At 42.0% G+C, this 120622-nt stretch overlaps 3 protein-coding genes across 14 annotated transcripts; 1 reads left to right on the forward strand and 2 right to left on the reverse strand.

Annotated features, from left to right (window-relative positions):
* Positions 1-781: 781 nt before the first annotated feature.
* On the forward strand, positions 782-44140 carry Ampd3 (adenosine monophosphate deaminase 3). 10 transcript variants are annotated; one of them, XM_074041250.1, is made up of 16 exons: positions 807-960; positions 5977-6181; positions 9723-9948; positions 19548-19752; positions 22465-22627; positions 24315-24534; positions 25785-25914; positions 30670-30864; positions 32098-32229; positions 32769-32932; positions 33544-33670; positions 36176-36339; positions 37659-37779; positions 38607-38780; positions 40741-40851; positions 41675-44140. In XM_074041250.1, the coding sequence occupies exons 2-16, from the start codon at positions 6157-6159 to the stop codon at positions 41849-41851; spliced, it is 2334 nt and encodes a 777-aa protein (XP_073897351.1). In that variant the 5' UTR covers positions 807-960; positions 5977-6156; the 3' UTR covers positions 41852-44140. The 10 variants fall into 10 exon arrangements, 9 of the variants coding, with proteins under 9 accessions (XP_020024868.1, XP_073897351.1, XP_020024869.1 ...); XM_020169280.2 differs by lacking the exon at positions 807-960 and adding an exon at positions 998-1324; XM_074041241.1 differs by lacking the exon at positions 807-960 and adding an exon at positions 4779-5300.
* A 737-nt stretch (positions 44141-44877) lies between these two features.
* On the reverse strand, positions 44878-85690 carry Rnf141 (ring finger protein 141). Of its 3 annotated transcripts, none has more exons than XM_074041301.1 (6): positions 85536-85690; positions 80033-80224; positions 76006-76114; positions 63708-63889; positions 60760-60867; positions 44878-45127 (listed from the first exon to the last, which is right to left on the reverse strand). In XM_074041301.1, the coding sequence occupies exons 2-6, from the start codon at positions 80173-80175 to the stop codon at positions 44986-44988; spliced, it is 684 nt and encodes a 227-aa protein (XP_073897402.1). In that variant the 5' UTR covers positions 80176-80224; positions 85536-85690; the 3' UTR covers positions 44878-44985. The 3 variants fall into 3 exon arrangements, with proteins under 3 accessions (XP_073897402.1, XP_073897409.1, XP_073897396.1); XM_074041308.1 differs by lacking the exon at positions 44878-45127 and adding an exon at positions 45212-48713 and having other exon boundaries at positions 76069-76114; XM_074041295.1 differs by lacking the exon at positions 44878-45127 and adding an exon at positions 45212-48713 and having other exon boundaries at positions 85536-85689.
* A 16982-nt stretch (positions 85691-102672) lies between these two features.
* On the reverse strand, positions 102673-118463 carry Lyve1 (lymphatic vessel endothelial hyaluronan receptor 1). The gene is made up of 6 exons (XM_020184351.2): positions 118179-118463; positions 115136-115307; positions 114709-114848; positions 105544-105846; positions 104847-104925; positions 102673-104371 (listed from the first exon to the last, which is right to left on the reverse strand). The coding sequence occupies exons 1-6, from the start codon at positions 118261-118263 to the stop codon at positions 104185-104187; spliced, it is 966 nt and encodes a 321-aa protein (XP_020039940.1). The 5' UTR covers positions 118264-118463; the 3' UTR covers positions 102673-104184.
* Positions 118464-120622: the final 2159 nt, after the last annotated feature.

Consider the following 120622-nt stretch of genomic DNA (forward strand, 5'->3'; position numbering starts at 1 on the left):
TTAGAAGCGTACTTTCTAGTCTCATAAAATGTTACTTAGAATTTAGTAAAACCATTTTAATCATGTTACTGACTAAATAGGTTATTGCAAACAACTTTAAAGTGAAAAGAAAAAGGTAATTGAAAATTACTGCTTCATCTTTATTACACCCTTTAACGATTTTTAGTGTATCTATAATATATATTAATGCAATCGCATGTGCATATCATTTATAAATAGATAAATTGTACATGTCAGACTCAGAGGTAGAAGGAATAAAACTCGGTGCTCCAATGAGACAGCTAAGTGAAATCACAGTAAGGACGCACAGTGAAGCTCCCTAATAGTTTCCTCCACCCCTTGGTGCCTAATTTGGTGAAAAGGGACAGGGAGTCAAGGACAGCTCCCAACTGTGGCTTGGGGAGTGGGTGTGTGTTGTGGTGTCATCTGCCGGAGACTGGAGATACAGGGTTCTGTGTTCTGGAGGAAGGCGATTAGGTTCTAGACCTGCTTCCACGGGCCTGTACTTGAGACGCTGGCCCTGAAGTTACCATCTGCAGCTCTGGGGCAGTTTGGGCTGAAGGTGAAGTTCAAGAGTCGTTAGCAGACAGTGGGAATGGATGAGATCCCGCAGAGTGAGCGAGGGGACTGGCACAGTCAAACACCAGGGAATAGTATAAGGAAAAGCCGGGCTGTGGAGGCCGAGAAACCACGGGCAGCCAGGTGGGGGTGGGGGTAGGGGCGGGAGGGGTGGAAGGTGTGTGTGGGGGGCGGTTGATAACTTTGGAAACGTGCGCTCCGAGCATTGCAGGAAGGAAGGCGTGGCCAGCAGGCTGGGACGAGGTGAGCCAGCTGGGCTGTGAGGCACCTCCTGGCGTCGGCAACCAGGAGGTCATTCAGGACTTTGAGGGGCTGTGATCCAAGTGACCACACGGACACCTGGGAGAAAACAGATGCTTGCGGGGCAGTTCAGCTACAGAGGTAAGTCACCTGTGTGAGGGGTCGAGACCTCCCAGAATCCTGATTTGGAAAAAGTCCCGGTGGGGAGAGGAGGTCCGGCAAACCCCAATCCTGGGGGAGCGGAGTTGCAGCCCAGCTGGTGACAGCAGATGCGAGGCGCGGGGATTCTGGGTGGCATCTGAGTCCGTGCTGCGTCGCGGGCCGGGTGGAGCTCCGCTTCCGGCCGAGGGATCGGGCGGCCGCCGCGCCCTGGCGCTCTGAAGTTTCCTGTTGGCAGCGCGGCCGGGCGTTTCAGGTAGCGGCGGACAGGCCTTGGGTAGCCGGCGGCGGCCCGATCGGCGCCCCACTGTTGCCCGCTCCTCGCGCTCCTCCGCTCGGCGCCCAGGTAGGACTCGCCGGCCGCCCGCTCCTTCTCCGCCAAGGCGGCCCTCGCTCCTCCCGCCCTCCGCCCCCCACCCACCCCCGCCGGGGCCCTGGAGCGGGGGCTGTGTCGCCCTGCGCCCTGCATGGCTCGGCCCCCGTCCCTGCCGCGGCCCCTTTGGGGCGCGGGCTGGGAGCGCGGCCTGGCCGGGTTCCTGTCCCCGTCCGGGCCCCGACTCCGGCTGGCTTCAGTGATCGCATCCCAGCTCCGCTGCGCTCGCCGTGAGCCCTGCGCTGAGCGTCACCTGCGCTCCAGCCCTGCGGCCGCGCCCCTTGGGCCCACTGCATGGCGCTGTCCTCCCAACCTGGTGAGTGCTTGCGATGCTGCACCGCTGACCTTGGCCCGCGACCTGTGGCCCCTATGGCCCTTGCGGCCCAGTCCTGAGTGCTCTGGGTCAGAACCTAGGCTGGTGGCTTCCAGTTTACAGAGGAGGCATTGCTGACCTCCACCCCCTCCACCCGCCCTGGATCCCCAGGCTCGCTTCTTGCCCGGACCTGACTGGGCTCCTGCCCCTGTTCCCGAGATGGTCTGGGCTCTAGCGGCCTCAGGTGAGCCGGCAGCACCCAGGTTTCCTGGCAGCCTAGATTGGATTTGCAAGACTTAGGGGAAATTAAGGGATCTGGGACGTGCTGTCTCTAAAACACCAGGACAAGTTTCTAGGTGCTTGAGTCTGTCTGAAGTGGACAGCTGAGGTGGACTTTTACCTGGAGACAAGGGGATGGACAGGGGTGATAGAGCAATGAATCTTTTGATGTCTCATCCTACCTCTGGCTTTCTCTGGGCAAGGGACATGCATAAGCAGTAGTCTGCTTTCTGCCCTTGACTTCCTGGTAGCTGCTTTGCCAGCACAGCTGCTAATTGCCGGATTAGGCTGGCAGAGGCCTCTCATGTGAGTTGAGAACCCTGGAGTAGGAGAGTATGTGACTGGAAGCTTTTTGACTGGCAAATAAGCGAAGGAGTTGGCTGAAAGCTGGCAGCACAAGGAGGGATTTCAGCATGGGCCCGAGCCCTTATTGGCTATCCCTCTGGATGGAGTGATTAACATTTGGCCATCTTCAGTGAAAAGCTGACTGCAGCTGGAATCCTTCAAAGAGAAACTGCTCCCCTGGCTGTGAAGCATCAGTGCTGAGTGGTAGTGGAGCTACCAAGCCAGGTGGACAGAGCCTCTGTCAGCTCCCACAGTCTGGTCGCCTCCCATTTCTCAGAGTGTTGACAGCAGGTTTGATGTAGTTGGCCTGGACTGGCTGCAACTCTGAGGGGTCATCAGATGATGACTGGAGGGCACTGATCTCTCCAGGAATAATGGCTCTGTGTGGGTGGGTTGCTGGGAGACTCTGTGACCTGTCAGCCCCATCCTTAGCCCAGCCTTACTCCTGAGATAAGGGATGAGCAGGACTCACCTACATCAAAAAGTTCTCTGAGATACAAATTTGTTTTTCTTGCCTTTACACTTGCTGCATTGCTCTTCAAATGGCCTCAAAGTCAATCTCAGATCTTGATAATATCATTGGCCGAGAAAACAGGCTTAGGACTAAGCAGGGAGATACTTTTCTCTCCCCAAACTGTTTCTTGGCCTTCCTGGTTCTTTCACCATGTATATTAATCTCTCAGTTCTTCCACGTGCTGGCTTCATTTCTAGGACAAGAAACAATGGCTTTGTCTTTTGATACACGGTATGAGGAACTAACTATGGCATAGGAGGATGTGCTCATGGCTGGAGTCGTGGTTATGCATAGTCACCAAGAAGTAGCTTCATAGAGGAGATGGCTGTTCCTCCTTCTGAGCCAAATTCACATTTAAACAGGGCTTCCTTGTTCGTGCATCTTGGAACTTGGGAGAGTAACAGGCCTGTAAAGGTGCTTGATAAATGACGTTGAGTAAACGGATTCAGTGTCTATATGAAATTTTGTATCAGTTTTCCCAGTTAGGTTCTCTTTATATGATTATGAAGATAATGATGTTGACAGACAGTACTTATAAAGCAAGTACTCTCAGCCAGGTACTAGTGTGAGCATACGCTAACTAATTTGTCATGGCAACCCATGACATAGTATGGCTGGTATTTTTATTATCCTCCTTTTATAGGGAATAAAACTGAGCTACAGATAAATATAGTAACTTGCTTAAGGTCATGCAACTAAGAGGCAGAACAGGATTCAAACCCAGGTCATCTGGCTTGAGTCCATGTTCTTAACCATATACTGTACTCTTGAGATTGCTACAGGTAGATTCCTCTACTTAGCGCATCCACTCCTTCAGTTTTTATGCAATCATTTATTCAAATATATATCAAATGCCTACCATATTCCAGGCATGGGGATATAATTATGAATGAGACAGGCAGGATCTGTTGTGGGGTGGTATTTTTCAGGTGAAGCTTCTTTGCCCAACTTCTTGCATGAGTCATGCACATCTCAGAAATGAGAAGGAAAACGGCCCCCTATAGGCTAGCCCATGCCCTTGTGTTTGGGGAGTGGTACCTTTCTCCATAAGACAGTTTGATTCAGGCCTTGCCTGTCTTTTAGGGGCACTTAAGTGATAAAAGTGGATGTTATCTGGTCTCCTGGGTATGAGATGAAGGCTTTGGGTCCAGTTATCATGGATTATCCTGATGTCCAATCAACAGAGAAGTAAGCCTTTTAACCTGGGACCGGTTCTCTTCAGTCCAGGGAGACATCTAAGCCACAAGCAGCTCAAGGTGAATCATGAGGTCCTGAGCAGAGCTTGCTCTCCTGAGACAGAGCTGGGTTTTGCTCTAAACTGCCCCTGCTCTGGAGGGTGTTTCATTGTTGGCTCCAGCAGGACGATTGGCCATTGTTTTCCACACTTGTCATCTGAGCAGGACTGCTGCCCATCTCTGTCTGGTCCTGGTGGAGTGGGCCTCACACCCTTGGCTGGGGCCCAGGAAGGCAGTTTTCTCTAGGTTGGAAAATGAAGACAGAGTGGAAGGCATTTTCCAACTCCCATACCACGGGATATTAATAGGTACTTTTTCCTGTGGTGGCAGTGGTGGCACGGTCACGTAAATGTATTGGGTTAAACACAGTTAAGCAGCTTTCTTTGCTACAGGACTTCACAGTTAACGAGTGTACTAGTGCAAATTGTGATGAATCCCGTAAGGGACTGTGGGATGCTGTGTTATCCAGGCCTTCTGCCCTTTACGTTCTACTGACTACATTTTGTTTAGACTAAGGCTGTTTAGGATCTTATTCAAGGTAGAGAATAAAATGACCTGAGTGCATTGGACTCAGGCTGGGAGACTCCACTGCTCTGCCCTCCATACTGTCCTCTTCCCCAAAACACCAGCAGAAGAAATCATTTGCCCACCTCTCTTCTGGCAGAACAATCCTAAGCGCTAGAATTTTTCTCTTGTGCTGTAAGCCTGTTTAATTATTTAGTGAATAAATATTTCCCTCCTTCTAGGTTGCTTGTAGCCTGCTGATCTCACTGTTGATGAAACAACTGTGTGGACAGGTGGGCTGTAATCTCTGGGTGGCTAGAGCCCTGCAGCAGATCATGTGTCAACCTTGTATCCCTGCCCCTGTGCTCACAGGAGTTATGATGTGGGCTCAGCGAGGCACAGTCTCGCGACTGGACATGAGGAGGTGACTCAGGTCCAGGACAGGGCTACAGCTAGCCTCCTGGTAAACAGCTAACCCATCCTTTCTGGATTCTTCTCCCCAGGATTTCAACAGCACCACAGAAATAGCCATTTTGCTCACGGTTATTTCCCAGACCCACACAGTTTGTTGAGGTCACTGGAAGGCTGTGTGTCTCTTCTGAGCCTTCCCATCCACCTGAAGGGCAGATGAGGACACAGAGCTTTGTGCCTGTGATGCTGCTTAGTCCACCGTGCTTGCTTCTGAGGGTCATTTAAGTAGGAGTGTGGCGGAGTCTAGTCTGCGTTCAGCTCTCAGAGTGGAGGCCCCTAGGAGCAGCAGTAAGAAGGGGAGGAGGTGCATGGGTGGGTCAGGTGGGGTGTACTTCTGTCTTATGTGTTTGTGTGTATGTGTGTGGGGTGGGGTCTGGTAGACTTTGTCAGGCTGCTCAGTCACTGTGTGATGTGTGGAAAGAAAGGAAGGTGTGGAAGGGGGCTGTCCCTTTTGTCCTCTGCCCTTAGGCCACCTCTCTCCCTGAGGCTCTGTCCTTTCCTGGGTAAGGAGGAAGCAGTTTGTGGTTCTTCCCTCTTTTGGAGGGGGAGGGGAAGAAGGTAGTATTGGCAATTGGGCTCTGAGCTCCCTGTCCAGCTCTGGGGTGGCATCAGGAGGGTTGCTTTCCGGCGTGGGGTGTCTTCTGAGAGAAGGCAGAGCAGACCGTGCCATAGATTAGTCCCCTTGGTGTGGCCAGGGTAGGCATGAACTGTGGTTCAAACCGGAAGCAGCAAAGGTGATGGTATCTCTGGTTGTACTCGGCTTTCAGGAGGAGCCTGGGCGTTGTGTTGGAGGGAGGGGTGGCTTATCTCCTGTGGTTGCCCAGGACGGCTGAGTAGTGCCGAGGGCTGGGAGCAGGGCCAGGACCAGGCGTTTAGGATACCACAGCCATTTTGCCTTGGATAACCAGCATCACCTGGGGCCTTGAGGACTCTTGGAAATTTTCCACTTCCATTTTGTATTCAGGGGAGAATTTCCAGCCCAGACTTTTCCTGCTCCCAGATATGCAAAGCAGAGACCTCCCACCCCAGTCTCGGCAGGCGGGACCCAGCTAGCTGCTCTTCCACTGACTCAGCTCAGCCTCCAAGGGAAGCACACAGCATCTGACCCCAGCGTGTCGCCTCTGTGGCATCCTCAGAATCAGTCATGGAGACTCCAGCACCAGGCTCAGGTCTGTGTCATGGGTTCTGTCAATGAGTGGCTGGCAAGAGCAGGAAACGGCTTTGTTTGTCCAAGGAGGGATTTCAGTGGCCCTGGGTTTCTTTTCTGCAGGGACTGAGGTGCCCTGCACAGTTATCCTTTGTTGAAACTGGTAGTGTGTTAGAACTTTCTGACTTTGGGACACTTGTTCATCCTCATCAGAGGGTGTTGTCTGTAACAATGAGATAAGCTGTATCGCTCACAGACTGATGCCCAGTGACTTCACAGTTAAGCCTCGCAAGCCTGCTGGCTTTATCTGACAAATGGTTGAAAAGCAGACATGATCAGGCAGCTGGAACTGGGCTCTGTTTGGCATTTGCAGGGTGGGCTTTCCTTGGCAGGCCTGGCCTGGCAGGTGCTGGAGGTCTGAGAGGGGAGAGGAGCTCTGGAGGGCAGGACTAGCTATTTGTCTAGGATGGCCAGAAGACATCAGAGGTACGGTTGGCTGCAAGGCCCACAGAGGCAGCATAGCTCCCACCTGCATTACTGGGTCCATAACTGAAGTCTTCCCCCATTGCTTAAGACACTATAATAGCTCTGCAGGTGACTCATGTGAGTTCTGTAAAGAAGAGGGTCCTATTGAGAAAGGCTACTCTGTGATCTTGGAGACTTCCATGTATTGTGGATCTGGGTTGGAGAGGCTATGAAAGGCAGCATCTCCTCCATAGTTGACCACAGGCCCTGCTTTACTAGCAACAATTATGGGCTTTTCTTGGTCCCAGTTTGAGAAAGGTTGACTTAAGCTATATAAGATAAAGAAAAGGGGAAAGATTATTTGTAGAAACATGAATTCTGAGAAGTAGGTTTTGTTGACTTGAGCAAGCTAAGAGTGCTTCAGGGACAAAGATGGCAGACTCTGGTGTAAGACATAAAGACATAGGGACCATCCCAAATGCTCATTCCTGAGGGGGCCTAGTGAGGTGTGTCTCAGTCAGGCTGTGTGCATTTGTAGGGATAGAGGAGTAGGAAGGTGGTGGTGGGCAAATTCCTTGCAGGGTAGGAACTTAGGTGGAGAGGGTCTCAGTGATATCACTCTGTTTGGATTGGCCTGTTCCCATGTGGCAGGAGAGGGCCCTAACTGCCAAAACCTGCTAGAATCAGAAGGTTGACTTATTTCTCTAATTTTGTCTTTCTATATTAAATCCATTCATTTTCTTTATATTTTTGTATTTATTAAAAATGATATTATGACAGCATTTCTTGTCAAAATAAGTCATCCCCTCACATATAGGTAGCAGTGGTACTGATCATTTTGAGTGTTCGTCTTTCTTGCAGCCATAAGGGGATAAACATTCACATCATTGTAGTCAAAGCATGGGTACAGTTTTATGTATTAAATTTTGTGTTTACTATTATTTCACAAGATTTAAAAAATGTGGTGGCAGGGGACAAAAAAATGTGGTGGCATCATCATAATTATAATATTAGTTGCTTAGCAATATTTTCAAGTGTGTTGCTCTAATTTAGACATTTAAAAGCTCTTTAAGGTGAACACCTTTGTACCTTTTCTTTCATTCAGATTCTTATAGAGATTTCTGGAAGTGGGGCTAGTTGGTCAAATAGTACTTCATGGGGTATTTTATGGTGTTAGCTACCCTTTGCCTGGGCCTATTTAATGTCCACGTCTGAGATATGATGTGAGATTTTGGAACACTGCACTTGACCAGTAGACTTGGTGTTGGGATCCAGGTTCCAGCTTTGCTGCAGCCTGACAGAGCCTCCTGAGCGTGGTTTTTTGTGCTTGTGGTTCCAGCCTTTTTCTCCCTTGTCACCTTATTCTTGAGCCTCTATCCTGATGGGCCCTGGCTTCCCCCTCTCTCTGCCATCAGGACATGGAAATCTTCAGAGCCAGGTCTGTTCCTCTGCCTCTTTGCAGAGGCCAGCCCTCTGTTGTCTCAGGCTTGCTCCTGACCTACAGTTTGCCTGCTGAGGTTCTTCTTCCTCACTAGTTCCCTCCCACTCATCTCCCTTAGGGCAGCAGAGGCCCAGGAGAGCATGTCCCTGGGTGTGGAGGGAGGAGGAAATTGGTTTTAGAGTCAAGGCCCACAGACACAACTCTGACTGTCCATTATCAGCTTGCTTTCCTCCTTCCTGTCTGTGTCATGAATTAGCTCCACATGCCGCAGAGACCAGGGCAGTGAACAGAGCCTCCAGCACCGGAAACCTCTGGCACCTAGAATTATGCCACTCAGAACTGAAAGGGCCTAAGAGGCCACTTAGCACCATCCCTTAATCTCACAGATGAGAAAATTGTGAAGGCAGAGAATGACTATCTCAAGATGGCCCAGTGAGCCCCCACCCCTGTAATTGCTTCCTCTCCCTGCCAGATGGTAACTAGGTAGGGAGTTACCATCTTGTCTATCTGGTCAACAAAACCACTTGCCTCTTTAACCAGCCTTAAAGAAACTGTGGTAATAGGTGGGTAGGAAACTCCTCTTCCAGAGCTGTTCCTGGAGGAGGCAGCTTATGAAAAGGTGACAATATTCACCCATTGCATAAGCATTGTGTTAGACTGGGGACCCTGAGAAGACCCTGTCCTGCACCCAAAGGGACACACAGTAGTAGCACAATGTAGTAATTAAGGCATATTTGAGAATTGGATGCCTGGGTTCAGGTTCCTGAGTGGAAGCTCAGAGAGGAAAGGGACAGAGAAGAAAAAGGCCAAGAATAGCATAGATCTCTCCCTACTTATTGCAGATGTGATCCTGGGCAAATTTGTTCTCTATGCCTTCATTTTCTCATCTGTAAAATGGGAATGTTAAGATTAACAAAGTTAATTAGTATAAAGTGCTTGGCAGATCATACATATTAAGTTCTATTTCCCAAAAAAAGAAAAAGAAAAGAAGAAGAAAGAGAGAGAAGGAAGAAAGAAAAGAAAGGAAGAAGCCAGGTGATTAGGAAAGCTTCCAGGTTGCAGAGAAGTAGATAAGGAAAGCTTTGAGGAAGTGAGTTTTCAGCTGGGTAAAGGATATCTCTGTTCAAAACCTTATTATTTGCTATGTCTTGTTAGATGATTCTGGAAGGCTTGGGGGACCTTGGAACTGTGATCACAGATTCCTTCTTTCACAGAAGCCCTCGTTCTTGAAATGAAGATGCAGTGTTGTATTCCCCAGGGCTGTTCTGTAATCCCATGGGACCTGAAGCTCACTGTTAACCCTGGGAGCCTTTGCCTTCCATCCTAGAAGAGGCAATGTGAGGTTTGGTTGTGTTGCAGCCCTGACAGCCTCTTCACTTGGAGTTGCACGTTCCCCGAGGTCAGGAAAATGGACACACTTAGTTGAATAGCTCATTCTTTGACTTGTGAACATTTGCTGTCTCCTGAAATGTGAGCTGCCTTGTGTATTTCACACCCAGTTACTTATAGAGTTTTGAAATTTGGCCTGCTGGCGTTGGTCTGGGAATTTCTGAGTCCTCAGCTGAGCCAATCACCAGATGGGACCAGACTGCATCCAGAAGGGGACCTCAGGCATCCACTAAAGCATTAAGGCTCATGCTTGTTCTTTCTTTGCTAGCCGAAATGCCTCGCCAATTCCCCAAGCTGAGCATCTCTGAAATGGACGAGCAAGTCCGGATCCTGGCCGAGAAGGTATTTGCTAAAGTGCTCCGAGAAGAGGACAGCAAAGATGCCCTGTCCCTCTTCACTGTCCCTGAGGACTGCCCCATCGGGCAGAAGGAAGCCAAGGAGCGGGAGCTGCAGAAGGAACTGGCGGAGCAGAAGTCTGTGGAGACTGCGAAAAGGTTTGTTCCTGCATTCAGCTGTCCTGTGTACAGCATTGTGTGTCCCAAGGTGGGACATCTTAGGGGAACTGGCATCTCTGGAGCTGTTGATTTATTTCGTTTTTGTTGATTTCTTAACTAAGACCACTCAACTTATTTACTGAAAGATATGTTAGTGCCTCTGTTTGGTTGAAAGTTAAAAAAAATCACTCTCTCTCTGCTGCTGTTTTAATAACAGTTTGTGTGCATAAATACCTACTACTTCCAAATGGTATTTTGCTTTTCTTTTTGGGAATTGAGGACTTCTTGGAAAACACCAATTTTACTTGTTTGCATTACTTGCTTACATTCGTTTTGCCTTATTTGTTAATGTGGGTCACTATCTGCCAGGTGCTGTGCTGGAACTGTAGATGTAACAACGTTCAATATAGATCAAGTCCCTGCCCTCTAGAGCTGGCAGTGGGCAGAGACAATAATTAAGTAACAGGACAAGTTAATAAAAGAATGACAAATTATAATAAGTGCTGTATCAGGCAGGTTCTAACAAACAAACAAAAAACAAACCACAAAACAAAACGGAAGCCACTCAAATATTGGAAATAGAGGTTTAATGCAAAGAATTGGTTATGCCAGTCAGAGAGATCTAAGAAGTAAAATGGGGGAGAAACAGGCACCCCCAAGATGGGACACAGTAGATGTGGCTGGAGCATGGGGTGGGGTCACCCTGAGAAAGTTGAAACTGTGGGGGGCTTTCCAGTGGAAACTGGAGTCAAGGAGGAGGGCAGCAGCAGAGAGTCACCTCTCCAGGCAGAGATGGAGACAGGAAGTATCATACCTGTATTTACCCATTCTGTACCTCCCAGCTTCCCCCAGTGCCTGCCACTGGCCAAACCTAGTCCAGAAACCAACTGATACTGCTGGAAAACAGAGAAAACAGAGGAGAAGAGGAGAAATATACATGGGCAAACAGGCCCAGGACCAGCATGAGAGAGAGAGAGAGAGAGAGAGAGAGAGAGAGAGAGAGAGAGAGAGAGAGAGAGAGAGAGAGAGAGAGAGGTGTATCTTTTTAGACCAGGCAGTAGAAGGTAGTCTCTTTGAGGAGGTGATATTTTAGCTGACACTTAAAGGGTACAAAGGAGATATCTGTGGGTAGAGTTGGGTGGCAGCCTCATAGGCAGAGGTTCCCAAGTACAAGGAGGCCCGTGTAGTTAGAGGTCTGTTACAGGAGGAAGGGCCCTGCCCCATGGCTAGAGGGGAGGCAGGCCCTGATCCCAGTGGCCTTGTGCTACATGATAAGAAGTTCAGGTCTCAGTCTACCAGCAATGGGAAGTGCTCAGCCTTTCACAGCCTGTCTCACTGGGAGAGCAGAATTAAAGGGGGGAAAAGCTTTGAGGAAGTGTCTGGTGGGGAATTGCAGGGTCTCCACCTGTCCAGCCAGTGCCATGGAACTTTGAGCTTCTCTGAGAATCACTCAGGGATCAGACCCTCCCCAAGATCCTCCTTTTTAAGGAGAAGTCCTTTCCTTTCCTGGCAGCATGGAATTTCAGCATTTCTTTGCCTTTGAAGAGAAGTAAGAAGTTGGCTACTGGTACAAAAGCAGGAACAAACTCTCACCCATCAAACAAAAAGCAAAAAACAAAACCTTTACCATCTGTAACATCCATGCTTGCCTTCCTCAGAGGGACTGTGAGCCCCTGAAGAAAGGGCTGGCAGGGCCACAGGCCAACTTCTGCTGGGCGAGGTGGTCAGGCCCAGACCCAGACCCATGCTTAACTCTGGAAAGTAAAGAAGAGCTTGACTGTAGAGACTCTTGTTCACACTGCACCAGCAGTGTTCCTGACTTCAGGAACCTGAATGTTCTATGTGTTATGAATTAGGTATTTGAGATTGTCTATAACGAGAGGAGAAGGAGTCCTGGCATTTTTTATTGCCAGAAACAGAGAGTGTCTGAGGCGATTTTCCATCAGAGGGACATAGGGCATCACATCTGCAGGAAGAGACTGTGCTCTGCTTATCAGTGCTTGGGCTAAGGGCAAAGTGGAGGCTTTCTTACTCTCAGTCAGAATGGGCTCTGTGGTTTCCAGAACATACCGGGGAGCACACTACATTCTGCCACTCACCATCATGCTTTGTGACCTTAGGCAAATTAGGAAACCTCTCTGGGCCCCAGCTTCTTCCTCATCTATAAAGTGGGGATGGCAACAGTAGCAGCTTTCAGATTGTGAAAAGTGAGGAAATTAGCACGAGTAAAACGCTTAGGACATGCCTAGGTCATAGTATACCATGTAAATGTTACTACCCAGCTTCCTGCGGCTGGGATGGACAGCAGGACCAGCTACCACCATGGAGGGCGGAAGTGGTTGAGTGCCGGGCTGCACAGCTTACATTTGATCTCTCACGCCCGCATTAAGTTCAGAGTGGATCTTCACAGTGTCTTGATTTTACAGGTTAGGCTCAGGGAAGTTGAATTAGCTTGCACAAGGACACATAGTAAGTTAGTGACAGAAAGCGTCCTCTGAATCTAGACTTCCTGTCTTAATCAGGAGACTTCCTGTCTTCAGGAGGGATGGAGTCTTGGCCTCTACCTGGTGCAGTTCCCCAGAATGTACCTGCCAGTTTCTGAGTGATATGTGGAGGGAATCTGGCTACAGCTCATCCTGTGCCCACTGGCTTCTTTTCTGAAAGACAGCCTGGTCCCTGGACTACCTGTCAAGTATTCCATGACCCCTAGGGTAGGGCACACCCAAGTTTGTCTTTTAATTCCGTGGTAGGTCTGGAGCTACCTTCATATGACTATTCGGATGTTAATATCTTCATGGAGGGCAACTTTCCAGCTCCCTCTCCATCTGCAGCCCCACCCTGACATTCTGAAATAAAACGTGATACGGACTTTCTGAGAAATCCACAGGCCTAGAAGCAGCAGGAGCTCTCCAGATACTCAGATCTGTGGGTTTGTGTTTCAAACGGTGGCATGAGATGAGGTTCCTAGTTTGGAAAGAGCCACCCTTGCCCTGCTCCTCTGAATGTCCCTGGCACTGGGGGGAGACTTTTCTTTACAACAGTTTTCTTTTTCTCTCTTATTTAGAAAGAATCAAACCAAAATACCCACAGCTATTTAAAGTCTAACATAAAGTCCCAAGGGGCAATAAAGCCGCTTCTTACAAAAAGAAGTTGAGTTGTGAGCAAGAGAGATGAGCCACCTCTCACTTGGAAGCTTGTTGTCTGGGATTGCCAGCTGTGGGAGTTGAGACTTAGCCCTTGTGGGATTGGGGGCCCAAGGCTGCTCAGGTCAGGCCCAGATCCAGAACCTTAGGACCACTTGCGGCAGGGCTCTCTGCCTCCTTAAGATGACATTGGGCAGGTCTCTGCTGGGACTCAGGAATGAAGAGGGTCAGAGGGAAGGTGAACTGGCTGTGGAAGCAGTGTTAAGAGGGAGGCAAGTATTGCAAAACCTTGGTGGTGCCCAGAAGGTCCTTGTTCATTTTGAGTCTTTCTGCATTAGCTAGCAGAGTTCATTTACCCTACAAACACACAGGCTGGCACTTGGCCAACATTGAGGGCAACTTGAAAAATTTCAGAGTGACAAAAGTACACAGTAAAGCTCCTCCATGTCTCCTATTTCTTTTTCCTTCTCTTCTTTTTCTTCTCCTGCAGCTTTGGTCAAATAACTCATGTCATACAATCCAGCCCTTTAAAGCGTACAATTCCATGGGGTTTAATATATTTACAGTTATGCAATCATCACTACAATCAACTTTAGAACATTTCATTATTTTTCAATACTTATTTATCTTTGGTATTTTGAGATTGAGTCAGTTCAGGCTAGCCTTGAACTTGTGATCCTCCTGCCTCAGCCTCCCGAGTGGTAGGATTACAGGCCTGTATCCCTCCATTCCCTCAACTTCTTCCAATCCTCCCAGCTATTTTTTTTTTTTTTACTTAATGCAGAGTTTCAGCAAGCTCGTCTATCTTGATTTTTAATCTGTGGCAGATTTAAGGAAACAAAATTGAAGTACGGAGAAGGATTTCTGTAGGCAGGGTCCCAGAAGTGAAGTGTGTTGATTGTAAGTGTGGACTTTGGAGTTAGATGAACTAGGTTCAAGTGACAGCCCGTCTCTACTGCATGGCCTTGGTGAAGGCTCTTAATGGCCCAAGTCTGTTTCCTGATCTGTAAACTGAGTACTATCAAAGGACCTGCTTCATGAGGATTAAATGAGCAAATACACATAAAATGCTGAGAACAGCGCATGGAGCATCTGTCATATTCCTGTTTTTGTTGTTGTTACTATTTGACACCTCCCACAGTGAGGGAGCAAATAGAATGATGAAAAGCAGACACAAGAATTCAAAACATAGCAGTCTGGGGACAAAATGACTCTAAGATCCTGACTGGATCATATACAGAACTGCAAATACATTCAGTGGGCTCTGTCTAAGGATACAGAACTTAAGTATTTCATTTCAAAATGTCACACCAAAGTTAGGTTATAAAGGGAACAGACTTTGTTATCTGAAAAATTTGGCTATCCAGAAGAGCTACTTCCCTGAGAATGTTTTGAATAAAATAAACAGGCATTTATTGTGAATTGAGCATAGCACAACTGAAGAAGTGTTGTTAAATTTATTGGTTTTTGGGTTTTTTTTTTTTTTTTTTTTTTGAAGCAGGGTCTAGCTCAGATTGCCTTAAACTCACTATGTAGCCCAGGCTACTTAGAACTTGTGATCCTCCTGCCTCAGCATTCCAAGTGCTGGGGTTACAGGTGTGTGCCACTGTGCCTGGCTAAGTCATTTTATTTCACAAAACTTCTCAGATCAGGGGTGCGTATCTCCTTTTTAAATTCATAGCCATTGACAAAGGAGCTTGATTTGAAACATCCAACTAGTTGATCTGCTTTTAAAATTCGAGATTGTAACACTTAATATAAAAAGACAGTAAGAATCGTACTTCACTTTGGGCCTCTAGGGTTTTCAGGGAGGAAGGGCAGCTGTGAAGGGTTGGAGAAAAGGCAAGGGAGGCAAGGTGAATGGTGGGGAGACAAATGGAGGCTGTCCTTGGTCAAGAGTGGAAGGTGGGGCGGGAAGCAGAAGGGAGCTGGCAAATTACCTGGGGGAGTTAAGAGAGACAGAGGGTGGAGTTGTGAGACTTTACATCTCACTGGCTTCAAGGTGTGCAAATTTTCATCCTCCTCGTCTGGCTGCTGGTCACTTGATTGTGCCTTCAGAGTAAGTTTGTGGGGCCCTCCACTGCATGCCCCTCCTACAGCGTCCAGTGTGTAACACGCACCATTGCCAGCTGTTTCCACTTTCTCTCTTCCCATAGGCTGGAACCTCTGCTGTCAGTCACACAGCAAGTGCCAGCTCTTCATCTCCTTTCTTACTTGGACCAGAGGTCCCAGTTCCATTTGGATCAGTGCAGTGACAAATAGAAACAGATAACCCTGGGAGTGGAAAATGCTCCCCTACTCCCATGGCATTCAGTCACATTGTTAACAACGTCCTGCCCCCCTGCTGGCTGCTTCCAGCCTTTAGAGTAGCACTTCTCAGCTGGAGGTGGAGGGGCTGCCAGAATGATCTGTGTGTGCTGGGGACAGGGGTTCCATCAGCCTCTATTTTGCATTGTGCCCTCCCTATGCCCCAGTTGCTCTTCTGTTCCCACCCCCAGTCTGGATTAGGTGTCCCCTCTGGGATCCCAAAATATCCCGAACATGTCATTACACTGACCACACTGCATGTTAGCAATCTGTTGAACTGTCTGGGCTGCCTCTGCTATCACAGTCAGCCCTTGGAGTCAGGGGTTATATTTGAGCTACCTGTTTTCCACCAGGGTTTGGCCTACAGGGGTTTATGCAAGGAAGTGGTGTCCATGTGCGACTCCCTGACTCACTGTGTACTTCTGAGAGTCTGGTGGAAGGTTGGTGCTGGTGCCTCCCCCTGTTTGGCTGTCCTCTGGAAGGACACACAGACAGGGACGTGGGATTTGGGAGAGCCCTGGGAAGATGCAGGCTCTGTAGAAAGAAGGGCAAGGTGGTGGTGGTGGTGGGGGTGGGGGTGCCTCCACTGAGGGTTCTGAACTTCTGTTTAGCATAAGAATAAATTATGGGAATGGGCAGTGCAGGAGTGGGACATATGAGTGGTAGAGGCAGTGGGGCCACAGAGCAGGTGGGGGCACTGTGCCAGTGCTGGGAGATGAGATGCTGTAATAACTGCCCATGTGACCAGATCACCTTCATGTCTTAAGGGCCTGGTCAGCAAGAAGGTCCCTGTGTCCCAGAAGGACCAGCCATCCAGGGGATGAGGAAGCTGTTCCCAGGCCTGGGCCTCAGGCAGCCCCACCCCTGCTTGCTCCTTGGCAGCAGTGTGTTTCTGCCAGGTAGCAGGAGGAAGGAGAGGGTGGGCCAGCTATGGCAGGGCGAACTGGCTTACCATGTTGTCACAGGGGCTAGCACAAGGTATGACAAGTGGAAGTGTGGACAGACAGTTCTGGGCCCATCACGAGGAAGTGCTTTCTAAACAGTGGTAGAGGATCATGTTTTGTTCACCTCTGTGTTTGTGTGTGTCTAGCTCTGGCCTGGCCTAGAGTCAGTGCTTGGTTAATGCTTATTGAGTAAATGATTTCATGCTGATGCTTTATTCAGGAATATAGGGAATGCCATCGTTGGAGGTATCCAAGCAAGAGCTACCATAGTGAGAGGATTTAGGGTCTTTTCCACCCAGGAGACCTATGGTCCTATAATTCAGATAAAGCTTATGGTAAACTTCTTATGTGTCCTTCTTGTATTATTGTGACATGTGGGGCTTTGAAGAGCCTTATGAGGGAAAGAGGGTCACACACACACACACACACACACACATTCAGCTGCCACTCTACCTCTGTGGTATAGAATGGATACTAGGTATGGGCCTATTGTGTGCAGATTTTTAAAACACTTCTTCTCCCACTGAAGCTGTCCTTCTCTATCTCCAGACCTGTGAATCTGAGTGCTTACTCCTGTGATTATGTTATGGAGTATGGCCCAGGTGACCTTAACATACGGAGGTTATTGGTGGCCTGATCTAATCACACAAGCCCTTCAAAGCAGAGAGCCTCCCTAGTGACAGCAGAGGGAAAGTCAGAGATTGAAGACAGGGGCTATTTGCAAGGATCAGAGTGCCATGTGTAGGAGCTAAGGGGACCACTGGCCAACAGGAAACTTGGGACCTCAGTCTTTCAGCCACATGAAACTGAATTCTGCCAATACTCTGAATGAAGTTGGAAGTGAATTCTTTCCCGTAGCCTCCAGCAAGAGCACGTGGTAGCCAATATCTTCATTTTGGAATTTTGACACCCTGAGCATAGAGACCAGTCAGGCCTAGCCAGACTTCTCACCTACAGAACTGTGAGCTAAGAAGTGGGTGTGTTTAAAGCCACCAAGTGCATGGCAATTTGTTATGCATCAATAGAAAACAGCTTTTACAGCTTTTCGAGATGCAAGCTCAGAGGTTAGCGCCTGGTGGTTCCCAGCCTCCACCCCAGGAGAGTATCCCTGAGGAGGTGGTTCAGTTAAACCTACCCCAGGGCCTGTGAGTCTGAGTTCCCAGACTGTGGATGTTTGCCTGGGAATCTGGAGCTAGAATTGAAGACCAAGGCTCATAACGATGACTGCAAGAGGGGAATTCTCTGGCAGCAGCTGGTGGGTACTGCTTCTTCAATGGGGCGATGAATACAGACATTTCCAGGACATGCTCCATAGGTTCTTGGCTTTGGCAGCCTTCCAGTTTTTAGTGTGTGTGTGCGTGTGTGCGTGTGTGTGTGTGTGTGTGTGTGTGTGTTTAACCTTTCTTACTTGTTGCTTGCCTGAGACGTCACCTGTTGTTTCTGCCCAGGCAGCATGGGCTGAGGTATACAGGGTGAGGTGGACATAGAGATAAAAACAGCTGCAGACAGGTGTGAGAGTGACACAGAAGCCAAATCTCATAGGCTCCAGCTGAGCCTGTCACAGTGTGCTAGGAAGCCTAAAACAAAGGTTATTCCTCTAGGTGTGAATGTTCAAAAGATGCCAAAGGGTGGACCTCAGCACCTCTGAGGGATGATTGGCTGGCACGTGTTGGCATCTTCCTTGGGACAGAATGCTGGCTTAGCTTCAGGTGACAGACGGCAGGCTGGGGAAAGCCTGGGCTGGGGGCTTCTGGGGTTCTGGCTGAGTTTCCTGAAGCAGCCTTGTGCATCTATTATGCAAGGCCAGTGTGTGTGTGTGTGTGTGTGTGTGAAAGGTAAACTCCCAAGAAGGGGCTACCTCCATCTGTCAAGTGTAAACAGCCTTGTCCCCAGTAGGTGGTAACACAGGTCCTTACAATAGACAGGGCCATGGCCGGTAGTGGGTGACTGAACAGGTAGGTGAGCTGTGGTTCCTGAAGATTTGGCAATGAGGAGACCTGGGCAGTGGGGCAGGAAGCCATCTGCCTCTGTGTGAGCCATGAGGCCCATTTTGGGATGAGCGAGTTTTGTCTCACCCTGTAAGTGTCACCAGGACCTGGAGAAAAGGAGGGGTTTAATGGGCCCTCGATGCTCATGGTCATAACTGAGTCCTTTGCTGGTAGCTGTAGCCCTGGCTGTGGTAAAATAAATGTGCAGAAGACTGTTGGGCCCCTGTGACATGAGGTGGAGCAAGAAGTCAGCCAGTTTCCACCACTGGAATGCAGGGAGGTGGGGCCCCACTGGAGGCAGAAAGAGACTTGGGAGGAGAGGTTCCTGATGGCCTCTCCAGTGCTGAGGTATTTCCTTCTTGGGGACTCCAGGATTGGAGTGACGTCAGTTGAAGTGTTACTGTTTTGTTAGTGAGGAAGGTGAAGTCATCACAAATCAGTTTTGCAAATAAGCATAAGCTTGCAACTTTTCAAATCAGTCTCCTGCACAAATGGGGATGAATTGTCTTCTGGTGTCAGGGTGACAGGGACGTAGTCCTGGCCTGAAGTTTATGCTGGTCAGCTGTTTCCAGAGACAGAGGTCTGCACCTGCCCCAGCAGCTGCTGCCAGAATGGCAAACGCCAGGCTTGAGGAAGGAGAGCAGCCACCTTACATATGGCTTTGTGTAAGACCTTTTCGTCTCTGGGCCCTAGCTCCTATTTACAAAATGAGGAGGCTGGATTTAATCAATCATCCCAATCCCTTCTGGTTCCAGTGCCCTGGGAAATATAGTGTAATATCTCTGTGACCTTGATTATAGACCTTCCTGAGATCATTCCTGTGCTGGGCCTTAGAGTTTGGGTTATCCGAAGAGAGCATGCTGACTGGGAAAGCCCAGTGGGTTTGATCTCGTCCTTACTTGCATGCACTGTGGTGTTGGAGCCCCTGAACCTGTCAGTCTGTGTCCTGGGACATTTGCCTTCTCTAATGTGCCATGTGCTGTGCACACACTCCTCACAGCAGTTCATGGTGACCACAGGGAGGGATGTCTGGAGGCCTGTGCTGCTTCTCAGGCAGAGACATGTTAGAGGAGAGCATATGTGATTAGAAACTTCTTAGTGGTATAGGGCCAGTGGCCACGATTAAGCAGAGCAAAATTCTCCTGACATGTACTTAACAAAGACTGTCACTTGCCCCAACTAGCTGCTGATGTCTCCCATTGTTCCTTGGCTCTTAGAAAGAAAAGTTTCAAGATGATCCGGTCCCAGTCCCTGTCTCTTCAAATGCCAGCACAGCAAGACTGGAAGGGTCCCCCAACGGCCAGTCCGGCCATATCTCCTGCAACCCCGGTGCTCCCTGGAGCCACTTCCCAGCCCACGCCAGCACCTTATGCCATGCCTGAGTACCAGCGGGTCACCATCAGTGGAGATTACTGTGCTGGGGTAAGGTGTGTGGGAGTGTGGTGTGGGCCCAGGGGCCCTTGGACCTTTAGGTCATGGCCACCCTTGAAGCCTGGCCCAGTCTGTGGGTGTCTGGGAGGTGGTAGAGAGGAGGCTCAGGACTCTAGAGAGAAGGAGAGTCCTACTAGAAACTTTGGGTGTGGGAGTGTCTAGGGGGCCTCGCCATCTCTCTGTGGAGGGCCTAGACCTGCAGGCTGGCACATTGGCTGAGACCTGTAAGTTCCATGTGTTCTCCAAGCCCAAAACACATCGCGTGTGGCTTTGTATAAGGCCCTTTTGTCTCTGGGCCCCTAGCTCCTAGTGGGCCCCAGTGGCCTACTGAGAAGGGTGGCAGGTTGGACCGTTCAGTGTTCCCAATGTCTCATGGATTCAAAGTCATGGTTTGTATAAAATCAGTTACAGCTGATTTAGCTCTTTTGTGCTTAGGGTCAGTATCCTTAAATACAGACAAGATCCCCTCAAACAGGAAGAAGGGCTTGATTAGAAAGTAAACAAGCTTTTTTTTTTCCACTAAAAGTCCATTTAGAGATAATGTGACATAAATATATAAAGAACTTTCTTGTTCTTTTTTATAAATGCAGAGTATTCCATTATATGGACATATTGCATGATATTTATGTTAAGTTCCTGTGGATGGGAATTTAGGTGGGAAACAATGCAGGCCTTGTCTGAAGTTCAGCATCCTGACGAGGCCTAGGTGTCCTCCTCAGGCCCATGGGCAGAATACTGGAAAGGGAGAGAGGAGGTGGGCTGACTGAAATATGAATGAGAGGACCTTGGCCTGGAGTGTTACCTGGCTTCTTTATACCAGTCTGGTGCCTTTTAGGGAAGGCGACCCTGACTCAGGCAGTTAGTTTCCAGAGAGCTGCGTGGCTGAGAAAAGCAGACCCTCTGCATGGTACCCAGAGAGTCTGCTACCAGCAAAGGGTCTGTAGTCCCTACAAACTTTGTTGGTAGCTGCTGCTTCCCTGGGATCCTGAGCACCCTCTCTGATCTCCTTGGTCATGGGCTGAGCCCCTTGTCGTGCTGAGTCATTGGCTTTGCTGTGGTGGTGGTGGCAGGGGGAGGATATTGTTTTGTCTAAGATGTTTGTGCCTGTTCACCTATTCCTGTTGTTTTCAGAGGCCATCTTTGGAGGTGAAAATTAGCACACCTTTGTGGGGACAGTTGAGATGGGAAAGGAGAAGCCTTCCATGTTAACCAAAAGCAAGGAGTGATATTTAGTCAAAGTATAAACACATGTGTGGGAAAGATATAGACCAACTTCTTTCTTCTGAGGATGAAGTGAGGTGGGGGAAGGAGGACAAAGTATCCATGATGATTTATTTATTCGCACTGTAAGACCTCTGAAACAATTATGAAATAGCTTTGCAAAGTAGATGCATGGGCTGCTGTTATATTACCTTCAGTGCTTGTCTGTAGGCTCAAAGCATTTCAAAACTAAATCTGGTTATTTTGTTAAAGCAGAGTAGGAAAATTCCAGGACCAGTTCTACCTACTCTGTGTTCCTCCAGTGTCTTGCATTTCTCTCTCTGTGTCACTCATCCCCTTCCCTGCCTGTCTAGTGACTTGTCTCCCCAAGCAAACCCAGATTTCTGTGCTACTCATGCTTCCTGAACTAACTAGTACTGACAAGCCCATTGGAAGGTGGGCACGGGTCTCACTCTCTCTGAATATGAAGCAGCTCTGTACAAATAGAGACTCCTGAGCTTTGGGAATCAAATTAGAACAGAGTTTGAAGTTTGACTTTAGAACTTCCTGGAGACTGAGTGACCCTTTCTTGGCCTCGGGTTCCCCATTTGTAAAAGGGGAAATAAAATCTATGGAAGTGTCTAGTATATAACACATGGCTAAAGTCCTATTGAGTGGATGAGTTGGGTGATCATCAGATTTCATCAAAGCCAGGACTTGTCAAAGCAGTGGGTTTTCTTTTTCTTTTTTTAATAGTATCTCAAGGACCTATGGTTTTCTCAACTGAAAATGATGGTGCTTATCCCCATTAGGGATGGGATCCAGGCTTTGTCTTTTCCTGTTCTGGGTTTAGCAACAGGCTTGCAGTTTGATCAGCAGCCTGTGGAGCCAGTGTCTGGAAGTATAGGCTGGAGTACCCACCTACCTCCCAGCAGCCCTAACCTTCTTCCTATGTTTCCTGTGTCAGGCTCCCCGAGACCACCCCCAGGTCAGTGACTTGCTAAGACTCCCAGGACTCAGTGTCTAACTACCCTCAGCTATGATGTATCACAGAGGAAGGACACAGATCAAGTCAGCCATGGGAAAGCCGCCTTGGGGCGAGGTCCTCAGGACATCAGGGCAAGCTTCCAAGAGGCCTCTCTCAGTGGAGTCAACAAACATAACACCTTCAGCATCCAGTGGTGATGCACATGTGACGTGCTGTCCACAGGGAAGCTCACTAGAGACTCAGCATCCAAGGTTTTTATTGGATCTGATCACACATCTGCATGCCCCCAAATTCTAGACTCTCAGAAGGAAATCAGGTGTCTCTCATAAACAGTATTGTTTATACTAACAGTTTAGACATAATGAGCCACTCCTGTTGGTCCAGGAATGGTAGGAAATCTCCCAAAATCCAGGTTCCCAGGTGCCAGCTAAGGGCCAGCCTTACAGGCAGATCCTTCCAAGCGTGGTGTCTCCGGCCTACTGTGTGAACTCTCTTCTTCATGCCGCCTGCTGCAGATCACTGTGGAGGACTATGAGCAGGCTGCCAAGAGCCTGGCCAAGGCCTTGATGATCCGGGAGAAGTATGCCCGGCTTGCCTATCACCGTTTCCCAAGGACCACAGCCCAGTACCTGGGTCATCAGCGAGTTGACACTGCACCCTTGGAAGAGGTTCTCCCAGGTATGGAGTACTGGATGGAAGTGGGGTCCTATGTACCCCAACAGTTGGCTAAGACTGTTTGTTGGCTGAATGTGTTTTCTCCCAGTGATGTTTTTAGGGGGGAGGCCCTGGTGTTGGGTTCTGCTGCATGAATGTTTGCTGGGATGGGTTTTGGCCCTGTGTGGAGATGAGCTGTAGAAGTTAAAAGGGAGATAGGGAGCTCACATGGGCTATTTAAAACAAGCAGTCAACCAGTAAGTGCTAATTGGTGGGAGGATGGGTCCGGGTGGGGGAAGGTGCCTTTCCGTTCCTGGCGTAGGGGAAGTAGGTGCTGGAGTCAAACATACCTGCAGTTATATTTGGGCTCTACCACTTGCTTGTATCATGAGCAAGGTATTTCTCTTTCATTTTCTCAATCTGTAACATGGGAATATTAATAATATCTATCACCTAGGGCTGTTGTGAAGATTGAATAGGCAAATGTATGTGGAGTACTTAGTGCGGCTCTGGCATCTAGTGAGTGTTCGATACAGTGGCTATATTTATGCTGCCAATTTCAGGGAAGGGGAAATGAGAGTGGGCAGGGCAGCCTTGTATTGGAGTCTATGTGGCCTGTGAAGGACCTAGGAGCAGTGGAGGCTGTGCGTTAAGTTATGCAGGTGAGGACAGTGGGAAACCTCACTTTTGAAAGCCAGGGTCAGGGAGCAGCTGAGCACTGGTGGTCTGAACCAAGGCCCAAGACTCTGGCTGCCTTGGATGTAGTTGGTAGCATCAGGTTTTATCAGTCTCTGGCTTCCTTGAAGCTTTCAGTCTTGTGCATTGAGCATCTGTTACCACCCTGACCTCTGACACAAGCGAGGGACTTCTGAGCTGGCCTGTGGTTGGGCCTGAAGGAGGACATCTTCCCCCAGTGTGCTCTGCTTTGGCTCCTCTGTGATCTTCCCAGCTGCTCTGGGTCAGCCTGTTCTGAGCACTGAGGAAGGACACCCAGCCAGCTTACCCGCCAGGGCCACTGCTTTTGATGAGGAGCCAGGGTTTCCTGTTGCCTAGGTTGGCAACTGGGCTGCTGGTCGTGTTGTGGTGTTGGCTGATCTCAGAGTTGAAGCCTCCAGTTTCCCATCCCATGCTCCTTTGGGAAGGAGGTAGCTTCTTCATCTAGCTCCTTGGCTGCCCAGGGCTCAGAAAAATGTAGGAGGACAAGGAGGAAAAGGGCCGTCATTCTCCTCTGGGCAGTCCTAATGCAGTTTATTCTTTTGTTGAGAGAAGACGCAGCTTTCCTCCCTCTTCCCCGCTTTACATTCCTGGGGATCCCCGAGGGCCAAGGAAGCTGAAGTCCATTTAAGTTAAAACTAAAACAAAACAAGCATACACAAAAACCCTCAAAGTGGCAGTTATGTGACTGGGACTTAATCTGGGTAGTGGGTTACAGCAGTGACCAATGCAAATCAAAGTCTCTGACCACATGCAGAGTCCTATTTTGAGTAAAGAAGACCTATAATACCAAGGAAAGACAAGACACACAATTATTTTACGCAGTGCTAAATGCTCAGGCGACAGAATAAAGCAGGGAAGGGGACATGCACTGTGAGCGAGGTGAGGGTGGTTGGATTTTAGAATGGCCAGGGCAGGCCTCACTCAGAATGTGACTTTTGAGCCCACAGGAGCTCACAGGTCAGGGATTCAAGGCCTCGCTCAATCTGTTTTGCAGACTTCCACCCTCCCCCACTGCCCCAGGAAGACCCTTACTGCCTAGATGATGCACCCCCCAACCTGGGCTACCTGGTCCGCATGCAGGGGGGCATCCTCTTCGTGTATGATAACGAAAAGATGCTGGAGTGCCAGGAGCCCCACAGTCTGCCCTACCCTGACCTGGAGACCTACACGGTGGACATGAGCCACATCCTGGCTCTCATTACTGATGGCCCCACGTGAGTCAGCTCTCCCCAACTCCCCGCATTGTGTGGGTGCTGTTTTGTAGGAAGGAGTTGTAGGCTTTCCTGCATGCACACCACCCTGAATTTTCCTCCATGGGCTAGCATGTTCTTAGAGTTGTTTCTGCCTGTCCCTTTTGCATGCATTGGTGTGGAGTTTCTGTTGCTAGTGACCACTTGGATACCTTAAAATGACTGTCACTCCCTCTTTCCATCCATGCAAAACAACAGCCTCACAGAGAGCTGCCAGCCTGGGGTGGCCTGTGCATGGAGGAAGAGAGATGAGCAGTCTTGCTTCAGGTCTTGGGTTCTGCTTCAGGCGAGCTGACTTTCACCTTCCCTTGCACATGGATATTCCTCTGTGCTTGTCCTGGGGCCTGTCTTAGCAGATAGACACAGCTGCTTCTTGTTGGGGTCCATGAGGAAGCAGGGTGGCATGAATTATGGCCAGTTCCACATGGCTGCAGACTCAGACACGTGGTGGGGCATTTGGGCTGCAGGGGGGGGGTGGCCACAGCAGTGACCCCTCACCTTGCTGGCCTAGGAGACCTCCCTACCGGGGGGCACCTTCTCTATTCAAGTGGGTGGAAACCTGAGGCATTAGACCCAAGATATTTCTGTCGCAGTGACAAATATCCTATACTCCTAATCTGCCCCTATTGTCTTGTCCTGGAGCCTCGGGGTTGAGGGAGCTTCAGGCCTTGGAATTTGGGGACATTTGGTCATGAGTTGGTGATACCTCTGCATCCTAAGGTGGGCAGGAATGACTTACAGTGTAGTCGTTGATTATATTGTTTGATATTCTGGACAATTAATCCCGTCTTTAAACAATTCAAGGTGGGTAAGGATGGACAGGAGGAAAGAAGAGGGGCTGAGGGAGGGGGACTTACTGAGCATCTGCTTTGCTCACTCAGGCCCTTTCCCAGGCATTCAACTTAACTCTCACTTCAGCCTGGGGTGTCACCATCTCAATAGTTATTCAGGAGAGTGGAGGCTCACAGGTAATTGCCTAAATACACACAGCTAGAAGTCAAAGGCCCCGTGTCTTGACTGTCCACTCACACTCTGGTAGAGGTGTTGGTCAGTTCATCTGGGTCTGTGCAAAGCTGGGAGCTCCTCAGCCCTCCCTGCTGTGTCTGCTCAGCGCCCAACCCTTCCACTCAGGGTGGGCCACCCATGTTGGAGGTCTCCAAACAGAGTCTGAGGCAATGTCTCAATTGTGGTCTCTCTCTCTTCCCAACCTTCAGGAAAACATATTGTCACCGACGACTGAACTTTCTGGAATCCAAGTTCAGCCTTCACGAGATGTTAAATGAAATGTCTGAGTTCAAGGAGTTGAAGAGTAATCCCCACCGAGATTTCTATAATGTGAGAAAGGTGCGTCACAGCTAGTGTTTAAGTCACCCACCTGGTCTCCCTCCTGGTCTGGGCCAGCACTCTGTGAGAGCCTCAGGGCTCCTTTGCTGGTGTGACTCTTCTTAGCCACAAGAGCATGATGTGTACATGATGCATACATGCGGGAGGAAGACTGGCGAACTGTGCCCTTGTGTCAGGCTGTGTCTCAGGTGGCTTGGTACCTCTCCACATCGGTGCTATGCCTCTGTTGGAGTATGTCCTCCTTGGGAAGAAGGGCCCAGCCACTAATTGGTCACAACAGTTGAGCACAGGCCGTTTTTAGGATAGGGAGCAGTTAGATTCATTATGGAGGGAGAAAGCTGTATGACTTCTTAGGACTTGGGAGTTTGTGGTTTTGCATCCTTTGGAATCAGGCCCAGTAAAGAAAAGCATGTGCTGTATTCCTGTCTCTGTCCTTCTACGCATTGAGTGGATGAGTGGCTTTGGCACCCTTAGCCTGCAGGGTGTCAACAGAGCAGCTGTTTGTGTTAAATGGCCATGGTCTCCAGCGTTTCCATTTTCTTCCAGTTAAGTAACCCATAGTGCTCACAGTTGATGGTGAGCAGGATTCACTTCCTGCTGACATGAATTCCCTGCCTGTTACCTTAGGGATAAGTGTTGTGACAGGGGTGGTTTTCAGGGAGAAGCCAGAACTGGGCTGTCATAAAGGGTGAGTAGGAATTAGCCAGGCAGAGGGTGGTGTAGGAGAGTGAAATGGAGGCATTCTGGGTCGGGGGGAGTAGCATGTGCACATGAGGGCAGGAGAGAGGAGGAAGTTTGAGCAGTGTATGGTCATGACTGTGGGCAGCATGGTATGGCTGGAGTTCAGGTGTCGGGGAAGAGGAGAGGAGAGGGTGGATTAGGGAAGGTTCTCGATCATGTGGGGTACATGAGCTTCTCAGAGAGGGCAAAGGGTGAGCCTAACATGGACTTCCAATTGGATGGTACCAAGAGCCTTCAGAAGTGAGAGCTTGGCTTCAGCTCTTGGTCTGTGCGAGACTTGTGGAAGAGTCTTGGGGATTCCTGGGTAGAGGTGACAGATCATGTGTGAGGTCACCTGTCTGGGCATTTTCACCATGACCACCATTTGCTCCTTCTCTGTGAGCCTTGGGTGTTGAGACAGGTGGGTGCCCGTGAGAATTCTCAGCCCTGACTGAGGCATCCTTGGTACCCATCACGTGCCCTGGCAGGTGTCCCAGGAAACTCCTTGCCCAGCCCAGTGTAGCCCTGCATTCCCTTGCCCCAAGACATGAATGTTCTGGGCCTACCTGATTCTGTTTCCTGCTGCTTGGAGCCAGGTTGTCTGTGGTGCTTTCTGTGCTGTTTGCTTCTGAGATGGCCTAGTGGCTGTTCTGGAGCTCCCTGTCCCATCTGCTCCCTGGATATCATGGGAAAGAGACCTGGTGTGGGGCTGTGGTTATACATCAGATCTGATCCCTGTCGGTGTGGAGGTTAATGTGCTCTCCGGACAAATATGACCTCGATATCCTTGCTGTAACACAGTCCATAAACATGGACCCAGGGTGGCTGAGTAAAGTCTGTGCTCTCCCCTCCTGGATAGAGGAGCCTGCTTCCTGGGTTCTGGCTGCTTTATTTCACCCTAAAAGCCTACTGTGGGAGAGGAACTGCTCTCTAGAATCAAGGGTGTTCAGGAAGAGGAGGGGGCTCCCTATTTCTGAGGTGGCTGTCGTGTCATCTGGGTAGGCCAGGGCTAGGCTCTGAGGGTAGGAGCTGTGGCATGATCTTAGCAGGGGTTGGGTTATGGCACAAGGATTCCCCAGTCAACAGGATGGTAACTGAGACATTGTTTTCTGTCCAGAGCTAAGACAGAAGGGCTGAGTGTGCTTGCTGGTTGGGAGCTGCATAAGACTGTGGCATTATTCACTTTGGTCAATGTCATGTCAGGGATCACAAATAGGTTTCCTCTTCCTTGCCAAGCCTCGACTGGTTAGGAGTGGCTCCCTGAGGCTATTCCAGAAGCTCAGTGTAAAGAATGCTGCATCTGATTATGGATGTACATGAGAACGGAAATGGTCAGCGCTAGCTCACGTCCCAGGTATGGGCTCAGCCCTGTGTTGAGACCTGGATCTTGGGCGAAAGTGGAGAATGGGCTTATATCTTCTGGTGAATTGAAAATCCTGACCTCCAATGACAGCCTTTTTGACTTGTTCCTAAAAAATAATCTCCTTTGAGATGCTGAAGTTTGGATCAGGTGCTTCCTGGATTGTCCAGTTGTTTTCCTTTTATATCTTGTGACTGATGGGGGTGAGGACAGTCTGAACCCCCTGTGGTGTGTCATTGGTAGGCTGGAGGACATAACCAGAAGCTCAGAATGTGCTGAGTCATGCTGAGATAGTGGAGCCAGGCTGTGTCCTGCTGAGCTAAGCCAGCCTGACCTTCTCTAGCGCATCCCACAGGAGCCCAGTCTCATTCCTGAGGCTCTGGAGCCCTGACTATGTTTTGAGTTGTTTTAGTGGCTTGACTTGCTGGGAGAAGTGACAGGATTGATGGCAGGAAGGACCCTAATGAGTGAATGATGTGTCCAATGACAGTGGCTGGCTGAGGTAATGTACAGAGAGGTCCAATAGATCAGATGTCTGGTTTGGCATGTCTTAGAGATGACCAACCAGCTGTGGACAGCATTCCTTGGCTTCAGGTCAGTACCTTCTTCCTCCCCCACCCCCCGCCCCCAGCCCTGGCAGAGAGCCCAGTTAACTTCAGTAGTAACTACTGGAACAGGCTGGTAGCTGGGAGCACCCTGGGCTGTGAGGTCCCTCCCTGGGGACCTCCCTTAGGCCCCTTGGGCTCATGGAAAGAGACTCAGACTGCTCATGGTGACTTTAGGGCTTCCTTCAGCTTAGTCTCGTGGCTGTCCTGTGAGCAGAGCACAGTGAAAAAGGAAGAGTGGGGATGAGGCATGTGGAGAGATGGGAGGGACCAGGCAATATTAGCAGGGCCTTCATCCTAAAATTAATGGCAGTGTTTAGTAACAGAATCAAGCTGAATTTTCAAGATCCGCTGTAGCTTCTTTGTGCAGAGAATGATTGAACCAGGGCAAGAGAAAAAGTGGCAAGACAGGTTAAGAGGTCACTGTGGACTCAGAACAATCTTGGACTGTCATGGTGGTCCTGAGATGGCGGAGCACTGTGTGGATTTGAGATCAGTTTGGAAGGTAGAATTGATGGGACTGACTGGGGTGGAAGGAGAGGAGAGGGGAAGGTTGACAGTGACTCTTGGTTTTCCAGTGTGAACAACTGGGTGCCAGATGTACCATTTCCTGGGGTGCAGAAACCTGTTGGGCTCAGAGATGGAGAATCTCTTTTTGGATATATTAAGGTTGAGCTGCCTTTGAGTTACCCAAGTAGAAATATCAAGTAGGCAGTTGTATGTATAATTCTGGAGCTGCTGGCTGACAATACACATTTGGGAATTGTTGGTCTAAGAAGGAGATTAAAGCAGACCACCTTTGGAGGGAGTGTATGGTGAGAGGACAGGAGGACCAGGACCAGGCCTGAAGAAATGCCAGTACCAGGAGGTCTGGTAGTGAGGATGAGATGACTGAGGAAGCTGAGAAGGAGAGGTCAGAGAGGCAAGGGGACAGCTTGGTGTTCCAGAAACTTGGCATGATATGGAAATCCTGGGAAATCCCATGAGGTATTCTGAGATCTGGCTAGGCTCCTCCCTGGTGCCTTATGCAGGGAAGCTGCCTTTCCAAGGAGTGTGGGGTAATCCACAGCTCCCAGTGCCTATCTTTGACTAGGATTTGCTCTGAGACCTGACTCTACATGCTGCTGCATCTTGGGGCTCAGATTTCCTGAAATTCGAGTGAGGTGAAACTGGCTGAGAGGGGTGTGGTGGTGACCGCTCTCTCATTCACCCCACCTTGGATCTTTGCTTTTAACTCAATGGGAATATTAGGATTTCATGGGGCATTTGGTGGGCACACAGGGTCATGTGGAGTTACTGAAGCTATTGGAACCTATTGTACCTGTTCATTTGTTCATCTATCCATCGATTTACCTCCTACTTCAAACCAGTCTCTGGGGCAGGAGCTGGAGGCCTAGATGCATCAGATATGGACTCTGTCCTTGAGGAGTTTCCAGGCTATAGGAGGAGCAGATAGAACATATTAGAGGGGTCAGGAGGACATACACAGAGATGGGAATGTCTGAGTTAGACTCCCAGGCAATGGAAAGAGTGGGTCAGGTGTGCTTGGGGTTCAGGTTTGGCTTTCATGTGGAGGAGGTGGAAGGAAATGGATGTGATGGGCAGGGAGGAAGGAAGGCATTCCAGGCTGAGCAAACTCATAGGCAAAGCAGCACGGTGTGGAGTACCTGGCACCCCAAGTACCTGTAAGTGGTTTGCCATGGCTGGAGCTACTGGGCAGTGGGAAGGTGAGAGCTAAGACCTGAAGTAGCCTCCATCCCAGTCTCAGGTCCTGGGCTTTACAGCTTTACAATGCTGGGCCACTGATGATGTATTAAAAGGGGAGAGGCCTGATCCAGTCTACATTCTGCAAAAATATCCCAATGCTGTAAGGAGGTAGACTGGGCAGCAAGGCTAAAGGGAGGGAGGCCAATTCTGAGGTCTAGAGGAGGAGGGGCACCCAGGTACTGGGGGGCACTGCCTCCATAGCCCATATGGTGCTCAGGCTCTGTGCTCCACGTGGAGGCTTGGGGCTCTTTTGTTGCCAGTGGAGATGGCCTGGCTCACCGGGCAGTGGATGCTGTGTTCCAGGTGGACACCCACATCCATGCAGCTGCCTGTATGAACCAGAAGCACTTACTGCGCTTCATCAAGCACACGTACCAGACGGAGCCCGATAGGACTGTGGCTGAGAAGCTGGGCCAGAAGATTACCCTGAGGCAGGTGTTTGACAGCCTGCACATGGACCCCTACGACCTTACTGTGGACTCACTAGACGTCCACGCGGTGAGTGAGCCTCTGTTCTGGTGCCTCCGCAGAAAGCAGCCCAATGGGGACTCAGCCCTTGCAAAATGCCATGGTTGTGCTTGGAGGGTGCTGGTTGGAGAAGCAGCTCTTTCTTGGCTGCTGGTGGAAGCTGTGGAAGGAGTTTAATGTCAGAGAATACAGAGCTTGGTGCAGCTGTGGGACACAGGAGGCATATATAACATGGGGTCAGATAGGTGCAAGTTCTAATCCCACTTCTGCCACTTAGGAGTTATGTGACCTAAGCAACTCACTTTTATTTCCTTGTCTGTAAAAGGGTGACTGTTGGGTGCCTTGTTAACTTCATAAAGTTATTAAAAACACTGAATGATGGTGCAATTGCTGTGGAAACAGTGTGGTGGGTCCTCACAAAGTTACTACAGAATTACCATAGAACCCAGCAATTCCATCCCGAGGTGTGCACCCAAAAAGTTGAAAGCAGGGGCTTGGATACTTGCACACCAATGTTCATAGCAGCATTATTCACAATTATCAAAAGACGAAACTAACCCAAGTGTTCATCAACAGATGTGGCAGATACGCACAATAGGATGTTAGTTGGCTTTAAAAAGGGATAGGAAACATTTTAATGCTGATAATTCAGTGGTCTAGTGTCTTGTGCTCTCTCAGCTGGCCATGTTTTTCACCATGGTTCCTTGTAGCTCAAGGCTTTTGACACTCCATAGAATGCTTCATCAAAGGACCCCATGGCTGACTGAGTGAGGGTACACAGTCCTAGTCCTTAGAAACTTCCAAGATTTCACTCAAGAAGAGATACGGACTGGGCACTGGTGGCTCATGCCTGTAATCCTAGCTACTTGGGAGGCAGAGATCAGGAGGATCACGGTTCGAAGCCAGCCTAGGCAAATAGTTCATGAGACCCTATCTCGAAAAAACCCTTCACAAAAAAGGGCTAGTAGAGTGGCTCAAGGTGTAGGCCTTGAGTTCAAGCCCCAGTATTGCAAAAAAAGAAAGAAAGAAAAAGAAGAAAGAAAGAAAGAAAGAAAGAAAGAAAAAGAAAAGAAGGAAGGAAGAGAAAGAGACAGAAAGAAAAGGAAGAGAGAGAGAAAGAAAGAAAGAGAAAGAAAGGGAGAAAGAAAAGACATGGAAGCCACTTTTCAGTGTAGCCACACATAAGGCTACCTTGTAAGGGCCTGGAGAAGGCGGTGGCTGCAGAACAATGTGGTGACCTGGCTGGTGGTCTCTTCCCTGCAGGGCCGGCAGACATTCCATCGCTTTGACAAGTTCAACTCCAAATACAACCCTGTGGGAGCCAGTGAGCTTCGTGACCTGTATTTGAAAACTGAAAACTACCTAGGAGGAGAGTACTTTGCTCGGATGGTCAAGGTGAGTGAGCCTCACCCTCTCCAAGGCCTCTCTGATACCTGAGGCATCTACCTTCAAAGAGTGGGGGCCCTGCATGGCCTCCTGTCCCTTCCCCTCCCTTAATGCCCCTCTGTCCAGCATGCAGCTCAGGCCAGCACTGAGGAGCCCAGACACCCATGCTCTGGCCCTGGTCAGGTCCTGAGCACAGGCAGCTCGTGCTGTGCAGCTGACTTCAGGGAAGAGAGGGGAGGGCGTCCATTCTGGCAGAACTGGTGACATCCTGGTGCCATGCCTTGTCTGTGTGTAGCCCGAACTCAGCTGGGTGCAGGTTGGCTCATTGCAGAGACATGGCTGCTGCCTGGCCTGGTTCTGCAGGTGCCAGTGCAGACCCACAACCTACCTCCCAGGGGAAGTCTGTGCTGACATGGCACCACTGGGGATTTAGATCAGCCTGCCCACCTGTGAGCAGGTGACTGAGGGAGCGCAGGGCCCAGCTGGGGTTGGGAGTCTCCAATGTAGCTGGGAGGCTGTTGGGCTGACCTGATTCTTCTTGGTGCCAGGAGGTGGCCAGGGAACTGGAGGAGAGCAAGTATCAGTACTCAGAGCCTCGGCTCTCCATCTATGGCCGCAGTCCTGAGGAGTGGCCTAACCTGGCCCGCTGGTTCATCCAGCACAAGGTCTACTCACCCAACGTGCGCTGGATCATCCAGGTGCCCCGGATTTAGTGAGTGTTGGTGCCCTTTTACCCTGTGACCTCTGGGGTGACAGCCTGTCTTGCAGGAGCTCATAAGTGCACGGGGAGGAGTGGTTGGCAAAGATGTCCTCGTGACACTTCACTCTTGCTCTTTGAAGAATACTTTGTGTGTCAAGGATTTGGGGGGAAACAACCACTCCTGCCTTTTCCTCACTGAAGGTTTGGGTGAGCCCAGGGAACGAGGTGACCTGCTAGGGGCCTACATTGCTGACCTTTCCCTGGCTATCACTCAGACCACCTCTCTCCTCCAGGTGGGCTTGGGCATAGGGTTTAGGGACCCTGAGCTGAGTAGCATTAGATCACTAGGAAATTTGAGGACTCCTTTCTCTGCCCTTGGCCAGACTGAATCCCACTACCCCATTTCTGTAATGATGTCTGCCTTGAGGCATCCAGATGGGCTTGGGAAGGTGTGGCATTTGTGGAGCACTGCCCGGTATTGCAGGACTAGTTGGGAGTGGAGAAGAAAGGCCACATCTGACTCTACTCTGGGTGACTCTACTCTGGGGCCAGTCTCTGACATGCCGGGGGGAACTGTGGGGTCCATCTAGCGAGCAAGTCTTTGCTCCCCCTCCCCATCCCAGTGATATATTTAGGTCAAAGAAGCTGCTGCCAAACTTTGCGAAGATGCTGGAGAACATCTTCCTGCCCCTTTTCAAGGCCACGATCAACCCCCAAGATCACCGGGAGCTTCACCTCTTCCTCAAATATGTAAGTGGGATGGGGCTTGGGCAAGCTTAGCATGGCAAAGGAGGGCACTCTCCCTGTGAACCTGGTCAGGTTTCCTCCTGCCCACACCATGGTTTCCCTTCTCAGCTCCTGTCACCCTGTGTTTTGGGCATGTGGCTGCTAGCCCCAATAAGGGAGTTTATCTGAGTGGGGCATCCCCTCCTCCCCAGGGGCAGCCCTGGGGCTGGTGCTGTGGTCCTGGGGCAGCAGGGTATTTCCCCAGCAGGGGAAAGGCAGCAGTGGGCAAGGTCTGAGAGTCAGTGCCTGGCCAAGGGGGCTGGAGAGACTGACTCCTGCCTCAGTTAGCACTGATGGCTGTCTTAGCAGTGCAGACATTTCAATTTCTCTGCTTTTACCTAAGATAAGTTCCTCCATGCTTGATATCATACAAGACCCACAAAATGTATTTCTCTTCCATATTTGGGTAGATATAGGAGAAGGGATGGAGGAGAGGCTTAAGGAGGAAGGAAGGGACTGCTTTGTTCCCCAAGCCTGGAATAAGGATGATGACAGACAGCATCAAGTTCAGGTCAATGTCTGACGGGGAAGAGCGAGAGGGCCTGGGTGAGGAGGGGATGGTTGGGTCTGGGAGTGTAGGGCTACCTGGAAAGTGTTTGGACATCACTGAATTTATGTGTTAGACAAGTATCGTCCTGGCTGTTGTATGGAGAAGGGCCTGGAACAGAGGGCAACTGTGGGTGGGGGAGGGACAGGATGAGAGTGGGGCCTGTTCCAGCCCTGGAGATGGGAAGGGCGTTTGAATCAATGGTAGCGTTCACATTTGTTGAGTCTCATGTCAGTCTCATGGTTACGCCATCTTTATCTTCAATTCACTGTAAGTAACGAACAGAGTCATTGTGTGTGCACTGTGTGTGTGCTAGACCCTATGTGAAGGGCTGACCATGGATTCTTCTGTTCAATCCTCACAACCATAGGAAACTCCTAGGGCCTTTTATACTTAAGGAAATTAAGCAGAGAGATCACAAAGGTAGAAAGTGGCAGAACTGGAGTTCACGTAGGTGAGCCTGACTCCAGAGCATGTGTCCTGAACCTCCATTCTGTATTGTCTCCCATAGGCAGCTGAGCCTGTGGCCCTGGTCACAGAGGCACTGGGCAGAGGTGGGCTTTTGGCAAGAAGGGGTTGGTGTAGACTTGATTGGACCTGGGCAAAGACTGGAGGGGAGCAGCAGGAGGAGGAGGGCAAAGACACCTTCTAGGTGCCCCGTTCACCATTTGGAGGCCTCTACCAACAATAGGAGAAGAGCAGGGAAGGGGTGGGTGAGGGGAAGGAGAAGGAGAAGAGCTGGAGTAGGTTTGAATACCTTTTGAGTCCAGGTCTTTGAGAGATGCGGTGGTGGGCCCTGCACTGGTTGGATAGAGCTTGAGAGAACGACTGGCATTATCCCCACTCCTAGCTACACAGTGTTCAGGTGACATATAGAGCTAGTGACAGCACAGCTTGAAGTTCCCGGACCCATCCAGGGGCTACTTAGAGCTATAGCAAGAAGGTACCTTGTTGTTTCCTTGAACACAGGGTTCAATGGCAGGGGGAGACCTGTTAACCAACCTCCCCCAGGAGCTGGCTGAGAGCTGTGTCCTCCACAGGTACGCTCTTGGTTGGGGCTCAATCCTGGGATTCACCAGAAGCCTCTGGGAGCCCAGCCTGGTGCTCTGGGTCATGGATAGGTCCCAGCTATGGTGTGACTGCAGTGGGGGGAGGTGGAGTCTCCTGAGGTTCCTCTGAGCTGGCTCAGAGGGCTGCTTCTTTCAGAGCAGAGCTGCCTCCAGGAACCCCTGCTCAGGGTCAATTTGTGAAGCACCCAGCTGGTGTCTCACGGCCACACCTGAATGTGCCTCAAGGAATCCTCTACCTACAGCCTCAAAGAATCCAGACTTGGAGCCCACGTGGGCCCAGACCTTGTCCTCTCACTTGGGCAACTTCCTTAATCATGTTGGTTCTGGTTTGCTCAACTTGAAAGTGGAGCTCTCAGTCTACCTCTCCCTCACAGTGTCACTTTGAGGATTAAATTAGCTGATGTGTCTGAGTTGCTTCAAGTGAGACCTGGTGTATAGCAGGTGCATGACATATGGTAGGTCTCCTTCCTGCTCACAGCCTGTCACTGCTGCTACTGGTAGTGGCTGCTGTCCCCTGCAGAGCTGGCCTCCTTGCCCAGCAAGGGATGGGTAGTAGATCTGACTCCTCACCGTTATCAGGCCTGCTCTATTTCTCAACTGTCACCGTTACGACACGGGTGTGGCATTCTCCAGTCTGGCCTCTTGGGTCCCTTGAGAAGTCTTAAAAGCACAGACTGTGATGTTGCACCCTATTCCTTTCCCTGGGAGGAAAGTGGCCAGAGCCAAGCCCAGGTTCCCCAGCTCAGGTGTGAACCTGAGAGGCTTTGGTATCTCAGCTCTGAGCTGCAGGAAGCTGATTTGAGCGAGTCCTGGATTGTTTCATCTTGGCCTTTCACCTCCCTTCCTACGCAGGTGACAGGGTTTGACAGTGTGGATGATGAGTCCAAGCACAGTGACCACATGTTCTCGGACAAGAGCCCCAGCCCTGACATCTGGAGCAGCGAGCAGAACCCGCCTTACAGCTACTACCTGTACTACATGTACGCCAACATCATGGTGCTCAACAACCTCCGCAGGTCAGACACACCTCCCTGTGGAAATCGTGTGAGCTGGAGGCCTGTGACATGGGCAGTGGTGGGGCCCTGCTCTGGTTGGACAGAGCTCAGGGGAAGGACTAGCATTATTTCCACTTCCAGCTCCACAGTGTTCAGGTGACATGTGGGGCTGGTGAGCAGAGAATGAAGTCATCTGAACTCCTACTCTCTGGGCGAGGCTGGCCACTCACATGAGTGTGAGTCACGTACTCACACACTCCCACATACATCTATGCACACTTCAACCAACACACACCCACATGCCCACATGGGTACTTCCCAGGAGAGTTCGCAAGGCATGTATCCCAAAGGCATGCATGTCCACATGACACACGCCAATGCAGACCTGGATTGTATATACAACGAAGCTGCACACCATACACGTGCACACATGTTCCCATGTACACACACTCACCAACACACAGCTCCGTGTGGGCCTGTACATCCCTGAGACAGTAGAAACACGGGACATGGCAAGACACATGTATGTTCACTTACCACACCAACAATGTGCACACGTGTATTTGTGCTTGCTACAAATGACTGCAGCTGCCATGTGACAGGCACAGTCCAGGCACTAGACAGGTAACAGGGAGCAAAACAGAACTTGTCTCACAGGTGGTCTTCCATGCACAGGCTCACACCCCGTACCCCCAGAGGCAAGTTACAGATGGGCAGGGATCGGATGCCTAAGACACAGGACACTGAGTCATTCCCCTCCCTACAAGTCTTGCATTCCACCTGCCCTGCTGGGCCTTGAGGCCTCACTAGGTGGCCTGAGCCAATGTGAGTTTGTGGTATGGAGGTCTGGAATGGGGCCATGGTTAAGAGAAGGGGCCTGGGGTGGGGTGGAGACAGTCCTGTGCTTAGCTTCTAGACATGGGGGTCCTAGTTCTAGCTTTGCCACTGACCTGCTCTGTGGCTTTGAATACAGACTTCACTCTCTGGGCCTTGGTTTGCCCATTTGTATTCAGAGGGTGAACTTGTTGGTTTCTCAAGTTGTTCCCTGCTCTGGAGGTCTGTGAAGGACACAGGCCTGGTGAGGATCCAGGAGAGGAGTAGGTTTGAGGACAGGCTAGGGTCCCTCTCAATGGCTAGGCTCCCTCTGTGCCCTGCAGATCATGTCTCTTGGCTCTGAGAGGCCTGGAGCTGGGCCTCTGCATTTCGGGAGGGGCCATTCCTAGGGTGCACTGGGTCAGCTGTGCTGACTACTCCCCTGGAGTGGATCCTGGGCTGAGGGTATGGGCCCCAGTCAAATGAACCAGGGCTTGTTTTCTGACCCAGGGCTTCCCTTTTCCTAGGGAACGAGGCCTCAGCACGTTCCTGTTCCGGCCTCACTGTGGGGAGGCCGGCTCCATCACTCACTTGGTGTCTGCTTTCCTAACTGCTGACAACATTTCCCATGGGCTGCTTCTCAAGAAGGTGAGCCAGCCCTGGGCTCCCTGGGGTTCCCATCCATCTTCTGGAAGTGCTAGCCAGTGATGCTAGAGGGCCACGACTTTTTTCTGGGCTGGGGTGCCTATAGTCACCTTGGATTCATTTTTAATTATGAAAGTAATATAACCAAACACATCACAATTTAATTTCCTAAAAAATGAAGAAAGAAAACTTTCTTGCTATTACTTTACAGAAACAGCTTTATTAGCTTTTTAACATTTCCCAACTTCCATGTTTCATCCACAGTATATTTTGGTTCCTACTTTGGTTTCCTTAACATTGAATAACACACATTTTTCTTCACTGGAACATATACCCGGACCCCTCATTCTAAAGACCTTTGAGGAGCAGTCCACCCTTTGGTCTACAGTTGACTCCACTAGTCCCCAGTGGTGGACAGTGGCCATCCAGCTATTTCTGCATGTGAACAATGCTACCATGAACTCTGGGTACTCCATCTTCCCATATTTTAGGTCACACCCGTAGGAATGCAGTTTTTTCAAAATGCTTCCATGCGCTGGTCCTAGCAGGTCCAGCCTCAGCTCACATTTCTGTCTGGAGCCAAGAGTGGGCACTTCAAACCACAGGCAGGAGGCTGTGGCCTGGAGGGCTGGCATGTGATGTAGCAATGGGAGGGATACAAGTGGGTAACAGGGAAGGCAGCGGGTCTGGGTGTCCTGGCTTTGGTGAACTTACACTTGGTTGGGGACCTGTACAGATACCACCCAACCTCTGGTTTCTGTTGACGAGTGCTTCTCCTGTCCTTCTCTGTGCTCAGCATGTATCACATGAGTGTGGCGGTTCTTTTGCAGAGTCCAGTACTGCAGTATCTCTACTACCTTGCTCAGATTCCCATTGCCATGTCTCCTCTTAGCAACAACAGCTTGTTTCTGGAATATTCTAAGAACCCTCTGCGGGAATTCTTGCACAAGGGACTGCACGTTTCTCTCTCTACCGATGACCCCATGCAGTTCCATTACACGAAGGTGAGGATCTTGCAGGAGGGCAGTGGTAATCCCAGCAGGCCTCAATCCTGGCCTGTTCTCCCACTATGAAGACCTGAGCTCATGGCTCAATTTGGCATTTGGGGTAGGATTAGTGGCCCAATGAAGACAAGGGGGTGAGTAGAAGAAGTCTTTTTTTCCCTCAGAACCCTTTTTGGGGTCTTCTGAACTCTTGAAGGCAAATTTCATTTCTGACTTTTTTCATTTTTCCCCTTATTTGATTTTTCTAGTTCTGGGAACTTAGTAAAGTTATTAGACAGCTCTGTATTGTTTGCCTCTTCATCTGGAAAATGAGCATAAAATTGTCTCTATCTTCATTTAAGATAATGAACTAGCATCTAATATAATAGAGTCTAATACATTTTTATAGGTATGTATGCAAACAATGAGGAGCCTGTTAAAACTATTATTATTATACTGTGGATCTCTGGAAAAAGAGAAAGGAAAGGTGATTTCATGCATGGGGACCAGCCACAAATTTCTAGCACATTTTGAGGTGTTGACAAGATTAGCCACTAGTTAGCAAAATAGAATCACCAGAGTCTTCTAGGGCCGAGCTTTTCCAGGCTTTTGTTAGGCAGGCACTCTACCACTTGAGCCACTGCACCAGTATTTTCCCAGGCTTTTGGTCTCTAAACCTTTTTGCATTCTGAAGAGTTGGTGCCCTATAGTTTACATTGATTATATCTATTGATAATTACTGTTAGAAAAAACTTAACTATTTATTAGCTCATTAAAAAATAACATTAATGTTCTTACTGTTATATGAATAGCAACTTTAAATGAAAAGTAACTTTAAAACACTGAGTGGCATTGTTTTCCAATTTTGCAAATCTCCTTAATGTCTTAATAGAATACAGCTGGAATCCCATATCTACTTCTGCATTCGGTTTGTTGATAAAGTACATGAAAAATAATCTTGCCTCCCAAAGAAACATAGTTGGCAAAGGGAGGGCCTTTCAAAAGATCTTTAGGTCCCAGAGGTTTCTGGACCACACTTTTGAGAAACACTGCTCTAGGAGGTAGAGGCAACGGGGTGGGGGTGGGGGTAGGGTAACAGTAATCAAAGGGCTGGTGACTAATGGTAGATATTTCACATCCCAGAAGACAAAGTAGGGCTGTAGCTCAAAACCAATCCTTTTGCAATTACACAATCTCCCTGATTGTACTACTATCATTTCTCATTGTTACGTAATAGTCCGTAACTGCTCTTAGTACTTTATTCACATTAACTTTTACTTGTGGACAATCCTAAGAAAATAGTGTTAAATCAAAAGCAAAGCTGAAGAACAGGTACAAAAATGTGCCTGGACTAGAGGGGGCTGAGCTTTTGTAGGAGGCCACAGACTTGGACTGAGCTCCAATACTGGGCCCAACAGAACAAACTGATACAGGCTTTAATCATCACGCCTCAGCTTTTGTTGGTTACAGGAGGCCCTAGAGCCAATTAAACTGCAAAAAATTAACTAAAGCTGTAACTAATTGACTGGTCGATTGCCTAAACTGTAGCCAATTAAGTTGTTTCTATGCCTTACTGCGGTTTTTCTGTAAGGGCTGTTAAGAGTTCTCAGAACCTGCTCTGGTTCAAGGAGATGCATCATTCATGAGTTGGGTTTTTGTTTTGTTTTGTTTGAATAATTGGAATAAGCAATGTCCATTTTAACAGAATTGGCATCCCTGATGACCAATACGACATTTTGAACGTGATGGGCTCTCTCAGTCAATAGACAAATACAGAGTTGTGCTAGTATCTCTGCTTACCTGCGATTTCACACAAAAAGATCTTAGGAATTGAATTTAAGGTGTGATCTTGTTTGATTTACGTGTGAGTTGATAAAGAAAAATGAAATCTGTGTGTACATTGTTTTTAGTTTTGGAAATCTGTGAAGTGTTGGAGTAGACGTGCTCCCATCTAATCTGTGCGCTCTGGGGGAGGGTCTAGGAGGCACTCATGGAGGAATACGCCATTGCGGCTCAAGTGTGGAAGCTGAGCACATGCGACCTGTGCGAGATTGCCAGGAACAGCGTGCTGCAGAGTGGCCTCTCACATCAGGTACAGTGTGTGATGGTGCTGCCTTTCCCTCCCACCCTTTGAATAAATGGGCATAGAATGTCTACTGTGTGCTGGCATCTTCCTTCACTGGCATCAGTGAGAATCCTTGGGAGCCATCTCAACTTTCATGGCTGTGCCCTGTTTTCAGACTTGAACTCAATGTCACTTCCTCAGAGAGGCCTTCCCTGGTCACCCATTCTAGAATTCTAGAATCGCCATCATCCTCTGTCGCTTTAATGTTTTTCTTCACATTTATCAGTACTGACATTGTAATATGAACTTCCTTAAGTGTTTTTCCATCTTTCCCTCTAGAATGGAAGCTCTCTGAGGATAAAGGCTTGTTCCAAGTTATATCCCTATGGTCTAGAATAGTCGTGGTACATAGCAGGCACTCAGGCACCGGTACTTTTTGTGTGCTCCCTGAATGATTCTCATCAGGGAGAACCATGCCCTGGATGCTCCCTGGGTACTTTCCCTGGGGATGTCACTGGTACAGGAAGAGGCCACATTAGGTGCTGCTCTTGTGGATGATGATGCAGGGAAGAGCTAGAGGCTCAAGTTTCTGTGTGGAATTGTTCCTGAGATTGGACCTCCAGAGAAACACGAGACTGACTGCCCTTGTCACCTCTCAGGAGGGAAAAGTCAACACCTTTGCCTCACCTCCACCCACTAAGGCTCTTATAATTCTTTGTCCTTAATGCTCATTTGAGGAGCTGCTTTAGGGGACTAGTCTGCATGCTGGGGCTGATGTCAAAGCTGCCTGTGTGGACACAGAAGGGAGACTAAGGTATACTGTTTCATTTGTATTTCTCTCGGTCCACAGGAAAAGCAAAAGTTTTTGGGAGAGAATTATTATAAAGAAGGACCTGAAGGAAATGATATTCGAAAGACAAACGTTGCCCAGATCCGGATGGCTTTCCGATATGAGACCTTATGCAATGAGCTCAGCTTCCTGTCTGATGCCATGAAATCAGAGGAGATCACAGCCCTGACCAAATAGGTCCAGCACTCAACATGCACCTTCACTTTTGGTTTACTTCAGGTCTGCTGGGCCTAGCAGTGGTCAAGATACCAAACTAGGACTTTCCTCTATGAAGAGGAGGCCTCTGAAGAAATTTCATACTCATCATTTTGGTTGCACTCTTCACTTTAATATCGAACATGCTCACCTGTGTTAGTATTTCTGAGAGAGAGATGGTGACTTCTCCAGGATATAGGATATGGCACTTGTCTGCACTTGTCCTAATTTTCCACCTATTTTGCTTGTAACCACCTGTGTTTGAATTGTTGGGGCCAGGATTTTCCAAGGCCATATGCCAAGTGACATGAGGTCCGTGAGGTTTCTTGCTACACCACTCTGCAGGCTAATTGGTAGTTGTTCATTTCAGTCTCTGGCTGGCTCGCTGCCTTAAACAAAATCAACTTCAAAGTTGCCTTTCAGAAAGGGGCTATTTTGAGACAAGACAGAAGACTCCCTTTTTGACAATTTGTGTTTATTTTAAATGAATTTCTTAACCTCTTTAATTTAGCCATCCATCATCCTTTCTAGTTAGGAAGCCAAATGTACTCACTAACACAGTCACTCCTGTTCTGTCTTGGTTTCCATATCTAGGAGGTGAGGGTATTCAAATACATTCTATGAATCCTCCTCATGGATCAGTGTTGGGGAAGAAATATGGTAGCAAGGTTCTAGGGGCTCAGTGGTTTCTTCAGTCTTACATGGGGACTGTTAAAACATAAGATTTTCACTTGGACAAGGGTCTGTGAAAAGCAGAGGACCAGATGATCTCTGTTCCTTTTGGCACTAATATCCTATAATTGTAGCCCAAATATTTTACCCACAATAAGGTCATACAACTCATGATTAGAACAAGGAGGCCTTGTTCCTAATTCAGTCCTTTCCTCACTATTCCACTAGGCCTCACGAATATTAGATTTTTTAAAAATCCCTGTAACATTGTGCGTTTTATGTTAAAAGCAACATTTCTCCCTTACCTCATATGAACATTTCCTCAGAAGATATAGTGTGCCAGGGCCAGGTAGAAAGCATTCTTGAAGACTAATCTGAGTTAAGCTTTATCAATGTATTCTTCATCTTCATCTGTGTTACTAGTGCCTGGTAAATAGTAGGTGCTAAATTACGCCATATAGAAAAACTGAATGAATTTTTCTTTTGGCAACTATGTGTTCTGATGACTCAACAAGCTGTTCAAAGACCTTCTGATCTATTTATAGACAAATTCAGATGCTGGGAAATCCTCTTGAATTATTATAAAGTTAGAACCCCGTTTCTGCCTAGAAACTATGCTTATTTGACTTTAGATTGTCTTGTCCTGTGACTGTCATGCCTGCCCCTCCACTGGTCAACTGAACATATGGAACTATAAATGTCATCTTTTCACTAGCCAACTGTACATGCTGTCTTCTATAGCTAATTATAAAGTTGAATGAAAACCTGTATCTTAGGGACTCATTATTTTTGAAAAGACTCCATTTGTATACATTTGCCCTAATATAAAAATTACTGTACAGTTTTCATTGTCATTTTACCTGTATCAAGTATTTTTTTAAAATTATTAAATAAATCCTGATAGGACGGTGTCTCAATAATTTAAAACTATTTACATTTAATATCTAAAGCCAGTGTTTTTTACTTTGAAAAGCTATCAATAGCTGCTAATTTATCTTTTATTAAGACTGATAAATGGAAGTTCATAGGAAAACTCAGAATTTTCAAACTGAAGCTGACTAGATGCCCAGAAGATAGTTGCTATCATTTTCTCTAATTTCTGTCTTGGTGATAATTCATCATCAAAGCCATACTTCTTTATCTTTTTCCTTTCCTTTGTGTTTGCAGTTGGAATCAAAGGCAACTGTATACTGGCCTAAGTCTATAAAAGAATGGTTTTTGAGGCACTGTTATTTATTTTACCTACTCCAAATGGCTTAGGTTCACTTTGTGTGTTACTTCAAACTGTAGTATTGAAAACAATCAACACCATTGTTTTTTGCCTTGTGAACATAGATCACAACTTTTGGGTTGATATTTTATCAAAGCCTGTTCCTGGGCCTTTACCGTCTCTTGGATTAGAGTTGAAAGCACATCCTTCTAGCTTTCTCTACTTGTTCCTGAGTAGTGTCCTGATGGAACATTATTTCTATTTTCCTGAGTTTGTAGACACAAATGAAAATGATATATTGGGATATACTTAAATGTTCTGTCTCTGAGCTGAGACTGTTATAAAGATTAAATGTAACTAATTCCAATAAAAGAAACACAAATCATAAATAGTTTCTTGGAAATTTTTGCACACTCAACCTCTGAAAAATATTGGCAAGGGAATGACAGTAAGACTATAACTGCCTGATTATCAAAGTATATCTGAGGAAGCTTTGTTGTCTTTTGATACCAAAATGTGTATTTCTCCCCAGCATGACGATATATACCAGTAAATTTAATTCTAAGCTGCATTTCCTCTCCTCTTCTCAGCACTAAGATTCTTTTTTATTTTATTGTTTTATTATTCATATGTGCATACAAGGCTTGGGTCATTTCTCCCCCCTGCCCCCACCCCCTCCCTTACCACCCACTCCGCCCCCTCCCTCTCCCCCCCACCCCCTCAATACCCAGCATAAATTATCTTGCCCTTATCTCTAATTTTGTTGAAGAGAGAGTATAAGCAATAATAGGAAGGAACAAGTGTTCCTGGTTGAGATAAGGATAGCTATACAGGGCATTGACTCACATTGATTTCCTGTGTGTGTGTGTGTGTTACCTTCTAGGTTAATTCTTTTTGATCTAACCTTTTCTCTAGTACCTGGTCCCCTTTTCCTATTGGCCTCAGTTGCTTTTAAAGTATCTGCTTTAGTTTCTCTGCATTAAGGGCAACAAATGCTAGCTAATTTTTTAGGTGTCTTACCTATCCTCACCCCTTCCTTGTAGCACTAAGATTCTAAGATGCTGCTCTGATTAGTCTTATGTCTTAGAAATGGCTTTATAAGGTAAACAAACTACCACAGGGTGGAGCATTTTTATCTATTATTTTTACTGCCAAGTAGTGTAAGAAGACGTGGTGAAAGCAAATGAAAGTCTATTGTAGACAGTGTATATTATAGAGTCATTCTGTGGGTCCATCAGCTGACTTCCCAAATCTCCAAGTAGTTTTTTTTTTTTTTCTTTTTTCTCCTCCTTTTTTTGGTGGTACTGGAGATTGAACCAGGGAAGCACTCTTTCTTAAGCCATGCCCCCAGCCCTTCCAAGGAGCAAGCTTTCTTACTGTTGAAAAGACAAAGTAAGTTTCAGTTAAGGAAAAATGAAACCCGTAAACTCCAAAACAAAGCAGTTAAATAAAGATGCAAATTCTTCAGACTGCCTTTTAATGACCCCAGCTTCCCAATGTTAAAAATCACTGACAAAAAGTATTTCCAAGCAGTCTATTATCAATACATACACATTATATTGAAAATTAAGTCCACCTTGAAATAATCTCAAAACACAGCACACAAACATCACAAGTCCCTGGAGGACAATATAAAATAATCCTCTACAGAATAAAAATATTTAGTATATAAGAATGTAAAATTAGGTAAGAAAAAGAATCTGTTCAATTAGCTAAAATTTACTTGCTAAAGATTATCTATTGAACAATATATCAGTTTCTCCTAAGAACAAAAGAAATACTACTATTCTCAACCTCTAAATTCAGTTACATACTGAAACTTATTTTCTCAAGCTAAAGTTCTACAGCATTGTGAGTAAAACATTTGTTACTAAGTGAGGACATGGAAAACTGTATAACTTACAAAACAAATTCCTTAGGGCACATGAGAACATTTCACAAATCCTAGAAGGCACACATTTCCTATTGTAGTAAGTGCATTTAAGTACTTCATATTTAAAAAAGACAAAGCTGTACAGAATAGAAAAGCATATTAAATAAATTTACAACTTTTATGCTTAGATATTATAGTAGAACCTACCTAACATTCACATTTAAAGAATTACACCCAGTTTAATGAAATGAGCGAAGAGCTGTGTTCAGTTGGTAAGGATAACAAAAACACTGCATGATTCACAGTAGATCAGTTAGTATCCTGGAGCTTATATTGTTAGATAAAAGGGTGTGGGCAGTATCAAGCCACAGAACTTACTGTTTAATAATCCCTTCAAAAGGTAAAGGATTCTGGGGGATAAAAAAATTGGCTATGCCTGGAAAGATCGCAAAACCCATAACCCCATTTTGTTTATTTTCAGAGACATTCTAAAGTTAGGCAATCTGAATTAAACTCAGCAGTCTAATCCAAAAGGACAATTGAAATTTTTAGAGTTGGAAAACATCTCAGAGGATCACTTATCACAAGGTTTTCAAAGTATGTTCCATGGAATACTAAGAATCAATGGTGATTAGGGATATGCAAATTTGACTTGAATTAACTTTTATAGGACAAAAAAAATGAAAAAAAAAAAAAAAGACGTCCCATTACACGAATTTGTTATTCACCAAATTCTAATATACTGCACACAACCAGTGCATTATTATACATTTTCATTGGTTGGCTTAGTATTTTTTCATTATAGAATAAAAAGTTTATATAAGGAAATTTATATTAATAAAATATGACATATATGGGGTGGGGTGTATGCATGTATTCATGTGTATAAGGGTTCCAGAAATTTACTTGGAAAAAAGGTTCCACTGCTGAGATGCAAACTTAACATACAAGAGTGAAAGACTGTCTTAAGGTCACAAAACCATCAAGTGCATTGCCAGGTTGATTATGATAGAGCCCAAGACTGCTTGCATAGATGCCCAACAGTGAGTATTTAGCTACGTGGTATTTAATTGTCCCTATCACAAATGTCAATAGATTAGACTTCAGTATTTTGTGGGGAAAATCAAGTCACCTTAGTCATATATTTTTCCTTGAAATGGATTTTTTTTGCATGTGTTATAATATTAATATCGCTCAATTTTGTCATCAATAAGTGGCATCTTAAATCATGTACCCTGGTACTTAGGAAAATAGTAATATTTGCAAGTTACCAATAATAGGTCAGAAAATTTAAGGAGTATTAAAATATTTTTAAAGGAGATTTCATACCCTGTAGTTTTATTATATGCTAGAATGTTAATGTTAAAATTTTTACTTCATAAGCAAAATCTAAAAAATGTCTGAAGTGCTGTGGGAGGTCATAACTTCATTACTGCTATACTCTTTTTGAGATAGTTGAAAGAAGTGCAGTGGAACAGAGGATACCAGATTATCTGCGAGTTTTTAGGGTGCTCCACATGCATATGGTGAGAAAGCCTTACTTTATTTCCTTCTCTCTTAACCGAAGAAATACAAGGAACTTGAAACCTTAGAAAGATGCCCTGATGTTAAAATAAATCACCAAAACCCAATACTGGATGACTTATCATCTGGAAATATAAAATTCAGTATTTGTGATGGAAGAAAATTTCCTTCTGGAAACTCCCAAGATGTGCAAGTATTATCAAAAACTAATTTAAACAGTCATTCAGCTTTGGGAGAGCAGTTTTAGAACACTGAGGAGATTCTGCAGCAGAAATCCCATCACCAGGCAAAGTTCCAACTTTATGGTCCTTATGCAAATTATACAGCATGGAAAAAAAGACTTAAGTAAAAAATATGTAGTTCCAAAACACGGCACTGAAGTTATATAAAGTTATGAAAGAAGTGTGCATTATTTCAAGTAAAAATTACTAAAGGAGCAATAATTAACCACAAGGGGGCATAATACATACTCCTTAGATTCCAGCAGAAAGACTAGTTTTAAGTAGTAACATGCACCTTGATGTAGCCTATGTTTTTAGTCAGTTAAATTTTTCTCTCTGATGGCTACAACTTTTCAACATTCAAAATCTATTTTTTTATTTTTTGGTGGTAGTGAGGTTTGAACTCAGGGCATTTTGTGCTTGCCAGGCAGGTGCTTTACCACTTTAGCCATGCTTCCAGTCCATTTTGCTCTTGGTATTTTGGTAATAGGGTCTTGCTTTTTGCTCAGGCCACCTGGACTGTGACCCTCCTATTTTATGCTTCTCACCATTGCTGGGATGACAGGCATGCACCACACACCAACCTTTTTCTGCTGAGATGGGATCTCACAAACTTTTTTTGCCTGGCTGGACTGGAATTGTGATCCTCCTGATCTCAGCCTCCCACATAGCTTGGGGTGACAGGTGCATATTACCATGACCAGTTAATAGTTGAGATGAGGTCTTGCAAACATTTTACATAGGCTGGCCTAGAACCACAATTCTCCCAATTTTAGCTTCCCAAGTGGCTAGGATTACAGGTGTGAGCTACCAGCCCTGGCTCAGAATTTATTTTAAGCCTACTTAAAAAGATGCTGTAATACTCCTGCCCTGAAAAACAGTACTGTGTCAAAAGCCTCTGGAAATATTGCTATTATCTACTAGCAAGACTCAAGAGCAATTAGTTCTAATAAACATTAGAACAGATAAATAATATGAAAATATCTAAAACAGTAGCAAATTTTAGTTTACCATATATGGAAGACATGGGAAGTTTATTTTTGAAAAATGGAGCATACTGTCAAGAGTACCAAAAATAAGAGGGTGGGAAAATTGATTTTTCTGTATCTGTGCCATAATGTTCCTCCATTCTTCCTCCATGACCACAATATTATTTATAGCCCACAACAGCAAAAGAAACTCTTCCTTGATAGTCATGGCCTGTGAGGCTGGCCAGCCTCATCAGCCATGTTAAGAATATAGTTAGCCATATCATCTTCAGTGGGTGCATCCGACACTACCCAAGATTCATTTGCTCCCGTCATCTGTAGGCGACAAATGGGGCAATTCCTGTGTCGATCACTCCTGTTAGGGAAGTCAAAATAAAAACAGTTTTTTTCCCTCTTTTTTAAAAACAAGGGTTTGTTTGAAAAGTATGTACATGGTTTTAAAAAAAATGTAAGCAGCATAAAAGTATATGGTGAAAAATAAAGCTCTCTCCCGCATCCCAATCATTAATTCTTTTCCTCAGGGACAACCAGTTTCTTACACATATATTTCTCTAGAGGTAGAGTAAACATGATGAAGCTTGTATGTATGTGAATGGTGTATATCTTGCTGATCTTTATACTGTCCATATATCTTTTAGACCAGTATGTATTGGCACATGCTAAGAGTTTATTTTTTTTCTGAGACATCACTATGCAACCCAGGCTGGCCTCAAACCCTCAATCTTCCTGCCACAGCTTTCTGAGTGCTGGGATTTACAGGCATGTGCCATAAGCCTTTTATTCTTTTATAACATACTGTATGGATATGCCATAATTTATTTAGCTAGTCTCCCATAGAAGAATAGTTTTTTCCCCTACCTTTTACTACCACAAGCAATGCACTTAATTCTTATCCCTGTTCCCAAATAGGTAAAGTTTCCTTTATAATAAAATTCCTTGTGAGTCCTAAGAGAAAACTCCCTTTTGCCAATGAAGATTTGATCAAAGTGTGAAATATAAATGTTTATTTGTATTTAAATGGAGCTGTTGCTAAGGAATAACTTCTTGGTAGTGGCAGGGGAATAAGGAAGCAGGAAGGGGTTTTATCAGGTGTCTTTCTAAGTAACATCTACATGACTCTCAACAACATAACTATTCTTAAAGGTTTGGTGAAAGGTCTTTGGTTCATAAGCAACAGAAAACTTCTTAAACTTACAAAAATGGAGCATTCAGTGTTTAAAACGAGATTAAACTTAAATGATGGATAATTTTTTTGATAGGGAAAGAATACATAAAAGATTATGCTTTCCAAAGGGAGTTTTTTCTTGTCAAATATTACTTTGAAGACATTTTTATTTATTTATTTTTTTAATTAAAAAATTTTCTTTTATTCACATATGCATGTAATGTTTGGGTCACTTCTTGAAGACATTTTTAAAAACTGTATTTGAGCCAGAAATATATTATGGAAGTGGAAAAAAAGTTTTTCTTTTCATCTCTCAGTGAAATCAATAACCAAAGTAATCAAACTATATCAAGTGCACTTTGACTTTTGTGCAAAAATTTAGAAATTTGTTCCAAAAACTGTGAAAGCTGCAGCTGGCATGTGTTATTCAGATTGGTTTCTGTTTCTCCAGAGACATTTTACAAGATAATTATGTGTGTTGTTCTGTGTACAAAATAGCACAATTTAAAAATAGTCAACTTCTGCTTTCAGCCAACAAAGACCAGATTTATCTTGCCACTTAAAACAACTAAAACACAGGACAAAATACATAAAATAATGGTATAATGTAATGTTTCATATAAAGCATTGACCATCAGGCATGGACAGTGATTCCTGAGAGGCAGGAAGCCAAGAATAGAGCCCCATAATTGCCTTAGCACTAAGCTTACTGCTGTGTGAGAGTTTCTATGCCCCAGATTAAGAAAGGGAATTTAGGGGGAGCTTGGCAGACACCCAGAGTGGAAGAGACAGCTGAGGCTCTCACCAGGCCAAGGGTGCTAGAGTTCACAAGGCAGAATACTTAAAAGGAGATTACTGTAAAGAAGGAGAACTCTGGAGATACAGAAGTTCCCTTCACCATATTCAGGAGAGTACTTACTGATCTGTGTGTGCATATGAGGCAATTCTGTGAGGCTGAGGATTTGAAGGAATATACACAAAGCTCACGAAGAACATGAGATACTGCCTGTTCTCACCAGCCAGACTGGAAATCTCGTAACTCTTACAGCACTGAGTAGGGTATCTTGAAGGCTACCTATTAGTAGTGCATAATTAGCACAAAACTAAATAGTTCTCTGATCCTGCTTAAAAACTGTAAAAGTAAGACCCCAAAGAATCAAATTGTTTCCAAGTAACCTTTTATATTTCAGAAAAAAGCTCAACAGGGGATTCCAAGATGGCTGCTAGAGGGAGGAAGCAGAAAGCATGCCTCCAAAAGTAAAATCTTGGAGAGACGCTGGAGATACATCTTACAGGCAAAACCACTGAGAAGAGGCAAAACTTTGACCCCTCCACACCTCCAGCCTGTGCAGAGCATCTCCACTTCACGTTAAACGGAGAAACCAGGAGGGCCCCCAGGCTGCCACCAGACACTGGTGCCCAAATGGCTTGGGAAGACACGGACCACAAGGTGAGCTAAGCGGTACACAGTACTCCTACAGACAACCCTTGGCCAGATCAGCATAGCCCCCTGGATAGACCAACCCCCACCCAGGGAAAAAAAGAGAAACTGAGTAATAAGCAATAAGAATAAAGACAAGTAGCAAAGAGGGTGGGGCACCCTGAGCAACGAACGGGGGAGGGGAATCCCTCACAGAACTGTAAATAAACAAGCCACGCCAGAGAAGGCAGGAGCAGCGGCACACACCCAGTAACCAGGAGCAGGAAAGCTTGTAAAACTGGTGGAGAGAGGAAAACTCCACAGGAGAGGGGGGAAGTCCCACTTCCCATATGAGCTGTAAACAAACAGGCCAGCCGGCAGGAGCAGCAGCACACGCCCAGCAATCAGGAGCCGGAAAGCTTGTAAAAGCGGCGGTGGGAGGAAAACTCCAGAGGAGAGGGGAGAAGACCCATTTCCCACGTGAGCTGTAAACAAACACACAGGCCTGAGAAAGCAGGTGCAGTGTCACCTCCCCCAGTGTGCTTGGAAAGGGGAAAGCTTGTAGCAGCAGCTCATGCACAGGAGAACTCTGAGTAAACAAAGCCTGCAGGGCCAGGTGAGTGTTAAGCTCACCCCAGAGATCTGCATAAATAACGTCTCCAGCAACAGCAGGCTGACAGCAGCGGGCAGGCAAGCCACAGCCGCAGCTAGCCATTCACAGAACTGTCTCCAGACTCTTTTTTTTTTCCTTTTCTCTCTCCCTACCTTTGATGAGACAACAACCGAACTATGCCTGCATGCTGAAAAACTTACTGAAACTATATTGCATTTGAACTTGGACACTTTGTGGGGTTTCTTTTGTTTTGTGTGGTTTTGTTTTATTTTATTTTTCCCCTTGGATGAGACAACTACAGAACAACATCTGAGGCACCATCTCCAAGACTGGAGGCTGAGGGAAGAACACCAATATTATTAAGACTGAAACTTTATTGCATTTGAACTTGGGAGATTTTATATATATATATATATATTTTTTTTTTCTTTTCTTTATTTATTTTTTTTATTTTGTATTTTCAATCCTCTGTCTCTCTAATGCCTTTTCAGCTTATGGTTGATTAGTACACTGTCTCTCCCTGTTTATATCTTTGAAACTATTTTTATTTCTTTGTTTTGTTTTTTTCTACTTGCTTATTTGTTTTTCCCTTTTCCTTTAACTTCTTTGCTTTCTATCTCCTCTCACCCTTCCATTCTAAATATCACTAGTGCTATTATTACAAGCCAGAAAATACTAAATTGCACACAGTACAGGGACAAAGCACCAAGGGTAATGATGGGAACACAGAAAAAACAGGGAAACCAGTTTCCCCACATCAAAAAATTAGCACAGGAACCAGAGGGAAATGAAGAAAACATACTCAGACCCAGGCTCCAACAAAATGAAGATAAACTATGCCAAAGAACCCAATGAAGCCCATAAGAACAATCTAAAAGAAGAAATACTACAGGTACTCAATGAGAATTTTATAGAGATGATACTGGATGTGGTCAACCAAAATGTATAGGAGACACTCAAGAAATTCCAAGACAACAAAAATAGAGAATTTAAAAAGCAAAAGAAGAAACAAAGGAAGCCATAGAAGCACTGTATAAACACCAAAGTGAAACAGAGAATACGATTAATAAAGAGATAAATGAACTCAGGACAAAAGTAGACAACATTAAAGAGGAAACAACCCAGGATATGGAAAACCTCAGAAAAAAGAATGAAACAGAATTGCAAAACAAAACGGAAGGCCAATCCAGCAGAATAGAACAAACAGAAGATAGAATCTCAGAACTCAAAGATGAAATGGTAATTAAAGGAAAAACTGAAGAACTGTTAGCTAAACAACTCAAGACCTGTGAAAAGAAAATGCAAGAACTCACCGACTCCATCAAAAGACCAAACCCGAGAATCATGGGCATCGAAGAAGGAGAAGAGGTGCAAGCAAAGGGAATGCATAATATATTCAACAAAATAATAACAGAAAAATTCCCAAATTTTGAGAAAGCTATTCCTATAAAGATACAAGAGGCCTCCAACACCAAACAGACCAGATCAAAACGGAACTACCCCACGACATATCATCATTAAAACAACAAGTTCAGAAACTAGGGGAAAGAATATTGAAGGCCGTAAGAGAGAAAAAACAAATAACATACAAAGGTAAACTCATCAAAATCACAGCAGACTTCTCAACAGAAACATTAAAAGCAAGAAGAGCTTGGGGAGAAATATTCTGGGCACTGAATGAAAATAACCTCAACCCCAGGATACTCTACCCAGCAAAACTATCATTCAAAATAGATAGAGCAATAAAAGTCTTCCATGATGAGCAGAAACTAAAACAATATGTGACCACAAAGCCACCATTACAAAAGATTCTTCAAGGGATTCTGCACACAGAAAGTGAAACCCAACTTAACCATGAAAAGACAGGCAGCACCAAACCACAGGAAAAGAAAAAGCAAGACAGTAGAGAGTAACCTCAACTTAGGTACACACAATGAAACCTTCAAACAACTAAGACAACTAAATGACAGGAATCATCACATACCTATCAGTACTAACGCTTAATGTTAACGGACTTAATTCACCCATCAAAAGGCACCGCTTGATGAAATGGATTAAAAAGGAAGATCCAACAATTTGTTGCTTACAGGAGACCCACCTCACTGACAGAAACAAGCATAGGTTTAGGATGAAAGACTGGAAGAAGATTTACCAAGCCAATAGCCCCCGAAAACAGGCAGGAGTAGCAATACTTTTCTCTGACAAAGTAGACTTCAAACCTACATTGATCAAACGAGATAAAGAAGGACATTCCATACTAATAAAAGGGGAAATAGACCAAAAGGATAATAATAATTATCAACCTATATGCACCCAATGTCAACGCACCCAATTTCATCAAACATAGCCTGAAAAACCTAAAAGCATATATTAACCCCAACACAGTGGTTCTGGGAGACTTTAACACCCCATTATCATCAATAGCTAGGTCATCCAAACAAAAAATCAATAAAGAAATTCAAGATCTAAAATATACAATAGATCAAATGGACCTACTTGATATCTACAGAACATTTCATCCAACCTCTACACAATATACATTCTTCTCAGCAGCCCATGGAACCTTCTCCAAAATAGATCATATCCTAGGGCACAAAGCAAGCCTCAGCAAATATAAGAAAATAGAAATAATACCGTGCATACTATCTGACCACAATGCAGTAAAAGTAGAACTCAACAACAAAAGTAAAGACAAAAAACATGCAAACAGCTGGAAACTGAATACCTCATTACTTAATGAACAATGGGTCACTGATGAAATAAAAGAAGAAATTAAAAAGTTCCTGGGAGTCAATGAAAATGAAAACACAACCTACCAGAACCTATGGGGCACAGCTAAGGCAGTCCTGAGAGGAAAGTTTATAACCATGAGCGCATATATTATAAAAACTGAAAGATCCCAAATCAATGACCTAATGATACATCTCAAACTCCTAGAAAAACAAGAAAAAGCAAATCCCAAAACAAATAGGAGAGAAATAATAAAAATAAGAGCTGAAATCAACGAAATAGAAACCAAAAAAACCATACAAAGCATTAATGAAACAAAAAGTTGGTTCTTTGAAAAAATAAACAAGATCGACAGACCCCTGGCAAACCTGACTAAAATGAGGAGAGAAAAAACCCAAATCAGTAGAATCAGGAATGCAAAAGGGGAGATAATAAACACCATGGAAGTCCACGAAATCATCAAAGACTACTTTGAGAACCTATATTCAAATAAATTTGAAAATCTTAAAGAAATGGACAGATTTCTAGCTACATATGATCATCCAAAACTGAACCAAGAGAAAATTAATCACCTGAAGAGATCTATAACACAAAATGAAATTGAAGCAGCAATCAAGAGTCTCCCCAAAAAGAAAAGTCCAGGACCTGATGGATTCTCTGCTGAATTCTATCAGATCTTTAAAGAAGAACTGATACCAACCCTCCTTAAACTGTTCCACGAAATAGAAAGGGAAGGAAAACTGCCAAACACATTTTATGAAGCCAGGCAAAGACACCTCCAAAAAGGAGAACTGTAGGCAATCTCCTTAATGAACACTGATGCAAAAATCCTCAACAAAATAATGGCAAACCGAATTCAACAACACATCAAAAAGCTTATTCACCACAACCAAGTAGGCTTCATCCCAGGAATGCAGGGGTGGTTCAACATAGGAAAATCAATAAATGTAATAAACCACATTAAACAGAAGCAAAGACAAAAATCACTTGATCATCTCAATAGATGCAGAAAAAGCCTTTGATAAGATCCAACACCATTTCATGATAAAAGCTCTAAGAAAACTAGGAATAGAAGGAAAGTTCCTCAACATTATAAAAGCTATATATGACAAACCTACAGCCAGCATTATACTTAACGGAGAAAAACTGAAACCATTCCCTCTAAAATCAGGAACCAGACAAGGATGCCCACTATCTCCACTCCTATTCAACATAGTACTGGAATTCCTAGCCAGGGCAATTAGGCAAGAAGAAGGAATAAAAGGAATACAAATAGGTAAAGAAACTGTCAAAATATTCCTATTTGCAGATGACATGATCCAATACCTTAATGGCCCAAAAAACTCTACTCAAAAGCTCCTAGCTATAGCAAGGTAGTAGGATATAAAATCAACATAGAAAAATCATCAGCATTTCTATACACTAATAATGAACGAACTGAAAAAGAATATATGAAAGAAATTCCATTTACAATAGGCCCCCAAAAAAATCAAATACCTAGATGTAAACCTAACAAAAGATGTGAACGACCTCTACAAGGAAAACTATACACTTCTGAAGAAAGAGATTGAGGAAGACTATAGAAAGTGGAGAGATCTCCCATGCTCATGGATTGGTAGAATCAACATAGTAAAAATGTCGATACTCCCAAAAGTAATTACATGTTTAATGCAATTCCTATCAAAATTCCAATGACATTCATTAAAGAGATTGAAAAATCTACTGTTAAATTTATATGGAAACACAAGAGGCCACGAATAGCCAAGGCAATACTCAGTCAAAAGAACAATGCTGGAGGTATCACGATACCCGACTTCAAACTATATTACAAGCAGTAACAATAAAAACAGCCTGGTACTGGCACAAAAACAGACATGAAGACCAGTGGAACAGAATAGAGGACCCAGATATGAAGCCACAAAGCCATAACCAACTTGCCTTTGACAAAGGCGCTAAAAATATACGATGGAGAAAAAGGAGCCTCGTCAACAAAAACTGCTGGGAAAACTGTTTAGCAGTCTGCAAAAAACTGAAACTAGATCCATGTATATCACCCTATACCAACAGTAACTCAAAATGGATCAAGGATCTTAGTATCAGACCACAAACTCTAAAGTTGATACAGGAAAGAGTAGGAAATACTCTGGAGTTAGTAGGTATAGGTAAGAACTTTCTCAATGGAACCCCAGCAGCACAGCAACTAAGGGATAGCATACATAAATGGGACTTCATAAAACTAAAAAGCTTCTGCTCAACAAAAGAAATGGTCTCTAAACTGAACAGAACACCCACAGAGTGGGAGAAAATATTTGCCAGCTACACATCAGACAAAGGACTGATAACCAGAATATATAGGGAACTTAAAAAACTAAATTCTCCCAAAACTAATGAACCAATAAAGAAATGGGCAAGTGAACTAAACAGAACTTTCTCAAAAGAAGAAATTCAAATGGCCAAAAAAATACATGAAAAAATGCTCACCATCTCTAGCAATAAAGGAAATGCAAATTAAAACCAGGCTAAGATTCCACCTCACCAGTTAAAATAGCCATCATTAGCAACACCACCAACAACAGGTGTTGGTGAGGATTTGGGGAAAAAGGAACCCTCTTACACTGTTGGTGGGAATGTAAACTAGTACAACCACTCTGGAAAAAAATTTGGAGGCTACTTAAAAAGCTAAACATTGATCTACCATTTGATCCAGCAATACCACTCTTGGGGATATACCCAAAAGACTGTGACACAGGTTACTCCAGAGGCACCTGCACACCCATGTTTATTGCATCACTATTCACAACAGCCAAGTTATGGAAACAGCCAAGATGTTCTACTACTGACGAATGGATCAAGAAAATGTGGTAGCTATACACAATGGAATTTTATGCAGCCATGAAAAAGAACGAAATGTTATCATTCGCTGGTAAATGGATGGAATTGGAGAACATCATCCTGAGTGAGGTTAGCCTGGCCCAAAAGACCAAAAATCGTATGTTCTCCCTCATATGTGGACATTAGATCAAGGGCAAACACAACAAGGGGATTGAACTTTGATCACAAGATAAAAGCGAGAGTACACAAGGGAGATATGAGGATAGGTAAGACACCTAACAAATTAGTTAGCATTTGTTGCCCTCAATGCAGAGAAACTAAAGCAGATACCTTAAAGGCAACTGAGGCCAATAGGAGAAGGGGACCAGGAACTAGAGAAAAGATTAGATCAAGATGAATTAACCTACAAGGTAACACACAAGCACAGGAAATTAATGTGAGTCAACTCCCTGCACAGCTATCTTTATCTCAACTAGCAAAAACCCTTGTTCCTTCCTATTATTGCTTATACTCTCTCTTCAACAAAATTAGAGATAAGGGCAAAATAGTTTCTTCTGGGTATTGAGGGGGTGGGGAGGAGAGGGAGTTGGCGGAGTGGGTGGTAATGGAGGGGGTGGGGGCAGCGGGGAGAAATGACCCAAGCGTTGTAGGCACATACGAATTATAAAAATAAATAAAAAAAAAAGAAAAAAGCTCAAGAATATTTATAGTAATACAAAAATATCCAGTACCAAAAAAGGTAAAATTTACAATATCTTGCATTCAATCAAAAACTATAAGGCATATATGGAAATAACAGAAAAATAATATACAAGGAAGAGAAAAATCAATCAAAACAACCCAGAACTGAGAGATATTAGAACTAGCAGATAAGAAAATTAAAAGTTATAACTATATTCTACATATTCAAAATACTAGAGGAGGGACTGGGTGTGTGTCTCAACTGGTAGAGCACCTGCCTAGTAAGTGTGAGGCCCTGAGTTCATACACTGGTATTGTCAATACAGCAAAAACCAAAACCAAAAAAGATCAATTACATTAAGACATAGATGTTACTAAAAAAACTCAAGTCAAACTTCTGGAAATGAAATCTAAAATATCTAAGCTAAACAAAATTATACTAGATGGGATTAATGGCAAGTCAGACACTGTAGAAAAAGAGATTAGTGAATTTGAAAAGACATAGCAAGTGTCAAAAATACAAATGGTAACAGAGATCCCAGGAGAAGGGAGAGAAGACAGGAAATGATTTGAGAAAATGGATAAAAATTTTCCAACATTTACGATACTATAAAACTGCAAGAGGATAAACTTCAAACACAAGAAACATGGAAAAACAAAACATAACAAATACAACTCCAAGGTATATCATACTCAAATTGCTTAAAACCAGTGAAAAGATAAAACCCTAAAGCAGCCAGAAGAGAAAGGAAACAGATTACCGCTAGCGGAAAAAAGATAAGGATGTCAGATTTCTCAAAGGAAAATAAAGCAAGCAGGACAAGGGTGGAGCAACATCATTAAAGTACTGGAAGGAAAAATTACTCTCTGTCTACAATTTTGCATTAGAAAAAAGTATTATTTAAAAATGATACTCACTCAAGAAAATCCTATGTAATCTATAAAATGCTACCAGAACTAAGAAATGAATTTAATAACACTATAGGATACAAGATGGATACAAAAATTTTGTTTTATATACTAGCAATAAACAATTACAAATCGAAATAAAGCCCATTTAAAATGCCATGAAATAAGATACCTAGGGATAAATTTGTAAAAGATATGCAACACTGAAACCGACAAAAATTGCTCAGAGAAACTAAAGACCTAAAAAGAAAAACAGGGAGAAATATACTGAATGTATGGGTGTTAAGAAGAAGGTTAAGAAGGTGGTCTTGTTAAGAAGTCAACTCTCCCCAAATTAATCTGTTTAGTTGATAATAGAGTTAGTCAGCTGAAATTTAACAATCTCAGTTAAAAATCTTTGCAGGCTTTATGTGGAACTTGATAAACAGATTCTAAAACTCCTATTTTAATGAAAAGACCTGGAAAAGTCAAAATGACTTTGAAAAAGAACAAGGTTGGTTAACTAACACCTCCTAACTTTGACATTTATAAAGCTACACTAATCAAAGTAGCACTGCATGGAGTGAAAGAGACAAATAGATTCATGGAACAAAAGAGTCCAGAAATAGACTCCATATTTGAACAACTGATTTCCAACAAAGGTTCAGAGGAAATTTAGTGAAGAAAAGTTAGCTTTAATAAATTAACTCAAAATGGAGCACAGACTTAAATATAAAACCAAAAAAACAATAATACTTTTAGAAGAAAAGATAGGATCTTTTGTTGTCCTTGGGTTAAGGAAAAGATTTCTCAGTTATGACATTAAAGTCATTATCAATAAATCACATTGATAAATTGGACCTCATTAAAATGAAAAGCTTCTACTCTTTCAAAGACATTCTTAGGAGAATGAAAAGACAAGTCACAGAATGAGAGAAAATATTGTGTAAATCATATTCTGTTTGATAAAGCATGTGCATCTAGAATACATATATATGTGTATATATCTATATATGTGTATATATATATATATATAGAGAGAGAGAGAGAGAGAGAGAGAAAGAAAGAAAACAAGCAAAGATTTATATGAACACTTCACCGAAGAAGACATACAGATGGTGAATTAGCATGTGAAAAGTTGTTCAACATCTTCTGCCAGTAGGGAAATGCAAATTAGAAAAAAGCCAAAATATATGCCCATAAAAATACGTGTCCACATATGTATGTAGGAGCTTTTATTTGTAATTTATCCATGTTGATAACATGGATAAATGTTAAGTTAATTTTACTGAATGAAAGAAGCTAGATACAAAAGAATATATCCTGTATAATTCCAGTTATAAAAAAATTCTAGAAAAACTGCAAATTATTCTTAGTAAATGGAAGCAATCAGTGATTGTCTGAGAACTGGAGGGAAAGGATAGAAAGGAGGCTTTATGCTTTATAACAGTTAACAAGATTTTTTTGGGAGGGTTGCTGATTGTCTTGACTGTGATAATGGTTTTTGGTTTTGGTAGTACTGGAGTTTGAACTCAGGGCCTCACGCTTGCTAGGCAGGCGTTCTAACACTTGAGCCATTGTGCCACCCGTGATGATGGTTTTTATGGGTGTCTAATAAGTCAAAACATATCAAATTTTATTTCAGATACATGTAGTTTATTGTCTCATTATAAATTCTCTTAAATGCTCGAATTTTATTTTGTAAAATATATGAAAGTTGAATAACTGATTTTCAGTTCCCTCCAGATCTAATATTAAGGATTTATTCCTCCTAAACACATATAGAAAATAATGTAGAAATGAAGAGAAAAAAGAAAAAGGAAAACATTTGATTAAGTCAAGCATAAATTTTATAGCAGAAGTGTCAAAATCAAGTTATATCCCCACATTTAATTAACTTAGATATAAAAATAAAAATTTTTTAACAAGCAGGAGGCATGTTACAAAATTCAAATACTAAAGAATAAAAAAACTCTCACATTTAATACTGTATTTGTGTACTTTTCAAAGTTTCTTCAGATACATTATCCCATTTGATCTTTGCCTAATCTTGAAGGCAGCAGATAACTTACCATTTATCAATACACTTCTGACAGAAGTTGTGAGCACAAGGCAAGATGAGGTCAGCTCGTCCATCCATACAGATACAACACTCCTCCTCATCGGTCAGCCGCTTCACCCTGCAATGTGAAAGCTGAGCTGGAACAATGATATTCTCTGTCTATATGGTTTATACTTTGTTTTCATTGCCTTAAAAACCATTACTAAACATCCGCGACATAAAGCAAGGTTAACATCAGACTAAAATGATCAACTTTTAGGGATAGCAAATATGTTAGGGATTAAATACTAAAGGGGATAAATATCATAAAGATTGGATAAAAGATAAATTCTGTGATGGTTAATGAAAACAAAATTTGGATTAAAAGCTACAAATACTCAGGTCTTCCTGAAAATAACTCAGCCCTTTTAATCATACTGAATTTACAAACATGAATTCAACCAATATATAATTTTTTTTTTACCATATAAGATACAACACTGCCTAAAATATGGACCCGGTATCAGAGCCTTACTATGCTGATAGTGGACATAGAAGTGAAAGAATAGCTTAGTCTTAAGTATCAAGTGCCAAGGGAAACATGGGAGCAGTTCTCTGTCCCATACTCTGAGAGGTATACTGACAGGTAAAAGATCATCCAGAAAGCCTCTGGTATGCAGAAGAGGCCCATATAACCCAAGGCCAAATGGAAGTGAAGAATGCTTATTCTGGAGAAGAAAGGTTGAGTAAAAATTTGATTAGTTTTCAAATATTTGAAGGCTAAAAGACAGAACAGACTTGTTTGGTAGAATTCTAAAAGACACAGTCACTAAAAGAAGAACTAGAATACCCTAATAAATTAATAATAATGATAGTTGCCTCTCACAGACATTATGTGCCAAGTACTGTTCTAAATGCTTTACAATTATTAACTTTCTCTACAGTCCTTTGGGGCAGATACTATTTGCTCTTAACTTCTTTTAAAAGATAAGGAAACCAAGGAAAGAGTAGAGCGAGGATTTGAACACAAGAACTCAGTTTTAAAGCCTGTGTTGTGCTATCCCCACAAAGCCAGATTTTGACTACTCTGGGGAATATAAAGGAAAAAATTTCATAGCAATTATACCCATCTGAGCACAAAACAGCTGCTTCTCTGAGGTAATGAGTGTAAAAACTGTGAGGGTTAGCAATAGACTCCACTTGGCAAAATATATAGTCTTGCTACTCAAAGTGTTCTCCAGGGACCAGTAGTACCGGCACCACCCTGGAGCTTAATGGAATCTCAATTAAAGTCTGACTAGCACAGTACTACAAGATCTTTATGCACCAGAGAATAATAAGGCCCTCTGCCTCTATTATGGCATGACTGTACTGACAGGCCTGAGTCTTAGCTAGGTCAATTTGTAATCATGACATGACATTTATTTGTTGGAACCTATTTCCTCTGATATGGGCCAATAACTGTACTCTTATGTGGTTATTGTGAGGATTTAGTGAGTTTATACATATACAACACTTTATCCCAATTATAATATCCTGTAAGTGCTCAATAAATGTAAACCATTAATAGAAATGATGCATTGGATGTAAAGCTGGACCACGTAAAATCTCCCTAAGATCCCCTTTCACTTGGAAAGTCTTTTTCTATGAACTAGTATATAGGGGTTTCACTATAAACCAAAAAACATACAAAGGCAGCCTTAACTAACCAATGAAGCATTGAGTTTCCTAATATCAAGGGCATGTGAAAAGGGATGACTGCAACAAGAAAAGACATATTTCTTTCTTTTCATTTGCTACCATATGGCTTAGATACATTGGTAAACACTTTTCTCAGCTTTCAAAAGATACACAAAAAAATCATCACTCTGAAGAGGGAGAATATAAAAGCACAAAATCAGACCTATGTCTTTGAAAGACTGACTTTGCAAAGTAAAGGAGAAATGTCTAAATATTACCTATAATGTTCTAAAACTGATCTGCCTTATTAGTAACACTTGTGCAGCCCAAACCTCAAAAACTAGTAAAGATAAACAGGAAATTATAGATGGAAAATATAATTTAACTACAACCTAATATTTGGAAACCAGTTGGTTAAGAATGAACAAGAAACTGCAACTGTAAATAAAGCAATTTTTTTAGTGGGACTGAGGCTTGAACTCAGGGCATCAAGCTTACAAAGCAGGGGCTCTACTGCTTGAGCCATATCTTCAGTCCAAAAGAGAAATTCTTGATAAACACATTCTTAACTTTACTGTTAATAGAGTTCTGCTGTCTAACCAGTACGACAATAAAACAGGATGTCAACAAGTCTGGACCCACATAAGTTTTTTCCAATGAGGCATTTACAAGTTTAAATTATGGTCATGATTGTCAAATAGCAACAGATGGGGGCTTTCACATGCCAAAAGCATAATAGAAAAGGAAAGGAAAATTTAGATAGAACAATAATGTATTAGGCTTGAGTAAACAAGCACCATCAGAGAATACTGATTTCATTTTCTCTGATAACTCACTATATGCAATATGTACACCAAATACTTGTTCATTCCTGAATGGACTGCCAAGTCCTAGAATCCTCCAGTTAGACACTTTCTGGAATGATTTTGCTAAATTCTTGCACCTAGTTCCTCAAAAGGCTTTGACTGAGAACCTAAATATACCTAACTTGTATTTATTGGAAGTATTTATCTCCTTTGTCATTAAATGCAAAATGACTTTCTGTCATTAAATGCAGAAAGCAGATTCCTGCAGATTGGGTTGATAAAAACATTACTTGGTGTCACTTTAATTTAGCTTTAATTTGACACTGTAAAATGAATGGAAGGACAGAATAATCCAAAAACTCATCTGGCCTATAATACCAATTGCAACAAAAGGATTTAAGGTGTTACACTGAACACCAGCCAAAATATTAATTGGATTCCAGTGCTTACTTATTGGAAAACAAGTGAAACACAATAATTATGAACTGCATACCTTCCCATCCAAAGACTAGCCTGACAAGATGTTACAGAGGATGAGTTTTCATCAGGTTCATCAGAGCTGGAGGTCTGAGCCAACACTCCTGCTGCTTGACTTGTGATGTCTTTATAAAGCTGAATAAACTGGTACAAATTCATGATCCGTGACGCTTCCACAATGCCACTGCTTTTGTTAATCTAAAAATACAAAGAAAATGAAAAAAAAGGAGGTAACACAGATATTTAGTCAAACAAACTAGGAAAGTGAGGCTTAAGGTTTATAAATTACCTAAGAAAATAAGAACATCAATAAATGAATAAAATCATGTCTCCTTCATTTGTGGGGTTCAAAGAACTTACACAAATGTATCTCATTTAATCCTCAAAATAACCTTGTAAGAGTGATTAGGTATCAGAGTTAATGAGGCTAGTTAACTTTCCCAGAATTAAAAAATGAATGTTAGGGATAAATGTTAATAAATATTTCACTTTAATTTCTTTTCTCCTCCTCTCTTGTCTTTGAGATAGGGTATTGCTATGTAGCCCAGGCTGGCCTCAAATTCATGTTCCTTCTGCCTCAGCTTCCCAAGTGTTGAGATTACAAGTATGAGCCACCAGGCCCAGCTAATGATCTCTTAATTAAAGGACTTACTTAACTCCAATAACCACATGCCATTCTACTATAACTGAAACAATGGAGTACTTTCTTAAATATCTTTAAGTTCTATTTTTTAATAGAACTTCTAAAGGAAAACTACATTAAAGTAAATATTAACAAAAAGTGGTTGAATTATGAGCTTTAACAGAATCCCATTTAATATGAAGTGGGACAAGTGGTCTAGAGACTGTAACTGTAGACTGTACCTCTCCCTCTCTAGTTTACAATCTGGTATGAGAAGGTACTTGAGGAATGCTTTCATAAGGCTCCAGGAAGTCATGGAGTTGTGTATATATTCTTCTTGTTGTGTATTTTAGATAGTCTCACTATGTAGCCCAGATTGGCCTAGAACTTGATATCCTTCTCCCTCAGCCTCTGAAGTGCTGGGATTACAGATGTATGCCACCATGCCTGGCATATATTCCTCTTTGGATTGACCAAGGCTAGTAGGGTGAGGATGTAATTTGCTGAGGTGAAGAACTCGAAATAATCATAAACAGACTGGAGATATGAAAGACTACCTTTCAGCATAGAAGGTGGTACAGAAGACTGTGGGAACAGAAATAAGCCAGAATCTATTAATGCACATCAAAATAAAAGGAACAAGCAAAATAACAAAGCATTTAGAAAGAAATTAAGAATTGGCTAGGCATGGTGATGCACACCTGTAATACCAGCACTTGGTAGGCTGAGGCAGAAGAATCATGAGTTCTAGATCAGCCTGGATTATACATAGAGACCTTGTGTAAAAAGGGAAGAGGAGAGGGGAGGGGAAGAAGAAAGGAAAGGGAGAAATGAAGAATTCAGGGAGAGATAAAAAGATAACCTTAAAACTATGAACCAGTTTAGGTTCTGAAATGTGTTGATGGAAATGGAAATATAAAAAAGTGACAGTATATATTAAATATTTATCATAGGAATACTTGAATACTTGGAATGAACATAAGTTGCAACTACTATTTATTAATGGTTTACTATTTGAGAAAGCAGTGAAAGAATATACTGAGACTCAAGAATGGTGGGGCGCCCTGAGCGCTGAAGATTGGGGGAAGGGAATCCTTCTCGGGACTGTAAATAAACAAGCCAGGCGGGCCGGAGAGCCTCTGGCAGGAGCGGGGCGCGCACCCAGCAACCAGGAGTGGGAAAGCTTGTGAGAGGAGGGAAGACCCACTTTCCACGTGAACTGTAAACAAACATGGCGGCCGGCAGGAGCAGCAGCACCGCCCAGTAAGCAGGAGCAGGAAAGCTGCTGAAAGTGGCAGTGGGAGGAAAACTTCAGAGGAGAGGGGCTCCCACATGAACTGTAATTAAACACGCAGGCCTGACAACGCAGGGGCAGTGTCACCTTTCCCAGTGCTTGGAAAGGGGAAAGCCTGTAGCAGAGGCTCCCGCACAGGAGAACTCTGAGCAAACAAAGCCTGTGGGACCAGGTGAGTGCTAGCTCACCCCAGAGATCTGCATAAATAACGCCGCCAGCTACAGGCTGAGAGCAGCAGGCAGGCAAACCACAGTTGCAGATACCACTCTCAGAACTGCCTCCAGACGCTTTTTTTTCTTTTTCTCCCTACCTTTGATGAGAGAACAACCGAATTACACCTGCAAGCTGAAAAACTTACTGAAACTGTATTGCATTTGAACTGGGGACACTTGGTGGGGCTTTTTTTTTTTTTTTCTTCTGTGTGTGTGTGAGTGTAGTTTTGTTCTACTTTATGCATCCCCTTTGATGAGACAACTACAGAACAACATCTGAGGCACCAACTCCAGGACTGGAGATTAAGACGGACATCCAAATTATTAAGACTGAAATTGCATTGCATATAAACTTGGAAGTTTTTTGGTTTTGTTTTTTTTTTTTAATTTCCTATTTTCCATTTTATTTTAATTCATTTTTATAAATAGATATTACTTTCATATACTTATTTTTTATTTTTTTATCTTTGATTTTCAATCCTCTCTCTGTCTCTCTATTGTCTGTTCAGCTTACTGTCGATTAGTACACTAACACTCCCTGTTTATACCTTTGAAACTCTCTTGTCTGATACCTTGTTCTGCTTTCTCCCTCTTGTCTGTATATTTGTTTTCCCCTTTTCTTTAACTTCTTGCTTTCCATCTCAGCTCACTCTTCCATTCTCAATATTACCATTGTGATTATTACAAGCTAGAAAATACTTAAATACACACAGTACAGGGACAGTAACAACACCAAGGACAATGACAGGAAGACAGAAAAAACAAGGAAACCAGTTTCCCCACAGCAAAAAATTAGTACAGGAACCAGAGGGGAATGAAGAGAACAGAAACTCAGAGCCAGACTCCAACAAAATGAAGATAAACTATGCCAAAGGACCCAATGAAGCCTACAAGAATAATTTAAAAGAAGACATACTACAAGTACTCAATGAGAATTTTATAGAGATGATACTGGATAGGGTCAACCAAAATGTACAGGAGACACTCAAGAAATTCCAAGACAATAAAAATAGAGAATTTGAAAAAGCAAAAGAAGAAATAAAGGAAACCATAGAAGCACTGTATAAACACCAAAGTGAAAGAGAGAACACAATGAATAAATGGATAAATGAACTCAGGACAAAAATAGACAACAATAAAGAAGAAAACAGCCAGGATATGGAAAACCTCAGAAAAAAGAACGAAACAGAACTGCAAAACAAAACGGAAGGCCAATCCAGCAGAATAGAACAAACAGAAGACAGAATCTCAGAACTTGAAGATGAAATGGTAATTAAAGGAAAAACCGAAGAACTATTAATTAAACAACTCAAGACCTGTGAAAAGAAAATGCAAGAACTCACCGACTCCATCAAAAGACCAAACTTGAGAATCATGGGCATCGAAGAAGGAGAAGAGGTGCAAGCGAAGGGAATGCGTAATATATTCAACAAAATAATAACGGAAAATTTCCCAAATCTAGAGAAAGATATTCCCATACAAATGCAAGAGGCCTCCAGGACACCAAACAGACCAGATCAAAATAGAACTACTCCACGACATATCATCATTAAAACAACAAGTTCAGAAACTAAGGAAAGAATATTGAAGGCTGCAAGAGAGAAAAAACAAGTAACATACAAAGGTAAACCCATCAAAATCACAGCAGACTTCTCAACAGAAACATTAAAAGCAAGAAGAGCGTGGGGTGAGATCTTCCAGGCACTGAATGAAAATAACCTCAACCCCAGGATACTCTACCCAGCAAAGCTATCATTCAAAATAGATGGAGCAATAAAAGTCTTCCATGATAAGCAGAAACTAAAACAATATGTGACCACAAAGCCACCATTACAAAAGATTCTGCAAGGGATCCTGCACACAGAAAGTGACACCCAACTTAACCATGAAAAGGCAGGCAGCACCAAACCACAGGATAAGAAAAAGCAAGACAGTAGAGAGTAACATCAAGTTAGGTACACACAATCAAACCTTCAAACAACTAAGATAACTAAATGGCAGGAATCACCACATACCTATCAGTACTAACACTTAATGTTAATGGACTTAATTCACCCATCAAAAGACACCGTTTGACAAAATGGATTAAAAAAGAAGATCCAACAATTTGTTGCTTACAGGAGACTCATCTCACCGACAGAAATAAGCATATGCTTAGGATGAAAGGCTGGAAGAAGATTTACCAAGCCAATGGCCCCCGAAAACAAGCAGGAGTAGCAATACTTATCTCTGACAAAGTAGACTTCAAACCTACATTGATCAAACGAGATAAAGAAGGACATTCCATACTAATAAAAGGGGAAATAGACCAAAAGGAAATAATAATCATCAATCTGTACGCACCCAATGTCAACGCACCCAATTTCATCAAACATACCCTGAAAGACCTAAAAGCATATATAAACGCCAACACAGTGGTTGTGGGAGACTTTAACACTCCATTATCATCAATAGATAGGTCATCCAAACAAAAACTCAATAAAGAAATCCAAGATCTAAAATACGCAATAGATCAAGTGGACCTAGTAGATGTCTACAGAACATTTCATCCAACCTCTACACAATATACATTCTTCTCAGCAGCCCATGGAACCTTCTCCAAAATAGATCATATCCTAGGGCACAAAGCAAGCCTCAGCAAATATAAGAAAATAGAAATAATACCATGCATACTATCTGACCACAATGCAGTAAAAGTAGAACTCAACAACAAAAGTAAAGACAAAAAACATGCAAACAGCTGGAAACTAAATAACTCATTACTTAATGAAGAATGGATCATCGATGCAATAAAAGAGGAAATTAAAAAGTTCCTAGAAGTCAATGAAAATGAAAACACAACCTACCAGAACCTATGGGACACAGCTAAGGCAGTCTTGAGAGGAAAGTTTATAGCCATGAGTGCATATATTAAAAAGATTGAAAGATCCCAAATCAATGACCTAATGATACATCTCAAACTCCTAGAAAAACAAGAACAAGCAAATCCCAAAACAAATAGAAGGAGAGAAATAATAAAAATAAGAGCTGAAATCAACGAAATAGAAACCAAAAAAACCATACAAAGAATTAATGAAACAAAAAGTTGGTTCTTTGAAAAAATAAACAAGATCGATAGACCCCTGGCAAACCTGACTAAAATGAGGAGAGAAAAAACCCAAATTAGTAGAATCAGGAATGCAAAAGGGGAGATAACAACAAACACCATGGAAGTCCAGGAAATCATCAGAGACTACTTTGAGAACCTATATTCAAATAAATTTGAAAATCTAAAAGAAATGGACAGATTTCTAGATACATATGATCATCCAAAACTGAACCAAGAGGAAATTAATCACCTGAATAGACCTATAACACAAAATGAAATTGAAGCAGCAATCAAGAGTCTCCCCAAAAAGAAAAGTCCAGGACCTGATGGATTCTCTGCTGAATTCTATCAGACCTTTAAAGAAGAACTGATACCAACCCTCCTTAAACTGTTCCATGAAATAGAAAGGGAAGGAAAACTGCCAAACACATTTTATGAAGCCAGTATTACACTTATCCCAAAACCAGGCAAAGACACCTCCAAAAAGGAGAACTATAGGCCAATCTCCTTAATGAACATTGATGCAAAAATCCTCAACAAAATAATGGCAAATCGAATTCAGCAACACATCAAAAAGATTATCCACCACGACCAGGTAGGCTTCATCCCAGGGATGCAGGGGTGGTTCAACATATGAAAATCAATAAACGTAATAAACCACATTAACAGAAGCAAAGACAAAAACCACTTGATCATCTCAATAGATGCAGAAAAAGCCTTTGATAAGATCCAACATCATTTCATGATAAAAGCTCTAAGAAACTAGGAATAGAAGGAAAGTTCCTCAACATTATAAAAGCTATATATGACAAACCTACAGCCAGCATTATACTTAACGGAGAAAAATTAAAACCGTTCCCTCTAAAATCAGGAACCAGACAAGGATGCCCACTATCTCCACTCCTATTCAACATAGTACTGGAATTCCTAGCCAGAGCAATTAGGCAAGAAGAAGGAATAAAAGGAATACAAATAGGTAAAGAAACTGTCAAAATATCCCTATTTGCAGACGACATGATCCTATACCTTAAAGACCCAAAAAACTCTACTCAGAAGCTTCTAGACATCATCAATAGCTATAGCAAAGTAGCAGGATATAAAATCAACGTAGAAAAATCATTAGCATTTCTATACACTAACAATGAGCAAACGGAAAAAGAATGTATGAAAACAATTCCATTTACAATAGCCTCAAAAAAAATCAAATACCTAGGTGTAAACCTAACAAAAGATGTGAAAGACCTCTACAAGGAAAACTATACACTTCTGAAGAAAGAGATTGAGGAAGACTATAGAAAGTGGAGAGATCGCCCATGCTCATGGATTGGTAGAATCAACATAGTAAAAATGTCGATACTCCCCAAAGTAATCTACATGTTTAATGCACTTCCCATCAAAATTCCAATGACATTCATTAAAGAGATTGAAAAATCTACTGTGAAATTTATATGGAAACACAAGAGGCCACGAATAGCCAAGGCAATACTCAGTCAAAAGAACAATGCAGGAGGTATCACAATACCTGACTTCAAACTATATTACAAAGCAGTAACAATAAAAACAGCATGGTACTGGCACAAAAACAGACATGAAGACCAGTGGAACAGAATAGAGGATCCAGATATGAAGCCACACAACTATGAGCAACTTATCTTTGACAAAGGAGCTAAAAATATACGATGGAGAAATAGCAGCCTCTTCAACAAAAACTGCTGGGAAAACTGGTTAGCAGTCTGCAAAAAACTGAAACTAGATCCATGTATATCACCCTATACCAAGATTAACTCAAAATGGATCAAGGATCTTAATATCAGACCCCAAACTCTTAAGTTGATACAAGAAAGAGTAGGAAATACTCTGGAGTTAGTAGGTATAGGTAAGAACTTTCTCAATGAAACCCCAGCAGCACAGCAACTAAGAGATAGCATAGATAAATGGGACCTCATAAAACTAAAAAGCTTCTGTTCATCAAAAGAAATGGTCTCTAAACTGAAGAGAACACCCACAGAGTGGGAGAAAATATTTGCCAATTATACATCAGACAAAGGACTGATAACCAGAATATACAGGGAACTTAAAAAACTAAATTCTCCCAAAACTAATGAACCAATAAAGAAATGGGCATGTGAACTAAACAGAACTTTCTCAAAAGAAGAAATTCAAATGGCCAGAAAACACATGAAAAAATGCTCACCATCTCTAGCAATAAAGGAAATGCAAATTGAAACCACACTAAGATTCCACCTCACCCCTGTTAGAATAGCCATCATCAGCAACACCACCAACAACAGGTGTTGGCGAGGATGCGGGGAAAAAGGAACCCTTTTACACTGTTGGTGGGAATGTAGACTAGTACAACCACTCTGGAAAAAAATTTGGAGGCTACTTAAAAAGATGGACATTGATCTACCATTTGATCCCGCAATACCACTCTTGGGGATATACCCAAAAGACTGTTACTCCAGAGGCACCTGCACATCCATGTTTATTGCGGCACTATTCACAATAGCCAAGTTATGGAAACAGCCAAGATGTCCCAGCACTGACGAATGGATTAAGAAAATGTGGTATCTATACACAATGGAATTTTATGCAGCCATGAAGAAGAACGAAATATTATCATTCGCTGGTAAATGGATGGAATTGGAGAACATCATTCTGAGTGAGGTTAGCCTGGCTCAAAAGACCAAAAATCGTATGTTCTCCCTCATACGTGGACATTAGATCAAGGGCAAACACAACAAGGGGATTGGACTATGAGCACATGATAAAAGCGAGAGCACACAAGGGAGGGTCAATGAGGATAGGTAAGACACCTAAAAAACTAGCTAGCATTTGTTGCCCTTAATGCAGAGAAACTAAAGCAGATACCTTAAAGCAACTGAGGCCAATAGGAAAAGGGGACCAGGAACTAGAGAAAAGGTTAGATCAAAAAGAATTAACCTAGAAGGTAACACCCACGCACAGGAAATCAATGTGAGTCAATGCCCTGTATAGCTATCCTTATCTCAACCAGCAAAACCCCTTGTTCCTTCCTATTATTGCTTATACTCTCTCTACAACAAAATTAGAGATAAGGGCAAAATAGTTTCTGCTGGGTATTGAGGGGGGGAGCGGGAGGGGTGGAGTGGGTGGTAAGGGAGGGGGTGGGGGCAGGGGGGAGAAATGAACCAAGCCTTGTATGCACATATGAATAATAAAAGAAAAATGAAAAAAAAAAAAAAAAAAAAAAAGAGAAAGCAGTGAAAGAATATACTGAGACTCAAGAATGAGCCAGATTCCATATTGTGAAAATGGTAGAACCATCTCTAATAATCACAAAGTTGATTAAATATTGGGAAGGTAAGATTTATGTGGTGATGCAAATATAAGAGGTTCTTTATAATAAAAGACTGTGACAGGAATTTATAGAGGCTTATGGAATAGTCCTTTTGAGCTGAAGACAGTGGGCCAGTCTGCCTTTGGATCTACATAGTAGAGGAAATTATGGAATAATTTGCATAAGTTTAGTACTGTATTACCAAAGTTTATTGTACTATGACTAGTCTAATCATAGTATTCTTGTAATAAATATACGTTGAGTATGAAGTAGATGTTATAGGCACTATATGCACTGCTGTAGGTACTAAAGACATGTTTATAAAACAAAATCCCCTACCTTCATGCAAGTCACACAATAGGGAGGAGAGAACGAATTACAAGTTAGGTTAGATGGAAATCAGTGTTACAGAGAAGATAAAACAGGGGCAAAGGGATGCTGAGGTGCAGGGAAGGCCTCACAGTGAAGTGACATTTAAGAACTGGAAGAGGTATAGGAAAGAGTCATATGTGGATATCTGGTGAAAGATCATTTAAGACTGGGAGAATAGAAGTGTTCAGCAGAAGTGAATCTGGAGAAAAGCATAAGGAGGCCAACAAGGAGTCTGGAGTAGTTAAAAGAAAATGAGAGATGGAGCAATGGAAGATAAGGTTAAAAGGTGAGGTAGTGACAGATTATACAGGAGTATGCTGATCACAGTAATGACTGGCCTTTATTCTCAGCTCTAGAAAGTCACGGGAGGGCTTTGAGCCAAGAAGTAATATGATCTGCTTTACATTTCAAATTGTGATGTGGAACAAACTGGTTGCTGTGCTGAGAATAGACAGAGGAAGGCAGGCAAGAGCAGAAGCAGGGAGACCAGTTAGAAGGCTACTAGAATAATCCTGGTGAGAGAGATTGTGGTTAGTTATAGGCTGGGAGTTTAGTGCAAAGGGTAAGAACTAGCTAGATTATGAATATATTTCAAAGAGGAAATTGACAGGATTCATTTATGGATTGACTATGGAGTATGGAAGGAAAAAGAAACATGAAGGACAACTCCATGGTTTTAGTTTAAGTAAAAAAGGATAAAATATGTAACTCATGATGTTTCCTAATAGCCATTTTAATACATATATTCTAATTATTCTATTAGCTTTTCTAATATCCCACAAAGTATTCCATCTAAACACAATTTAGGTTTTCAAAAATGAATTAAATATTATTTGAGGACAATCATGGAAGATTACAGAAAGTCATGATAAGGTCTTACTGTAAATACAGAAGGTTAAAGTACAAAATTTTTTAAATGCTTAATACTATGACTATGAAGCTTTTAGCTGGGTTTGGTGGTTCATGCCTGTAATTCCATCACTTTGGAGGTTGAGGCAGAAGATCACAGATTCAAGGCCATCCTGGGCTATGAGACCCTGTCTCATAAAAACAAAAAACAAATAAAAAACAAATATGGGTCTTTTAGTCTCTTATCAGCTTCTTGTAAGTTTTTCTAATGTAAACAATGACTTCCCAGAGACTTGTGTGTGTGCTTATGCTGTTGGAGATTGAATCCAGGAATTAGTACTCTGCTACTTTGAGCCATGCCCCCAGTACTTCTGCTTTTTAGTTTGTTTTTTAGATAGGGTTTTGAGCTAATTTTGTCCAGGCTGTCCTCAAAATATGATACTCCTATTTCTACCTTCCAAATAGCTAGGATTACAGACATGTACCACCATGTCCAGCTCAGGGATTCTTTTGAAATGAACCTAAGGAATGCAAAAAAAACCATTTCTTTGGCATAGATAAAAGATCAAAACAAAACGCGCGCGCGCGCGCGCACACACACACACACACACACACACACACTCATACTAAAGAAAGATCTCCACTGAATTTGTCTTTAATAGTTTTGTTTTTCTATTTACAATCTTATTTTAAGGAAGATTTTTTTGGGGTGGTACTGGGGTTTGAACTCAGGGCTTTGTACTTGCTACGTAGGCACTCTACCACTTGAACCATGCTTCCAGCCCTTTTTCTCTGATTATTTTTGAGATAGGATCTTGCTTTTTTGCCACAATCCTCCTATTTTACACTTCCCACCATAGCTGTGATGACAGCTGTGTGCCACCATGCCCAGCTTTTTTCCATTGATATAGGGTCTAGCAAACTTTTGGCCAACCAATGAGTTGACAACAGATCTGCTGGGTCTTTAAATTACCGACTCTGTATCAAGATTTCCTGATAAGTGAGGAAATAAATACTGTTTTGTTTAAGCTAGTTTAATAGGACTTTCCTGTGACTTGTAGTTGATGGCAATTTAAATAATAGAAGGAATGGACATTCTAGATGAGGAAACTCAATACACAAAGGGACTATAGCAGAAAAGTAGTTAGTTAAACCTGATGAGAATGCAGAAAGAAAGTGTGTGAATAAAGTAGAAAAAATAGTGTGTAAACATATTGTAGAGGGCCTTGTATGCCACATTAAGGAGCAGGGAAGATTTTGCAGGCAATGAGGAACTGCTGAGGAATTTTTGGCAGGGCACTGAGCTGATGAAAGTCGTGCTTTAGGAAGGTTATCTCACGGCAGCATAAACTGGAATTAGAAGAGGCTGAAGGTGTGGCACTCAATATAGAATGAACAGTAATCTGGATCAGGAGGGGCCTGAACTTTAAGTACAGTGTCCTTGAGGACATGGAATTTATTTTATCATATTGAACAAAATTCCTAGTGCCTGGCATACCTGTATTCACATTTTTGCTTGAATAAACTGGAAATGAAACATAGTAGAGGTAAAACTGACAACATATCTGGGTAGTCTCCAGGGCCTGTGACTCAAAAAGGAAAACTCTCCTATCCCAGGGACATTTTGGTTGGTCAGGAATGGATGCTCATGAATGTCCAATTTATGTCTTATATGCATATGGATTATTTTATTGTATCTTTGCTCATTTAACAAGGGTTAGGATAGAAGGAGGCCTAATAAAATCTGTGTCTTCATTTTCATTCAAAGGTCTGTGTGTTCAAAAAGGTTAAGAATTGCCTATTCCAGTGTACTCATGGCTAGTGGTGGGGGTAGGGGGGAAATGAATCACTTTTTTTTTTTTTTTGTGGTACTAAGGATTGAACTCAGGGTCACCATTTAAGCCACACTTTCCAGTCCTTTTTGCTTTTGCTTTGTTCTTCAGGTAGGGTTTCCTGCCTTTGTCCAGGCTGGCCTTGGACCATGGTCCTCCTACCTCAGCCTACCAAGTAGCCGGATTATAGGTTTGTACCACCATGCCTGGTAGGGTGAGGCTTTCTAATACTCCATGACAGCTGTCATTAAATGTTTAGCAGAACTGATGTAGTCAATTACCTAAAATGTCAAAATTGAACTACAAGACAGTGCACTGATGATGAAAAATCTACAACTCAAAATTACCAAATGAAAGTAACCTTTTTTTAAATGAATGAAACCAGTGTTCTGAAAAAGAAATGATTTCTTAACATAACTTTAATTTTTAAGGTGTTATCTTAGAGCTATATAGCCCTAAGATACAGGGCTCCATAGTCAACTAAAGTCCAAAAAGTAAGGTTAAGAGTTCACTACTACTTTCCTTGACTATAAAAATCCCTGCTGTATGGCAATTAGACAACTGTTGAGTCAAACAGCTGGAAGGCAATAGCAGTACCAAAATTATGTTTTACAAGATATCAAATTATTAACATTTATTTCCACTATATTACAGTATACACTATTAAACATGGTTTTAACCACCAAAATGACATAAGCTCACAAATGGAAGCCCTGTTAGCCTTACCTTGGTACAGACCACCCGCACCACCATTTTCCAAAAAGCAGAGGAATCAGACCCAGGTTGTACCTCAAAGAGAAGATGCTTTTCTTGGCCAGCCGCCACCTTAGCAGTTCTGAAAAGCGACAAGCACATTTGTTAATCTTATGAAAAGTCAGATAAATTAACATAGCTATGAAAACAGATTTCAGACACAGACGGATATATGCAGAAAACACACAAAGAAAAAAAATTTAATAACTAGATTCTTAATACATAGAAAATGTTTTGAACATAAACATACAACTTAATTTCCACCATTTTAATAGCCTTGTGGAATTTCATAAAATTTTTTTCTCATAGCTATATCTTAATCATCTTTAAGTTTCTAACAAAGACACTTACGAAAAACAAGTCCAAGAAATCTGGTACTTAAAAAGTTTTGCTGGTTTACTTATCTAAATTTTGACTGTTATTCAGACATGTATAAATATCTATGTGAAAGTATCTTGTTCTTGGTGGAGTCCTGTTTAATCAACATTAACACATCTCTTTGAAATTTTGTGATTTATAGTTAAAAAATTAATACTTCTGGAGATTATTTAGTATTATATTATCCCCTCCCATTTAAATCAGTTCAAAAACATATCTAAATATTGCAGTTTCCTTTTATCATTGCTAACATTTCTCTCTGAGCATCACAGTTAAGTAAAATGAAGCCATCAAAAATAAAGTCAGCCAGTGAAAATAATTTAGCCACGTGACTTTCCAGTTCTGTTTCCCGGGTACCAAGCCATGCTTCTTCAGTATAGGTTTGACTTTAGAGTTGTCAGAGAACACTTATGAAATGCCCAACTCTAAACCACAGAAATTAGTTTTAAGCTACACTGATGGTATTGCTCAGTGGTAGAGTATCTGCCTAGCACATGCAAAATCTTGGGATGGTTCCTCAGCACAGTAACAAAACAAAATCACCAAAAACCCCAAATTCAGTTAGAGGTACCCTGTATTAATAAATAAAAGTAATATATTCTTTACCATTAACTCTGTGCTACAGAATATACTTATGGATGATATAGGAAACATTCTGTCCAGTGTCTTTAGGCCAACAGGCAAAATTTTATAGACAGTCTACATACATAAATTCCAAGACTAAAAGGATAGCAAATGTTAATAATTACTTTTCATAAGAGCTGAAACAAATACCCTAGTCTTATGATACTACTAAATTCTCAATTCTATTTTGTTCCTTAAAATATCTCAGAAGTAATGCTTCAAACACTATCATTTGGATGATTTATATTAAAAAAAAGTAAATTATAAGAGTTTTGTGTGTATGGTTTGAACTCAGGGCCTCATGCTAGCAAGGCAGGTTCTTTACCACATGAGCTGCTCCATAAGCTCTTTTTTGTGTTGGGTATTTTTGAGATAGGCTCCTGCAACCTATTTACCTGGGCTGGCTTTGAACTTTGATCCTCCTGAACTCTGACTTCCGAGTTGCTAGGATTACAGGCACAAGCCACTGGCACCTGGCTAATTATTAGAGTTTTTTAAATCCACAAATACATCTTTATTGTAAAAGATAACACACAAATATACTTAGTAGCATTTAAAGTCTCCTTTCATTACCCTTTCCCACTGACTAAGAATAGACCTGTGTGTATTTTTCTAGTTCATGTTACATGTATTTATATACATACATATACATAAATGTATGTGAATCTCCATACAAATTTTCTTCTTTTCCTTTTACTTGAATGAAACTCAGTGTTCTTAAAAGAAGTAATCTGAGTTAATTTTAAGAATGTTCTTTATTCTTTATGACTGGCTAAAAAGAGTAGACTCTAGTCATGTCCATAAAGACAGTATTTCCTTCTTACCTAATGTAAGATGGTCATGTATTTCTCTTATCTAACACAGACATTAAGAAGCCTAAGGAGTAGGTGCATATGTATTACCCTAAGCTATTAACAGTGACTATAATATTATAAAATTTATATACCAGGTAACCCTGGACTTGTATGTGATTTTATTTGCTTCTTTAGGGTTTAAGGAGAGGTAACAAGAGAAACTTCAGACTTAAAAGAGCTATATCTGTCATTAATACTTGAGTAATCAATTTAGGGCCTAGTTAAAATGTCTAACTCTAAGCACAATTCTTTGCACAGGGTATGTGTTTTGTGAATGTCAGTTCAATTGAAGAGGTTAAACAGAGAACATTTTAAGATATAGCTGAATATATCTTACATAAGTTTAAATTATACCCATAAAAGGACAGAAGATATATACAGAATAAATAAAGACAGAAGTAAGCACTACTTGCTGCTGCTTCAGGAAGATTTAGTGGAAAGAGGTGATATCTGCCAACCTGTCACTAGGGGAAAAACAACAAGCAGTATACATATGTATATTTTGTGGTACTAGGGTTTGAACTCAGGGCCTTCATCTTGAGCCATTCTACCAGTCCTTTTTTGTGATGGGTTCTGATCTCTGCCTCCTGAGTAGCTAGAATTATAGATATGAGCTACCAGCACCCGGCAATAGGCAATATTTAAAATATATAGTGGTCTGAGGCCATTCAAGAGCAAGGAGCCCCATGTGTTTTAATAACTTCTATACAGATCAGTATAAAACTGATATAATAAAGAAAAAATTCACAAAGAAAAGGATAAGTTCTATTAGTTTTGTTAAGAAGGCAGAGACATTTATAATTTCATCTTAGACAGAATTTTTTTGTGTGTGTGACTACCAGAGAAATACCTCTTTATTTATTTTGAGACAAGGTTTCCCTGTGTAGCCCAGGCTGGCTTCAGACTCACAAATCTTTTGCCTTAGCCTCCTAAGGGCTGGGATTATAGGCATGCACCATAACACCCATCTTGGAATATCCTTTTTTTTCTTTTATTCATATGTGCATACAATGTTTGGGTCATTTCTCCCCCCTTCCCCCTGCCCCCTCCCTTTCCCCCCTACTCCCCTCGCTACCAGGCAGATACTACTGTGCCCTTATCTCTGATTTTGTTGAAGAGAGAGTATAAGCAATAATAGGAGGGACCAAGGGTTTTTCTAGTTGAGATAAGGATAGCTATACAGGGAGTTGACTTGCATTGCTTTCCTGTACATGTGTGTTACCTTCTAAATTAATTCATCTAGAACTAACCTTTCCTTTAGTTCCTGGTACCCTTCTCCTATTGGCCTCTGTCGCTTTAAAGTATCTGCTTTAGTTTCTCTTTATTGAGGGCAACAAATGCTATCTAGTTTTTTGGGTGTTAGACAGAAATTTATTCAAGAGTTCTATAGAGATTTAAAGGGGCTAGCTAATTAGAAAACAATAAATGAAATATCTTATTCCTGAGTGACAAAAATTACATTATCACATATGTATTTCTCTGGCAAAATAATGGCTCAGTCAGTGAGTAAACACAGAGGGAACACACACACACACACACACACACACACACACACTCACTCACTCACTCACTCACTCACTCACTCACTCCAGAACTGGTTGATGTACACAGCCTTCTCAGTGTTACTTTTGACTATCCCAGTCTTTCTCCATAGTGGCAAATTGACATATTCCCGTCTGTTTTGCACGCCTTTACGTGCTTTCAAACTAGAGCCAATTTGTAGTCTCTCAGTATACAACTGTTGAGATGTTAGGCAGTATTACATTCTAGAATTGCTTCAATATGCCTGTAGTTTGTGTTGTAAATTTCATATTAAGTTCCATCTTTTCTGCTCCCATTACATATTTTTAAAACAGCTACACAGAAAATCAACTATAATAGGCACTCAATAAATACTTGCAAACTACTGCTGACAACATTAAATCTTTTTTTTTTTTTTTTTTTGGTGGGACTGGGTTTTGAACTCAGGGCTTCAAGTTTGTCCAGTAGGTACTTGCAAATCAGAAACTCTACCATTTGAGCCACACCTCCAGTCCCTGAAAACATTAAATTTTAATCAATACCTTTGGTTATCTGTTACACAGCCATGACATATGGGACATACTATACCAAGGGGGAAAGAAATGAAAAAAAGCAAGTCTTACACATCATTAAGTTCAGCTACTCTCCCAAGAAATTCTTCATAAGTTAAGGAGCCACTTTCTCGAACCAATGTGATGTGTTTTACTACTTTTTCTGGTAACTTGTTAATAACCAGCTGCGTCTGATCTGAAATTTGCTGTCCCATGATGAAATGATGTCTTTTAGAATCCAGAAAGTGTTGCTTCACATAGTTTCTGTCAAATACATATAAAAGTTACTTTTACATATAATATAAAAATAGGAATGTTTTTATATCCATCAAAAAATAAAGAAAAACCAGAAATATCTTAAAGGAGAATTTAATAGACTTATATGAATCTAAAGGAGAATTTGTTTAAATGACTATATTTTTAAATTAAAGATTTATATTTCTATTTTTTTTCAGAATCATATAGCTAAATGAGAAAGCAGTATTCACTTGTGATATTTGGAGGGTGGTAAACATCTTAACGCCTATAATTTTATCAAGACAAAAACCATTAAAACATACAAAGGCATTCAAGTGATTGCACTTAATAGGGAGCTTGTTTATTTTTCTAAGACCATTTCTTGACTGCTTACCACATGTCAGACTCCAAACAAAGTGCTTTCATATTTTACATCACTTATTTCTTACTATATCCTAAGAGGCAGATGTTACTAAAACCCTATTTTATGGATAAGGAAATGGATCTAAGTAACTTTATATATACAGTATGGGTGCAGGTGAACTTTGAACATCTGTTTTTCATATTCTAGTGCTCACATTCTTTTTTTTTTGTGGTGGGATATGGTTTGAACTTAAGGTTTTGCACTTGCAAAGCAGGCACACTACCACTTGAGCCACACTTTTAGTTCACTTTGTTCTGGTTACTTTTGGAGATAGGGTCTCAAGAATGAACTACTTACCCAGGCTGGCCTCCAACCTCGATCCTCTGGATCTCAGCCTCCTAAATAGCTAGGGTTACAAGCGTGAGCCACCAGCATCCAACTTAATGCTCACATTCTTAATCAATATGATATATATCAGTTGAAATTTTTGTTATTTTATTCATAAATGTGAAATTTATTTTTAATTTCAAAATACCTATGAATTGAACTGAGTTTTCATTTGAAAAATCCTATAAAATTTAAATGTTAAGATAATTTAACTACCTCACATTTTTTACTTAGGGAAAAAAGATCATTCTTTTTGCTCTTTTAATTCTTCTAGGTCTTTTTAACTTAGAATTTATGTAATTTACTTTCTAAATATGAATGTTTTTGGTTAAAAGGCAGAATCACTACTTTAATAGTTTACTATTGATAAAGATCAATAATTTATTGAGTGTTAAGAGGAAGAGTTTTTCCTAAGTGGGAGGTAGAGTAGGTGACCTCTAACCTAATATTTTATCAAAATGAAACTTAACCTTTCTCTAACTCTCCTGTACCAACTCAGTCAAAACGCAATAATATTCTAACCAACCAATCTGAAATTTTGAATTGCATCTGCACTACTTAATATAAAGAAAACCAAACTTTTGAACTATGGTCTCAGTATTTAATGTAACCTGATAACAATAATTTAGTCAGTGTACTAAAATTTCTCTCCCTCTACTTTCTCAGGGTCTCCAGTGGACCTAAGAATTAAACTCTCAGAGGAGACTAACAGGAGAAAACATACAAATTTTAATTGGTAATTTTTACATGTCTATGAAAGTCCTCACTAGAAAAATAAGACCCAAAGTAGTTAGGGCCAAAGCTTAGATATTAAGTTGGACCAAGAGTAGCAAACTGCGAAAATATGGAAAGACAAAGGGGTTGAAGCTAGAGTAGTGTATTAGTTACTTTTCTCATTGCTGTGACAAAACACGTGAAAGAAACAACCTAAGCAAGGAGGGATTTATCTTGATTCATGGCTTCAGAGGGTTCATTCCATAGTTGTTTGGCCTCATGTGCTTGGGCAGAACACTACAGTGGCAAGAAGGTGTGTGGTGGAACACTTACAGAATGACCTACAGGAAGTAGAGACAAGGGAATAAAGGAAGGGGCCAATAACATCCAAGAACATGCCCAACCTCCTATCTTTCACCACCTCCTAATATTGCCATCACATTATTAATCAATCAAGGGATGAATTCATTAGGTCAGAGCCTAATTGTCTCTGGAAACACCCTCTTAGACACAAACAGGTAAGCTTTACTATTCTCCTGGGTGTTTCTCAATCCCATCAAAGGACAATAAAAGTTATTTTATTTTTTTAATAAGGGAAAGGATTATTTTGGCTCATAGTTTCAGAGGTTTTAGTCTATGGTTACTTGGCTTGGTTGCTCTGGGCTCACAGGGTGAGCAGTACATATCACTGTGGGAGTATGGTGGAAGAGGCCTATTCAAAGAAAGTTTGCTTATACAGATTTCTCTTGGCCTCCATTGCCCATCTTTGGTGGTAAGAATGTCTTCCTTTCCCCTGGAAAGGATACCTTTCATGTGGGAGTTTTATCTCTTGCTTTCAGGAAGAAAAATGAAGGTTAGAATGCACCTCTTATATCTGCTACTTTTTTGGGGGGGTTACTGGGGTTTCAACTTAGGGCCTCATGCTTGCTAGGTAGGCACTTTACCACTTGAGCCACTCTGCCACCCCTCTGCTACTTTTAAAGTGCCTGTAACTTAAAATAATCCTTAAGTCAAAGTGGCATTTTTTGCTACCCTACTTTGCTCACCAAAGTCATATTTAAAAAGAAGTCTTAGCTGCTTATTTATTAAGTTAGGAAATGTTCCCCTGTTTTTTCTACATTGTCTTGATCTGGTGCTCTAACTCTGAATAACAGGGTTTGTAATGTGAGATAGCATATTAACTTGTTTTCCTGTAATTGCTCTTGGTATCTGAGAAACCTTATCACTGATTCCTTGGATCAAAATGCAACACTATTTAGGCACTACCCATGAAAACCTGGAACAGTGGTTCTCAACCTGATTCCGGAGGGAAGAGCTTGAATTTACGATTTTGAAAACAATAAAATACAGATAAATATTAACATCCACAACTAATGTGAAAACATGACTCTTATTTATATGTAATATAAAACCACAACCAAGAGTACATGTTCACAAAACCTATCTACTGAGGTCATCCTTTAGTCACCAACCACAGTTTTTTCTGTGTCCCACTTTGGTGACTGTCCATACTTCTGTCATAGCATGTATCATCAGTTAAATCACTTGTCCATCCTCCCCCACCCCATGAACTGTGTTCTTTCTTCTGGCAGATACATAGATACATAATGTTTTCTGAATGAATGCAGTAAACACTGTTGACAGTTTGGAGGTTTTAAAAAAATTATTCACTAGCATTCTTTTGACTCTTCTTAACTTATTCAGTCATCTTTAAGCACTAACGTGGAGAGAAGTAGAAATATATATATATATATATATCCATATATATATATTTTTCCACATATATATGGAAGTAAAAGCGTAAAATTGTAAAAACTTATCATTAGTTAATATAAATTGGGAAACATCCACTATTTGATATTAACAAAATAGCTCCCTCTAAATCATGGAACAGTAGTGCATAGGAACATAGTTTATAAACATTGGCATAAAATTCAGTAAAAGAGAGAAATCTGTAGTTAAGATTTTTCAAAGAACTAGTAGCTCTTAAACTACTATGCTGCCTATGACATAGTCCTTTTTAACAAGATAGGAATGTGCTTTCAGAAAATTTTTGAAGGATTTTCTAAATAAAGAACTATTATTTTTGAAACGCCTAAGAACATCAAGGATTCCAAAAATGCCACAGTCTCTAGTGGGTGGTACATGCAGTTGGTCACTCCTTTTTCTAACAAATGAGTTGATGTAGTTCAAATATTTCTCATACAAATACAATCACATTTCAGATAATTGACACCAATTCCCCCCCAAAACGAAACTCCCTGAACATTTAAAGCTTATTCCATTTATAAAAAATTAAAGCAAAATTGAGAAGCCTGAAAGTGCAACAAACTGACAGCAGTACTTAGAAAACCTCTCTGAAATCTGCTCTTTGTTGGATTTTATATTAACTTTAACTCCAGTAATAAACATTAAATGCTATAGCCAAATCCCCTAAGGACACTATTTGCTTATTGTCCATTGCTTTCTGTAAGTCAACATCTATAAGCAGGTACCAGCTGTTTTTCAAGACAGGAAATTAACACAGTTATAACAGATATATAGTGAAACAATTAGGCCTGTCAAAGTCACAATAATATTTGGAATGTTTATTCTGGGATCAAAGATCTTTCATATATAAAGGAAAACTACAAAAGAATAGAGTATGGAGAAATTAATGGATTTCTAATAGCACCAGTGTGTTTTCTAAATACACTTCATATTTAGAAATAATAGAACAGTATGAATTCTCTTTGGACCTTTTTTGCTTTTTCAGGAAGAGGGGGAAAGGGAAGCATGTAGATAAGAACCAAGAGGGATCAAATATAAAGGTCACTTACACAAAATGAAAAAAGTAACATTTTTGAAACATACAATCATTCTGGAGGAAAATATTTAAAAACTAAGCCAGGCAGAATGGAAGAAAAATCCTTATTATTTCTGAGTTTTGAATTCAGAAATCATCACTTCTCTGAGGGATGACTTCATTATACAGGGGACTAATTCAGGATCACTGCTTGGTGGCAGGGCAGCTCAGGCCCCAGGCAAAGTTCTGGATGGACAGAGCTCATTTTATAGCAAGAAGAATGGGCGGAGGGGGACAGAAACTATAAACTGTGTGATGAAGACGTAAGAATTACAAACAATTGGCAGTGTGGCTGCAGCTTTATAAATACGCCAGAGGAAAGAAAGAAAATAATGGGCACTGTGAAATAGGGCAGGGTCAGGATATCGAAGTACACTGCCATTTATTTAACCAGAAGGCAAGGGATAAAATTCAATAATAACAGTACATCCACGTTTTGTAGCACGAGACAAACAAATGGAAAAAAAATAATTTCCAAAGCTTACACAGGTTTCTTTCCCTAAAATTACTATTAGTAAGGAAATATTTTTTTTTCTCGGCCGGGCCTCAAGACAGCAGCGCGTTTGACAAGCAAAGGGATCTAGACACTTGGCGTTTCTGGGTCTACGCTCCAAGCCACCCCGGCGCGCGCTCTTCCGTGGCCGCCTGGGCCCCTCCTTGGGCGCACCTGCACTTTTAACCAACAGCTAAACCCGGTGGCCGAATGACTGCTCCGGCGGCAATATTCAAAAAACGGTTCTGGACTCCAGACGGAAAACCTGTCTCCAGCTTCCCCAGACCCCACCCCCAAAGCGGGGCCAGTCCCGTCCACCCTGGCCTCTGGTAACCGTGGACGGAAGTCCACGGAACGGCCTCCCAAGCCAGCATCGCGCCCGAAGCCTAGGCCCAGGGAGGGCGGCCGGACTGGGCCAAGCTCCCCTGAAAGCCGGCTCGGCAGTCGAGGACGGGCCGGTGTTTTGACTCCCCACTCGAGAGTGGTGGAGCAGCTAGGAAAGGACACGATGAAGGGACAGCACTGTGGAGCTCACCCCAGGTTCAAGGCATCGCGCACACAGCGGCAGCGACGCCGCCTCCTCCCGCGGCTCAAACCCGCAGGCGGCGGCAGCTCGGTGAGCGACCCGGTCGCACCTCAGTGACGTAAGGCCTCGGCCCCGGCGCGTTGCCTGGAGACGGCTAGCGCTCCGCCCCTATCTCGCGCCCCTCACTGGCTGACAACAGAAGCGCAAATGCTAGAAGTCAGCTGAGAGTGGAGAGGTGGCGACCGAGGCCAGGAGAGGTCTCGCCTGGCGGGCTGCTAGAGGCTGGACCTCCTTGCAGTGGCGCGGGATGACTTGGCCAACTGCCTCTCCTGGCGCCATCTCCAGAGCCCGCCATCTTTGCCATCTCCAACTGGTGACAAAGGCTGCACTGTGAGCTCTGGTTTGGTCAAGGTGTGAGGGAAGCAATGATCGAGGAGACTCCATTTTGGATGAGAGAGACACTTTGGAAGCAGACATGTAAAAGGGGCGTGGGAAGCAACAGTTTTCTCACAGAAATAACAAGTCTCTAACCAAAATAACAAAATACAGCTGCAAGATGTGGGTCCAAAGGTCAGGACGAGCTGACCAGACAGTCTAGAAATTTTCTGTTAGATAAGGACGGGGGACAGGCAAGCGGTCGGGTTCGGTGGGAAGTTGACTAAGCGCCAACCAATCACAAATGCAGTTTGAGGGTAGACTAGTTGGACCTAAGCCAGATAGTGCCCTGTATGTCATTCCTAGACTTCACCCACACTAGGGCCTTAGCCTTCCAAAGCCCCTCCCATCCTAGGGCGTCCTTTTGCTGTCCTTTCAATAAACTTTGCCCTTGCTTTACTCTTAACTTCTGGTCCGTTGTCTTCAGTCATGGACTATGCCAGGACACTAACTGGGGATCAACAATCCAATACCAAAGGGTTGGGTTCCCAGTGTTCCAAGCCAATGCCCCTCTGATTATAGCTACAACACAAAGGTCATTACACTTCTTTTTTTGAAATGGGACCACTTATGGTAACCTAGCTGGGTTGTTAAGCACCAAAGAGAATGTATGGAAAATGTTTAGCATGGGGTTCCAATGGTAAGCTTTAATAAATGGTAGTCACTACTATGAACACACGTCAGTGACATTACTGCTTTTCAGGATGTTTTAGTCAACAACTGCTGTCCATGAAGCATCTATGTGCTACAAATACTGCACTAAGGTAATGTTACAGGCACTACGCTTTAATTTTTTCACAGTTACACAGCTGTGACAGCAGAGCAAGGCTCTAAAGGTGTGGCTCATACTACCATCTCTATGCTTGTAAAAGGCACCAACTCCTCACTTGGGCTCATGAATTAACTAGAGACAGGAGAAAAACTTGGAATCCCAGTATCCATTTTGTACCTGTTGTCCTTTGCTCTGAGTCATTCTCTCCAGCAGCCACCTTGGAATCAAGGTAGAACAGGAACGATCAATAACATCTCTATGAGAAGGAACTGAAACTACCCCTAAGGAACAGATCTCTCCTCCAAATGAGGCCAATTTCTACAATGAGGAGGCTGCACTCTGGAGCAGGAGTAATCATATCTTGGGAACCAGATTGCTCCCTTCAAATGATGACAATGATAACTCCTCCAGAACTCTGGTAGAATAAGGACTGAGAAAATGACCAACAAGGTCGCACTTGTGATTGGGACTGTTTGACTGTACACCTTTTGTCCCCTGCCACTAATTCTTTGTCTATTTAAAGCTAAAGATTATGTCTATAACCCGAAGATTGCTGAAGATGGGCTGAATGCTTACTTTACTTCTTCCCACAGTGTGTCCTTGGCCATGTAATAAATTTCCATCCTCTGCCTTTACCATGTCTCTTTATTTTGCATATAGGGATAAGTGGCTGGACCTGACATGTAGAAGCCCAGGAGTTTAGGTCTTGGATCCAAAACTTCAGTTTCATATTAAAAGTGCTAAATTAAACTTAATGGTTGAATACCTGTAAGTATTCTCACCAGTCATTTGTAGATTTACAAAGTGAAGGACTAATCTTCTCTCGAATAATAAAAATGTTTATTGACATTTCACTATATGCTAAGCCCTGATCTAATGGCTTTAAAGGTCTTATATCATTTAATCTTGTAAGGTAGATATAAATACCCTCATTCTACAGGTAAAGAAACAAGCCTAGAAAAGTCAATTTTTCAAAGAAGTAAGGAGCAGAGTCAGATTCAAATCCAAGCCTGCTGACCCCTGACCCCTGAGTCTGTGCTTTCAACTGCCTCAGCAACATAGGAAGACATTATTATAGGGCCAAGGCCACCCCTGTTTGGGCACCCTTGTTTGCCTGACAACTGCTACAGAGTCTAGCATACAGTACTTCAAACTTTGAATATTTGATGAATATCTGAACACTGGGGTGGCAAAGAACTTGAAAATGGAGTATAATGATATAGTAAATCCTCAAAGATCTAAATTCAGCAAGGTACTCTAGTGCCAACAAATCTGGGCCTGGGAGTCAAAAGTACTATTCTGGAAAAAAAAATTGCTGCTGTTGTTGTTTGAGACAGAGTCTCATCATGCAGTCCAGGCTGCCCTCAAACTCTCTATCCTACTGCTTCTACCTCCTAAGTGCTGGGATTACAAATATACACCACTATGCCCAGTTTAAAAGTTGCCTTTAATTAAGCATTTGCAATAAAATAAGACAAAGAAATAAAAGACATCCAGGTTGGGAAAGATGTTACACTCTTTATTTGCTAAGAAAATACAATAGAATTCTACAAAAAGGTATTAGAACTAATCTGTGAGTTTAGTGAGTTTACAGAGACCAATTGTGTTTCTATGAATTAGCAATGAACAATTGAAAACTGGAATTTAAAAATACCATTTAACAGCAAAATATATGATAAATGTAAGCATAAATTTGAACAAAGGTGTAAAAGACATACTGAAAACTACAAAATCTTGCTGAGAGAAATGAAAGACCTAAGTGACTATCATGTTCCTGGATTAGAAAAATTAATATTTTAAAGTGTCATTCTGTCTAAATTGATCTATAGATTCAAGATAATTCCAGTAAAATTCCTTGAAAACTCTTTTTGTGGAAATAACCAAGCAGACTTTAAAATTTATATAGAAATACAAAGACCTAATGTAGGCAAAACTTTGAACAAGGAAAACAGTGTGAGGACATACACTACCTGATTATAAGACTTACTATAAGAGCTACAGTGATTAACACGGTGTGGTATTGGTGTAAAGGTAAAGATCAGTGGTAGAGAACAGAGATTCTAGAGATAGATCTACATATATGTGACCAATTGATTTTCAACAAATATGCCAATGCAATTATTGAAATGTAGAAAGGATAATCTTTTCAATAAATAAGGTTGGAAAAGTTGGGTACCATATGACAAAAAAAAGAAGCCTTAATCTTTTCCTCATTCCATATACAAAAATTACATAAAAACATACCATAGATATAAATGTAGGAGTTGAAACTATAAATTTTTTTTTTAAATATGGGGAAAAAATCTCAATGATTTAGGATTAGGCAAAGATTTGTGAAACATGGCACATACACAAAAAAAAGCCCTCACAAAGCATAAAAGAAAAAATGATAACATTTTTTCAAAAGACTGTTAAGAAAATGAAAAGGCAAGTCACAGGTTTGGAGACAGTATTTGCAAAACATATTTAACAAAGGACTTATAACTAGAATATACAAAAAAAACTTACATCTCAATAAGAAGACAATCCAAAAGGTGATAAGTTTCTCTATTTATTTATAGATGACAAGCATGTGAACAGAGAGTTGTTCAGCATCCTTAGTTATTAGGGAAGTACAAATCAGAGGGACAATGAGACATCACTGCCTACCCTAGCCACTAGAATGGCTAAAATGAAAAGGACTGATTTATGCTGGGTGTGGTACTGTATACCTGTAACCCCAGCACATGGGAGGCTGGAGCAGGAGGACTGAGAGTTTGAGGCTAGCCTGGGTTACATAGGGAGTCCCTGTCTAAACAAACAAACAAAAACCAGTTATACCAAATGATGTTGACAAGGATATAGAACAATTCTTATACACTGCATTACGGAAATATGAAATGTTACAAGCATTTTGATATTTCTTAATTGTAGCCATTTCTTAAAAAGCTAAATACTCCTACTACTCTTCAGATTTATCCAAGAGAGATGAAAGCATATGTCTACATAAAGACTTGTGCATAAATATTCAAAGCATTATTACTAATAGAGCCAAGCTAGAAACAACCTGGATGCCCATCACCAGGTGAATGGAATACCCACACAATGGAATACTGCTCAGCAATGAGAAAGAATGAATGCGAGCCCACTGAAGTGCAGGAGCTGAGGTCTCAGCTCAGAGACAGTGAGATGGAGCCAAGCCCATTGAGGCAGGAGCAAAACCACCCTGAGCCACCTCAGTCCTGTGCCAACAAGGTTCCAGAGTACTCCTAATGGTTGGATCTCTGGCTTTTCATCCTTTTCCAACTGGTGTTTATTTTCCTCTATCTTTTGCCCTAACTGGTTTGGTGATGTCTCAAGAAGTCTGGAGTGAACTCTGAAAACTGCTACAAACGTCCTGAATAAAGAAGACAGGATTGTGCAGCAGCAGAATTTCAAATTCTAAGTGACTTTCCTCTTCATATTACACGTTCTGGTAACTCATTTAGAAAACTATTACATGAGTAGTGCTTATATTCATTCATGGCTAAGTTCTTAAAACTAGACCCATTGGTTAATGTTTAAAAACTTTCTTCAAATAGCTGATGGCTTTACAGGGGCTGGATATTAAAGTGTTTGTACTTAAAGGTTTATTGTATTCATTAAAAATGTAGCAAGTGCTTATTTATTTTGTAGTACTGGGGTTTGAACTCAGAGCTTCACACTTGCTAGGCAGACACTCTACCACTTGAGCCACTCTATCAGCCCTGCCTTATCTTGAGTATTTTCAAGATAGGGTCTTGGAAACTATTTGCCTGGGCTGGCTTCAAATTGTGATCTCTGCCTCCTGAGTAGCTAGGATTGTAGACATGAGCCACCAGCACCCAGCTTCCTTTAACATTTTAAGGGTTCACCAGGCTTTAGTTTGGTGCAAACAATATGTATAATGAGGTGAGGTATTTATAAATTCAACAGTAAATTACTTAAAATTGAGGGAAGCATTTTGAGGGAAGAAACTGCTCATAGGTTGCACAGAGGCTATACATACCACAAAGCCATACAGAAAATACAGCCTACAATGTTTTGGCTCTAAATATCTTTCATTTTTAGACTAAGTGAAAAGATGTGTTTTGGACTCTTATGAAAAGATGTGTCATGTTTGACAGGTTGACTATACATAATATTCTATATTGGAAAGCTAGCACACATGTCTCCTTACCTAAATGTTACCCTTTTTTAAAACTCCCTAAAATAGGATGACATCCCTAAAATAAGATGGTGTGTTTCAAAACTATTTTTTAAATTAATATTATCTAATGTATTCTTGTAGCCAAACACTTTTTCTAATGTGTGAGTCTTACTTAAATACTTCAGTGTAGTCAGCATGGTATTTGCTCACTCAAAAAATATTGGACCCCCCACTCCCAGCCAGGCACTATTTTAGACACAGCAGTGAACAAAACAAAATATCTTGCCTTCATGAAATTTACTTTCTCATTGGTTGGTTTCTTTTTGAAATAATTGTGTTATTTAACAAGAATTCACATTCCAGAGTCGATCAGCAGGCATTTAATCAGAAAGACCGTCCTCCCAAAGCAGGTCTGGTTACCACTTTGGAAGGTGTTATTGGCCCTGATGGTTTTATATAAAATGGATGTTAGGAATTAGCTTTTGCCATTGAAATTAGAGGTGTTTAATATATACGGACTGGCTAAAATATTTGGGGGATATTCCCCTCCTTGGCATAAGATCTGGTAAACTCTGTATTCCTAGCATCTTTTGCTTTTTAGTCTTTTTGCTTTTGCCTGGGCCAGTCTCACCTTTTTCCTCCTACCTCCCCCTCCCAAATAACTGGAATCACTGGCATGCACCACCATACCTCATTTGCTAGTCTTTGAGATAGGGTCTCTAGATAACTTTGCCTGGACTGGCCTGAAACCTTGATCTTCTGTTCTCCCTCCTGAATGTCTGGTATTACAGGCATGCACCACCATGCCAGGCCCTATTTTGGATGGTTCTAAATGAATTAATGACTACAAAATTAACAATTATGTCTTCACAGTATTGTTCCATCTACCAAAAGAGAACCTTTTGTGGAAGGTAGGGTGAAAGCATCTAGAGCAACTCAGAACTGGGATTTCACTGAGTTTACCAAACAGATTGTATGACCTGTTTACTAATACTTTTCTCTAATAAATGTCTACTTATATAAAAAAAGAATGAGTAATCGCTACACTCAACAACATGAATGAACCAAAAAAAAAATTACTCAGAATGAAAGAAGCTAGACCAAACAAAACTAAATAAAACAACACACACGTATTGTGTGATATCATTTTTATATGATTCTAGAAAATTCAAACTCATTTCTAGTGACAAAAATAAATCACTGGTTTAGGCATTAGTGGTGTAGGGGGAACAGTGAGTGAATGGGGTAGAGATGGGTAGCTCTGTGGTAGATACTTGCCTAACATGTAGGAGGCCCTGGGTTCAATCTCTAGCATTTCCCAAAAAAGAAAAAAAATTCTTAAGGGTGGGAGAAGACTTTTTGGGGGTGATAGCTATGGTCATTTTTTTAAATTGTTGTGCTGGGTGGGGGTACATTGTGGCATGTACAAAAGTTCTTACAGTATATCAAATGTATCAGAGTTGAATTCACCCCTGCCATCATTCTCCTTCACCCCTCCCCCCAACCTGGAGGAGTTGATGATAGGTGATTTCCCAGGTGTCTATATAGTATCCAACCTTCTCAAATTGTATACTTTAATCATGTGTAACTTATGTATGACTATTATACTTCAATAAAGTTGTTGAAAAAAGACATAGTTAATTTTAAAAGGCTTTGTATTTCTGCTTAACCTGAGCCTGGTAGTCAGGAAAATCACTCCATGCAAATCACTTACAATTTCATAAAATAGGGCCAGTACTCCTTTTTCTGGCGGCACTGGGGACTGAACTCAGGACCTTGTGCTTGGTAGACAAGCACTTTACCACTTGAGCCACACCCCCAGTCCCCTTACTTTTAGTTTGTTTTTCAGATAGGGTCTGGAGCTATTTGCCTGGGGCCAGCCTGGAACTGCAATCCTACTACTCCGCCTCCCAAGTAGCTGGGACCACAGGCTTGCGCCACCACACTCAGCTTGTTTTTTGAAATAGGGTCGGTCTTGCTAACCTTTTACCTGGGCTAGCCGTGAACCACTATCCTCCTGTCTTTGTCTCCTAAGTATCCAGGATTATAGGCACAGCCTCTGCACCCAGCCCCCAGTGAGGACGATGAAGATTTAACTAAAGAAGAGAATACAAGACTAAGACACTTTAAGATTAGTGTGAAATTGGCATGCTAATAGCAACTCTATCTAGCTCCTTCTTAGCATAAAGTGTTTCTTTTTAACTTTACACAATCATAATGAAGTCACCAGAATGTACAATAGAATAATGTAAAATAAGTATTATCCAAAAAATATAAGAGATTAGAAATCTTCTATGAAATAAGAATTAAGAAGTTGTTTTGTAGCAGGATAAGGAAACCTTTATTTTTCTTATATATACCAAAAGTGTAGGGAAAATATTTGTAGGAAACCGTAAGTATAAATTGTAAGAGTTATGGAAGAAGAAACATCTAAGTTAATCTTTTTATAAGAAGAAGGATTCGTTTGTGATGAATCTTGTAATTTGTAGTATATATTCAGATTGTCATAGTTTATATAGGTATTTTCAGTTAATGCAAATGTGGAATGTGGAAGCTTTAATAAAATTATAGTAAACACAATTCTGTAATGAAGACTGGGAGGATTTGACTTTTGAAATGGTATATTTTTTCTAGGAAGGTATGTCCAGTGCCTCCTGCTTTTTTTTTTTTTTTTTGTAAGGTCACTAAACATCTGTGTCAGGACTGTGGGAAAGTTGGAAAAAGACTGTGAGTGATTATGGACTGTAAACATTTTTAACTTCCTGGATGTAATTCAGAAAATCATAAAGTTGAAAGAACTGTCATCTGGCCCAACATTCTTCTGTAACAGATGAGGAAAGTGACGTCCAAAGATGAGAAGTGATTCATTCAAGGACTACAGAGTATTAACTAAATTGGGTTAGAGTCTAGATTTCTTGGCCACTAACTAGTCTAGGCTTTTCCTCACAATACATTACTGCTTTCAATTCTATCAGTGTAGAACAGTGACTAACAACTATATACCCACAGTGAACGTGAAAGCTTTATCTTCTAGGATGCTGTACTTCAAAGTTTCTACAGTGCATTGATCCCTTTTTTTTCTGGCTACAAGTACTTAAGCTTTGTCCTCAGACTTCCATTTTTAACCATTTGGGAAGCTCATTCATTCCTAGCTTTAATTATCATGGGTATTTGGATGATTTCCAAATCTACATTGCCAACTGTCATATATCATTAGCATTCCAATCCTGTATTTCCCAAGACCATCTTCCACAGGATTGAAAGTACCATAGTAACGGCAGCATAACTTGAACTCAAAGAGTTCCATATCACAGTGGGTCAGGATTCCAGTGCCTCCGTGCTGGTGTCAGCAATGGCAACTGCAGAGGTGGCTGAAAGAAGAGGCTACAGTCTCTAGTAGGTAGGTGTCAACTAGGGAAGTACCATTGTTATTTGGTAGATGTGGTCTAGGATATTACCAGAGAAGTGGCAGTAGAATCTGGCAAAGTCAGTGGTACTTTGTGGGTGTGGTGATGCCCAGAGGATACAGAAGAAGTGTTTCGTAGGGACAGTGGACCTAGGAATTGTGGTGATACCAAGAGGAAATAGTCATGGTGCATGGAGGAAAATGAAAATGAAATGTAGAAGTGGTTGATGTGCATAGTGGAAGATATGATCGTAGCCAGTGGAGTAGAATTAGACCAAAAGTAGTGGGGAAAACTTAGTGCCATATGCTCACTGACTTGTGAGCACATTTGAGTCACCTGCTTTTAGAAAAACCTGGAGAGTTGGTTTTTTTCCTTACTTTTTTCCCCCAGAGAGTAGGCTTCTGCTTGAACAGATCCAGAGAAATGTATGTTATATTGGTGCTTCTTAAGCCCTCCTTCTGGGGAAAAGAGAATAAAGGAAGTTTGGCTATTATCATAGGGTGATTATCTCTGACCCACCCACACTTTGTTAATATCAGCCAGTAACACTGCCCCCCAACAACATGCCTCCCACAGAGTTCTCTCAAGAACCTGTTTTGAGAATGTGGCTTAAACCTGGAGGCCTAAGTAGGATTCATAATGAGAAAGGCACCAAGGGAGTGCAGGTCCTCTTATCTAACCACATACCTAAAATGCAAGTGATGGATGAAAATGGCTAACCAGGCCCTATCAGGATCTGAGGCAGGAAGCAGACAGTTGGGAGCCATGAATGGAGGCTGAACTTTAAGGCAGAATAACTCCATCTATCACACTGCTGTGTGAACCCAGCAAGAGTAATCTGGTCTTTATCAGTGGGGTTAGCACCTCCTCTTCCCACAAGGCAGAATTAGAAAGGAGACATATAGAAGTGGGACCAAGGACGGGAGTTTCTCATGCTTATTTTACAGTTTGAAGCATTTTTCTAGGTCTGATTGACCCCACATGGCTCTTTTCCTCCATGCAGATCAGGCTCAGCTTACCTACTGAGTACTTACTGAGTCATTTTCAGTGAGCATCTGCATGCTTTGATGAGTGTGCATTGAGATTGCCTGTCTAGGGCAAGATCCCCTGCAGACAAAGCCTTGTTTCTGTTCAAGTTGGGATCAGGGTTGCTTCTTGACATTGTTCCTGATGCCTACCACTGGCATAGCCTCATGCCACCCTCCTTTCCAGATTTACCACCAGATATGTTTTCCATGCTGTATCTTCAGATTTAAATATCTGTACCTATACTACATAGAAATTTCTGTAACATTCTGCAACTTGATAGTATATTTTAATAGATTTGCTAATGGAAAGAGCCTGACAGAAGATGCAGTTTTGCAACATCTAAGTCTTTGCTGTTACTGTTATTATTTACAATATTGAGTGTTGCTGAAATAATCCTCTGGAGGATGGACAGCACCCAGATCTTTTGGTATTCTGAAGATTTTATTCTTAATTGGTTTTGTCTTTTTTTTTTTTGATTGCCAAAGAATGTCAACTTAGTTGAAGGTAAAATTCAAAGTAAGTGGAGTGTAAAAAAAATTAAAAAGTGTCTGGGAGTGATTGTAAAGGGTTTTAATTTCCAGAAAATGATAATTTCCAGATTGTTCAGAAAGCACCCCAGACATCAAAAACTAAAGAATAAAAATCTAGAACACCCAAATCAAATTTTTCCCAATATTTATTAGGTTTGTGATTGCCATACACAGCTGTATTCTACATTGAGAGAAAGCCATGAAGAAGAGGAAAATTCGGGTAGGCAGATGGGTTGGCTCTGTATCAAATGATCTTAGCACTTAATACAGGTACTCATGAAATCTCAAAGATTGTACACATTCTCTCAACATTTACTGAGAGCCAACTTTGCAGGTGCTAGCTTTGCATGAATATACAAGTGCTAAACATAAAAGGAAAAGTGAACATAATTCAAAACAATACACTGCAGCACTTGCTAACACAGCCATATAAACAAACCACAAAGGGAAGAATGAGAAGGATTGGTTAATGTAGCAGGAGACAACCTTCTAAAGTGATTCTCACAGCTCCTTGCTTCCTAGTGTTCATGCCCTTGTATAATCCCCTTTCCTTAATACAGAGCTGGACATAGTGACTTGGATCTAGTGAGCAGGGTATGGCAAGAGTAATGAGATACCATTTCCAAGGTCAAGGTTAAAAGATTATTACTCTCATCTCTCATGTTCTCTCTTTCTCTCTCTCTCTTGCTTGGTGCCTCTGATGAAGCAAGTGCCATGTAGTTGTCCACAGGCAAAAGAACTGAGGGCAGCCTTTGGCCAGTAACAAACAAGGAACTAAATCTGCTTAACAGCTATCAGAGTGGACTTGGATTTCTAATGCTGTTGAGTCTTGAAATGACTCTACCATTGGCTGACATTTGGACTGCAGCTTTGTGACAGTCCTTGAAGGTAATACCTGGATTCCTGACTCACAGCACTCCAGATAATAAATGTTATGTTGTTAAATTTTGGGGAGATTTATTTTGTGGCACTAGGTAACTAGGAGAATTAAGAAGAAAAGCAACGGTGATTGAAACCAAAGGAACAGCGCTTGCAAAAGTGAGAGGGTTTGGTGCAGATTAAACATACCTATCAACTCAAACATTTGTCATTCCAGCACCCTTTCTTCTAGCTTTTAAAAATATACAGTGCATTATCAGTCTCTATAATCACCCTATTATAAGTAGTAGCACACCAGAACACCTCTCTCCTATCTACCTATGGCTTAGTACCCATCAATTAAGCTCTTTCATCCCTCCCTCACCACTACTTTCCCCAGCCTCTTGTAATCACCATTCTACTGTCAACTTTTGTAAGATCAACTTTTTTCAATTCCATACATGAAGAATCTGTTCCTGGCTTATATCACTTAACACAGTGATCCCCGGTTCCATTCATGTTGTTGCAAACAATAGTCCAATAGTATTCCAGTGTGTGTGTGTGTACATATCACAACTTAGGATATTTTCAATTTTTGGCCATTTCAAATACTGTGCAATAAACATAGGAGAGCAGATGTTTCTTTGTCATGCTGATTTCACTTCCTTTGGCTATATACTGAATAGTGGAATTGCTGGATCATATTTTTAATTGTTTGAGGCATACCTCTGTGCCTTTGCATTACTCAAAAGCTCGGATTAATGCTGTCTCTTTTTCCTGTAAAAAAGAAAGTCTTACATATCCTTAAAGGCTTAGCTCAAATTTTCATGGAGCCTTTGCAGATTCAAAAAAAAAAAAAAAAAGAATAAGTAAAAAATGGCCAGGCATGTTAGTACATGCCTATAATCCTATCTACTTGGGAGACTGAGTTCAAGGTCAGCCCAAACAATTTAGCAACACCCTGCCTCAAAATCAGTGTTTTTTTTTTTAAGGGCTGGGGGTGCAGCTCAGTGGCAGAATGCTTGTCTAGCATGTGCAAGGCCCTGGGTCCTGGGTTTGATCCCCAGCACCGGGAGAGGGGTTGAGGGAGGGGAGTTGAAGTGGTTTCTCCTCATAGTCTGTGCTTCATGGTACTTAGCAGAGTTAGGTTGGTTGTAAACTGTTTCTCCCTTTTTTTGGGCACTGACTCTTTGATTAATGCTGGTGGTCTGGGTATGTAGTGTACCAGAGTGAGGTGAGGAGAAGGAATGTGGAAGGAGAGACATTGGGATGATAGAAGAAGCTGGATTATGATCGCAAGGCTTGTTTACCCTTGCTGTCAATGTGTCCATATTACACTAAAATGTTATCTTAATTGCAGTTCAGAGTTCTTTTCTTTCTAGTGAGTTGGGAAGTGCTAAGCTTTTGACTGGTTCTTATCAATGAGTAAGTCTTCACTGGGCCTGAGAAAAATGAGAAACATCAGTCTGTGTCACTTTTCATAAAGCTAGACTTATTTAGTGACTTCTCTTTATTCTAATTTATATCCTTTCTGTTTGTTAGTTTTCATTAAAATGATAATGAGGTTAGATAGTAGTATAATTTTCAAATGGCTTTACCTGAATAATATCTAAAAGCTGGAAGCCCTATGTTGCTCCCCAAATTTAAAAAAGAATAATTGATCTATGACATTAAAAATTGTTGGGACTGCTGTTACCGGCTTGACATCACAGTAGCAAGAATGCCCAGGTTTGGGCTTCTCAGATCATTCCGTTAAACAAATCAAAATAAAAACTGATCAGGGCTCTTTGGAGAAATGGCTGATTCTAGAACCAAGGTACAAAATGTAAAGATGAGTCTGAAGACTCATATAATGCCAGAAAGTAAGGAAATGCCTAATAAAAACTTGAGGATGGGAGCCTGTCAGAGGACACAGCATCAAAATGAAGGAGTTCCCAGTTATCAAACTGGAACAAATTGAGCACAAAATCAATAGAATAGTATTGGGTAAGTAGGAAATGAGTATTCTTGAGTCTATGCTGACACAAATGAATGAACACATAAATCTCCTATGCTGAAAAATTCCAAATAACTTAACGTAGATCTTGTTCTCCCAAGGAGGCACTGTACATGTTCTTTCTAAGTGGGAGCCATGCACACTGGCTTCTTTCCAAAGAATACAGAGTAGGAAGAGGGAAAAGAATGAATCTACAGTGGAGAACCTGACAAACAACCTCAGCCAGGTACTCAAGGATAATGTCAACAATTGATAGCATGTACCCTTGATCTGATGGGATGAAAATGAAAATTTACCTCTGTACTCTTCCTTCTCCAAACACATAATCCCAGTGCAATTATGAGAAAATGTCAGTGAAACCTTAGTGGAGGGACATTCTGCACAATACCTGACCCTATTCCTCAAAACTGGCAAAGTGATCAAGATAAGGAGAATCTGAGAGACTGTCACAGTCAAGAGGAGCCTAAGGACACATGACAATTATCCTGGATGGGAATTAGGATATCCTAATTTAATTAGGATAATGTAAAATTAGTTTTACATTAGGTAAAAACTAAGGAAGATACAATAAAGCATGGGCTTTGGTTAATAATAATATATTGATATTGGCTCATTATGCATGACAGATGTGTCCTACTTATATACAGTATTAATTAACTGAGAAACTGAGTGTGGGTATATGGGTACTCTGTACTACCTTCACTATTTTTGTTTTGTAAATGTAAAACTACTCTGAAATGAAAAGTTGAGTTTAAAAAGTGAATGGTCTACTAGATACGAAAGGGGGACATCTTCAATCACATTGGCACTGTGGAAATTTGGATACTTCCTTGATAACATTCAGAGAGGCGCATGTCCCATCTGACTTCAGCATTATTAATAACTTTGGTCAGGTTTGGAGGAGTGGCTCAAGTGGTAGAACACCTGCTTAGCAAGTGTGAGGCCCTGAGTTCAAACCCCGGTACTCCCAAAACAAACCAACCAACAAACAAAACACTTTGGTCAAAACTTACCCTATTTATAAACTATTATGGTGATAAAAAACTGAATTTTATTTACTTCTAATAAGAATATTGAGTTGGCAAATAATTGCTTTTCTTCATGTTGGGAGGCTTAAAACAGTTTCCCTTTGGTGTGAGGGATTCTCATATTCCTTAGTAAGAATTCAATTGTTTGAGATTGTGATGATCTAGCCTTACAAATCTGTTCTTCCCATAGCACTTGATTTTGCTTTAGGCACTTGCTGAAGGTAACAACAAAAGATAACCAAATGTAGAATTCTTTCGTTAGCACTGTGGCTCAAGTGGTAGTGTCTGCTTAGCAAGTGTGAGACCTTGAGTTCAAACCCCAGTACCACCAAAAACCAACCAAACAAATAAATAAAATAAGATCCCCAAAATATAGAACTCTTTGGTCCGGAAATCAGTGTGATTCAAATTCTGTTTAGGCATTGGACATTATTAGACTTCAGCTGTGTGCAAGCACTCTTCTGGGCCTCAAGTCATCTGCTTTACCTCAGCTTTCTACCCTTAGAAGTCAGCATGTCTTTACTAGGCCTATATTGGCATCTTAATATTTGACAGTGGCCTGGCCTTTATATAAACATTCAATTTTACAGGAGACTCTTCCTCAGGACAGAGTAACTTTGGCTGAAGGACTGGATCTTCTTGGATTTGAGCCAAGGAGTTAGGCATACAGAAAGGGCATTTCTGGGCAGGGAGATCCTTTGTACCCTCTGAAAATGTCATCATATGCCTCTCTATCTGCCTCTTTTGAAGATTAGTCTTGGGAAGCTGGTTTGTGGGTCTGAAGAGGGGTGACCCTTCATATTCTTTCAAATTCTTTTTGTTTGGTGGAGAAAAAAACAGAATTTGACCAAGAAGGAGACTTTTAATCTAGGCTTCTCTGTGAGGGGGAAAAAAAAAAAAACCTAGGAGAAGCTTATCTTGGCTCCTTCTGAGTCATACATTGTCTGACCATGTGAACTGCGCCAGGTAGGACATCACTGGAATTAGTGTCTGCATCAGTGGGAGGTGGGGTGGAGAGGGGCAGTTCTCAAAGCTCTTTAATGATTCTCTTTTTTCCTTGTCATTGCCAATGGATTTAAGACACAAAGAGTCCTTCAGGTTGACACAGAAGTCTTGAGTTGTTTTCCTTATTCCACCCCTGTTGTGGGCGAGTGACCAGCCTTTTTTGTTTTTTTAAAAAAATTTTTGGTAGTACTAAGGGTTGAATTCAGGGCCTTGTGTTTCCTAGGCAAGCACAACCACTTGAACCACACCTCTAGCCTGAAAGTGACCAGTTTTAAACTTGAATGAACTTCCACTCATCTCTATATTGTCATTTGCAAGAGAAGTACTGTGGTATAGGGAAAGGAGCACGGGCTGTCAGTCATCCTGACCTGTCAAATACTACCTTTACCATTTAACTAGATCTGTGACCTCAGAAAGAGATTTGGATCCTCTAAAAGCCCAATTTTCAAAGGAATGAAAATGACAGCAATGATCCTTACTTCTCAGGGAGGGTATGGAGACAAAATTGGATAGCATACAAAATGACTGTTAACTGAGTATGTACTCCGTAAATGTTAGCCTTCTTCTTTCCCTTCCCTTCCCCTTCTTTTCCTCCCTTTTTTTATCCCTTTCTCCCTTGCATACTGATGGAAGTTACATTTTCATCAATGTGTTTGCACAGGACATTTGGGCTACTGAGTGATTACAGTCATCCCTTAGTACCTTCAGCGGATTTAGTTCAGGACCCCCCTCAGATAACACAGATACTCAAGTCCCTTATCTAAAATTTGAATATAACCTTTGTGCATCCTTCTATATGCTTTAAATCATCTCTAGATTACTTGTAATACCTAATGCAATGTGAATGCTTTGCTAATAGTTGTTATACTGTCCTTTTAAGGGAGTAAACATATTCAGTGCAGACACATTTTTTTCAAATATTTTCAGTCTCCTCTTGATTGAATCTGTGGATGTGGAACTGTAGTTGTGGGGGGACTGTTTGTATATTTGGCTGAGTGGTTTTCTTCTCTTCCTCTTCCTCCTCCTAGGTAGGACACATACCTGTCTAAAATAACAGAAAAGATGCTGGCATCTTAACATATAGATGTACACAGATGGGAGATGTATGGAATGACCTATTATTTTTCAGCCAACACACAGAGAGGTAGGACCACTACTTTAGCCGTTCCCTCCTTTTCTTCTTCACTCCTGAGAACTAGAGGATGCTGATAAGACTTATGGATTGACAAAGCAGAGTTTTAAACTCACACACCTATGGGGCCGGGAAGGTAATAGATATGAATGACATGGGCAATAGTATTACAAGAGCCACAGGAAATGGCATCTTTCCTTAGGCATGAGGGTGCAGTGGAGGGATGAGGACCACCCCCCATTTAAAGGGGACAGTCACTACTCAGCATTAGGTGATTATTGCTCTGAGGGAATGTGGGGGTCTCTGTCTCCAAATTTCCATTTTTTTCAAGGGAGCCTAGAAATATAAGCATATAATATCTCTTGATTTTAATTCCTGGAATTAAATTAAATTAAATTGTACACTAGCCAAGAAAGACTGCTACATGGGTAGGCCTCTGGGCTAAAAGGACTCATAGGGCAGGGGTTCACTGGTGAGGGGAGGAAGATAATTAGCAGTCTGTGGGAAGAAGACAGCTAGAGATTCAGGATAAGTGAGTTGTTCTGAGTCTTTGGCTTCCTGGGAACTCTGAAGTGGATTGGGATGTAGGAACTGAGTTCCAAGTAAAGGACTAATATGTGCATATTTGAGCAACTTAAAATGAGACCATTTGTAGCAAGAACATGGTGAGGTATATACTGTGGGTTTCAATATGTTTGTATTTTAACAACCAAACTGTCCCTTTTACTTTTGCAAAGTACAGAGTATGATTTGGTCCTTTAGTTCTGCAAGAAAAGTATAATGCTTCTATGTAAACAAGAGACCAAAGAAGTTTTCTAAATGCTTTAATATTTTTGGCACAAATATTTCTGCACCTTTTAGGCTCTTCTTGCTGGGAAAATAAGAGCTGGTGATATATTTGTTAATGGAATTTAAAAATGTGCTTTGGTATGTAGAGGGAATAATGTATTTTTTAGGTATGTTAATAATAAATTAAGGTTATATTAGAGAAAATGAATGGATTAGTCTCAGCAACAAAATAGTTTGAAAGTAGATAAGCTAGGTATATCAAAACTGAAAAAAACATTAGTTTCAGACAGCACTCCATTATATGCAACTTTTTGATGAATAATAATATTCAATTATAGAATGTAATAACTTGCATAACACCTGACATATACAGGTTGAGCATCTCTAATGCTTTTTTTCTAATCCAAAAATCCCCAAAATGGAATGCTTCAAAAATCTGAAACTTTCTGAGTGTCAACATGATGCCCCAAGTGGAAAATTCCATACCATAAGAATTTGTTTCACGCACAAAGTTATTAAAAATATTGTATAAAGTTGCCTTCAGGCTATGTTTATCGGGTACACATAAAACATAAATGAATTTCATATTTAGGCTTGGAGCCCATCTCCAAGAGAACTCATTTTATCTATGCAAATTTTCCCAAATCTGAAAAAATTCAAAATTTGAAACACTTCTGGTCCTAAGCATTTCAGATGAGGGACATGCAACCTGTAGTAGACTTTTAGCAACTATTTGTTGAATCTCACTACTTTTTAACAGTCATTTCCTTGGTAATAATTTCTGTAACTCTGATAAAAATAGAAATTTGTGTTTTCTTTTGTTTCTTATAAAAGTCTATTCTTCTAGAGAAAATAGCAGCAGCAGTAGAGAGAAAAGAAAGTGTGTGTGTGGTCTAGAAAGTGATTCCAATGAATTTACTCAGTGAAGGATGCTCAGTCCCTGTCTGTATTTACAGTTTCTGCTGGCAAGTGCTGTCAGTGTCCTTGGCCTCCTTTTAACGCTCTATTTATTTTGCTTCCCAGAGATTAGGTCTCAAGTCATGAGGCTATCCATGGCCTTCCATTGCTAAACCTTTCCTTCTTTGTTTTACTTGTACCTGGCTCTGAAGGTCTCGTGCCAAGTGATGTGTTTCCCTTTCAGAACTGTGGAAAGACTCTGGGTTGGGCAGCTGGCCTGGTCTCAGGGACTCTGGTCCTCAACTCACCCAGTCTCAGGCAGCCTGGAGGCCTGTTTACGGGTGTGTACTGACAAGCTCTTTTAGATCCTGTGCTTTGAAAACTCCTTTCTCCCACTGGAATATTACTAGGACCTAGCCAGGCTAGAAATGCTGTGGGAAACTTTGGAGGTAGGAGGATAGGGTCCAGAAAGGATTACAGTGAGAAGAGGCCTCTCTTTGGAGGACTCCATAGTCATTTCCTGTTAGGAACCAATGATGGCTTCCTTCTTTGGTTCTTTGGCCCTTTTAGTTTCCCCACCTGGAGCCAGCATACGAATCAGGGAAGAAACCAGCCTCAGGTGTGCCTTCTCATCTACACTTCAGCTTCCAGGCATCGCACTGTAGTTTTGGGAGCACTCTTGGGCTCTTCTTGGTTTTTATTAGTTTTCTTTGATTCCTCAGTAGGGTTGCCATCATCAGCCTTCTCTTCCTTTACCACTTTGGTTTCAATTGTTTCTTTTTGATGATTCTTGTTTGTAAAAGGGAAGGCCTTCACATACCTATCAGCACAAACATAAAATTATAGAGAGAGACTTCTATGTAAAACACTTAACAATGGCTAACACTTTGTTTGGAATGGCACTTTTTGACACAGTCCCCTGGGTACCTTTATTTCAGAGTGATGCTATCACACATTTGCTCAAATATATGAACACAATCTCAGCTTAATGGATTCATTTAAATTGGACAGTGTTTCCACAGATCCAACTTTAGGTCAGCTTCACAACTCTTCTGTCCAAAATAAAGAACCGAAACTAGAATATGAACTTTCCTTAGGTATTGATCTTTCCTTCTTTATTTCTTGATTTTCAAAGGGACATGCTCATACTGAAATAGTAGATGAGGGAGAAATTTATGGTATAAGAGGCATGCCATCTCCGCTGACACCTACCAAATGCCAATAACAACCCCAGAAAAACACAGGACAGGGATGTGACAAAGGTGACAAGACTAGCAGTGTGCCAACAATCCCACCTTTTGATGTAGCAAACTGCCAGGCCAGCTGCAGCACTGAAGAAGAGGAGGGCAAGCACCAGCAGAGCAGTGGGGACACCTGGAGGAAAAAGACAAGTCCTGTTGGTCCTTCACTCACACATCATGCGTACTGGGCATCTAACGATTTGTCTTCATGTGCAATACAGATATTAGTGCAGGAGAGCCTTCCTTGTGACTATTTATGTTGTGGGACCTCACCAGCTTCTTTGCTTCCTGCATATGGAGCCCTCAGCCTTGTCTCTCACGCTCTCTCTATTCTATGTAATTAATACAAAAAGTAGAGTTAGAGTTTAATCCTGGGCCCTTGAGATCTACTCTAGTTATCAAGTCTGCCCAAGAAAGAGATGCCTGGAATATAGTCATAGGCAGCTAAGGTATAGTTTTGTGTTTATAGTAACATAATTATTTTTAAAAATCTTGAACTTCCAACATCACAGCACTTCTTTGGTCTTGATCTATAACTTAATCATTAAGGTTCTTTATAGCCCTTAAGTTCTCTGACTTTATGAAAGATAAATGTGCATTAAACCTTTATTTGTATCTGAAAGGTGCTGAGTCTGAGCGTCCAGTCTGGAGACAGATTGGATTCTATGTATTGTGGGATATACATAAACACACACACACACACACACACACACACACACACACACGCACACACGACACAGAAAGTGTTCACCTCCAAACCCAGCAACTTCATTCTTGAATGCTTCTTCGCTTTCAATAGTTGGTTCTGTTTCTATAGACACAGAGCTAGTTTCTGTAAAAACTTCTGTGATGCAAATTAACTTTGTCCTCCGTGGAATAGAAGTGGTAGGTGGAGCAGGGGTTGTAACAAGAGCAGGGGTTGTAGAGTAGGGGGATGATGCTGAGTAGGTACTGTCGCTGACAGCGACCTCTGTTGTCTGTGTTTCAGTTTGAGTGTCAAACATGGGATCAAAGGTGGTGATGGTTTCTGGAAGGCATGAGTTAACCCAGGTATCTGTTGGGAGAGGGAAAAACGAAGGAAGAAATAAGTATTGCAACTGCCTCCTAATGTTCTTGCCTCTAGTCTTACTGCCCATCAAACCTCCTACACAACAGCCAGCATGGCCTCACCAACATGCTAATGTAATCATGTCACTTCCTTCTTTGGCATCCTGCAGTATCTATCTCTTCTACATGGTTGACAAGGTCCTTCATGATCTGGTCCCTGCTGACATTGTGAGAGTCATCAGCTCAGCTTTTCTCTCCTTGCTCCTGCCGTACTGAAATCCTTTCAGTCCCTTGACATGCTTCTCTCATCCAAGCCTTCTCTGTGATGGTTTCTTCATCTTTAGGACACTTTGCCTGCTTTTTACTTAGCTAAGTACCTATCCTTCAGGGGTGAGGCTGACCATGTCTTCCTCAGGCAGACTCTTTGACTAGATTGGGTCCCTGGGCATGTGTTCTTGTTCCTTTTGTGCCTCTCCTATCCAGTTCTCATCACACTGTTCTCTGCTGGACTGAGAACTCTCTGGGAGCAATAACCCTGTTGGACTTGGTCATCATGGTATGTCCACTGCCTGGCACATAGCACATATTCAATAACTAGTTGGTAAAGAAGGAAGAAAGGAAAATGAAAGGGAGGAAGAGTAACTAGGGAAACCAGACCTACTAACAGCAAATTTCTTTGGTCATTAAAAAAATGAAAGATGTGGGGGTGAAGGGAGTGGTATGCTTTTTTCCAATCTGCCAATCAAATGTTGTAGAAAGGAAACTAATATTTGTTTGTTATCTGACTCTTGAGTCAACCATGACATTAAGTGTTGAAGTATCACATTTAACATTTTATCAAACCCTCATTTGTACAGGGGGATGTTCAAGTTCACATAAGTTTAATAACTTTCTTAAAGTCACATTGTTAGTAAATGGAAGAACCATGCAACATATTATAATATAAATTTTCTAATAAATTGTAATGCAATAGGAACTTACAAAATAAAATATTATGAATAATATTTTAAATTCCTGACTATCCGTGGCAGTGAGTGGCATCAGCTGGAATGTTAGTTATGAAGAAAAAGTTATTCTATTAGCTTGTTTTTGAAAATTAAATTAATTACCAATCAAGGTCATGGATACTACTGATAAAACATTTTGACCACACATGCATTAGATCAGTATTTTCTACTATCCATTCTACTTTGAAAATACCTCCAACTCAAATAGATATCATCCGTGATCTTCTCTACCCTGAACTTTTAATCACATTTTCCATTCTTGAGCACATGCTAAGTTCTTCTCCCAGAAAGTAAACATGCTTTAGCCTCAGGAGGAAAAACACACTGAGCTCACTAGGTAAATAGGGCCCAGTTCCTGCTTCCATACCAAGGAAGTATTTTGATAAGGATTGGAGGCAATCAGCAGAGAGTCAGAGGAGAAGGCATTTGGCAGAGTATAGAGGACTAGTGTGTTCATTATTGGAGCGCCACCTCTCTGCCAGGCACTGTTCCAGGTGCTAGGGATGTGATGCAAATGAGACAAGGTCCCTGTTCCTAAGGGGTTTCCATGCTATTGGGATGATAAAGATACAAAAAATAAATAAACAAGTCATAAATTTCATCTCACAAATAGTGAAAAAAATAAAATAGGATGTGGATTAAGTTGGTAAGGGTGGAGGATGAAGGACAGATACTTTGGATAGGGTGATAAGAGGTCTCTTGGGGAGGTGATACTTAAGCTGAGACCTGAATGTGAAAGTAGCCAGTCATTGAAATCTAGGGCAAAAACATTCAAAGTGAAGAGAACAGAAAGTACAAGAACCAGAAACCCAATGAACTGAGCCCATTTGATGAATGAGAAGGCCATTATGGCTGAAACAGAGCAGTAGCTCATCTAGTATAAAAGCAAGAATAGAATATCTCAGTCCACAGGGAGCATGATCCAATATACCTGAAGCTGGAAGGTACAGTTATGTTAGGAAAATAGTCAGGAGCACAGTATGGCTGTAGTGAATGGTGTGTGTGTGATTGGCAGTGTGTGTGTGATTGGGAGTGTGTGTGATTGGGTGTGTGTGATTGGAAGTGTGTGTGATTGGGTGTGTGTGATTGGGAGTGTGTGATTAGGTGTGTGTGATTGGGAGTGTGTGATTGGGAGTGTGTGATTGGGAGAGTGAAGACTTAGCAGGAGAGATGCTGGGAAGATAGGTCAGAGCTGGAGGATTAATTCGTAATTGCCATCTTAAAGAATTTGGAACTTGTTCTATAGGAGAAGAGTTTTAAATTGGGTTTCACAAACCTCCTAACTTACATATAAAAGTTTTCATACATGTTCACCTTTATGTGCAAAAGCTCTCACAATTTACGCCATGTTCTCCAATGGGAAGTCATCCAAAGCTGTGGAGTAGAGGAGGAACATAACTGCAGTGGAGATGTGTGGACAATGAAATGCAGAGGGAGAGAGCACCAGTCAGGAGCCAAGAAGGAGGTTCTTGCAATTTCATAGAAAAGGGACAATCCAGAATTATCTGGATCCTAAAATTTAGATCTTAGAAAGCCTGGAAAAAGCACAAAAATCCACCAATAGAAGACGGGTTGAATAAGCTTTGATATAGCCACCTATTGGAGTACATTAAAAATGTAGCTATTAAAAATGAGAAATGGTTTTATGAATGATATGATGTAATTTCTAAGATTTAAGTTGAAAAAGCTGTCTGTGAATCAACGTATGTGATATACTAGTTTTCATATAAAAAAGGGCAATCAGACAACTCCCCCTACACACCTTCCTTAAAAAAAAAATAACACAGAGGGATAAATCAGAAATGAATTTAAAATAATGAGTGGGATCTCCACTCCTATTCAACATAGTACTGAAATTCCTAGCCAGAGCAATTAGGCAAGAAGAAGGAATAAAAAGAATACAAATAGGTAAAGAAACTGTCAAAATATCCCTATTTGCAGACGATATGATCCTATACCTTAAAGACCCAAAAAACTCTACTCAAAAGCTCCTAGACATCATCAACAGCTATAACAAGGTAGCAGGATATAAAAACCAACATAGAAAAATCATTAGCGTTTCTATACACTAATAATGAACAAACTGAAAAATATATGAAAACAATTCCATTTACAATAGCCTCAAAAAAAAATCAAATACTAGGTGTAAACCTAACAAAAGACGCAAATGACCTCTGCAAGGAAAACTATAAACTTCTGAAGAAAGAGACTGAGGAATACTATAGAAAGTGGCGAGATCTCCCATGATCATGGATTGGTAAAAATGTCTATACTACCAAAAGTAATCTACATGTTTAATGCAATTCCTATCAAAATTCCAATGACATTCATTAAAGAGATTGAAAAATCTACCGTTAAATTTATATGGAAACACAAGAGGCCACGAATAGCCAAGGCAATACTCAGTCAAAAGAACAATGCAGGAGGTATCACAATACCTGACTTCAAACTATATTACAAAGCAATAACAATAAAAACAGCATGGTACTGGCACAAAAACAGACATGAAGACCAGTGGAACAGAATAGAGGGCCCAGATATGAAGCCACACAACTATGAGCAACTTATCTTTGACAAAGGAGCTAAAAATATACGATGGAGAAATAGCAGCCTCTTCAACAAAAACTGCTGGGAAAACTGGTTAGCAGTCTGCAAAAAACTGAAACTAGATCCATGTATATCACCCTATACCAAGATTAACTCAAAATGGATCAAGGATCTTAATATCAGACCACAAACTCTAAAGTTGATACAGGAAAGAGTAGGAAATACTCTGGAATTAATAGGTATAGGTAAGAACTTTCTCAATGGAACCTCAGCAGCACAGCAACTAAGAGATAGCATAGATAAATGGGACTTCATAAAACTAAAAAGCTTCTGCTCAACAAAAGAAATGGTCTCTAAACTGAACAGAACACCCACAGAGTGGGAGAAAATATTTGCCAGCTACACATCAGACAAAGGACTGATAACCAGAATATATAGGGAACTTAAAAAACTAAATTCTTCCAAAATTAATGAACCAATAAAGAAATGGGCACGTGAACTAAACAGAACTTTCTCAAAAGAAGAAATTCAAATGGCCAAAAAACACATGAAAAAATGCTCACCATCTCTAGCAATAAAGGAAATGCAAATTAAAACCACACTAAGATTCTACCTCACCCCTGTTAGAATAGCCATCATTAGCAACACCACTAACAACAGGTGTTGGTGAGGATGTGGGGAAAAAGGAACCCTCTTACACTGCTGGTGGGAATGTAAACTAGTACAACCACTCTGGAAAAAAATTTGGAGGCTACTTAAAAAGCTAAACATTGATCTACCATTTGATCCAGCAATACCACTCTTGGGGATATACCCAAAGGACTGTGACACAGGTTACTCCAGAGGCACCTGCGCACCCATGTTTATTGCGGCACTATTCACAATAGCCAAGTTATGGAAACAGCCAAGATGCCCCACCCCTGAAGAATGGATCAAGAAAATGTGGTATCTATACACAATGGAATTTTATGCAGCCATGAAGAAGAACGAAATGTTATCATTCGCTGGTAAATGGATGGAATCGGAGAACATCATTCTGAGTGAGGTTAGCCTGGCCCAAAAGACCAAAAATCATATGTTCTCCCTCATATGTGGACATTAGATCAAGGGCAAACACAACAAGGGGATTGGACTTTGATCACATGACAAAGCGAGAGCACACAAGGGAGGGGTGAGGATAGGTAAGACACCTAAAAAACTAGATAGCATTTGTTGCCCTCAACACAGAGAAACTAAAGCAGATACCTTAAAAGCAACTGAGGCCAATAGGAAAAGGGGACCAGGAACTAGAGAAAAGGTTAGATCAAAAAGAATTAACTTAAAAATAAATTAGATTCTAGCTGAAAAAAAAAAAAGAATTAACTTAGAAGGTAACACACATGCACAGGAAATCAATGTGAGTCAACTCCCTGTATAGCTATCCTTATCTCAACTAGCAAAAACCCTTGGTCATTCCTGTTATGGCTTATACTCTCTCTTCAACAAAATTAGAGGTAAGGGCAAAATAGTTTCTGTTGGGTATTGAGGGTGTGGGGGGGAGAGGGAGGGGGCGGGTGGGGGTGTAAGGGAGGGGTGGGGGAAGGGGGGACAAATGACCCAAACATTATATGCACATATGAGTAAAATAAAAATTAAAAAAAAATAAAATGATGAGTGGGCTGGGTGCTGGTGGCTCATGCCTATCTCAGGAAGCAGAGATCATGAGGATCGTGGTTCAAAGCAAATTGTCCACAAGACCCTATCTTGAAAAAAAACCATCACAAAAAAGGGCTGGTGGAGTGGCTTAAAGGGTATGCCCTGAGTTCAAGCACCAATACAGGAAAAAAAAATGGTGAGTGGAAACAGTGACTATGCTTTTTAAAAAGTACATTTTGGACCACTGAACCATGTAAACATTTTGCCTATTAAAAAGTTAAAACAGAACAAAAGTCAAGCCCTAAAACTAATCACAAACAGAAGCAAAATAACATAATTTATTTGAAAATGAGAAAATAACCACACACGGTAGTGATTTTTTACAAGTCACTTTTACATAAAATTCCCTGACCATACATCTTTATAGGGATGTCTTCTAGGGATTAAAAGGTTTGCAAAGAAGTCTTAAATTTCAGTCAGGTGCAGTGGCTCAAGGCTGAAATGTCAGCTATTTAGGAGGAAGAGATTGGGAAAAGTAGGGTTTGAGGTCAACCTGGGCAAAACGAAAAAACCTAGGTGGTGTGGCATGCGCCTGTCATCCCAGCTTTGAGAGAAGTTTAAATAGGAGGGTCATGTTCCAGGCTAGGCTGGGCAAAACATGTGAGCTCCTACCTGAAAAGTAACTGACAAAACAAAATAAAACAACACAAAAAAATGGGCTGGAGTCATGGCTCAAGTAGTACAGTGCCTGCCTAGCAAGTGAGAAGCCCTGAATTCAAACTTTAGTACTGGAAAAAAAAAAATGTTAAGTTTCACTCGGTAGATTTGTTATTCCTACTGATGTTGGTTTTGTCATTTTAAAACTGTTGTAGGATAGGAAACTGGGAGCTAAGAATTTTCAATATAAGAGAAAAGAGATGCATATATGAAAAGAATAAACTAAGAAAAAGCGAATTGTTAAATTGAGTTGGAAATGTCAATAGAAACTCATAATTCTCTCTCTCTCTCTTTCTCTCTCTCTGTCCTTGTTGTCCACTGAAAAGGACTGAGAAGCAACAAAGACTCTAGTAGTAATGAAAATAGCTTACACATCTGCCATTGAAAGAACCAGGGCTCCTTGGAGAAGTAAGCAACTATTTCTACACCTGAGACAGAGAAAGTACACAGTAGTGAGCCCGGGACATGTCAGACATGTTATAGACTGGGAAGCAAGAAATTACTATTATTATCATTTTTTTAAAAAAAGCTAATAGGCTAAAGGACATGACAATCAAGTAGAAGGTGCACTGACTTGCTGAATTTGGGACAATTTGAGCATCCAAAAGAATAATAATTGTAAAGCTCGCTATAGCACATTGAATAAGTACAATATCACGTCTGTAGTAGTATAAAGTAGAGGGAGAGAGGGAGGGAACATGCTGGTGGAGTGGCTCAAGTGGTAGAGTGCCTGCTTAGCAAGTATGAGGCCCTGAGTTCGAGCCCCAGTACCACCAAAAAAAGAAATGGTAGATGGCCAGTAGAAGGAAGGTAGATTTAGAAAAGTCACCATTTTGCAGTCCCCTGTGTAATAACTGATTCCAGCAAGGCTTATTAATGGCTGCTTAAACTCTTAGGTAGAAGGTAGTTTGGGGTCAGGATATTTGCCCGGGGCCTAAATATCACATTATACATTCCCTACTAATTGCAAAGGAGAAGAGATCATTAGAATTTCATTAGCGGAATCTGGCCGTCACTACCTTAATCAATGATCAAAGCTAGAATAACTAATAATTGGACATATTGATATTAAGAGCCTTTAGTTGTGATGTGACCCAAAGTACACAATACCACCTATAAAATATTTTTGCCATGTATATTGAACATAAGTGTAATGGAGTGTCTTGACTGTTCAGGAGGCAGGAAATACAGGGGATGAGGGTACAAGGTAAATGAAATCACGAGGAAACAGAAAAGTCCAAGTCCTCTTCCTCGTTTGTGCTTAGTCCAGAGGGCTGGGTATCAGATCATTGCATTGGCAGTTGGCCAAAATGCCAGCAGTTGAAAGGCAAGGCCAGTAGACAGGTTGGGTTGGTTATGAGGTAAGCAGGAGCGTGAATCACCAGTTCCCTTGCTAAAGGTGAAAGACTGGAAAGGCAGAGAAAAGGAGAAGGATTGTGAAAACAAAATGTTGGAAGAAGCTCTGAGTTCCAATCTTGACTCTATCACTAATTGACTATAGGATTTGTACAAGCTCAATGCCCATTCTGAACAATAGCCATTTCATCTGTGAAGAGGGAATTGGACAAGGTATCTCTAAAGGCCTTTCCTATGCCAAGGCCCCCTGGTTCAGAGAACTGCTTGGCTCCTATATTCCCTCTCCTATATTCTCTCTAGTGTTGGTTGGTGAACTTTTATCTCATGGGTCTTGGAGAATGATTTTGAGATCTGTCTTGTGTGTGACCATTCAGCACTAACCTTTAGAAGGTCAGGCAGATGGGTATGTATGAGAAGACGTGAAACAGACAGGGAGATCCCCTGGTAAACTGAGAGCAAGTGGATATTTTGTTAAAGAAAAGCTTTCTGAGAAATCATGTAGGTAAATCAGGCGGTCTAAGGCAACCAGAAGACTAATGAGACAACGCAAGGCACAGAGCAGATCAGTTCTACTCTAGGCTTCTATTTCTTCCTTTAGGAAATGAAGATTAGGTGCTGGCAGAGTGGCTCCCATGATAGAGTGCCTGACTGGCAAGCATGAGGCCCAGAGTTCAGAACCCCAGTGCCCCCCTCCACCCCCACACAAAAGAAAATGGAAATTAGGTCTTGTTTCTAAAAATGTCAAATGTAGCATCTGAGTTTCTTCTGCTATAAAGAAATTGGGAAAGTGGAAAGAGCACAGTGTCAGAGTTAGGCCTCAATCTGAACCTCTGTATTATTGAGACTGCTGTCGTTTGGGTATGGCTTATGGGCTGGAAACCGAGTCCCCAGTGTGGGTCTTTAAGAGGTGGAGCCTAGCAGGACATCATTGAGGACTCTGGTTAGTTCTAGAGAGAGGGTTTGTAACCTTGAGTCATTCTCTAGCTCCCAATCTCATCGTCACCATGGGACCTCTCATTTCCGCCATGATGGAGCCATCCACCATGATGTCCTTTCCAGACCTGAGCTGATGCTGGTGCCATGCCCTTGAACCTGCAGAACTGTGAGCTAAATAATCCTCCTTTATATGTAAAGTACTCAGCCTTTGGGTATTTCACTATTGCAATGGGAGATGGACAAATACAGAGACTTTAGAAAAATGTGTTTATGTCCTCTGAGCTAAGTTTCTTCATCTGCAAATCAGGAATGCAAAAGTACTCCTTCCAGGGAAGGCATCAAGGTTAAGTGACATAGCTAACTGTATAGTGCTTCGTCCACATTGGAGGTACCCCATGCACGTGCACATCTGTTTCCATCCCTTCTTCCTGGTTATCTTATAGAAAGTAGGGGCAGCGGAGGTGGGAAGTGAGCCGCCTGGATGCCCTCTTCTCAGGTTGCCCTCTGAGAAGCCACCATCCTGTCTACCCTGGGCAGAGAAACTTTCCTGGAAGAATTAGATGACCATTGCTGTGGTTGCTTCTGCTCAGGGTTGCTTGTCCCAGACAGGTGATAGAGGTAGAGATACCAAGAGAATTCATGCCATGAGGGGAGGCTGAGGCTTGACTCACCAGATGAGTTGTAACAATAGGCCCTGAACTTTTGGCTAACAGGAGCTTTCCAAATCAGGACGCCTATTCCATTCTTCCCACATCTGGGATTTGGGAGAATCCGAGGGATGACGGAGTACCGTTCTCCAACCCATCCATAACTGTAAAAGAATACTAGTTAGTTGAATGGGCAAATGATTAGAAGGCAACATGTCTTTTGCTGAACTAGGACACAGAACCAAGTTAAGCATGGTGCCACACAGTTGTAATCCCAGCCCTTGGGAGGCTGAGGCAGAAGAACTACAAATTTAAGGCCAGTGTGGACTACGTAGTGAGAACCTGTCTCAAAAGAAACAAATGAACCAAAAATCTAACAAACAAACAAAACCAATGAAAAAATACTGCCCAAGGAGCTCAGGCAGCAGGAGTCAATCCAGCTGTTTCTCACCTGCAAGTCTCAAAGCCAAACTTCTGTGCTGCTTCAACCTGGTCTTTACTGGCTAAAGTTAGACCCAGCAGCTTACAGGCCTCCCTGGCTTCTGTGAAATTCAGCTGCGGGTCTACCTTTTTGTTCACAAGGGTCACTCCCATAATTCTGCATGGCAACGAGATGGAAAGTTCTGCAAAGAAATCACACAGGTCCTCAGTTTACTGCCGTCTTCGACCCCAGACCTCAGGATCTCCTTCCTTGCAGAGTGTTACTGTCTTGGCATGGTAATGAGGGCTGTGTGGCTGGGACTGAATTTAGAAATAACAGGACACAGGCCAGGAGTTTCCCACAAGGAAATAGATTAGATGAGTGCTTCCTCTGTCCAAGCTGCAAATCTCACCAGATCAGAGTCCATCCTATCCTTCCCCATTAAGGTACCTTTTTCATCACATGGGGCTTTGGCTACTAAGGTTCTGGGATGGGGTCTCGGTGGTACTTTCACTGCAAACCTTTGGGGAGTCTGTAAAAGGAAGCACCTGAGACTTTGAGAAAGATAGAATAGTTGATTGCGTAATATTGTGATACTAGCAATTCCTATACTAACAAGGCTGGGACCTCTCTGTTTCTGAAAGGAGCTGGAAATGTTTTACTTGTTAGAACAGAGTGCGGGCCCTCGGTTCCAGGTCTTCTCTGACCAGTGGGGGGCAGGCTTACTCAGAGGTTTCTGGAGGAGCTGGGCAAGAAATCTTGCATGGCAGAGAAACGAAATAAAGGAAGTAGAATTTTAGAGTCAGACCTTTGGGTCTAGCCTATGTTATTAGTGAGCTCTGCAACCACAGACAACTTACTTTATCTCCTTGGGCCTCAGATTCTTCATTTGCAATATAGGGGAGCACTATCTACTGCAGAAGAGTTAAGTGCAAGAGTTCTAATAAAAATGAGCAGCACAGTGCCTGCCACATGGTAGGTACTGATATGTATCCGTGGGCAACACCTTATCACTATGTTGTCTTCAAAGCAGGCTCAACTGATTGATCTTCGTGGGGAAACTGAGGCAGGTGAACGGTTAGGATGTGAATACTATTTTTACTCAAAATTGAATGAACTTGTGAGCTCTTTTGAGGCCTTCTCTGTGGGTTCTGGGATTTATAGACCTGTATAAAGCTGCCACATTGCAACTTTCAGGTCCAGGATTTCTGGAGGGTTTCACTCAGAAATTGCTGTGCAGAGTGCAGTGTGGTGTAGAGATGGTGAGGCAGAGCAACTTCGTATGACGTCAGGCACTTCTACTAATACCTACTAATACATTAGTGATGTTATAGCAAGATCCTATCTCAAAACATCATTTACAGTAATGATAGGTCCCATCTTAAAAAATTATTTACAGTAATGCTAGATCTATTCTGGGTGGATAGATCTACTTTAGATATTTCTGCTATTGTAATTGACTGTGAGGACCTTGGGCAGGTCACTGTTGTCATCTGTAAAATATCTTCCCAGATTTATATTCAGAATTAAATTAGATAACTAATAGGTAGCAGATCTCAGTTCCAGGCAAAAAGTTAGTGAGACCCCCCATCTCAACAAACAAATCAGGCATAGTGTTACATGTCTATGCTCTAGCTATTCAAGAGACATTGCTAGAAGGATCATAGTCCAAGACTGGCCCAAGGAAAAACGTGAGACCCTTTCTGAAAAATAACTAAAGCAAAAAAAGGGCTGCAGGTGTGGCTCAAGTGGTAGTGTGAGGTTCTGAGTTCAAACTCCAGAACTGCAAAAACAAAACTCACCAAAAACACATCCCCCACACAGCAAAAGAAAATAGTATATGCTTGGGAATCTGAGCTGAATTCAATGCCAAGTTTTAGTATTTACCCAATGTGTGACATTGGACAAGCACTTGAATGCATTGACTTTTTCATCTCTGAAATGTTTTTTTTGAGAGGATTAAACAAAACCTTACATATGGTATACCTAACTGTATCTCTACACAATAGGCCCTCATCAAAGTTCCCATCGCTGTCCACTGACCTCCACCACCGCTGATCCCACACTTGGGGTTATAGCAACTTTCTGCTCTTCCCAAACATTTAATTTCCTTAGGAAGACATTGCCATTATTGATAATGGTGCAAAGAGTGTGATGGGGTCATCATCAGGAACAATTTCCAAAATGGTTTGGATAAATGCAGTGTTGTGGGAAAATGTGGGAATGGCAAAGAGGACCAAGCTTATTTAATAGTGACAGTTCTGGCATTTGAAAAAAAAAAAAAAGCCAATAGTCTAACTCTAACCACCCTTATAAAATTAAAATACAACAGTATATGAGTCAACTCTGAATATCTGTTCCTGACACATTTTATGTCTCAGGGGCACCCTCCAGCAGGGAAACAATTTCCCTTAATTTAAGCACTCAGATTTTCATTTGCCTGGAGCTGTAATAAGTGATTTGTAGCTGCAATTTTTTTTTTTTTGCCTACAGTGCAGAATGAGATTTCCATGTAGGCATCCCCAAACCCCAGAAATCACTGTATGTTATTCCTTTGGTAGGGACTGATGGCAAATTTTCAAATCTGTATTTTCAGATTTTTTTTCATTTCATCGAATGCATATTAAATTTGCTACATGTTAAGGTATTGCATTCCATTTATAGTATATAAACTTGAAATTAAAATGCAGACACTTTGAAAAATATAAAATTGGCCAGTATTTAGTAAAAGTTCCATTTTTCCACAGGTTTAGTGGTTGCTTAAAATTTTTCACAACTATGGTTTGTTTCTTGACTGAAACAGTTAAAAACAAATCACTTCTCATTTATTTCTAAATATTATTATTGATAATATTCTGTAACCAAAAATAAAAGTCAAAGTAATGTAAAAGTAAATAATTATTTTGATGGTGTTGGCAATATGGTATAAACAAACCTGGTTAATCCATACTACCAATTAGGTCTTCAGTGACTTTGAGGGTAGCCCCCATTCCCAACAATCTGTGGGCAAGAGCTTAGGACAGTTTTTAAGACTTAGTCTCGCCTCAGTTTGGAAATATGGAAAGAAACCTACCTTGTATTCGGACAGAGCCCTGAACCAGGAGCCCAGTGGTCCAGATGGAGGCGAAAAGGAACACCAGGCTGATGCACTTGGCCATTGTACAAACCCTTAGAACCAGGGAAGAACTGCAGATGGCCACTGGCAGCAAGGGACACAGATGTTCAATTACCAGGCTGGATGGAGAGTTCTGGAAATATGTGGAGCCTCCCACTGCTCCACCTCATAACAGACATCCGGATTTCCCTGCTTTCAGGCTTCTGACTTGTCAAGGTCACTGGGGGAAATGAGTGACGTCCCTTGAACGCCAGGGCTGTACTTTATGGATGGCTTTCTGGAAAATTTAGCTAATGCTGACTCAGAAAACACACAAATGAGGAAGACAGATAGCACAGTGTGAGCTGCCGAAGATTTTCTACTTCCCAAATCCCCTGCCCCTCGACATTCCCTCTGGGCTCAGTTCTCACACCATTCATTGTTCCTGCCCAGGAGTCATTCATCCTTCTGCTCTCGAATGTCTCAGTCTCTGAAGGAGACTTAGCATGACTGTGTACTTTCCCTCCCCCATCAGTGATTCTTTATCCTCCTCAGTTGCATTGCCTCGTAATATGTAGAGAAGTGATGGTGAGACTCATGACATGAGGCTTTTCTTGGGGACTTCTTTTATACGTTGGAAATCTCAATGCCACTACAGGGGATTCCTTTTTCAAAGAAACCCCATACATACAAAAATTCATATTTGCAAAACACAACTTGGGGCCAATTTACAAAACTAGTTGTTTGACACTTTACAAAACGATTTTTTAAGCTATCAAAAAATTAGCTTCACGAAGGCTAGGGTGTGGCTTAGTGGTAGAACACTTGCACAGGACAGCAGCCCTGTGTTTGGTCCCTAGCACCGGAAAAAAAGAAAAATTACAAAAAAATTAGCTTCATTAGTAGTACAAGGGGTTTCATTGTGAATACAAAAGGATTTTTGACTTTACAATAATAATCACCATGGGAGTTCTTTATCTATAACTTCCTCTTTAATAACTTCTGTTATATTATGGTAGACCAAAATTCAGTTTAGACTTCACCTTTCTTGTTTGAGGAATATGAGGGATATCTGTACCGTGGAGGAACAGAATGCACTTGATCTTTTCCCAGCTGGATTTTCAGTGGTTTGCCCTCCACCGAAATTAAGGAATTCTGGTTTTCGAGCAAGGCCTTCCGCAAGGATTTATGTGGTTTTTTGGACTAGGGTGTGGCTCAAGCGGTACAGTGCCTGCCTAGCAAACATGACACCCTGAGTTAAAGAAAAAAAAGGTTTATGAGTTTTCTCCAAAATGAATATCTTTTATAGGAATAGTGTGTGAATGACTAGTTCTTTTTTATATAAGTAGAATTGGTCATAAAGTTAATCTGTGTAGAAAATACCAATAGCGACAAGGGAATCTGTTCTTCTTAAGGACAGGGAATTTCTTTTTTTTATTATTTTTTATTTTTGGTGGTACTGAGGTTTGAACTCAGAACCTCACGCTTGCTAGATAAGCATTCTACCACTTGAGCCACTCCACCAGCCCAGGACAGAAAACTTCTAAGATACCAAGGAAACAGCCCCTAAGTATCTCTAATACAGACTCATATGACTTGTATGAGACAAAGCCCTGGGCTCCCAGTACCTCAAAAACATAGGTGACTGCCATCAGGGTAACAGTTAGAGATGCAAGAGCCAGGTCCTCTTCATAATTGTCCTTAATGCCTAGAGCCATGCCCAGTTTTCAAGAATTTGTTAAATTATTTTTTAATAAAAGAAAGAAGGAAGGATGACAGAAAGGGAGAAATGAATCATGGAAGGCAAAACATTGGAGAAATAGCTTATGAGAAATGAGAAGACACCTGATTTTGGAAACAAATGACCAGAAGGGGAATCACTGGATAAAGAGAGTCTGCATGATTTGGGTTGGTCCTCCTGGAAGAGAAAAAAACAATCATGTCTTTTTGATATTCCCATTGAGAGAAGTTAATCAAATTCTGGCCCTCTATTTGGAAATTCTTGATTAGAACTGGCTACCTGTCTTGTTATGTGGGAACGTGTTTAGTTTCAGTTTCTGGGCCCTCACCCATGATGAATTTCAGAAGAGCTTGTTGTCAAGAACTAAGAGGTGGGCTGGTGGAGTGCTTCAAGAGGTAGAGAGCCTGCCTAGCAAGCCAGAGGCCCTGCGTTCAAAATCCAGTACCTCCTCTCTGCCACCCACCAAGAAAAGCCAAAATAAAGAATTGAAGTGGAGAACCATAAAACAAATGCTGCCAGAGATCTCTTTTTGCCATTTTGAGAAAGACAGGATATGGGAAAAAACCCCAGCAGCACTATCTACTTCTAAATAATAACATGTGCTGTCATCAAGAAGAATAACTAAAGAAGAAAGTAAGACAATTAAAATCTGTAAAATTAAATGAAAATGAACCATCATATA

Source organism: Castor canadensis, chromosome 1 (genome assembly GCF_047511655.1).
Source record: "Castor canadensis chromosome 1, mCasCan1.hap1v2, whole genome shotgun sequence".
NCBI classification, from domain to species: domain Eukaryota; kingdom Metazoa; phylum Chordata; class Mammalia; order Rodentia; family Castoridae; genus Castor; species Castor canadensis.

Coding starts and splice junctions, on each gene's coding strand:
- Lyve1 (XM_020184351.2), bottom strand. CDS start 118,263: ATGGCCAAGTGCATCAGCCTGGTGTTCCTTTTCGCCTCCATCTGGACC. Junction 105,847..114,708: donor CTATTGTTACAACTCATCTG/GTGAGTCAAGCC, acceptor CTCTCCCAACAG/ATACCTGGGTTAACTCATGC. Junction 104,372..104,846: donor GCAGTTTGCTACATCAAAAG/GTGGGATTGTTG, acceptor TTGTGCTGATAG/GTATGTGAAGGCCTTCCCTT.
- Ampd3 (XM_020169279.2), top strand. CDS start 933: ATGCTTGCGGGGCAGTTCAGCTACAGAG. Junction 25,915..30,669: donor ATTTCTATAATGTGAGAAAG/GTGCGTCACAGC, acceptor GCTGTGTTCCAG/GTGGACACCCACATCCATGC. Junction 32,230..32,768: donor ACTTTGCTCGGATGGTCAAG/GTGAGTGAGCCT, acceptor TCTTGGTGCCAG/GAGGTGGCCAGGGAACTGGA.
- Rnf141 (XM_074041295.1), bottom strand. CDS start 80,175: ATGGGACAGCAAATTTCAGATCAGACGCAGCTGGTTATTAACAAGTTA. Junction 76,115..80,032: donor GTAGCTGAACTTAATGATGT/GTAAGACTTGCT, acceptor GTCGCTTTTCAG/AACTGCTAAGGTGGCGGCTG. Junction 48,714..60,759: donor CAGAAGTGTATTGATAAATG/GTAAGTTATCTG, acceptor CTTCCCTAACAG/GAGTGATCGACACAGGAATT.